This window comes from Pararge aegeria, chromosome 1, assembly GCF_905163445.1.
Source record: "Pararge aegeria chromosome 1, ilParAegt1.1, whole genome shotgun sequence".
NCBI classification, from domain to species: Eukaryota; Metazoa; Arthropoda; class Insecta; order Lepidoptera; family Nymphalidae; genus Pararge; species Pararge aegeria.
The window spans coordinates 18774230-18918408 of NC_053180.1; the positions used below are offsets into that span (position 1 = coordinate 18774230).

At 35.1% G+C, this 144179-nt stretch overlaps 2 protein-coding genes and 1 non-coding gene across 13 annotated transcripts in view; all 3 read left to right on the forward strand.

The window, feature by feature from the left end:
* Positions 1-4363: 4363 nt before the first annotated feature.
* Positions 4364-75924, forward strand: LOC120626602. Of its 7 annotated transcripts, none has more exons than XM_039894229.1 (3): positions 4364-4506; positions 72557-72682; positions 75166-75924. In XM_039894229.1, exons 1-3 carry the CDS (start codon positions 4416-4418, stop codon positions 75402-75404), a joined length of 456 nt encoding a protein of 151 aa, XP_039750163.1. In that variant the 5' UTR covers positions 4364-4415; the 3' UTR covers positions 75405-75924. The 7 variants fall into 7 exon arrangements, with proteins under 7 accessions (XP_039750163.1, XP_039750113.1, XP_039750146.1 ...); XM_039894179.1 differs by lacking the exon at positions 4364-4506 and adding an exon at positions 16386-16821; XM_039894212.1 differs by lacking the exon at positions 4364-4506 and adding an exon at positions 41522-41669.
* Positions 75925-95711: 19787 nt separating this feature from the next.
* Positions 95712-144179, forward strand: part of LOC120625804 — a 52424-nt gene continuing 3956 nt past the window's right edge. Inside the window, exons 1-3 of one of the 5 annotated variants that reach the window (XM_039893031.1) lie at positions 95712-95910; positions 133983-134090; positions 135311-135382. In XM_039893031.1, the coding sequence (XP_039748965.1) occupies positions 134059-134090; positions 135311-135382 (104 nt within the window). In that variant the 5' untranslated portion in view covers positions 95712-95910; positions 133983-134058. The other 4 variants (XM_039893056.1, XM_039893048.1, XM_039893022.1 and 1 more) reach the window with 4 other exon arrangements.
* On the forward strand, positions 107843-107961 carry LOC120627439. Its single transcript, XR_005658910.1, has one exon. It is a non-coding gene; the product is annotated as a 5S ribosomal RNA (ribosomal RNA).

The window sequence follows — 144179 nt, forward strand, 5'->3', positions numbered from 1 at the left end:
TGTGTCCAATGTTAAGCGATTTAAGAAATTCGCCGCCTCTCGAAGGAACGCTGCCTTCACACAAATCGTAGTTTTGAGGGATCGCTTGAAGCTTGTTCCACAGTTCGTAAGTACACCGCACCGAATTCAAAATTATACTCAGCACATTTCATTAGCAACATTTTTGATCCTCTCAAGTTAATCGAGTTTTTACGTCATTCCCAAATTACAGATCGTTAAGGACATTGGGACGTCAAGTTATAATTTAAAAATTACCTACCTGGTCGTTTGCGTCTTCTTCTTATTTTATAAATCATCTGAAAGATTAAGTCTTTTAAATTATTGCAAGCCCATGGAGTCAATGGCCATTTGCGAGAAAGACTCGCACAGATTCTACCGTACCTTGGAAGGAATTATAAACAGTGCTTGTTAGATAAATGGTTTGAAGACCTATTTTTCTTGTAATGTTTAAAACAAAATGATTCGTGTACTACACGGTTGCAGCGTCGCCAATTCCTTTTTTTTTTCTAGAACTTAGCTCGACTCTCTACCACGTGTCTTGACAACCACTATGAACCATTTTTTTTTATTTATCCATGATAATAAGTCAAAAACTATACTGCTTAAACTGAAATGGAAACCTATTTAGAATATGCAAATAATGTAATTACATTTGACTGAATAACCGCACTTCATACTCCGAGGTCGCCATTTTTTATATTTGATTGTTGTCATTACGCGTTGGTTCAAATGCTGCACTTATCTTGATGCAATGTGGTGCCAATATAGCTTGCAACCTGGAGTTGGAAAAAAGCCTTAGTTGCGTATTTCTAATCATTAGGTTTAATTGTTTAATTTTTTCGACAGATTTTTTCCTCTAAAGGTTACATTACACGCGTTTATGTCAACTGCTTTGTGGTAATCTTAAGAATGATAGTTATAACTACGTCATCAATACGTCATCGTCAACCTTAAAGCATAGTAACATAAAACGTAGCAATCGTCCCAATCAACCTTGATAGTAAACTATACATACCAATTTAAGGAAGACCTTCATAAGGACGTACTTTCTTTTTAAAATCTTTACGTTTTCCTTAGTATCCAAATCTATGTGAGGTCAATTTATATTGGATAGTTAAATGATAAGCTTATCAGATTAGTAAAGATAAACATCAAAGAAGTTTGGACTCTAGATGTAAACAAATAAGAGTGGAATCACATCGTTGTGTCTAAGAGAAAGATTACAGATATATTAACTTAAGCCGCGACAGTTTTTTATATGAAAACAAAATATTATCTCGTGAAGAGTTTTCCAATTTTCTCAGACAATACAATGTAAAATAAACTTTATAATTATGCAACACGGTGTATTTTAGTGTTTGCAAGACTGATAACATAGTTATTGTTCAGCTGTGTTTAAATTTTCAGTACCTAGATTAATTTTCCCTTAGTCTGGAAGTAGATTTGTTTCTGGTGTTATATTTAACCTCGCCGCGATGTATTTAGATGTGAAGGACATTTGTTATTTGCTGTTTTTCGTAGTTGTATTATTACTAGTGTTTGTTTATTTGCAAGTATGCGATTTGGTGATTGGCAGATTCATCTTTAAGATATTCAGTGAGTGCTGTTTGAGTTTTCCTTTATTCCCAGATCATCATCGACATTAAGGCATAGGTTTTCTCTTTTATGTAATAGAGCTAGAATACCACGCTGCCGCAAAGTTTTTTTTTTTTCTGCTGGCTTTACACAGATTAGCCAATGTCAGGTGTTTATTTGTTTAATAAAATTTAGGGTAAAATATAAAACGTCAGGAGGAATTAACGAAACTAACTAACGAAAAGGGCGGGAAACTTCCCACGTGGCAGAAGCGGCCCCCTCAAAAACCTCCTCAAAGTACACACTTACCGCAAACTCGCCCCGAGAAGAACTGGTGCTGCTCATACTGTACACACCACAGTACCAGCGTCACTCCCACAACAGCTAGCTGTCCACATAGGCAAGTTATTCAAAATATTGTTTAGTAAATTTTAAACTTATAATATCTTAAAAGAAATCACTAATACAAACATCCAACCATAATTAGATTGACACCAACACTGCAACTTGCAACATGTACCGCGTCTACCATGTAGGTACGAAGCCTCCCGCCTTTTTTCTGCAACAAAGTTAGCCCTTGACTTCAATCTCACTTGGTGGTAATATAAGACATCCTTAGGTGGTAGCGGTACCGGTATAGGGTATGGCAGTTATATTAAACCTATACTCGGTTATACCTAACCTATATAATAATCAGTTTTTACGTGGCATCGTACCCGAACGCTTGTCGGCATTTTTTTGTAGGAAGTGTAACTAAGTCTATATTTAATTACTCTACAGCCCAGGCCTCCCACCAAGCTAGGCCGGAGTTAATTAAAAAAAATATATTTATCTAAATTGCTCCTACCGAGTATTGAATTCGGGCCCTCACAAGACTTCGCTGTGCACTCATCGCTGCTCTATGGGGGTTGAAAATTCTTTACTGCAATTATTGGGATTTGGTAAAGATGCATGTACTGAATATTATGAGGTGTTAGTGATAATGAACAGGAGCGATTCACAGACTGAAACAAACGCATGAAGAAAGGTACTTTCTAAATATAAACCCCTGAATTCGGTCACCCATCTAGTTTATAAAACGGTACGGTGTTCTTTTCGGGTAGACAGGCGGGCATGCAGGTGGGTAGACAGCCGGGTAGACAGGCGTGCAGGCAGGCGGGTAGACAGGCGTGCAGTCAGGTGGTCAGGCAGGTGGTTATCCAGGCGGGTAGACAGGCTGGTAAATAGGCGGGCAGGCAGGCGGGCAGGCAGGCAGGAACCTCCTTTAGGTGGGCAGACCGACAGACATAGTCCTAATGAAAGGTTCCCGTTTTATCCTTTGGGTACGGAATCTACAAAATTCCTCAGAACATTTTACAAGTTCAATCAATCTTGGTTAAGTCGTGGACTCCTGAGTTGATAGATCAGTCAGCCAATCACTCTCCGTTGCCTATATAGAAATACCAAGTTTAATTGACATTACTTAAAAAATTACTTCAACTTCCAGATTTTGATTTTGTAAGTAATTTTTTTATAAATTTTCATCCCCTTTATAACGTCTTTGGGGGTGAAATTTTTAAACACGTATTTCTTTATTTTTAATCGAGAACCTAAAATCAAAACTTCATAGATGAACTCGAATGAATGCAGGTTTTTATACAAACTTTCATCCCCCCTTTTATCCTTTTTTATATGTGGTTTAGGTTTAGGATTTGTGTACAGCCTATAAGGATCAAACTAATTTACCCAAAGAGGACACAAACACTGTTTTATTAGCCATTGGGTAGTTTACCAAAATTGATGGAAAATTTTAAATCGCTACCTTTAGGCAAGTACGCGAAAATGAAAATAATCGATGACTTTACATTTTGACGTCACTTTGTAATGATTTATTGCTTAGTATAAATACAATGGATTATATGTGTTATTAACTAATCAGGTATTAGTGACTCGAAATTTTGCTTTGTCAAATATTGTTAGGTTTGGCATCCACTGTATCACATACTTAACATAACGACTTTTATCTTTGTTGTAGATATTAGCTTTAAAACAGACTATTTCACTAAAGTCTGAGCCCTTATTATATAACGAGCTTATAATTTTAATCATTGGTGTACTAAATAATTACGTATTTTTTTAAAGGCCCATTGTCCACCATACCGTACTGGGCAAGAGTGGTGGTCTACGGCCTTAACCCCTTCTCATTGTGGGAGGAGCCCGAGCCCGGTAGTGGGCCGGTAATGGGTTGATATTATGATGATGATGATGATGATAAGGATCTGGTACATCTCATCACAATTATCGTTTGAACCCACCCAACTAGCAATGGAAAACCTTTGAATCGAACAAAAGGGAGTCAGTAACATGTATTTTTTTTTAGTTTTTCCTATTTGCATTTTATAATGTTTACATAGATGCCCACGCTCTTGTCGTTATAATTCTAAATCTTTTGTACATGCATGTTGATGTTTATGCTATGCACCTCTAATTCAGACTTTTTGTATTATACGCTTTTTGTTTAATACTTTGTGCATTAATTTTGTTTGACTTATCGAGCGATAAACAAGAATATTAACCTCGCCTATGAAAGAGAAAGCCTTTAGTTGGGAATTAAGAGTAATAATTATGAACACGTCATAGTCATAATATTGTGTCCCGTTAAAAATCCAGACACGTGACGTATTATCTGAAACGACTATCTAACCGCAACATTTTTCCATTAATTATTATATTATCAAATCTTCTACAGGTATTGATAGATATCGGCGTATCAGTTGCGCGCAGTTTTTTTTGATAAAGGTACCTTCGAAGTACACCTTTGTTTTACTTTCTAATTATTTTATTCGATTTTCGCACATAAAATGGACTATTTAGTGCTTTTGGCGCCATTTTTTTTACTCGTGTTTGTGTACGGACTGACTTGTATGTGTTTGCATTGCTGTGAATTTTTCGGTAAGTTATTTTTTTTTAAATTTAAGTGGTAGGTAGATACAGAACTCTAATACCTAACTGTTCCGTAAAACGACGAATAACGAATTTATTACGTTACCAACAAATGACAGGAAATATAAACCATAGATATTTTTTTAGGTTTAAGGTCTGTTACGGGACAGTTTATATTATGAATTATCTATGATTCTGAACTGATAATTTTTTCTCTACTGAAATATTTTTGTTTGGAGTAAAATAAAGTAAAAGTTGTGATCAAGAGGATATAGATAACTTATATTATTAAATTATAATTTCGTAGGAATTAAAATCTTACATTTACATGCCATTGCTAATTGGTGCTGCCATCTAGTGCCCAATAGATATACGCTACATTTGCGACCGCTGTCTAGCGGAGAATAGCGGAACTACTTATACCTTTATTTATATAATTGTTATTAAAGCCACCATATAGATGGCGTTACTTGAAATTTTTACGTAAAATTCAGTTCACGGGTGGCTCTACCATGAAGTTAACTAACTTGATTGAATTGAAATTAAAATTCATTAATTTCAGAAGGCTTTTAAAACAATGAGACATTTGTTTTTTTGTCTTTATCACTGGTTCGAAAGGGAGATTAATTTACGTACAACGACGGCCATAATTTCAGCAGCTATGCTCCTTTCTGATATTATATTAATTAATAGTGATTATTACCTTCACATCCTGTGTTGTACATCCTGTTCATAGATAATAACGAAGCCGATCACTTCCAAGCAATTAATCAATCTGAAATTTATCAAAGTTGTGTGTATGTGACGTAATATATAAGGGATGCCAATTTTGAATCTACAATGGAACATTGTTACTGTTATTATCTAAACTATAATAATTAAAAACCTGCATGCCTGACAGTTCTGTTGTTCTACTGGATAGCGTGTAAAGTCTATAAATCTTGCCCAGCCTAGTGGACTACGGCCTAAACCCGTCTCATTCTGAGAAGAGACCCGGTAGTGGATCGGTAATCGGTTGATGATGACGTTGATGAAAAATGTTAAAACTTTAATGCGAACGAAGTCGCTAGTAAGTATAATATAAATATGCAGCTAGACAAGTTCGACGGGTTACATTTTTAGACTTGTCGGACGTGTCTGGCTGCATGTTTAACGAAATAACGTGTATAAAACCTAGCTGTTTAGTATCAGAAAATTTAATTGTTTGTTTAGTTTAGTTTTATAACTAACTGCGGCTCACGGTTCTGCTTGAGGTGAATTAGTAATTTTGCTGCTTTTATGGACGTGAAGGAAGGACGATATTATTGTAAAAAAAATGCAAATTTTCATTTTAACCCTTGGAAATTTGACGTTTTACTAGGTCCAAAAGTAGAATCGAATAGATTAGAAAAACTTGATTGCAACAAAACACAGAAGAAGCAGTAATAGTACTTAACCCTAGGGTGCAAAGGTGGCCTTATCTATAACAGATATCTTTTTAAGGCAACCCGAGCGTGCGAAGCCGATATAAAGGTGGAATGTGAATAGTGCATACGGTAAAAAAGTAGCTATGTTACTCTGCATCCTTTCATCTAACTCTATGCCAAAAATCAATTTGTTTGTTTACTTAGGGCGTTATGTAAGGACAAACAAACAAGCAAGCGCACTTTCGCAATTATAATATTTATATGTATTTTTTTATGGGTTTTAATATTAGTAGGGTTTGCCAGAAAAGTACTGCGGCTATGATTATTTCTGCCACCGAGCAGCAATGCTGTGCTCTGGTTCGAAGGGCGTGGTTGCTGGTGTAATTCGGGTACTTGAGGTTTAACACTCACGTCTCCGGTTGATCGACACAGGCTGCAGGACTTGGTGAATTACCCATCGCATGCCTTGCGAAGTGTTTGACTGTTTATATGCGATGATTTTCCGCTAAGGTACTGAAAAGTATAGGCATTCCACTTGATCCGTCAAATTTTAGCTAAAACAAATTTTGACGGTTGCAAATTTTTCCGACACGGGACCTTTTGTCACTATTCCTAAGAAAGCTTCCTAAGACTAAAATATTATGGCATAACATTTTGAAATGTGAATAAACTACGAATAGATAGAGATAAGATAATTATTTTTATTAATTAAACCTCCTTTAGACGTAGAGAGTGTCTAATAAAGTATAATCGATGAATCATTAATATTTTATTGGTTTTATTATTTCCCGGCTAAGTTTGTTGTGGGCTCTTCTTAAACCAGGCGCGTTTGGAACCCTCGTAGCTTTAGGTTTAAGTTGGCGAACGAGGTTATCACCATCCCCTTACAATTATGTAAACATATATGTATAACGCTTCATAAGTGTCTGTGATAGGCCTACGTGAATAAAGAAATTTTGAATTTTGAATTTTATTTGGAACAATCTAGGAAAACGACACTATAAACTTAATATTCATATGGATGAGATCGTCAAAGTTAATGACAACATTTTCTTTATTCGAATAGGTATAAAAGATACTTTTGATGCGTACATAACAGTTTCTACATTGTAAAGTGATAATGATAATGCATCCGTAAACCTAAAACTAAACGTGGGTTTCCAATCACGCGCTGGTCTTAGTAGAAGCTCAAAAGAAACTAAGGTGGTAAGGAAATAACCACTGCTCAAGAAAGTCTCCTGCTGTGACTATCTATAGCTCTTCATCATTACGCTAAATAAGTATAGGCATTCGAAAACCAATTTAGTTACCACACACAGAATTTTTTTATTTACGCCTCGCGTTGTGTCAAAGCAACGTTATCTTCATGAGGAATCCATTGCCAGAAAACTACAAGAATGAGGAGGGTTTAGGCACAGTACACCGAGGCTGCCTAGTGCGGATTGGTAGACTTCACACACCATTCAGAATATTAAGGAGAACTCTTAGATATGTAGGATTCCTCACAAAAACATCGAACCCAGGCGGTCAATGGTTGAAGAGTTCTATCGGTATTTCACCATCAGCTCCTCGTTTTTTATAAGTTGTTTAATAAACCAAACTAATAGTATAAATCCGATAGTGTGTTTGTTATTAGCGCCTTAACTAAGCAACCAACTTGATAGTTCGCATAAAGCATATAATATATAAGTGATAAGGCCGCTTTTGTTACACAAATTTAAATGACTAGTACCTTTGTTCTCTTTTTTTTTTCTTGTGTGCAATAAAGCGTTTTTGATTGATTTGATTGATTGATAGAGCTTGTCTCTAGGTCCCAACGAAACATAAAATTCCCAAGAATTTACGGAAAAAATTGTATATTTACACCAAATATCGTAATTTCTTCACGTTTTAACGCTAAGCGTTACACCGCAGGGCGCACATAGTTAAAAAATAAGACAGACAGTATAATGACGTAGCAGTGATGCTAAATCGCCGCGTTAGTGACGCCACCGCGTCACTAACAGCTGCTGGTTAATGCACTATGTAAATATAAAGAATAACAATAAAGTGCAACGACTTCGATGCCGCGTAGGTAACGCTAATAACACCGCGGCAGATTGGCAATTTATACTATGCAAATGTAGGAAACGTCAAACGAACGAAATACCGACGGCGTAAGTTATTTTCACGTTTTTTTTGTATTGCCATATTCTCACATTTGTGATCATGGTTCTTTATATGTACCTACTTTAAACGCTCGCAGTGCCCAATTGCCAGAAAGATATCAAATAACGCGGGAGATGTTATAGTGCGCTAACAAAGTTGCACTTTCTATTACAAAAATCAATCATTCAAATTTCAACTCACTTTAACTCACTTTTAAGGAAGCATAACTCGGCCTCATTGGCGAGTTATACTTATTGTATTAGGTACACTGTCGTAAGAACTATTATTTATTCAGCTGCTAGTATTATAATAGTTATCAATTAGTTAGTACGTGAAGTGTAAATCTGACGTAGCGGTATGGATACTTTTACTAAATGACAACTCAAGAATACGATCGGTATACAAAGTGTGACTATAGAATAACATCTTGCAACAAAACGGGTGAGTTACTCTGCCCATGTAAATAAGGCTTAAGGATCTTATCGAAACTGCATTATAAATAGGAATTGATCAAGATTTTATCAATTAGGTATCAATGGTAAACAAGTTCCACGCGTAAGTAGATAAAAGATGATAATACGACCCCTTAGCCAGAAACAAAAGTCAGAAATCAGTGATTTCATTGGTGACGTACGTAATTTGGATTTAATCAGCTCCTGTATTGCCTAATTTTTCAAACAAGTTACCAACCGGACGTTTCATACCAAAACACACTTTGACGTTAGCGATTGTACACTCGTCTCAAATTCTGGAATGGCAGGTCGCCGGTCGTCGTGTCTTATACTACTGGCGCGATATAAATGGGGTTCTTTAAATTGTAATTTTTAGTTTTTACATGATATCACTTCAACTCTGGGTCTAAGTTTTATTTTACTTCTTTCAGACCATTTATGGTTTTTGAAATGTTTAACTATGTTGCCAGTTTACTTTGGAATTGCACGGCCATCTCTTTACAGCTCTTATCAACCTACTATTTCATCATTATTATTATCATCATCGATCCATGGAAGTCCACTGCTGGGCATAGGTCTTTAACAAGGGGTTCCAAATACCAAGGTCTTGTGCCGCTTGCGTTACTTTGTAGGTACGCACATAAAAGTGTATTTATTCATTCATCTTACAGCAGTATTTTACATAATATATTTTAAAGGGGGCATCGAGAATGTTTGAATTAGTCGTGGAATTTAATTTATATTGATTTTACATAATGTTTTAGTGCGTTAATTTTTGTTACCATATTAATGAAGAGGAGGTAATTTTTTTCCTTGTTTGATAATAGTATGACGTACGATGTAATAAGCGATAGGTTGTGTAAACTGATAAGAAGAGTTTTAAGAATGTTTTACAATATTCCATACTACTGTAAAGTTGTAATAAGTGTGTCTGTTTGTCAGTGCGTGCAAAACCTAAAAACCACTAAGCTTATATTATACCTACATAATATAATGTAGATAATACGTATAGAATCCAAAGTAATATACCAGGATATTATGCTTTTGAGAAGGTAATCGTTCTGAAAATTAGAACGATACACAAATCAATTGGAATAAAACTAGAATAAACAAAATCATTCATTTCAAACTATTGGGTATATTGTAACTTTTTCTCCCCGAGAACCTACTTAAATGAGGTAAAAACTGGAAATGATTATTTTGGTTTATCCTTTCAGCAACAGCAACTAATGCATTTCAGGCGAAAATCTAGTACTTAAAGTCAAAGTGAAATATTTCTTTTTACAAAAAGGCATATAGATGGCACTTTTGATGGGTACAAAATGACATAGAAGGTAAAATATGACATAGAAGTGAGTTGATGGCGATAACTAAATTCTTCAACTTAAAACTAAAGCTACGAAGGTTTCAAACGCGCCCTGGTCTAAGAAGTAGCCCACAACAAACTTAGCCGGTTGCTAATTTTTGTTATCACCATCTCACATTGTCATTTACTTTACTATAATACTTATATAATCCTACATAAGGGCGTGCGCAGGGGGAATCGCAGCCTGGCTAATCTTGGGGTCTTTCCCCTAAATACGTCTTTACCAAATTACACTCCTACAGAGACGCGGGAATATGCAAGTCATGCTATAATGTAGAGGTGTGTCGTTGTGTGTACACATAAAATTACAAACAGATTTATCTTGAGTGATCATAAAAATGAACATTATAAGAAAAAACAAACTAGCAGTGAATTATAGGTATTAGCTAAATCTCTAGGAGGCACGTCTTTATCGGTAGGATGCCACAGCCAAAGTTTTAGTCCAGACGCGATTGTCGTACGTGGCGACTAAGGGAATAAGAACGGGTAGCAGAGGCCTCTATGCTACTACTACCATTTATACTGCGACCACCAACCCGTCTGCCCAGCTTGGTGATTATTTGCAAACCTTTACGTTTGGAGAGGGCCAACGGTGGGCTGTTACAAGTTATTAATGAAAGAAATATTGATATAAATGTGTGTGTAACTAGGTATACCTTTTTTATTTGATCACACTTCTGGTTAACCCTTTATTGCAATCTCACCTGTTGGCAAGTGATGATGCAGTCTAACATGGTAGCGGGCTAACCTGTTAGCGAATATGGTATGAATACCTTCTTCTACGCGACGTTTCTACGCGACATCGCACAAGAACACTACATCGATTAGCGGCACGTCTTTGTCGATAGGGTGGTAACTAGCCTCGGCCAAAGCCTCTCACCAGACCAGAGAGAATATTCAGAAATACTTAGTAACTACTTTTTAATTTCTGATTTTTTTCTGGTCTGGTCTGGGGGGAGGCTTTGGCCGTGACTAGTTACCACCATACCGACCAAGACGTGCCGCTAAGCGGTTTGAGAGTCAGGCGAGATTTTAGTCAAGTGCTAACTTGTAGTGGAATAAAAAAAATCGGCGTATTAGGATTTAATAATCTGGCGTATCCTCTCAGGATTTCTATTCTTGTGGCTTAAAGACTATACGACCTTAATATACCAGTAATTTTTTTTTAAATAAAACGGTAGCCATTTTAAAACAAATTAAAATATATGTAAATGCCTAAGAACAATGAATAATAACTCCTATTGTACATTTTCTTTCTTTCTTCAATTGTGTTTTATTTTTTATGGCTTTGTCTTTGGTGTACAATATAGTGTATTTTGATTTATTAAAGTAAGTAAATGCGTTAAATATAAAGGAAGTTGATGTACCTAGGAACGAAATTTTACTAAAGATAACAAACTGACAAAAAACCTTTTTTTATAAGTGCTCTTTAGTTCTCATGGCTAGGCTTTATATTTGCTTGGTATTTTTTGATGTACACAGTGTACATAAACGCGTTTGTTTATTATCGAATTTGAAGATTTTTGTGTTTTCAATGATGCAAGTCTTTCTTTGATAATTCTGTCGTAATATTTTTATTCATATATTATCAAGTATGTTTAAATACCTATCTACATAGAGGTCATTTTAAACCTGCTATGTTTGAACAAATTATAGAAGCGGTGATAGCAAAGTGGACAGGACTTCGACTTCACTTTCGGAGGGCCGAGTTCGAATCCCAGGCACCTCTAACTTTGCTAAGTTATGTGCGTTTTAAGCAATTACAATATCACTAACATCAACGGTGAAGGAAAACATCGTGAGGAAACCTGCATGCCTGAGAGTTATCCGTAATGTTCTCAAAAGGTGTGTGGCCGCTACCAATCCGCACTGGGCCAGCGTGGTGGACTACGGCCTTAACCCCTTCTCATTGTTGGAGTCGACCCGTGCACTGAAACCCGTGGCCGGTCATGGGTAGATGTGATGAAACAATGTATACACGGTGACTTATTCTTCAACGTTCAACAGTAACCCATTTAATCTGTCCAATGTCTACTATTCATTAAGTGTAAATTAAATTAATAGTTTGGTGTAAGAAGCATCCTAAATCTAGTGAAAGCAGCGCGGTGCGAATAGGTACTGGAATTGATCAGCTGTTTCCAAATTTCTTTTAAATGCGACTCTTTTTTTACAAGTTTAATACCTTTAGGGTTTATGATAATGGAAACCTTTTGGTTTCACAACGTTCTATTATATCGAATATCTTTCTATATCTGCCAGACAGGCTGGGAATAGTTTGATACTTGTTTTGAGTGGGTATCTGATATCGACCCTACTTTGTTTTAAGCTGGTATTAAGTGACACTGAAGGTTTGCTGATAATGTATATGGTATCTTCATCATGACTGGCTGGCTGGGCAGGTGAGCTATTTGTCTTCTTCTTAGAACATACTAACCGCTAGAGCAAGGCAATTTGTTAGCTGTCTATTCATTACATTTTGATAAATAAGGTATCCTTGGCTTCGTCTCACCGTTCTGCGTATATAACTATATAGGTTACGCAGTAATGGTTGGTTCGTTTTACAACAGTACCCTTGTATAAGATTTGCACGACTGCAATCGTCAAGTCGTTTTTTCGTATCGAAATTACCGTAAAATGGACCTTATCAATCCTGATTTAGAGTCGGAAATTCTGTGCTACTGATGTTTATTTCAAAAACGTTCTACCACAAGCCATAGGTGAAGAATTGTGGGGAATTTTGAGCTTTAAGTTGACAACATTAAGATCCATTATACTCTGACGTTCAAATGTTTTCATACTCCTAAACAACTCCTCTATTGCGACTAATATTGTATAAAGGGTACAGTACCCGTACAATATACGTACATGGAATTTGCTTCGCTAAGGCATTAGGGCTATACACCGATATCAAAACCGCATTGCAGGGGTCTTCGCCCACGATTACGAGATCCCTGATTTCTGTAGTTACCCCGACGTGGGTCTCATCCGAATATCACACGATCATGGTCCGATCACTCCTCCAATCCCAACGTCCACCTAAGCTTAGGTCCGAGTCTCAGGAGATGCTCCTAGGACGTCAAGATATTCTTGGAGCCCTGGAGAATACAACCTGTCATCAGGCGACGCTACGCGCCGGCTTCCGGTTACGCTGAAGCAACCAGTAATGTTCCCAGCTACTTTCATTTCGAATCCACACACACAGTATATCGACCATCAGTAATATTTGAATATTGTATATGCCATAGATTGTCTGTTTGTTTGTTACCTATGTTCAGCTCTATCTTTGCACCACATCAGTGATCTAGGCCAAACACTTGGCGAAATTAGGCATAGACGTAGTTTGTATTTGGTTTCGGACATAGCACGTTTTATCCTGGGAAAACTAACGCGGCGGAAGTGGCGGACTTATCATCATCGTGAACACATTAAAAATAGTACGATGATAAATAGGTAGGTACTATCTACGAACATACCGTAGTTAATTGGTAGTGCACAACCTCGGTGCAGTACACCAACCCGCATCGGGGCAGCGTGGTGGGTCTAAGCTGTAGCCAGCACTCTTTTGACAGAAGAGGCATGTCTCAGTAGTGAGGCATTAATCAGATCATAAAAGTGATTCTATTTTATTTGTTTTCTTCGAAATGTTATGCTGAAGTTGACATTGACAAATCCTTGGAAAATAATAATTACCGCTTTGCCATAAAATATTGTATTGCTTGGATAAAATTATTTTCACTAAACAAACCACTTTATAGAACTATAAGTAGATATGTTCAAAATCCTAACATAATAAATGATTCCTTTTTCCTATGTTGATACATGACACAGAAATAAATCCGCGCCAATAGCTGTTGCTCACAGATTCTAATATTATTTAGTCTAGTCGATTAAGCTTTAAATAGAAATGTAATAAATAAGTAAAAATCAGTTATTATATAAATAATCATTTAAATAGGTACTTCATTGAGGTATCTTAATGCACCGTGATCATATCTACTTATCTAAGCTTTGATCGTGCAATATAAAGAAGGTCTATCTAGATGAATTTCCTTAGCGACAAACTATTTAAAAAAGAAAAATTATTAAAAATAAATTAGATGAAATTATTGATATGAAGATAAATTTAGATATACGTTATAACCGGCTTATTATTGACTAAATTATCCGCGATTTTATCATCATATTATTTTGGTTAGCCTCTACTTTCGAAGACAGTCGAAGTCACTGGGCATATTTAAAAATTCTATTCAGACGTTATCTCGCTCAATAAAGACAACTATTATCTATTTTTTTATATTTATTAATAGAATTTATGTATGTGGGTTGCCTGGTATATGTATTAGTATGTAGTTATTCGTATGTATTTTTTTAACAGTGTACTTCACCTTTTCGTTCTTTCGTGTATCTGTATCGTGTACTTATAATAGCCAAATGTCAACCGCTCACAACCTTCTACAAAATATTGGTTTTTCGACCGGAGATAGTGGTTGTGGAGTTCCGGCACTTCACCATCAGCTCATTTACTGCATACCAATATACTAAACCCAAAGTGCGATTAGCGTAATACTTATTATTGTATAGTTTCGGTGGCCATCTTTGGTGTTCATCGTCAGTATGACTGAATAATATTTTTCGAGAGATACTGCTCAAGTTAGATTTAAGAATACTCAAATTGCTTTAGGTGTGTATATGTGTTATATCTATATATATTTAGTAGGAGAGCTTTTTGTGTCAGAGAACGTCCAGAAAAATTTTACCGTCATGTTTATTTCTGCCGCAAAGGAGCAATGTTGCACTGCTGTGTTTGGGTGTGTAAGGCGGGGGTGCCGGTGTAATTACAGCAGGCCTAGATGAATCCCCCGATTTTGAACCCCCGACAAAAATGATATGCCCCGATTTTATCCCCTGTAAAGGGATATAATTAAATAACGTGTAATAATTAACGTGTCCACCTGTTAAATCACGGGAACAGGGAACAGGAGAAATTTACCCCCGTTTATTATTACACATACCTATATTATTTGGATATTATTTCCACTTGTGCGCCAATGCTCTGAGAGTTGATAAAGCTGTGGGAGAAAATATTTTTTGATTCTTTCCCCGGGGGGAAAATTGTCTCCTGCCTATGCAAGCCGTCAGTGGCGTTCACTTCATACATGCGCAAAAGCACTGCCTACCCATAAATTGATATATAACTCGTTAAGGAGCAGTATTTTTGCCGCTTTTTGCAATTTTCCTACTGTATGCATACCCTCGTGAGAAACCTAGTGCACGCCACTGCTAGCCGTACAGGCACGTGAAGCTTCACACCTAAGCCTCTTCTTGATGGACATATGGCGGCACCTTGCAGGACGTGTTCCTGTCATGATCTGCTTATAGACGACGGTTTTCTACTTACCATCAGGTGGAACATCTGATTGCTTCACAATTAAGACTATAAAAAAACGGGCTTAAACTTTTCCTTTTCCCTGTCACTGTGTACTGGCTAGTGAACTGGTAACTTTTGTCCGTTGTCAGTGGATATAATCGGGGGATAAAGATTTGATTTCATGCCTACACTAGACGTGCTTGCTCCGCAATGAAGACTATAAAAACGGGTTAAACTTTCCTTTTCCCTGTCACTGTGTACTGGACAGTAGACTTGTAAATTTTGTCCGTAGTCAGTGGATATAATCGGGAGATAAAAATTTGATTTCATGCCTATGCTAGGCGTGCTTGCTCTGCAATTATTACTATATAAACGGGTGAAAACTTTTCCCATTCCCTGTTACTGCGTACTGGCAAGTGTACAGGTAAATTTTATCCGTTGCCAGTGGATATAATCGGTTGATAACATTTTGATTTCATGCCTTTGCTGGAAGTGCTATTATAAAAAGTTTATATTTTATTTAATTAACTAACGTGTGAAAAGTAATGCATTGTTTTGCCAAATTTCAACTGGCGGCTTCTTGCAAATGTCAGAACGTTACAAAATAGGGCGTGACTATTTCAACGTTCTGCCACGTTTATTTATAAGGCCCTAAATGTCAGATCTGATGTTATGATAGTTGCATTCCTATAAACTCCTGTCTAGAGACCAGATAAGCAGTCATTACAGAATCACGGTCAGTCACTATTTGTAAAAAAAAAACGTTGGCACCTCGATTTTTTTATTGCTTAGTGATATAATAAACACATTAATTATGTATAGCTAAAAATAATTTATTATCTATAAGATCGGAGCGATATGAAACAAACATGTTTTCGATAATGGTATTAAATCAAGTCTTATTCAAACCGAGTAGGTATTGCAATTTCCTGACTGATTATACTTCGATATTTATTAAGGTAGACGTTTTAATATGTCTAATCGAAATTGCAATCAACGTATCTTTCTTAAAAGAAAATCATTCACGTATGTTTTCTTTTAAAAAAAGCGAATTTCAGATAAGAGAATTAACAACAGTAGTTAGGTGTGTGTGTACACTCGTATAGTGCTCAAGGCGACGCAACGCGCAGTCTTACAGACGTGTCGCGTAGAGAAAGATCTCTGTGGCTTAAATACAGATAAATAATTTTACGCGTTATAAACTGACAGCAATTTTTAAATAATAATTAGAAAGTAACACCGCGTTCACAGATCAAACGTTAAGCTTCTTTGCCACTAAATTAAATATAATTTAAAAAACAATCAGTTGTTTTTTTAATAAAAAAGTGTTATCAGAAATGTACTGATAAAAAATTAATTATAAATTGCCGCTCGATCTTATATTTCATGTGAAAATGGAGCAGGTTGATGTAGACGACGTTCTAATAAAGGAAATTAATGACAGTGTATTAGAAATAGAGAACAGTAAAAAGGACAGTGCAACCGATAATATGGACGTTGGAAGGATATTGGGAATGATGCCCATTTTTATATTACTGTTAATAATGTTCGTCAGAGTTGTTTTTGTCATATACAAAAGTAGTGGTAAGTGGTATTTTAATATTTGCTATTTTATCTGTGCACCAAAATCATAACACCTGGAGCCCAAGTCTGCTATTGTAATTGTGTCTTTTGAAAATCAATGTTTATTAAATATTAACTGAAAAAAATTGGCGATCCGCGCACGCACCTCTTACTGCGTTTGCGTAATTTATGCGATTTAAATATCAATTTGCCTAAGAGTTTTCCATGATGTTCCCAAAGGGGTGTAAAGTCTACCAATCCGCACTTGGCCAGTTCAACGTGGTGAATCACGGCCAGAACCCTTCTTTTTCTGAAAGCTGGAGTGGGTTGGTAATGGCTTTATAAAGATGATGATTAATTTATAGAGTTTGATTTGTAGAATGATCTGATGAGCAGTGCATGCTTTTTTCTTAAGAAAAATGTTTTATAATTGTTATATAAATATTTTTCTTCAAAATTAGGATCCTTTCTATCGTTGATTTATCACAGATACAAAATGAAATGAAATTTTATTCGCTGAATATGAGCTTACATAGGGTCTTATTATAATATAACATTCCTCCAATTGCACCATTACATACATTTATTACGTACACACCAATATAATTTGTGAGGTACGCATTTGTTTGTATAATTATTATAATAATTACTTTACATTATAAAAACTCAATGTACCTAAATTCATGTGAATATTTTTTTTTTTTTTATTAATTTATATTCTACTATTAAGCATGCGAAATGTAAAGTGCACAACAAGAACAATCATTACACATGTCTGCAAAATCGTGTTGGGCAAGCATTTAAAAGTATAGGTAATATCAATGTTATCATAATAATGTCAAAATAATATCATTTTTAATTAAAAGTCAGATACTCGGATATTGTATGGAAACATTTTGTACACAATTCAATTGTAATAGCAGACTTCGGGCCTAGGGCCCTAATTATTTTAAATTTCTGACCTATTTGTTAACAATTTGTGAATATGAAATCCTTGTAACTGAACGTTTGTCTCAGCGTAGGTAAATTAGAACTTCTAATTTTGTATTTTGTAGAAATCGACGTCGTTAAAGCATTGTTCAGAAAATCCTGAACCCCACATTTAAATTGGTTTCTAGTCTCTGGAAGCATTACACGTGAACAAACTCACAGACTGAGCCAAATGTTGTTTTACACTCTCAATCATAATTCTAAAAAAAATTGGAGCACTTGAATAGGTACATGTAGATTTCCTTACGACGTTTTCCTTCTCCGTTAAAGGATGTGATATTTTATTTCATCATCATCATCATCACATCACCCCATTACCAACCCACTACAGGGCACGGGTCTCCTCCTACAAAGAGAAGGGGTAGGCCGTAGTCCACCACGCTGGCCCAGTGCAGATTGGTGGACTCATTGATGTTTCCTTCACCGTTGAAGCAAGTAATATTTTTATTACTTAAAACGCACATAACTTAGAAAAGTTAGAGGTGAGCTGGGATTCAAACTCGGCCCCTCCCACCCAATGCGCTATCACCGCTTTAATAATAGTTTTTTTTATTGTTTTAAACGCACATAACTCCTAAAAGGTAAGGAGGCGTGCCGGGGATCAAAGTCAGTTCCATTGTAAAGATTGAAGGCCGATCGAGAAGCCAAAGGCTCACCCACTAGGTAACTCTGCTTAGGTGTAATAACAGTGTTAAGTACTAGTTTTATATAGGTAAATAGTTTATTAAAGAAATTGGCTTAAGAAGTGATCAGGTGTTTTATATTGAGAATAGGTATATTGTAACTAATAAGTCTTATATCTATTCAAATTAATATCGTCCTAATAACAGTATTACGATGTATTTTGCATTAAAGTTTTCTTTAGTGTTTACATTATTTGTAACAGGGTCAATGACCCTGCATATATAGTGTAAAGTAGGGTTATAATTTGGATTTTGATTGAATTTTTTGTTTTAGTTTCTCTTGTTGATTTCCTAATTAAGATACCTCCAAGAATTTCTGAACTAGTATTTACCCAATACATAGCTTTTCAAAATGTGTTATGTGTTATGGGTACTAAGATAGCTGATGAATATTTTTTTATGAATATAATACACATAAATACTTATAATCAAAACAACTTAGCTAAAAATAGATCATTTCTAAATTATCTCATTCATTTAGAGATCACAACTCTTAGTTAATTCAATATGACCATAGCTATTATGCCTAGGTGCAAAACAACTCGCTGTTGTTTAATACTTGAAGACATTGACAGTCCGTTTATAACTATAAAACAGGACTGACCTTACTCCAAATTCCAAATTAAAGGTTACACCACATTATGCTATATGTATTATACATATTATATTATATTATCAGGCTATAATAGTCGATTGTTGGACTAAAGGCCTCAAACAACGGGAGGGTTTGCCTATAATCGCCACACTGGGTAGACGGGTTGGTGGTCGCAGTAGATGGTAGAAGAAGCTCAGAGGGCGCCGTCCTCCTCTCTTAGTCGGTTCGTACGACATCCGCAGAAAGAAGTCGGGTGGTAACAACTGTGTTCTGATCGGCTGTCGTCACACAGCACACATTATATTGCACACAATATTATATCATATTTGACGGCCGATTAGCGCAGCGGGCAGCGACCCTGCTCTCTGAGTCCAAGGCCGTGGTTTCGATTCCCACAACTGGAAAATGTTTGTGTGATGAGCATGAATGTTTTTCAGTGTCTGGGTGTTTATTTATTTATTTATTTATTTTGTATCTATGACCCATCAATACGCACTACTTTATGTGCATATTCTTAGTAGGTATTTATGTATATTATTCATAAAAAAATTCATCAGCTATCTTAGTACCTATAAAAGAAGCTACGCTTTCTTTGGGGCTAGATGGCAATACGTGTATTGTCGTAGTATATTTATTTATTTATTATTATTATTATATCAGGTAGGTGTAAACAAGTGGTGTTTCTATCAATCGCAATAAATAATAAATATTATTCTACCGTATCTTTTGGAAGTTTTCGGGAAATGATATAAAATCTTTACATTCTATCCTAACCCCAAATAAATACATTAATCCATACTAATATTGGTGTAATGATTACGTGTGTCTGTTTGTTTGTTGCGTATGTTCGGCTCAACGATTGAATCGATCTTGATATAACAGACATTTATAAAACTTGCATACTAGCATGGGCAGCGGACATTTTTCTTCGCGGTGAGAGCTACACTCAGGGCATCGGCGCACGAGTGGAAATAATATCCAAATAATATACATGTAGTAATAAACTGGGGTAAACTGCCAAAGCAAGGCAACCGAGAATAGCAGACTATTTCCTGCTACCTTAGCTTCTATCTGGCTTTGGAAGATAGCATGAACTTTAACTTGAATGAATGAAAATATTTTTATTGCACACCACAGAACGTACATAAAAAATGAAAATATATCAAAACAACGTATACAATTTGGCGGCCTTACCGCTTCATAGCGACTTCTTCCAGACAACAAATGGCGAATTTATGGTAACCAGACAATCGTAGTTACCTGGGTGCTTCGTTTGAGATTTCCTGCCATGTACCGTTGACAATACTTTTTCCTAATTGTGTCACTAGATGGCGCTCTGTCGGTTCCATACAAAACGTAGCAACTTTTACTCGGTCGAATATGTAAACTTAGGTTGAAAATCACACACAAGGTACCCTGGTATTGTCACTAAAGCGTTGACCTTCGCGTTATGTTGCAAGAGATTTAAGTGCTGGGCTATACGAAACTATTCATTAACTTATATCTCACGGCCTTAGGCGCTGTGCAAACGTAGACATATTTTATCTTCATCAATATATATTTTATTAGCTGTGGCACGCGACTTCGACTGCGTTTGACTTTGTTTTTTGATTTGGCATTAAATTTAGTTGTTAGTTCTAAAAAAATTTAAAGTACTCAGTATCGCTAAGCCTTGAATGAGGGGTTTGCTGCTGTCCGCTGAGGAGTTCTGTCCTCTATCTCCAACCACAGTTTGAACAAAATTAAACACATATTATAACCTCTATAGTACAAAAATAATGATTTAAATCGGTTATAATTTGTCGGAGTTATGGTATACCTCGTCAAACACTTTCATCCCCTATCCCAAAGGAACCGAGTTTAATATCGGGATAAAAAGTATCCTATATTCCTTCTAACACTTTCAACAATATTATGTGTACAAAGTTTCATGAGGATCGGTTAAGTAGTTTTTGCGTGAAAGCGTAACAAACAAACTTACATTCACATTTATAATCTTATTAGGGATGATGGTATTTATTAAAAATATATTTATTTATATTATTAAATATATTTATACTTATATATACAGGCAGTAGTAACATATTAAAGTCATTTTGCTTTTCTTTTGAAACACTTTTTGTCGTCTTCAATAAAAGTAAATACATTCATTCATTCGTTATATTATCTTCAGCAATATTCTTAGATTGAACAGACTTTACTTTGTCACATTTTATTATATTATTTAACTGCGCCCCGTGATGTTGCCCGCGGTGAATAGGGACGTACAAGTAATTTTTTTATTGCAAATACGTGTACAGACGTAATATTTACTGCGGCAGAGTGCTGCTAGTGTAAATCTAGGCGGTTGAAAAGAAATTCAATTATATATCTACAAACATGAATAATATATACTGTAATAATGTAATATATAATATGTAATTGAGGGAAAAGCAGATGGAAAGAGGGGGCGAGGACGTCCGAGACCGGCTTTTGTGGGACAAATAAAACGAAAAGTTGGGGTGGGCGTTAAAATAAAAAATAAAAAGCCTTTTATTCTCACATCTCTTACATTACTTACAAATGTTGTTATTAATATCTTAAGTTAGTACACAATTTTATCCTTAAATCTACATTGTTAGTTTGGTTAGTCAGTAATTTTTATTGTGATTATCTTAGGAAATATGAACCCCTTCTCGGGTAAAGCCCTCCCCCAACCTTTTCCATGTTTGTCTTTCCTTGCCTTGCGGTATGGGGGTTATAAAAAGGTAAAAGAGAGGGTCATGGGTAGAGAAGGTTGAAAAAGGCTACACCGACAAGCTTAGCTCTTAAGTTTAAGACGAACCTACAAACCAACATTGTCACTTCTTGATAGACACGGATCAGTTGTCAAAAGCGTTTGTTTTTAGGCACTAAACACTTTTCACTGGAAGCCACAAGTTAAAAAATCGATGTAACTGGAACTCAAATAAGCAGTAATGTTTTATTTAGTTATTAATAGACATTTTAAGAAAAAATATAAAATCTAACTATACAACTCATGGCAAAGAAGTGAAAATGAAAAAGTGAAAGAATGCGGCCACGGAGCATTTAAGTACCGGTAATATCACGCTCTTAACCACGGTTTCTTCTTCTCCTATATTGTCTACTAGTTAACTCTGCAGCGCCGCATTGGATATAATATTTTAATCAAATTTGGTAAAATATCTACCGGGTGCAATAGAGTTAAAGATAACTTTTCCACCATATTAACCCCTCCAAAGATTTCAGATAGGTACATAGACGATAAATGTTTGTAGAACGCCTTACTATGGCTTGTGTATGTCAGTGTAATGTGTGTAAATGGTTTTTGAGAGTTATTGACTGGCTTAAAAATATTCCATTATTTTTTACAAACTCGAATCTTTGATACTATCAAAGTGTTCATTTGCTGACTTTTTTTGCACTTGCGAGGGATAAATATCTTTTTCCATGCAGCAACGGAAGAGCAAATGTAATTTTTTTCGTATAGAGATAGTTGAAGAGTCTGAGACTGACGTGGCTATTATTTTTTATCATTTCTATTCCACTACACGTTAGCCCTTGACTGCAGTCTCACCTGGTGGTAAGTGATGATGTAGTCTAAGATGGTAGCGGGCTTACCTGTTAGGAAGTATGGTAGTCACACCCCTAATCGGTTTCTACGCGACATCGCACCGGAACACTAAATCGCTTAGCGGCGCGTCTTTGTCGGTAGTGTAGTAACTAGCCGCGACCGAAGCCTCCCACCAGACCATACCAAAAAAAATTCAGATACTATAAATTGCCAAATTGCACCCTGCTGGGAATCGAATCCGTGACCTTCAACATAACTTAACACAACTCTCACCGTTGCCCCGGGGACGTCGTCAAAAATTATTATAATTTTTTTTTAACTATACAACTAAACTAAAAAAATATATAAACGCGGTATAGGCACATGTAGTGACGTCATAATTCGTCTATTTATGTCACACTCCTGGGCACCGGCATACTTTCTCATAGGAGAGAGAGGGATCCAAAGATCGGGAATAGGTACGGGTTAGTTAGCTTTACAATGTGTCCCGGAACGACATCCTTTGGGTACATCATTAACATGTTGTTGACATCATTAACATGTTGTTGACATCATTAACATGTTGTTGACATCATTAACATGTTGTTGACATCATTAACATGTTGTTTAATTTTAAATAAATGATTTAATTCACACTGGATTTTATTTCGTTACATTTCAATTAGCGTAACGAATATCATGAAAATTAATCTTAATTTGCTATACTCCGCGAAAATGTTGACATTTCAAAAGTGCTTATAAACTAGGATAACTAAAATAAATTAATTATTTTCAATTTTGTAGCACGTTGTATAATTTGTAATCTTCTATACCACTCTTGTATAGCTGATATACAGTTCTAGTTTTAACTTTTGTTTTGTGTGTATAGTTAGTAATAATGATATCATAAGAAATTAAACTAACTAGTATAGTTTAGTAATTAACAGTTATTACTAAACATTGACTTGACCTGTGATATTCTTGAACACTTATATCTTTAGTTGATTGTTGTTTATTTAAAGATTTAATCATTTAAACAAATATCAGCCATAATTATGCCATTTTTTTATTAACGGTTTTTTTGTATCTTTTCGGAGTTATGTGCGTTTTTAATTTAAGAAATTTCAAAAATCACTTGATTTAAACGGCGAAGGAGGACGTCGTGAGGAAACCTGCATACCTAAGAGTTCTCCATAATTTTCTCTAACTAAATATAACGCGTATTGGATAGAAGCAGGCGTTACTTTGCGGAAATCCATGATATATTATAAAAACTAAGCTTAATTTGCTATACTCCGCGAAAAGCAGGAGAATTTGTGTGGTGTAATTTATAATTTCTTCAATCCTTATACTCCACACCAAAAAGATCTTCGGCAATGTACCCTCTACGCACGTTTCGCTCCGAAACCGGAGCATCATCAGGAGATGTTGACTTTACAATGAATAATTGTTAAGTAAACATACACCACACAGATTCTCCTGCTTTTCGCGGAGTATAGCAAATTAAGCTTAGTTTTGATAATATAAATATAACGCCTTAAATTCGGAGCTCTTTTGCAGGTGTTAATATCAATTGACTTTTACCTACAGAAAATGGCTCGTGAGAATTAGTGTTTATGTAATGAAACATTCTCATAAAATGTAAAGACTTATAGGATCATCACGTCTTAGGTTTCCTGTTCATCCAATTACGTGAACCATAATAGCATTAACTTCTTATTAATTTATGAATAGCTACTCCTTTGGCCCTTGTAAGATTTCTGTTAAATGTTGTGTGTAAACTTTACCTCAAAGTCACTTATGCAATAATTGCACTTACATTTGTAATGCCATTAAACAGTGCGTTTAGTTAGCATATATTAGAATAGCATACTATATAATGAGGTCTGGGTTGGGGCACGCAAGCCTAGAAAATGCTCGTTTTCTTTACATTGAAGTAATTATCCTATGTTATTAAACAAAAAAGGCTTTTCTTAGAGAACACAACTAAACAAAATATATAAATATATATATTTACAGCGATAAAAGACCAGTAGGATAGAGGAGGCCCTCGCTCCTTTGCCTATGGATACCCCATCTTATTAACTGGAAATAATAGAAAATGTTCCTTACACACACACAAACACGCGCACACACCAAGATAATAAATCTAACTAATATAAATTTAATAGGTATGTGTGACCTCTAAAATCCCTATCCCTATCCCTACTTCCCTATCCCTATCCCTACTAATATTATAAATGTGAATGTAAGTTTGTTTGTTACGCTTTCACGCAAAAACTACTTAACCGATCCTCATGAAACTTTGTACACATATTCTTGGAAGTGTTAGAAGTAATATAGGATACTTTTTATCTCGACATTAAGCTCGGTTCCTTTGAGAGAGGGGATGAAAGTGTTTGACGATTTAAACCATAACTCCGATAAATTATAACGGATTTAAATAATTATTTTTGTACTATAGATGTTATAATATGTGTTTAATTTTGTCGAAAATGTGGTTGGAGATAGAGGACAGAACTCCTTAGCGGACAGCAGCAAACTCTCCATTCAAGGCTGAACCCTTCATTCTAAAAAAAATTAAAGTACTCAGTATCGCTAATACTCAGTACTTTAAATTTTTTTAGAACTACAACTAAATTTAATGCCACGTCAAAAAACACAAATCAAACGCAGACGAATTCGCGGGCAACAGCTAGTTATATATATATATATATAAGGTCTAATAATTATAATTATTATAATAAGGTACCTGTAAATCATATATATATATATAAGATATGATAAGAAGGTAATCTGTTTCTACGAAAATTTAAGTAATGGTACTAAACAACATATATAAATATATATTTACAGCGATAAAAGACCAGCAGGGTAGAGGAGGCCCTCGCTCCTTTGGCTATGGATTCCCCATCTTATTAACTGGAAATAATAGAAAATGTTCCTCACACATACACAAACACGCGCACACACCACGATAATAAATCTACTTTATATAAATTCATTAGGTATGTGTGACCTCTAAAATCCCTATCCCTATCTCTACTTCCCTACTAATATTATAAATGTGAATGTAAGAAAGTATAGTATTTTATTTTTAGTGTGAACGCTTCATAAGTGCATGTGAAAGGTTTATATGAATTTTGAATTTTGAATTAGGTATGATACCATAAAAACAGGTAGCTCCGAAGATAGAGTAAACGAATGCTAAGTAATACAACATACAGTTTGCTGAACTTTTATGGCCCATTTAGATTACCATAAGGCCAAATATTTACCCACTATTATAGGTAAGTATCCGATTATAATGTTTACATTCTCAGGCTCGTGCTCTAATTTCGCATGAAAGGGTATTTATCTTATGTCTACGCATATTAAGTGGTTGCTGGAGGCTTCGGCCGTGGTTAGGTACCAGCTGATTGGCACCGATGCAGCGTTCCAGCACGTTAGAAATAAAAACAACGGTGAGAAAATATTTGTTTTTTTTTTTTAAAGTTAAACATACATTTTTCGTGGTGTTAGCCAGTGTTTAGAAAATAAGTTGTAGGCAAAGCCTAAACGAAATTATGGTAAAAAAACCAAATATTTATGTTTATACTATTTACTCTTTTGGTATGAAATGTTTAGAAGCAAGTTAAGTAGCAAGAAAATACGTGCTGTCATACAAACATTTCACGCGGTAGGTACTGTTTAATCGTCTTTTGGGGTAAAATTTAAAAAATTCTTAGTTCTGAAAGAAAATGCTCTCTCCATTTAATATACGTTAAGCCACGTATTATATGACTCTGAAACTTTTAATAGGATTTTTACAATTCCTACATTTTCGGCTTACATTTACATAAAGAATAGGTAATAAAGCTGAAGTTTCATCAATTAAAACAAATGCTGTGCCTGTAAAAATAACTCGTCGTAACTCTACGTGGAACTTGTTAATATAACTTAAATCGGTGTATTTTCTTTTAATTCTGTCTTGTGATGACAGATTAGGACTCGGATGAAGGACCCATTTATCTAAGGATCAGGAGTATGAGTTTAATGAACTGTATATCTTTACTTATAATAAAAAAGAATGTTTTAATTTTTTTTTTTTTTAAGGCTGCATAAATTTCAAATTCAAATTAAAAATTTCTTTATTCATGTAGGCCTATCACAGGCACTTATGAAGCGTTCATACATAATTGTTTACATAATTGTAACGGGATGGTGATAACTTCGTTCGCCAACTTAAATCTAAAGCTACGAGGGTTCCAAACGCGCCCTGGTCTAAGAAGAGCCCACAACAAACTTAGCCGGGTAAAAACATATCATAAATACTGAAACCAAAGCTGTTTTCTTCGTGGTATTTTAATTTCATTCAATTTTTAAATTAAAAGAATAGCTTTTCGTGTGTAATTGGAGCTCGGGTAAGTATATGTAAACTTCATAATGGCAAACATTTGGCGATAAGTTAACTGCACGATAATCTAACTGAGCCATAAAAGTTTGTAAAACCCAAACAAACAGTTGTATACAATTAACCGACTTTACACAAATGAATATACGAGTAAACTTTTATTGTACACCACAGTTTGTGGTTATATATAAGTAACTAGTTATTCCCATGTATGTAGTAGTTTAAAAATGTGTACGACCAGCAGTCTATTCTTCTCTTCTTTTTTCCTAATTCGATAAGGCCGCCACTTGTTTTCTACTTCTTTCTTCATGTTACTGATTTTATTTAATTTTTGTATATGCTAATAATAAGGTATACAAATAAATAGTTAAATAATTATAACAATAACAATACATAGCGCAAGTTAAAAAAAAAACGTAGCTAGTGATCCAAGCACGGTGGTGCTAAATGTGGAACGTTATAATCGTTTTTCTTATGGAATAACAAGCTTACCGAACATACATACATGTAGTTTCATCGATTTCTTCGCTATATTGACTATTTTTTTCTATTTAATATAGGAATAGGAAATCTTCAATAGTTCCCACTAAACCTTTCTTCACTACAAACAAATAAGAAAGAACGCACCTTACTCTATGGTTCCAAAGTCAAAGTCAAAGTCAAAAATATCTTTATTCAAGTAGGCCCGGCCCATAGGTGGCACTTTTGATGCGTACATAAGAATTACACGGTAGTGAGTTGATGGCGATAACCACATTCGTAAACTTAAAACTGAAGCTACGAGGGTTCCAAACGCGTCCTGGTCTAAGAAGAAGCCCACAACAAACTTAGCCGGGTATTTTTTTTTGTTATGACCATTTCACAATGTAATTTAAAATTATAAGAAGAGCACCCTGCTTAGAGCAATAATTTACACCCAAGCTTTATTATCGATTACGTAGTCCTTAATACTATAATAGGACTTTTCTATAAGCTAACGTTTAATAATTCCGTAGTTTACAACTTGTTACTACAATTTCTTACAATTGTGGCTTATTACATTCACACACATATAATATTCCTAAAATTACAATTGCAAGAAGTATTTAAAGGGTGTGTAATTTATTAATTTTATTTATTTATTTGGTATCTATGACACATTACTACACATTACACTATAACATAAATAGAATAATTAAAAACTAAACGAAATCAAAAAAAAAACTTACATTAAATATTAATATTTAAAAAAAGTTACAAAAAATTTTCTGTAACTTCTTTTACATTACATATTAATATTTTCAGAAAGTGGAGTTTAATACACAACTTGTAAATTGGAGAGTCGTATCGATTTATTAGTGCTTTCAGAATGCCGTTACTGCTTACCCACGTTCTTTTCATCAAGGATGCTATTCGTTTTCTTCTGAAGGCAAAAAAGTCATCAGTATGAGCCCTCGCGAACATTTCTGATATATCATTATACAGAACTCGTAGGGCGTTTAGCGATACCTGTGTATAGTTATAATGGCAGGCACATGAGGCTAACACCTACGCTCCAAGATATGAGGCTGAAATTTTTAGGTCGTGTTCTTGCATGCCCTACGAAGTGTTGCTCTGGTTATAGACGTTTGTTTTCCACTTACTATCAGAAGGGCTATCTGTTTCGTCCATCAATTATTACTACTTGCTGACCCGTGCAACTTGGTCTGCACCAAATCGGTTATTACCGGAAAACACGAATAAATTGACCTTTTCTAAAAATTAATCCTAGCTAGATCGATTTATCGCCCCCGAAACTCCCTGTATAGTAAATTTAATGAAAATCGTTGGAGCCGATTCGAAGATTCCGATTATATATATACAAGAATTGCTCGTTTAAAGATATAAGATAGCTCGATTTATCGCCCCCGAAACCCCCTGTATAGTAAATTCCATGAAAATCGTTGGAGCCGATTCCAAGATTCCAATTATATATATACAAGAATTGCTCGTTTAAAGATATAAGGTAAAAAAATAAACATTTTGGTTCCGCAAACCCGGTGTCAGAAATCTAAACAAACGTTATTTGATGCTGAATAATCCCTTAAATATCTTTTGTTTCGACTAATAAACAGTTTCAAAATGTTAGCAGAAAAAAGTTTATTTATTTAAAAAAATCAAATTCAAGATATACTTACTTTGTTGGATTTTTTAATCCCTATTTGTGTTTTGAACTTTAATATAAAACTCGTTTGCGTCAATTCTAATGAAGTCTGTTGGTTGCATTGTATTTCAATTTATTGCTGTTTGAGGAAACAAAGACCTATTTCAGGAAATAGACTACGTACAGTTCATTTTCCCGAGGATGCACCTAATTACTGATTTCTCCGCCTTATTGTTCTGTGTAGAAGGCGATAAGAAACTTATTTCCTTGAAATAATTAATATTTTCTCCGCAACTGAGAAATAAACAAAAATATTCTTGAAACCATTTTTGTAACACGACTGCCCTAAAATGTAATGTTTTTATTGGTACCAAATCTTTTAGGTACACACCGGCCACTTTTATCTCTAAAGTCAAAATAATGAATGTTAAATTGTAATATACAAACATTTTACAATTTAACATGCATTAAAAGAGTAACTACTGCGTTCCTTGCCGGCTTCTTCTTGACTGAATCTACCTTACGAACTCCACCACTATACCGTTCGTATAGTGACTACAACAACAGACTTGATGTTTTAAAGTGCCGATAAAAAAACGTGGTTTTTGACAGTTTTTGTCAAACGTGCGAGAGGGTATATTGCCGAAGATCTGTTTGGTGTGGAGTGTAAAGATTGAAGAAATTTTATATTACAGCATAGATATTCATCTACTTTGCAGAGTATAGAATATTAAGCTTAATTTTTATAATACATCATGGAATTCCGCAAAGTAACGCCTGCTTTTTTCCAATATTAATAAAATCTTATAAATTATCAATCTATTAAAAGCCCACACAAGGCACAGGGCTACTCTAAGAATAAAAAGGTTTATGGTCGTAGTCCACCGCGCTGGCCAAGTGAATTTGTAGACGACGCTGAGAGAATTACAGAGAGCATGCAGGCATACAGGTTTCCATTTTTACACACTAATGAGATATTTAATTGCTTAAAAACGCACATTGCTCCAAAAAGTTAGAGTCACGTGCCGGAGATTGAATTTGGGCAGTGGCGTGCACATCATACATGCATAAAAGCATTTTCATATAACTGGCAACGGAGAAAGATTCTGCCGTTTTATGTCGTTTTACTTCTTTATGCTTACCCTGGTCCAAATTCCTGTGCACGCCACTGAACTCGGAGTAAGTCGTCTTATTCCATTTAATAAGGTAAAAAAGAAACCTGCCTGTGCAAGAGTTGGGGACATGCCGTAAAAGAATAAAAAATGTTGATTGTTAAACAAGTCCTGCCTGCAACATCCTGCACCACTTAAGTTAATATTTATTTATATAGCCTTATTTTATTCGAAGGTATTTTTATACGTTCCAAATACTCTTTTTGGAGGTTCTATATTATTTGCTTAGTTGTCTATACTAATATCATAAATGCGAAAGTGTTTCCCTGTTGGTTTGTTTAAACATTCGTTTTTGTCTTTTTGCATTAATTAAATTTTTTTTTAAACATCTTCGGTGTCATAATAAAAAAATGTTAAAGAGGGCTAGTTTTAAGCATTTATTAAATATGATACAGCACATTTGGTTCTTGTGCTGTGAAAGTGCTGGCCACTTTCACCATTTTGTCGAAAAATGTACGAATCGTTGATGGTATTGCCATTCATGGATATAACTTAGGTACATCGTCTAATACATTAGTTAGATATACAATACTAGGAGCATTTTTAAAATGCCAGAGCGTGATAGAACCTAAAATACAGACTAGAATACATACAGACATTTTTTTTTATTTTTGAAGTCGGTTCACAAAAAACATTAGATAACTAAATCATTATTTTGACGTTTATGTCCATAGACTACGCTAAAACTTTTTTACACGACCCGGGTAGCCCAAAGAACGTCGTGATAACACGCTAAGCATTAGGGCAAAGAGGAAGCTATCGTTAGATGCTATGTGCTAATACGAAAAGACAAAATTGTTTTCGAGTTTAGGCCGGAATTCACGTCATATTCGACCTTAACCGGCCATCTCAAAGTTAAGTAAATACATTATGACGAGTTGGCAATGTAACGAAATGGTCGCTTGAGAACAAATCCGACGGATCAATTTTATGATTAAAATTCAGGGAGAGAGACTGCCAAATGTATTTTTAAGCATGACCGTTTACATAAGATCATTTTTTTCGGTTGCTTTGTTTTTATTTACCTTAATATATTAACAACTAACGCGGGTTTGTTGGTAAGCCTCGGAATAAGGCTCTGCCAGGAAGAGTTTTAAGGGCAGGGCTAGGGCTTGAACAAGCGAAGGGATCGTCGGCCTGAGAGCACCTCATGTGAGCCCGAACCTTGGCTCAGGCGATGATTGGAGTGACGGGGTGTCGGACGGTGATTAGTCCGCACGCCTCCGAGACCGTGTGAACCCACGTCTGGAGGTCTTTGGGCACTCCTTACCTATGACCTCCCTTGCTGAGCATTGAACAATTATGTTCAACAAGCAAGGGAGGTCTAAATTTGAATATTATAAAACCATCAGTCACCCATATGCATGATAATAATCTTTACGTTAAGGCAACCAGATGGTTAGAGTTTCGGATCCGAGAGTCTCGGAATGAAGGAACGTGGAGTGCAAAAAAATAGAAACCTTTACTAAATAGAAAACTCTGTGTTAAGCAGCAAACGTCTATCAGTAAAGATGATGATGGTTATCAACTTTGGAGCAGGGTGGTGGATTCAAGCTCTATATCCTTCTTTAAGTCAGAAGGCCTGTATCTGATATTACACTGAGATCTTAATTAAGCAGATAACGATGACGCCTTCAACTTTTTAGTTAAGTGCAATTCAAAACCATGACGATCAGTTTTACGGGTACGGTTTTTTACTGAAGCATAATAATATGTAATGTTGTCATCAAACAATCGTGAATGATGTTTTTGCAACTTTGATTGAGTATACATTGTAGGTGAATATGAGTTCAGTTCGTTACCTACAATCGCCCTACAATGTATTATTTACTGACAAATAACAAAAGTTATTACATTTATTTAATCTTAGTACCTAATTTTTTTATATTAAATCCGAGACCGCATTTTATATTTATGTCATCTTTGTTGCCTTAGATTTAACTAAACTTATTTATAGTAAATTTTTATTGTAAGCATTAGTTTCGGCATTTTTTTGGTCAAGAAAGATGTATTTTGGAGTGAACACTTGATTTTTGGTAGTGAAAAACCTTTGGGTTAGCGTCAACGATGATCTCGAAATGCTCTTGACGTATTTCTCAAGACTAGTAAATATCTACATGTATACAAATTAATGCTAATATATTTTGAATACTCGACTGTATCATATGCGTGTTTTGACTTTTTTGAGTCATGGACAGTGGTGCTGACAGTGTTGTACATAAATCTCTACAAGAAACTAAAGTTACAAGTTTAAAGTAGTACTATCCTTTACATATTATTATTATTATTATTATTATTATTAAACTCTTTATTTGTATACCCCAACATTAACATATAAAAAATGTAATAAAAACAGAAACATACGGAAAGAAGTAGAATACAAGAGGAGATAAGTACATATTGATTTTCGTGGATAGGAACTGCACTTTATTTTAGTTTAGGTTTAGTGCGTATAACGGAATCGACACCTTTAAGTTCTAAATTAAAAATTTGGGCTATTATTATACAAATATATAATATACTAGCGGACCTCAGCGCCATCTGTTGGGCTAATTTGTGAATCTAAACCATCCAGCATCCAAACGTATAGCAAAAAAAACATTCAAATCTGTCTAGCCGTCTAGGACGAGTTCAGTGACATACACACGCACACAAGAAATATAAAATATAAAGTTTACATTTTTATATAAATTTATAAAAAAATGGTATACTCAAAGCAATACACAATGCTCAGCTAATAACGAGCTGAGCTGTGTGTATTGTGGTACCTAGTGCGCTTAGACCTAAGATTCCTTCAGTAATTTTTCTTTCTAATATGATGCTTGGAAGTTAATAACATGACTTATGTTCTTCTCAAAACGAACTGCAATATAGCGATACTACGTATTTAATAGATTTGTCAATTTTATGAAATAATTAAATAGCGCTTATGATAAATTTTATCAACGATGAAGGCAGTGGAAGGAAAATTAAAAGATGCAGCCAAGTCATAATCTGTGTTAATTAATTAATATTTATGATAAAATCTGGAAAAATAGGCATAAAAATACTTTTTTTTATACCCGACGCAAAAACGACGGGGTGTATGACTCTAAAGTGCATTACGTTTAGTATGAATTAGGAAATAAGGTCTTATATTACACAAATAAACACCGTCGAGATCGTCGTGTAATAAACTAGTAAATGATAAGATAAACCCATCTTTCTTACATCTTGGAAATCCCCTTAGCAAGTTTGAATCAACAAGTGCTAGCCCAAAGTAAGCGTAGCTTGTGTTATGGGTACTGAGGTAGCTGATGAATATTTTTTTATGAATATAATACAAATAAATACTTATAATATACAGATAATCACCCAGACACTGAAAAACATTCATGTTCATCACACAAACACTCTCCAGTTGTGGAGCCACAACCCACGGCCTTGGACTCAGAAAGCAGGGTCGCTGCCCACTGCGCCACTCGGCCGTCAATTTATAATACTATATTATAATACTATTAATAATTAATCATCATATTCATCATTGTCAACCCATTACCGGCCCAATACGGGGCCCGGGTCTGATCCCATTATGAGCAGGGCTCGGTCAGGTTACGTCTTTAAAAATATTATGGAGAACTCCCAGGCATGCAGGTTTCCTTACGTTGTTTTCCTTCACCGTTTATCCAAGCGATTAAAAATTCCTAAAACGCACGTAATTTAAAAAATCTATATTTTCAAATTGTACCCTCTTGACCTACGTTTATATCTCTGTAACTACTTCTTCTTTGGTGTACAATAAAAGTGTATACATTCATTCATTCGGTCATTCATAATTTATGAAAGTTAGAGTTTTGTTCCAAGTTGGAACTCGACCCCCGCAAAAGTAAAGTTGAAGTTATTTTCAATATTTTCCTTCACCGTTAAAGCAACTGGTATTTTGATGTCTTAAATTAAAAAGGCACATAACTCCGAAAAGTCAGAGGTGCGTAACGCGTTATTTATTTACAAATATAAAATCACTACGCTCAGTATATTACTAACCCACTGCTGGGAATAGGTGTGAAAGCTATATTTTAGAGCATAGACCCACAACGTTCCTCCAATAGGCGAATTTAACCTACTATATAATATAATACAAACAACAGTCTGCGACAACATACGACTATTTTTTAAACTTGACTTATACGCGCACGAAGTCGCGAGGGTCCGCTAGTAATATATTATAATGTGAAAGTGTGGATGTCTGTTACACAATCCCGCAAAAACTGCTGAACGAACATGGAATAGAACATAAGCTGCCTTTTATCCCGATTCCTTAATTAGTTCCCGAAGGAAAATTGAAAATTATTTACGAAATAAGCCGCGGGCAGACAGCTTTGATATCCATGTCACCGATGCTACGGAAAAGGACATGTATTTTCTATACCGATCTCTCAAATATTTCCCGTAGAAGGATTAAAACTTGCTAACGAGCGAAGTTTTAGACCTATTTCTGATGTCCACGCAGAAGAAGTCGCGGGCAGAAGTTAATATTTACATAAATAGGAAAGTATCCAATTATTCCACAATGCGGAAGAAATACATTATTTATAGGTTTAGGTATTAGCTAAGGAGACAAAGAACTCGAACTAGTTTCAACATAACTATAGTGGTAATAGGTACGAACGCCCCTATGTCTGGATACCTTGTTTTTAGATCATTAATATTACTTCTGAAGATCAAGGTCTGAAGGTCAGGGTCTGAATAAGTAGCTCCCCAGAATTAAGAACATACAGAATCCTCATTCAGCCATTATTGCATGCAGTGCATTGTGTCCAATAACAGAAAAAAAGTTGAGCACGTCTCACTTCAAACCCGCGGTATGTTGGTAGCTCACAAATTCTACCCGTTTTCCCCATTTTATGGTAAACGTTTAGAACATTAGAAGTAAAATAATTATTGTCAACTGCTTAATGAAACGCTACTAAAGAGCAGTGGTTTCAATTTTAGTCGTGTACACGGTTTCTGTATCTTTTTAATTCTGTGGTAGCATCATATTATCATCAAACGGAGGCATGGAAACGTTAAAGCTTCCACGATTCTGGCAAAGACTTGGATCCAAGAGTTTCAGCGTTCCGGTACGATGCTGCGTCGAAACCGATTAGGGGCATAGGATATAACTGCCGCGCCCTCAGGCTATACCGCATTTACTCCATTACCACCGTAAAATTGTACAAGATCATCAAGAGTAAACATCGCGACCACAACAAAATCAGTTCAGGCTTTGACGGAGCCATGGATAACGCCAAAAACAAAAGCCAAGTCAAATAATTCACCCAGTTTTGTTGATTTTTAATCCTCTTTTAGAAGTGAATTAAAAATATTAATATTTGATTTGACTCAACACGTTTGTCGCCTCGTTGTCATATACTTCGAGGCGTTCCCTCAGTTATTGTAGGCAACAAATAAACACCCTTCGAAGGTCCCATTGCTGGGCGCAGGCCTCCTCTTTCATAGGAGAGGGATTGAGTAGAGCATAGACCCATCACGCTAACCCGATGCGGGTTGGTGGCGAATCGTGTATTCCTCAATATACTCTCCGAGACGTGTGGACGATTTTATATCGGTCGCTACAAACAACGGTGTTCAACCGTTGTTTGTAGCGACCGATATAAAATCGGTCATTTTGTAGTAAATTCTGTGTACACCTTAAAGTGGCTAGTCACACTGATTAGAAACAAATATTTGTAATTTTACTTTACTATGTATTGTAAACAAGCTTTTGGTGTTCCTTTAATAAATAAATAAATAGATACTGCGTATTGTTACCAGGAACAATTGAATACCTAGGAATTCCTGGACCGACGACCGACTTGAATTCAGTTCTTCGTGTTATATATGTAAACATGGTTATCATTAGGTCAAAGAGGCAGGTACATATATTTGTATCATCATCATCATCATCATCACATCAACCGATAGACGTCCACTGCTGGACATAGGTCTTTTGTAGGGAGTTCCAAGTTCCACGATTCTGAGCCGCTTGGATCCAGCGGCTACCTGCGACGCGCTTAATGTCGTCTGTCCACCTCGTTGGGGGTCGACCAACGCTGCGCTTATATTTGTATGCATTTAGTATATTTATAATTCCGAGCTACTTTATGTTGTATGTTGCACTTCACAATCTTGTTCCTCCTTCCCCGTTCTACCACAGAACAGCGAGACACCATGAGCGGTCGCATCCTTATGTGGATGATATTCCATCAACACGCACAAAGCGTTTTTTATCCACGTTTCTGTACGTACCACTAGGATGTGGAACGCCCTCCCGGCAACTGTATTTCCTGCCACGTATAATTTAAGTACGTTCAAGTTAAGAGTGAATAAGCTTTTTCTAGGCAAGCGTGCTCCAACCTAGACCTCATCATTGCTTGACATGATGTCGCAACGGCCATAATTGTCGTCAATCGCTGGTCTATCGTCAATAAAAAAAAGGAGCTACTTTATGTACCTAACCAACTTCGTTAAATAATTCCTGGTTAAGTTTTCCCATTATTGCAATACTTTAATCTTTATTGCAAACATTAGGTTAATTTATATGTAGAGATAAGCTGATAAAGTTAAAGCACTGATAAATTACTATTCAACCATTCACTTCCGATAGTTAACCATAGAACCTTTTCGAAGTGCCCCAAACAGTATTCTTAAAAAGTTGTAATTGTCTGTGATTTTATGAAAATTCGCGCCATTTTTTTTTCTTTTAAACGTGCCAAGGTGTTAAATTATTCTGCCTAGTAAAAAAAGTTGTGGTGCAATGTAAACGTAAACTAATATCTGTAGTTTAAAAGAAAATGAATTCGTCTGAAATTCCACGTGAAGTTATGAGAGCGGTTTCACTGAAATTAATATTGACACCTATAATAATGAGTTGTTTGACGTTAATTTATATATTGTGGAAGTGTTACAAGACTAATAAGCGAATGTAAGTACAAGTTAATAATTATTAATATCAGCTTTTCTTCAATCAGATTGGAAATTTGTTGGTCAAAAGATCTCTTACACAGATTATCAAAATTTGGCTCAGAGCGTACTTTGGGACTGATTCCAGACCCAAAGCTGCTTATTATTTCGGATGGTTTGCAAGGTCTCGTAAAAACGTACCTATATATCCCAAGCATTCAGTAATTTTATGTTTCGATTCTGAGTGTAGTGAGATGAATTTGTAATATGTTCAAATTCGTTTATAACGCTGTGGTGTAAGATTACATTTTAGCACCTATTGGTAGAGCGTTTTTTGACAGAACTTGTCCGGGCCTCCGGAGGATCCAAGTAGCATTGCTGTGTAGCTTCGTAATTTATCATCATATCAACCGATAGTAGTAAACTGCAAGACATAGGTCTTTTTTATGGAGTTCCAAATTCCACGGTTTTGTGCCGTTTCGATCCAGCGGCTACCTGCGACGCGTTTAATGTCGTCTATCCACCACGTCGGGGTCAACCAACGCTGCGCTTACCACTGCGGCACTGCCATTCCAGCACCTTGGGACCCCAACGTCCATCCTTTCTCCAAACTATGTGCCTCGCCCATTGCCACTTTAGCTTCGCGACTCGTTGAGCTAAGTCTTTAACTGTTGTTCTTCAACGGATCTCCACATTTCTGATTTGATCACGTAGAGATACTCTGAGCATAGCTCTCTCCATCGCCCGCTGAGTGACTCTGTGCCTTATTATGAGGCCCATAGTTAGCGACTATGTTTCGGAGCCATATGTCATCACTGGCATATTTTATACCTGATCATATAATCTTTAATGTACAAAACAATATTAATTATAAACAAAAAGTCAATATAAACGATGGACTTCCTAGAAACGGACATAAATTAGTGATATCTGCATACAGTCTGAGAAAAGTACAAGAATCCTTTCTGCGGATGGATATATGTTTTTGTACACAGAATTAAGAACACACAGAAACCGTGTACACGACTAATATTAAGCATCAAAACCACTCTACTTTAGAAGCGTTTCTTGAACAGACTTTATTCATTAAGCAGTTGACAGTAATTATTTAACCTCTAACGTTTACCATGAAATGGGCAAAATGGGAAAAGTTTGTGAGGTAGCAATATTCCGTGGGTAAGACGTGCTCGGGGCGTTCTCTGTGTTTTTGGACACAATCCACTGCCTGCAATAATGGCTGAATTAGGATTATTTATGTTCTTGAATCTGTTCTTTTATATAACATGATACCGGTAATATTAGAATTATCTACCTTTTTTTTAAAGTTCAACCAATGTATTAAACTGCTTGGAAGCAGGCCTCTCCGCTCTCACATCTCACAAGAAACAATAAATCTAAAGATTGTTAAATTATAAAATTACGCTAAAAAAGACCTGTCTGCTGAGTTTCTTGACGGCTCTTTTTCGTAGAATCTGAAATCGGTGGTAGAGTAGCTATAAACAGACTGACTTGACGTTTCAAAAGTGCTTATAAACTACTTGAAACAAATGACTTTAAATTAATTTTTTTTTCACTATTAGGTGGGATATCTGCTGTCTCAATCAATAGTTACTAATAATGTACTTGATATAGCACAAGAAATACGAACCGCACGCATCCCGCGACCCCAACGCGGTTCACATTTTGTTTGGTAGACGACGACAATTTATGGTTTACGAAACCGCCTACAAAATAGAAACACTCACGAGCCAAAACTCGTCATTGGTTTCAATGCGGTTAAAAATAGACTAAAAATTATTGATTTGGTAAAAATTGCGCACTTTCGTAGCTTTAGTCTTTAGTTTACGAATGTGGTTATCGGCATAATCTCACTATCTTGAAATTCTTATGTACGCATCAAAAGTGCCACCTATGGGCCTACTTGAATAAATATATTTTTGACTTTGACTTTAATTATATTTTTAGGTGGGTTGGGATATTTTAGTAATGTGGGATATCTTTAGTCATATTTTTAGGTATTTAAGGCTGTTTAAGTAATGTGGAAACTTACCTTCAGATTTTCTAAGCGCTATAATAATAATTGTTCGAGAGTATTCCATGAAAAAGATTTGCCTTAAACATTATAACAAGTAAGCTATTTGCGCATGAATAGTGGAATATTACTAAGATTACCTTCTATTATACTTAGTTATTACAACGGGCCACTTAGCAAATTAAATACGTCGGTAATTATAGACTAAAGTAACTCACCTTAAACAAATAATCGCTTCTTTTATTTAAAAAATAATAATATTTCCGTCTTAATATGTGCACATGATTGTTATATGAACGACAGCCTAATCCAAATACAGGTTTTTATCAATAATATTAAATAACAATTAGTACCTGAATAAAACATTATGAAATAAATATACTACGATAATATACACATCGCCATCTAGCTCCAAAGTAAGCGTAGCTTGTGTTATAGTTAAGTAGATGACTGATGAATGTTTTTATGAATAATATACATAAATACTTATAATGTACAGATTAACACCCAGACACTGAAAAACGTTTGTGTTCATCACATAAACCATTTTCCAGTTGTGGGAATCGAATCCACAGCCTTGGACTCAAAAACAGGTTCGCTGCCCACTGCGCCAATCGGACGAAAAAAATTATCTGTATGTAATTTAGGAATATTTTTTGTCAGTTGTTTAATTTGACGTAAACTATGTATAACTAGGGATTGCTGTCTGCTTTGTCTACCGCATAATTCCCTTTAAGTGCACGCTTTCACCCTACTCTACCTTTCAGATATCATGATTGTAGGCTTGATAATATCATTTTCCACATATCAACTCCCAAGTTCAAAACGGGCATTCAAATCGATTTATTGTCTTATTGAAAACCATAAGCAATGATTTTAAATGTCCGTCTCTGACTTAAAACACAGAAGTCTTACATAACGTTCCAATTTTTCACCAGTTTACCCTTTTATTGTTAAATTTTCATGCGATACGTTTACCGCGTATAGCCCCTAGTATACTTTCCATATCTTTGATGAATACGAGGTCTTGTTACCTTCATGTTTTCATATTGGGTCTTCTTTATAACATTATGCAAAAAAAAAAGACTATTAATACCCTGGCTCAGAAACCTACGTTCCAACTGCAAGTTGCATTAAATATATTCATACCCCGTGATATTATAATTTGTAGCCGTAGTCTATTATTCATATTTTGTTCCTAATAGATTTAAATTAGGCAAAACTACATTTTGCCTAATTTAAATCTATAAAATTTATAATATTTTTGCAAAATATTGAAAGGATATTATTGAAATACGTATTTTTTTGGCAAATAGAAATGCGTAACCCGCATATCTATTTGCAATTTATGCGAGTTCAATGAGTGCAAAGTAATTATTTCACCGATTAAATATAATGTTTAACCGACGGCAAACTGGTGGCCGGGAAATGTCATAATAATAACAATTAGTCTATGGTTATTTTAGTAAGCGCCATCTATTGTCGAATTAATTAACGATCACCAATTCGTAACGTAGTAGTCTGGAGTCTGGTTCTATCATAGATGTCGATGGTAATTTTCTTAATGGTCTGAAACAGACTGGTAAAGTCCGTTTTCTTGGGAAAATGTCAAAGAATTAAAAAACAATTACAATATTGAATAATATCAGAAGACGAAATTCGTTAAAAGTATTTAGTGGATGTTAATGTTGCGTCGATAAACGCCCTCTATCGTCGAATAGCTAAAACACTTGCGTAATTCACATGATAGATGGCGGTGATACACCAGTGCTATATTTCCTGAAAATCATTTTTACTTAACTCTTGTTTTTTTTTTGAATTAATCTTAATACTGTATAAAAGTTTATTATAGTTCGTCTCTTCATTGACTTCTTGTATGACTACCTTCCTGAGCATTGTTTTAAATAAAAAAGGCATCCATTTATAATCTTTTCCAAATTTTCGTTGTCATACTAGTCTACACACACGTGGACACACCTACACCAATCAACTTACCTACCTACGTCACTAAAAGCACTTCTAAATCCTGTTTCCCGATACGAAATATTAAAGATAAGATATTAATATCGCTATGTAATATAAAAGTGGTTAGAATACTTAGTAAGTACTTACCCTGTTTTAACGAACAGTCAGTAATGTCTAGTTTATTTGATAAAGTTTAGAAATTAGCCAAAGAGTGATACCAAAATAATCTATACTAATAATTTACTTAATGAAAGTCATAAATTAATTTAATAAATTTGAAATAAGTAGGTTTTGTACCTACCTACGATGTGTTTATTGTGTAATAGAGTTATAAATGTTTTTACTTAAAATGAGTAGTTATCCGGTTCTTTTGTTACCAATTGTGATAGTTATATCTGCGTTTGCGTGTATTTGTATTCGATTCACTGTCATAGTGCTTTGTGGTAAGTTTAATTTTTTTTTTAATTCACTAATAAATAATAAGAGGGTTATGTTTACAGTAAGTCAACAGTTGCATAAATCACTATTATTTAAACTGCAAAAGGCGTAAAAAAGCGGAGTAGTAAACTAACATTAGATGCATATTGGTTTCTTCGTCTATACCTACGTAGGCTCAATCTGATTAAGTGACGCAACGCGGTCAGATGTCAAGTGAATAATTGCATCCTGCAATGTGCGTCTGCGTATAGTACACAAAAAAAGAGTTAGGGAATTAATAGGATCATTTTTAATTTAACTCACATTTCTTTGCCTATCACAACTTTTAGGAGAGTTATTTTCAAAATAAAAAATTCGATAAAACTTACTATAGTGGTAAAGAATATTTAAATGACAATTTGATCTAAAACTTGACTTGAAATCTTTGACTTAATTAATTTAATTTTCTTGATTAATTATTTTTTATTTCTTCGAATGACTTTGAATATTATTCAGTAGGTAGGTATACACAATATACTGTCAACTACAGTGTGCCAATCTCATAATCAGAAGAGATTTGCACACTGTCGTTGACAGTATATTGCGTAGGAGTCTATTTTAATTATTGTAAAACAACTTATAGTGACCCATAATTCTAGCAAATAAATTATTATTATTATTTGGCTGCATTTTTTATTATACTAATTGACCGACAAAGCAGATGGCCCACCAGATGTTTAGTTTTTCTGAGGTCGTCAGAGAGTGGGAATCCATCGACCATACAACCACGCCCTTCAAAGCAGAACAATGCTGTTTGGGGCAGAAATAAGCATGGCGGTAAAACGGTTACGAAATACTACCTAAGATTTAAGTGTTAAGTAAACAAGAGTAGAGTGAATAGGTATCTCCTAATATGTATATGCGCCCCATCTTAAGCGACTTCTACAATTTCCTTTAGGTGACATTGTGGTATAGCATGTGCCTATATCTTATAGTAAATACAACATCAAACGAGTCACTCTAATTATTAATCGATCTCTAGAGAGCACTAGGGTGCACTTGGATAATGTCAGTCCATCCTATTATCTTCTTCTTCTGCTTATTTGCTTTAGGGGGCAATTATAAAACAATCTTTCTGGGTATACTTACCTCTAGGATATCCAAAGAATATTCAAAGAAATAGTGAGAAGACACAAAAGGACTTTAAAAGCCACTTGAGCTAGTGCAGTGAAGATCTTTTGCTAGTCCTTCAATATTAAGAATAAGAATACCTAAGATAAAGTCGTGGGCCCTAATTCTTAAAGATTGATCAATTAATGAATCTTTTTAGTTTTTAGTGTAGGTACACAATAAAAAAAAAATGTAGTATGAATATCATTAATGCCGGTTCAACTAAGTTTAGGTTATAATAAAAAACATGTCAATAACAATTCCTATAAAGGCTAGATTGTAATTAGAGAAAAGAATCGCGCTGAAAGAAGACCTATATATAAAACTGGTAATATAAAATTTCAAATTTCGATGTTTAACCATTGTGTTGTAGATCATCTGTCAGTAAATCAAGACAAAGACACATCTAGTCTTTAAAGGTATAAATATTGGTTGAAGGTACTTTTTATTCTAACCTTACACGTCCTATGAGAATGCCCAATACGTTAAAAAAATATATTCGGTACAGGAAATCGAGCTGACTAATGGAGGTAATAAAATTTTACCACTTGATTGTTCGCTGGATGCGAATCATCGTCGATATTATCTAGTAGAGTCGATTACTGCCGATTTTAACGAGCGGCAACAGAAAATTAATGTTCTTTATAAGGAATTGCGGTCCCTCGCGATTTCGTCTGCGTATATTCAACCTTAAAAGATAGACTATGCTGTCGCGGGCTTTTCTTAAGAACTTTTAAACGAGAGCAACTTTATATTACATAATTTTATTGAAGCTCTCAAAAGGAAAAAAGAACCCTATTTTGAAACATTCTGCATTGATGCTATGCTCATTTTGGTTTTAGCGTGATGTTATATAGCCGTTTTAGATGAATGAATGAATGAATGAATGATTTATTTATTTCTCCACATTACTTATAAGTATGAGTACACAGAGACACAAGAGTTACACATTTATAATGTGGGGACTGATGCTTGAACTAGGTAGAACCTGTATCTCAAGCGGCAAGCCACCAGGCCCTTTCCCCAGGATAAAATATACAATATAATATAGTTTAAGTAATGTTATAATCACAGTTATTCGGTAATATTTAAATTTAAGTAAGAATAACTTTGTGTTCAATATTTTAAATAATGAATTTCTTTATTTTAACAGAAGATTTAACTTATGCAAAGATTTTAGATTTATTAGAATGAATAGTAATAATTAATTTTAAATTGTAATGTCTTATAAAATGTAGTTTATAGTTTTTCGTGCGTGTATGTGTGTGTGTGTGTGTGTGTGAGTGAGATAAAAGGCTTCCTGAGATTATCGCGTTCAAGTTAACAAACAAACTCTTCAGCTTTATATATTAAATATAAGATTAGGGTTTCTCTTGTATATACCTGTATCATATAAGATGCCCTTTAAAGAGGTGATTACTCTGCTCCATTGAAACAACAGATGCTGAAAACATATTTAAGAACGAGTGATTTAAGAATGTCGACCTCTCTGGTGCAGTGGTGAGTGGTAATAAGTTCAAGCCGGGACGGGTTCAAACCCCGGTAGCGGGTAACTTACGTTAGTAACTTTACGTATGTGATCCGGTGACGGTTATTCCATGAACGAACATATTTAACAAAAAAAAAACAACCGGCTTTGTTTGTTGTGGGCTTCTTCTTAGATCAGGGCGCGTTTGGAACCCTCGTAGCTTTAGTTTTAAGTTGATGAATTTAGTTATCGCTATAAACTCACTTCTATGTTATATTTAACATGTAATGTACGCATCAAAAGAGCCTATTTGAATAAAGAAATATTTGACCTTGACTTTGACTTTTGACGATAGCAAATTTACAGAAAATTACCTTGACCTTAGGCATGAGTAACGCTTTAATCTGTTCGTTAGTGAAAACCGTATGAAAATCCGTTCGGTAGTTTTCAGTTTTTCAGACAGACAGACAGACGAGGAGGGGAACTTTGTTATATATAATATGTAATGATAAAGATAGCAGGTTTAAAACACTGTGAACATTTCAACTCATTGGCTATTACAATTCTGTACAAACCGCTGACAGAGGCATGAACAGATGGAGGCTGGTAGGTATATACCTAAATTATATTTACAGTTATAGTTCTACAGCAATAAAACATTAGTCTTGCCAGTACCGATCTGTATTTTCCTTATTTCAATGTGCTTACGTAAGTAATTCAAACAATTCACAAGTAATCAGCTATAGGCATACGACAATACGCAGTCCAGTTTATTCAATTGTAGTGGACTGAGTTAACATATTTAAATTGTAACTATTTTAATTAATTTATCAGCTGATTAGCAAGAGTAAATTAAAACTACGTATGTTTATTATAATTGAAGTGGAGCAGTTAAAGTGTTTTGCGATTGACTTAATAGATACTATAACTTTTGTGTGTTTAAACATATGTATAAATAAATGAAAAATGGAGTTTTTCGAAGAAGATAGTGACGTTTCTAGTTACAAAAGTCAGTTTATGGATAGTGACACGGTATTGTTTTTAAGCTTAGTTTTCGTGTGTTCATTTTTAATAACTTGTACTTTATCCATAATTTTATACTGCGTCTGCTCGAGTTATTACAGTAAGTTAACTTTATTATATAACTAACCTCTGTCTGCGATTTGTCTGCGTGTGTAATTCATACTAAGTTATAAAAAAAATACGAAAGTGTTTTGTTTATTTGTCCATCCTTTACGTTAACGATTCCCACCTTTTTTTGGGGAAATCCTTATAGATACCACCGCGTCACGACGCGTTGAGGCACGGTGTTTGGGAATTAATAATTTCCAAATTTTCTCTGGTCTGGTTTGGTGGGAGGCTTTGGCCGTGGCTAGTTACCACCCTACCGACAATGACGTGCCGCTAAGCGTTTTAGTGTTTCGGTGTGATGTCGCGTAAAAACCGATTAGCGGTATGACTAGCGTACTCCCTTGGTTTGGCCGCTACCATCTTAGACTGCATCACCACTTACCACCAGGTGAGATTGCAGTCAAGGGCGTACTTGCAGTGGAATAAATAAAAAAAAAGTCCCAACTAAGCAACTAATGAAAATGAATTTTGCATATAGTTACTTGAAAAAAAGGAGAGTACAGGATTTGTAGAAAACCGTAATAAACATCTAGTTTGTTATCAGTGTCTAGCTGTTTCTCCGGGGTTCTTATATTTTTCGGGAATAAAGTGTTGCCTGAGCCTACGTCATTGTGAGGTGAAGGAATAACAGACATTCGAACATACAAAGTCACACATTTAGAGTTTAGTACGTAATAGCCTAGTGGTTAGGACTTCAGCCTCACTTTTAGGGGCCGAGTTTGAGACCCGGCACTCACATCTAACTTTTCTAACGTTAAAGCAAATGAATATCACTTGCCTTTACGGTGAAGAAGAACATCGTGAGGAAACTGGCACTTCTGAGAGTTCTCCATAATATTCTCAAAGGCGTGTGAAGTCTACAAACCGTCTCACTCTGAGAGGAGACCTGTGTCCTGCATTTTGCCAGCAATGGGTTGATATGATAATGATGAAAAACAAACAAATAACTCCCCTTTATAGTATTAATATAGATAAATACATAATTATTTTATTATAAAATAAACATTGTTTAGTAAGTACAGCAAAAAAGGCCTAGCCTACACCGATGCATATTTTTTATCCTGAATTAGTTGCCCCAAGTAGATTGTTATTCGTTTTTCCGCAAGATATTTCGGCTATCTCGGTTTTCCTTCCTTATTTTTATATCATACGTGCTTAATTAGACCTTATAAAGGCCTAGTAATCAACTAACCGCCAGTCTATAAAGTTCAGTTAAATAGTAAAAATAGTATATTACAAGTTAAAGTAGGAACGGTTTTTTCGGGTAATAACAGTGTTAACTTTACAAATTTTAACAGGGTCAGTTTTTGAGACGAGCACGTATGCCAGCTAACTTACTTATTTTAGATAGGCCGACAAAATGTATCTATGGAAAGGCAGGAAAAGATATTTGAAATAATTATTTCTAGCTAAACAAAAATAACAATTAAAACAATACCGGCTTTATGATTTAGTGATCTATTATAAACCTAGTTACAGTGTAATGAAGCAATTTTACTATATCCCTCCTTTTCCGGGCAAAGGCCTCCCCTAATCTCGTCCAGGCTATGGAATCTTGAGCAGTTCTGTGTAAAAATATTTTGTACTAAATGTATAAAATATTTTCGTCTGTTTTTATTTTATTAACGAGGAATTTATTGATTGCTGTCATACAATGCCCGACTCTTAAACTTAACCTGTAAATGACAATAAATTTGGCCAGTTAACATAAAAGTTAGTGAAAATGGACGCTTTCAAGGGAAGTAGTGTTAACTATACCATAATTGTATCGACACCTAATATCCAATTCTATGTGTTTCTTTGCTTAGTGTTTATTACTACATTCGTTTTGGTATATTCAGTTGGCATGATAATTATAGAATGCGTATTGGCAAGTAAGTTACAATACATTTTCAGCTTGTTTCTGTCTTGCGGGAGATTTATCTAAACTCTTATGTAATTCATTTATCTTAATTGATTTCTTATTTATTTATTTAGTTATACTTACTAATAATAAGAATAATAATAAAGTTTTTTATTAGAGGCATATAAACCCATATATCAGCTTTTATATACACAGAAATCTTTAATTAAAAATAAAAAAAATTGGTTGCCTGTAAAGTCGGTATACGGGCGAAAGTTTTACGTGACAACGACTTTGAGTGGTAAAATAATTTTAATGTGAATATTCATTCGTATAGTAGGAAGAAGGATGAAATAATAGTAACAATTTAAAACATTTATTTATACAAAGAATTATATTTAAAACATTAATTTATACAAAGAATCTCGCACTGAATTTCATATTAACAAAATTTTATTTTTACCTTTACACATACATACGTATTTATATACAAATATACATACAATAACTTGCAATACATTTGCGTACAATGAAACAGCGTTTACTACAAAGGGACGCGTGCCTTTCACTTTTTATGTCTGTCTCTCTCGCTCTTAGGCGGGCTAACCATGCCCGAGTGGAAGGGACGCGTGCCTCTCACTCGCTCTCATTGTGAGCGCATAACGTGAGCGGAGCGTAACGCAGTTTCTTGAAGTGTCACCCGGCAAACCAATTTATAAGACGTTGTCACGTCAAAATATACATTAAAACTTACATCTAACTAAAATAGTTAATAAACTTAGTTCAGTTGTCATAGGTTCTTATATTATTTTCTGTTCCAGTCTCGATGAACAGACAGCCAATAGTCTGAAATAATCCCAGTCCTCCCAATCTTAGTAAGACTAAGAAAACATGAAAAAAGTCTAAGCACTAAGTGTTTTGATATATGTTATAGTTTTTATCTGATGCACTAAGAATTATTATGGTGGAGAAGTGACTGCACAAAGCATATATTTTAAAACCCCGTAACTGAGTTATACTTCCCGAAACGCCTCCTCCTACCTGGAATATTAATTTAGGAGTTAGTGCGTTACTTAAAGAAGTATACAATTACTTAACACCGAGCACCGTTTATATCAATTGGGCAGATTATAATATCAGCAAAATGTAATTAAGGCGTTGTTTGATATCAGTTATGTGCTATGGGACTATGGGCCAAATTTCGATGCTCCTACTCAAAAATTTACCCTGTAAATGTCGATTACTTTTCACCCAGTTATCGTAAAACTTATAAGTGAAAATGGAAACTTCCGAGGGAGGTAGCGATAATTCCATAATGAGTGTTCTTTGGTCGCAAACTGCCAATACGACTGTGTTTTTCTGCGTAGTGTTTATTTGTACATTTTTTTGTGTACTAATTTTATTAATACTTACCGACTGCATTCGAAGAGGTTTGGAGAGTAAGTTTATTTACATTTTTTTGATGCTTTAGTTGGACAAGTGATAAGTAAGCTGAGTCTTCAACCATTTGGAGGTAGCTACCCTAATCTTCCCCCCCACTTACCTCAGTAAAGTATTCTGGGGTCAGAAAATAAAATAGCTTGTTTAAATCATTATCTACTAGCGGTCCCGCGCAACTAAGTCCGCGTATAAGTCAATATTAAAACTGACATATGCTTTTTAGAACTTTAAAAGGAGAACACAATTGTCATATCTACATGATTTTATCGAATGTTCAATCGTTTGCACGCAGCCGAAGCTCACCCCGATGATGAAACATTCCTCATTGGTGGTATTGATCTCAGCTTGATGATATAGAGTCCATAGCCTTCCTCGTTAAATGGGCTATCTAACAATGAAAGAATTTTGATGACATTGCCAAATATGATGATCATCATCATTTTTTTCAGATTATATAAAGGAAAAAACTACATTTATGGACCAAGTTTTTTAGAAAAATCGCAATATAATACACACACAAATTTTACCTCACACGTAATTATAGCACTTTTTACGGTACAGGCAAAAATGTCGACATATTATAGCATAATATGGCTAATCATACCAAGTGCTAACGCGCTCTTTGCAACGTCCTTAGTATGTCTCCAACCACACTTTCGTTCAGTTCTACCAACCGCATTGTTTGTTCCATTTTCAAATATGAAATCGCGTTCCATTTTTTTAAATACCCGTCACGATATATACAGATAAAAATAAATAATCGACGATAAGATATTTTATAACACACTCACCGTTGTCAAAGTGGTGTTTAGTAGTGAGTGTTTACAAAATGGAAATGGATTTAATATCGTCCATTATGATAGGACTTTTTATATTTATGTGTTTGTATTTATTCTGGTTATGGTTCTGTTTCGGGTCGTGTGTGGACAGGCGTAAGTTGTTTTTTGTTATTTTGCTATTATTTAGGACTATAAAATCGTTATCATTTTTGTTCTTATTTACACATAGAAATAATCGAAACTAACATCATAGAACTAAGCAGACTGTGTTGGACTGACTAAATAAACTATTAGTAGAGATCGTTAAGAGGTCGTCTTGTAGGTTAAAACCTCTTACTCTCTTTATTTTTAAGTTTTCCGTGATCATTGTTTGTTTAGTTCAGTGGTGTACTAATAAAAACTAAATATTAAGTAAGGCGTGAAAACTTTATAGTCAACCATAATTTTTTTGTAAATATTAAAGTGCCAACAAAATATTTTGATACTTGCATACTGTACCTTGGTGAAGAATTAAAATTCTTGACATTTATTACTATGGCGAAGCGGTGTCCCGTGCACGGGACAGTCAAAGTCCTAACTTCGACTTCACTTTCGGGGGACCGAGTTCGAATCGCATTCAGCATCTCTAACTTTTCTAAGTTATGAATAGTTCACCTTAATGTTCTCAAAGGTGAGTGGAGTCCACCAACATTACGTGGTTTAATTTGCTCGGTTTACAACTTTTTTGTGATGCATATTTACGAAGATATACGGACATTTTTAACATCCAGACAGCCATATAAAATATATCATAATTTAAACCGATTTATTCTTAGAAAATGCCATACGACGAAACAAATAAAGCCGGATAGCGATCTGGAAGTTTACAAAATTTTCGACTAGAAGAAGAAGAAGTCTCTATTGCACATACAAATAGAAAGCCAGGTTAAAACACAAAAAAAACGATAACACAAAACATATGCACAAAGGCTTATCGCTTGAACCTATCTCCTCTAGACAACCTTTGGTTGAAGAAAGATATTACATAAAATGGGATAGTGTATAATGATGATACCCAAATTTTGCTAATTATACATTACATATACAATACATACTAATACTACATATATGTAGTTAAAATATAAATAATTATATATATGTTTATAGATATCCATATATATATCAGTATATAAACTTAAATACATATTACTATAAATTCATTAATTTCTACTAATATTGTTTCTTTAAGATATAAATATAACCTAAAATAAACTATTTAAAACTAAATAAAATCTAAAACGTCCTCGAAACCACCGCAGCGAGGCACAGTTCCTAAGATGCTGGCAGCATTGCCCCTTTGGATGGCCAAACTAATTCGTTGAATAAAAAATATTATTATTATTACTATTTAAGCATACACATACACAGACTAGACAGGAAATAGTCTTTTAACCGCGATTTAAAGATACTTAATAAGAACTTACTTAAAGAGTATTTAATGACGTGGACTGTCTTATTTCCATCGGCAGCTCATTCCATAGCTTAACCAATTTAACCACTAGCATACCTAATGGAGGGCAAAATTGCAAGCCCTAGACTTCGACTAATTCTAAAATTTGAATGAAATCCGAGATTTCCCATTTATAAAATCACAGAGATTATCGTAGCGCCAGAGAGGCCATAACAACCGAAAGTAGTGCCATCCTTTTTAAAATGTTCTCAGCGGAACAGCACCGCATTATTACAGGCGGGTTCACATGATTCTAGTCAGCTTATTCCACCGCCATACTGGAATCAATAGCGTAGCGTAATTTTAAAACCTGAACTAAATAATTTAAATTCACATCGACCCAGTAGGGGGCTCTTAAAGTGTACTGAGTTGTGTTTCTATGATTTTGATTGATTGTGATGACGGAGAGGTGATGGTGTCAAAATGCTTACAAAAGAGGTTCAGTGACAATAATAAAAGAGCAACTACTGAGTTTAATGCTAACTTTTTCTTAATAGCTGTCTTCGAACCTGTGAAAGAGTCACTATGCAGACAGCTTTGACGTTTTTAAAGTGCTACTTGAAATAATGATTTTTGTTGAGATCACTTCTATAGCACAATATTTATCAAATGCCCTTAAGTCTAAGAAGGAGCCGAAAATACACTAAAACGCTTCTTTCTTCTGTTGCTTTATCGTAATCATTTATCACCTCATGGTGTCGCTTCAAAGTTCAAAATTCATTTATTTTTAAGCTGCTGTATAAGGACTTTTGGAACGTCAAGATTTTCTGTCTGTAGTGACTCTACTAGTTTTTGTCTTTAAGTAATTCATCAGTTGTATAGTAACTACTACTGTCTGTTATACATGTTTATTAATAATATATTGTTTAAACGTATATAGGTAGGTCCAAAATTACCTTACGAGTAATATTTGAAAAGCCACTTTAGTACACATGTATTCCTTCAAAGTGGACAATAGGATTATTCCGTTCATTTACTGGACTAGACAGTATACAGTCTAGAAATAAAACGCTGTATACTTACATTGATCCAGTAGCTGGATTGCTATTGGTATTATGTAAATTTGGCATTAGTTCTGCCAATTTAGTTTAGTTAAGGGTTTTGTCGAATACCAATCAGTACGGCTAGCATGGACAGGAGAAATATTTCTTCCCGAGGAATGAACAATATTTTATCTTTCCCACAGTTTTATTAACTCTCCTAGGATGGGCAATATATATCCAAATAAACAGACTGGCTACCTTACGGCGATGATCAAGAATTTGGACTTTAGCCAATAGTGGCGAATCCTCGCCTATAAGTCTCCTGGCTCAGCGAACCAGAGCATCCAAAGCGGCCAACTGGTACTTAGCGGAACCATCTTAAAGATGACTGCAGTACTCCATGCACGACCGAACTTGAGCCTGATATAGAGTAATCATTTGTTGGGTCGCGAATTACCGCTTGATTTTAAAAAATACCAAGTTTTTGGCGGCAATTTGGGCTTTGGATTATAAGGATCTACCGAAGTTGTTGTTAGCTGTAATGTCAACACCCAGTAGATCAATGTGATCAGTAATTGGTACGGATATACTCGTACCTGGAAAAGTCGAATGTCTTGGTTATGTCTTGGTTATTAGCCTTGCAGAGGATTCTTCTGCCTAGTTTCCATCTCTCTCTTTTTTTTCTTAACTGTATAATGTAATCAATCTATTACTAACTTTATAGTATCAATTGTTTTAAAAAAAATAGATAACTGCTACACCGGAAGGTCTAAATAAAATAAGTCACTTAAAAATGATCGTCTCTAACCTTAGTTTCAATTTTGATTTTGATTTAGCGTGGGTTGAGTGGTTACACATCGACTAACACCGACTCGATTATTAAGTGGTGAACTGAGGTAATAGGAAGTCGTCAGTTAGTGGTCATCTTGGTAATAAAGAGGAGTTTATCTTTAGCAGAACTGCATTACGCTCTTGTTTCATATAATTTTATAATTGTATTGTAATACAATTTTTGATTAGCAATTATTGTTTTTTTTTAAGTTGGTAAATAATCAAGCGTTTCTAATTCAAATTCTTATAATGATTTCAAATTTTAATATTTTATTTACAACTTTTTGTAAAGTACCCAGTGGCGTGCATTGAGGGTATGCACAGGGCATGCGGATGATATAAAATGAAGAAAATCTCCTGTACGAGTTATAAATACTTAAGGGTAGGCTTTTTATTACTCTGACAATTTATATCCTTAAGTTTTTTATAACTCGTACTGCACAATCACCAGATGAGATAAGAGTTAACTTGTAGTGGAACAAAATATAAAAAAAACTCAACAATTCGCACTGATCCAGCGTGGTTGACTACGACCTAAACCATTCTTATATTGAGACCCTTGCGCTGTAGTGGGCCGGTAATGGGTTATCTTGGAATAGACATCCTTGGAATAGCCATATCCATGGCTATCCTTGGAATAGACATAGGATACTTCGCTTCCTTTTTCCCTACTAATACGCTACACTGTCATAGGCCAGTATGGAACTTTTAATAGTGTTGAATTACGATTTACGATTGATGTATCAGTCGCCGATAATTTCCCTGAATCGCTATCATTAATTATTCTAGAAAATAAATTATCTCAAAAGGAAGTATTGTTTTATTTACTTAGGGTTAATATTAGGCAGCAAAACAAAGATCGTTGGAAACATTTTTTTTATGATTGTATTTTATTGATTAGGTTCGATAACCACATACAATTATTATTTCGCTATACTATATTATAAATAGGATATCTATAGGTTTATTTACGTGAAAATTTTCTTCGCATTATATGCATTGAAATCGATACGAGTGTGTGTTTCTGACAGTTCGTCTACTAGATATAGACGTATATATATATACGATGATAGACAAGTTCAAGAAATACCTAAGTCCAAACTTATAATATTGTACTAAACAATAGGAACGACGCACACATTTGCAAGTAATTGTAAAAATCAGCCAGTGCGCAGTAAAGCTAGGGTTGACACAATTTTTGAGACAAATATAATTATTTATATTTCAAGAGCTTATCTTGTATCTTTTGTATAACAATAACAATAACATGAAAATTTCGTAACGGTAAAATAAATTGTCTTCAACAGTGGATTGCACCTCATACATGCACTAGAGCAGTGCCTACCCCAACATTTTTATATAGCAGTGAGGAGCTCTGCAGCTACCCACGTTTGCTAGAAAATACATATAAATAGCTAAGATCTGCAACGAACCAGTTTAGGTGTTGTAACTTATAATATCGTTTACATTTTCATATTAGAATGTATTTTTTGTTAAATGAAATACTAGCACCAAGCTTCGCTGTGGCTGTCAGAAAGTTAATACAAAAACTTTTATTTAAAGACTATGTAAAATTTTCTATTTTATCAATCGAATCCAATTTTAAAGTTAACATACGGCAGCTTAATTACTTTAAACATGCGCATAGATATTTTTTATTTATTATCCCCACAATAATTGCTCTACACACGTTTTATTTCGGATCCGCTTTAAAACGCAATATTGCGTTTATCATTACTAATATTATACAAACGCTGTTTTTTCGATTACTCTTCACGCCCAAACTAAGAAATCTATAAAAAAAAAAAACTAATAACTTTGGAGTATCTGAATGAGAGCCTGTGAAAAAGTGGAATAAACGCGGACGAAGTATACAGAGAAATGAATGTTGCATACAACTTCGTTGGTCACACAACACTAAAACTTTGTGTGTAATTCGACAGACCTATTACAAGATTACTTTACGATTATCCTCTGGGGTGAAAAGAACAAGGCACGCCGCCTTCTGGCCTGATATTTGTTGGGTGACGAACTTATGGTTGGCAACCCTAAAGAATAATATGTAGCTGCGCTGCTTTTAATGCTCACAAGTATTGCTAGACATCGGGCCTTATCATATCATACATATAATCGTCCGATACAGGGGTACCTACTTATCACATTTATGATCCTTTAATTTTTCTGATAATAACAACCATTTGTCGTGCCAGGTCTGTGACAAAACAACTAATTTCTCAACTTTCCGTACACAATGGCGAATTTGACGTGTTTGCTGATTTTCATGACGCTCAATATCATTTTGTTCTGGATTTTATACGGATTGCTGGTGAAATACTATGGTAAGTCATTAAATGATTTACTGGTTTTATCAACATCATCATATTATACATTGGACGTCCACACTCCATTTTTGGGCATAGGTCCTTTGTAAGCATTTCACGCCTTATCACTTGAGTTTGATCTTGTTTCTCGGACAAGCCAACTTTTTTATTTGTCCACATTTGATATAACACGTATCTGTATTATTTGGATAATATTTCCACCCATGCGCTTGAAAAATGGATAAAGTCTGTGGAAGAAGATAAACATTTTATCCTTTCCCCTGCGTAAAAAAAATCTCGTGTTACCGCTACACGGCTTATCAGCTTAACTGATCTTGACGAAATTTGGTACAGACATAGCTTGAGGTACAGGCATCCTAGAAACGGACAGATTTTCCATCCCGGGAAAAAAATGGTTCCAGCTATAATTTAAAGACTGAAACAAACGCGAGCGAAATGCAGGCTACCAGGCCTACAGCTTCTAAGACAATACAATAAAAACAAATTCGCTCTCAAATGAACTAATATATGTATGGCAATGCTTTTAGGGTAAAGGTGGTTAACCTTTGGAATGAGCTAACGAGAGAAATAAGACAGTCTAAATCTCTAAACATCTTTAAATATATCTATATATATATATATATATATATATATAAATCATATAATATGAATATATATATATACTCATATATATCATCTTTCTATGTCTTATGTAGTATTAGTATGTAAAGTACATGTAATGTATATCAATTATTTATTTTTAAATTGAATGTTGAATGTTGTTTTCCGTACGAAACATACTTCATCAACCAAAGGTTGTCTGGAGGAGATCGCTTCAAGCGATAAGGCCACCTTTGCGCATATATATTTACTTACCCTTTGTTTTGTTCTGTTTGTTTTTTTTCCTATATGTGCAATAAAGACTTTCTATCTATCTATCTAATAGCTAATATAGGCTTACGGGTCTAGCGCAGGTTGTTAAAATCGACGGTATCCAGTAGCCGACACAAGACACTGCTACAATGGTTTCCTGTGACGCTATCCGGTGTCGGAAACAACTAATGTCTTTGGCCCAACGACGCAACGCCTTAACATAAGAGGAAATGCATTTTATCCGATCCTGTTATGGCAAAGTGTCGCGAATATTTCTTGTGTACGTCAGTGTAGATGAAATTTTACTTATATTGATAGAGTATCTAACTGCTGAATTATTAACGACTTTTCTTCGGTGGTCTCTGCGTTTTGATCTAGTGGCAGAGTCGTATCAAACAATCAGACTTTATGTTTCGAAGCCGCTTTATAGGTAGGCTCGATTAAAAAAGTAACATTTGAATATGGAGTGGGTTGACGTGTAAACGACGTAGTTTTAGACGTATATTTTAGTACTGCTAACGTTTTTGTGCCGGAATTAAAGTCCTTATTTAAGATGCCGTCAAGCCTTCAAGGTACCTACAAAGACAGCGGTGATAGCCTAGTAAGGACAAGGTAAGGATTTCGGCTACACTTTCGAGGGTCCGAGTTTGAATCCTAGCGCGCACCTCTATCTGTTCTAAGTTATTTGCATTATAAGCAATTAATATATCACTTCCTTCAACGGTGAATGGAAACATCGTGAGGGAATCTGCCTGAGAGTTCTCCATAATGTTCGCAAAGGTTTGGAGTGTGTGTGGAGTCCATCAATCCGCACTGGGCCAGCGTGGTGGGCTACGGCCTAAGCTTATCACTTTGAGGGTGCTACTACTACTACTTCGTGTAGTTTTGAGGAATTAACCTGTATGAGGAAACCCAGGATTTCGTGATCGAGAGTATGTCACACGGATGTGTTTTTTTTTTTATGGATCACCTACCCCGTTATTCGTTCCATCACCCTTTGACCGGATATGGATTTTTTCGCCATAACTTTACTATCAATATTCATTCCGCGAAAACTCCTGCTCCTGCGCGCGCATCCTTAATAAATAAATGAATGTTGCACTATTTCTATACAAAATTGTGCCGAGCTGTTGCTGAGAACTGAAAGGATAAAAAAACAAGCCCGCTTTTATATTATTATTATTATTACGCTTTTATATTATTAGTTCGGATGGTTACAAGTGCTGCTAAATTTTAAATTAATTTCAATATATAAGGGGTTTTTTGTATCAGGGAATAATCATTTTCCTTTTAATGACGTCAGGGTACGAAACCTTGATTAATATTGATGAATGTTTCCTTCCTTGTTTGCAAAAAGGAATAACCAATTTTAAATCGTATTCAAAATAGCGATATTAAATTTATTTTACACGTAATTAAATTTTAAGATATCACAAAGCAATACTAGAAAGTGAATCCTACTTCGTCTGGATAAAGTCATAGAGAAAAAAAATTGGCTGGATTAGTAATGATAAGACGAGAATAACCTTTACCAATCCGCATTTTACCAGCGTGGTGAACTACGGCCTAAACTCTCAGAGAAGTAATCGGTAATGGGTCGACGATGATGACAAAAGATAGTAAATATTATTGTAGTACGCTAATAAAGAAAATTGTTAGAAATATTGGGTTACGGTTAATTAAATAAATACAGTGCACATATTTAGAAGTTACTGTGTATTTACTTTGTACCTCGAGATTTATTTTAGTTACCTACTAGGTAAACATTTTTCATACTAATTCTTTACTTTCGATTTATTTAAAGCAGGTACTTATTACTTAGACTCTAAATTACTAGGACTCGTTAGATTGGTTTTCTGTATCACGGTCGCCCTTGCTACTCCGTTTCCAATTACCATCCTGTTTATAGAATATACCGATTTAGAAACAAATATACATAAGGTAGGTGTATCTATATGTGGATTATTTTCTGTATCTATACAGAGTTTGTTTTTTTTTTCGAACGTGCTAATCTCTGGGTCTAGCAACTGGTCGGATTTAAATATTTTTTTACATTTGATAGCCTATATGAAATAATATGATCAACAATAATTCGCTTGAATCCGGAGGATTAAGCATCCCAAAAGCCTAAACCTTTGGACTGGAATTATTGTGATTTTAAAGACAAGGGTCAGAAGGGTTTTTGGAAATTATCTTCCAGGATAAAATAAATAGTATTTCAATTTTCTTCAATTTATTTATTTATTAATTATTAATTTAGTTTATCTATTCCACCGGTATATCATATAAAGCGTTGTGACCTGAAGATAGTAAATTAAATTTCATAGACAAAATTCAATGTACCTACGCACCCACCTCGAACATTTATATCATTCTGTTTTTTTTCCTTTCATATAATTTTTCCTGTAAATTCGTCAAAGGTTTGTCACTAAGACCATAGATATAGAGAAGACTATACTGCACTGCCTGCTGTAACGCAGTTTAAACTACCGCAGAAGACAGGGCTTCACTAATGAAATGTATATGTGTTATTATTATAGAAAATGTGAATTTTTCGCGGACTAATTCACAGCCTACAGGTAGTTTTGTATATAACAACAATCATATGCTTATGACGTCATATTATATTTATAAAATATTCGTTTAATTTGAAATCAACTATATCACAATGAAAACAATGACCAAATTAAAAATGAGCAAGGTACAATCACGTCATGCTATCAGAGAAATTAATAAATTTATCGGCGAATTATATTCCTTATAGATAAAGTACGATTAGATTGGCACAATTATTATGTACATCTTTATGAATTTTAAAAATATTAATCGCATTGTACGTGTTACAAGAAGCAACAAATTAAGTTTATACAATTTAAACAATAACAGTGAAAATAATTTATTAAAAGTGAACAGAAGTGGTCATTAAAACCGATTTGGAATGTATCCGGCTTTTATATTTTGGATGACATTCCTCATAATTTTTGTCTTAATATTGGCATATCAACAAATGAGTGAGTAATTTAATCTTTTATTTTGTGGAGTTATCCATCGAACCTATTCCACTGCCTATGTTATGATATTACTAGGTGTTGCCCGAATTCTTTGTTTTTTATTAATTTTTTTTTACATGGAACTGTTTGTTTTCTCGGGAGAAAAAGTAGCCTTTTTGCTCTCCATCTTTTTAACTAACTCTATTGGTTCCTTAGTTGGGGCTTAGGTGAAGGACGAACAATCTAACCCATTTTCGCATTTATAATATTAGTTACAATTGATCGATCACTGGAACAAAATGTAATAGCAGAATTAGGACTTTGCATCAACTGCTCTCCTAGTACAAGATATATTTTGCTTTCTTTATTTTCTATAGTTCTGTTTAGTTAACTCTTTTATTTTTTATTATTTACAACAGTTCCTCGTGACTTCGGCTGCGTATGAGCTTACCTTAAAAGATATTGCAGACGCGAATTTTTTTTAAGAACTTTTAAAGAGGAACAATTAACATAACTTTGGCATTACTTTAACAGTTTACGCATCGTACGCATCGGAAGCTCTCGAAAGGAACAATTTTATCCATTTTTGCAACAGTTTTCATTGATACTCCGTTCCAATTGGTCGTAGCGTGATGTAATATAACCTAAAGCTTTCCTCAATAAATGGTGTATCAGAGCAGTAGTTCCAGCAATAGTTATATAGCATGCACAGCTGTTCGCAGCGTATCGTCTGCAAAAGGTCATTTGTGGGGCTGAGTTTTTTTATAGTATGATTCCTAAAGTAATTTTGGACCTACCTGCATAAGTTTAAACAATGTTTTAAAACGTATTTATTACAGCGAGTGTCCTAACCACAAGATTGCATATATTTTGGGAACTAGCTACTGCAGACTCTGAAGAATCTGCCTTCCTAACTGTTCGTAGAGTCTAACAGACACTTTACTTGAAAGGTATTAGGCTTATACCTACTATAAATAAATTATTTTCTTCTATAGCAACGCGAATTCCTGACTCATAGACCCCTCCCATTACTTTAATCTTTCATAGGCTCTTTCTCTAAGTTTTCATATCCTGGTTAGAAGACAGAGTGGCACAAAGCAACAATGCACCGCTAAAATTTTCCGCCCCTTTCCACTTCCTTTACCTTAATCAATCAAGATTATGTTGACAATGAATTCTTAAGTTGCGATACACTACGATAGGTCGATTCGAGTTATTTGTTTGCCGATAAAAGTTACAACATAATATAAAAGTTATAAATAAAATATTAGTCCGTATCTAAGATTCTTCAATAGTTGAATAGATATAAATTAATCATATTTAATCACGGGAAATTCCATTTATAATTCACATAATCTATACTTATAATAAAACTGTACCTGAAAGATTTATGTACAATTAATATATTTTGAAAATTTTGATCGGGTATGCTTTATAATCGATACTGAGTCCAAAACAGATTTTTATTTAACTTTAGTCCGTCTGTCTGTCTGTCTGTCCGGACATCACGTGAAAACTACTGAACGGATTTAAAGAAAATTTGGTATAATGGTAGCTGATATCCCGGGTTAACATATAGGATACTTTTCATACCGATGAACAATAAGTTTCCTCCGGGAAACGGGATGAATATTTTTATCAATGTTACTTCATAGCTCCGTTAAATTTGAACCGATTTTAATAATTCTTTTTTTATTTGAAAGTGTATACTAACAAGCATATATTATTGTCTATTTTCAATGAAGATCGGATAAAAATTGTCGGAGATAAAGGACGTAACTCTTCACAGCCACTAACAAGTCGCAAGGCATATGGTACAACGATAGAATGCATGCGTACCATCCTACTGATATTATAAATGCGAAAGTTTGTGAGGATAGATGTATGGATGGATGGATGTAAGTATGGATGGATGGTTTTAGTCTATACTTTACTATGGTTTTCTCTTAATTGCCTGAAATATAACGATATAACGATATTTTCTAAAGATGTCATGTCGACTTAAAGTTTTACTGGCGTACGCCGCGAAAATTATTGATGATTCATAAAAATAATGTACAACAATGTTTAAAGTAATCGTAATTATCTAAAAAAGAATCCGCAGGTTATATGTCTTACTATTATGGTTAAGACACAATAACTGCTTTTTTAATATATTTTTTTCAAAACACGGGTATAATCGTAAGATGTTGATATTCCTATCATGATATTAATCCTTATCCAAATAAATAGTTTTGTAAATATTAATTTTGATTATATACCTGCAAATTCCTTTTTAAACTATTCAAATTAAACCTATCGCTTAGACGTTGTGACCGGGTATAGAAACGCAAAAAGCAAGAAAAATGCAGCGGGCCGCCCAGCCGCGAATAACATAGTTTGGAAATAAAACTGGACCTGGTAGGTAGCGTTGCAATTGTTTTCTAGGTTTTTTAATATATTAAAACCTCTAATAACCGAATCAGTTCAGACGAAGTTGCGCGGGTCAGCTAGTATGGTAATATGATATTTAAAAAAGCAGTTAAGGCCCACTATAATATTCATATGGACGACGACTTTTAATATTATATGTATTTACTTTTTTTAAGTTAATATTGTATATATTACTTTATTCTATGTTTATTAATCATATTATGTAATTTTGTATTTAAATAAAGTAAATTAGTTTATGAAGTTATTCACATGTATGTGTTTTAACATTTTTGTACCACCAACAGCGTGTTTTCCTCTTATATTATCAATATTGCCGGAGATCTGTTTGGTGTGGAGTATAAGGATTGAAGAAATTATAAATTACACCACACAGATTCTCATGCTTATCGCGGAGTATAGCAAATTAAGCTTAATATTGATCATATATCATGGATTTCCGCAAAGTAACGCCTGCTTCTATCCAATGTTTTCCTCTTGTTGCCTAATTCTTAGCAGTTGTCTGGCAAGGATCGCTTTTAAGCGATAAGGCTGCCTTTTGTATTCTACTTCCTTCATGTTCCTTTTTTTGTTTCTCGTTCTTCTTCTTTCTTCCGTATGTTTCTATTCTATTCTGTATGTGGTTGTTTTAAATAAAGTTAAGGAGACTCCAGACTAAGTCACTTTTAAAATAAAAAAAAAAACAAAATTAAAATCCGTTCATCCGTTCGGGAAATACCATGCTAGGGCATGAAATAAACACATACACCCACCCACACACACACATACAAACACACACACATGAAACAAGTGAAGCCGCCGAAATATGAATGGAATTTTTTATTGGAAAAGTCAATACAAAGAGTATCTTAGTGAAACTGTGATGCCAGTAAATCTTCTGACACCTAACCCACTGTTGAATTTCATTATATTTTTTGGATCGAAAATTCAATAGGTACTTATGTGTGTAAAAATCAAAATGTGCTTATACATTTCAATACCGATTTAAAGTCAATGGATAGCATGAAGATGTCCAATCGCCCCGACTGATAATATCATATTTTATCAGTGTCTCTGACAGTAGGTAACTGATTGAGGAAAAATTCAGCAACAGTTTCAGAGAATAAAGTGGTTTTAACACGACCGACGACTCCTAAAAAAAACCTAAAAAGTCACCGTAAGCTTGCTTAAGCAAACTTAATAGTGTCGACATAAAATTATTTTGAGCTTTATCTGTTTTAAATACAAAAAAATAGTTCAAAGATTAAAATTAAAGGAGTTTTTACCTGGTTTGAAGATTTCGAAATTTAGTTCAAAAGTGTTTTGGTTATTTAAAAGTGGTTTTTCTTGTATACAAGTGAATTTTCTTAAACAATATGGTGCCCGATCATCATGCTCTAGTGCAACCGTCTTCCTACACCGGAAGTACATCTAGTGTTGTGTACATTTCCGTTTTTTCGACATTATTGGTAATGTCTTTTATAGTGATGTGTATAAAGATGTCATCGATGAGTAAGTTTTTGCTGACACTTTTTTTGGTTATACTGCGTTGTTTACATATTTAAGAAGATCTTCCAGAAGATAAAACATTTCTAATTTCCGAATGGTTTTTATCATTGAACTTGTAGTAGGTAAATCTTAAAAGAATCTGATATATCATCACATCTATGGCACATTATTTTTAGTTGGATGCAAGTCGATCTGACCTCCAGGGAGTTGAAACCTGTGCGACCTAAAAGAAATTTGTTTGGGTACATAATGAGGTAATACCCATAGCAGCGCTTTTACAACTATCTCAGAACGGCCTTCTTCACTTTTTCAAAAATGAGCCCGTATTTATAGTATAGATTTCTTAAAACATAATACCCCAAGATTATTTTAAGATACTAGCGGAACCGGCGGAAGTCGTCTTGCCCGGTAAAGCAGCGCGACCGACCGGGTCCAATTTAACTTTTAAATCATCCAGGAACCCATTGAAATACACACACAAAATTCCATCAAAATCGGTCCGGCTATTTTAGAGGAATTAGGTGACACACTTACATTATAAATATATAATAATAATTATGTATATGGCTATCGTTTTGTGTATTTTTCTCACCGTTTAAACCTCCCCTGGACTTCCACAAATATTTCAAGACCAAAATTAGCCAAATCGGTCCAGCCGTTCTCGAGTTTTAGTGAGACTAACGAACAGCAATCCAATTATATATATATTTATATATAAATATATATATATATATATATATATATATAAATATATATATATATAGAAGATTTTGAAAAATAATGTTTATAATCAGTTATAATTATACTTATCGACGAAAGTCTCTATTGTGTATTATTTAATGTAGCTACAAAAAGTAATAAATCATTGACATAACATATAAGCATAGATATATTTTTGGGAGATAAACATTTATCTGAAATATGTTATGAAAGATAATAATAAAAATTATTACGACGTTATCGCACACCGGCTCGGTAAATACAAATTTAGATAAGAAATAACGATTGGCTCCTTTATACTTAAAACAAGCATACATTTTAGCAGGCTGCTCAAAAAGCTCATGAAATCATTAGGCACACCGCATGTACGCAATATTATTGTCAATATTTAGATTATTTTTTTATATTCAACTACCCTTAGCCACAAGTCAGCCTTCGAAATTAACTAAATTATTATTATTAAATATATAAGGATTATTCATAGATTAATTATATTGCTTATAGCCCATTATTTGCTGACCTGCCTTTTTTATTTTAATTAATTTATTTGCATCCATCCATGCCTTAGCATAGTCTAGAGGCCCTGTCAGCAATAAGAAAAAATTTGACCCTAAAATTACAAATACATGATTTCTGTCTTAGGATTCTTTCTATTAGTAGAAATATATATATATATATGACTCATTATTCTGACATATTTATTATATATATATATATATATATGTCAAAATAATGAGTCACTATTAGGGATCTTCAAGATCGATACTAAAGAATTGCTCAACCGCTTGTTTAGTCATTAAATTATGTTAAAATTACTGTAATATGCTATGAAGATCAATAGAAATAATGCGTTTATTTAATTTTCAATAACATAATATTAGTGTATATTTACCTTACCAATCTTTCCTTCTTTTTTAGAACTAGCTGTTGCCAAAAATTAAACAATCCCATTATCGGTCCACTACACGGGTCTGTTTATTTATTTATTAATTTCAGCAAACACCAATGTACAAAAATTAAAAAATAGGCTTAGCTAATTAAATAGCACTCGCACAATATCCACATAAATCTTCTTTGACCTGGTTAACTTTTACGCAAAATAGTAGGTAAGTACAGGTACCAGACAGTTTCTTGTTAGTTTCAGTAGATGATCATCGGTCAAAGTAGTTACCTACTATACCATTTTTCTCGAGATAAGATACATATAAGATATGTCAGTTTAAACGCAGATAAACTACATCGAAAGACTTCAGATGAGATTATAACCACTTATTTCATTTCAAACAAGTTGCATGCTTTGTGTCTTCTAAAATGAACAAAGAAATATTTAATAATTTTAACGTGAATGTGTTGAATACGTAATTATAAAAAGTGAATTGGCATTCTAATAATTTGTTACAGCAATTTTTTGTGAGTGTCTACTTTTATTACGAAGTGAATCACTCGGTTTGTTTGTTAATCAAACATTCTGGGAGTGGTTTAAGAATTAATGAAGAAGTGATTATAGTGTTTAACAATGCCGCCTTATGGTCATCCCAATTACGACTTTCCTGAATATGAAGAGGGGTATGAGATCGATAAAGAAGAAGCGGGTGTGGACCAAGTTACCTTATGGTACTTGGTGGTTTTGGTGTCTATGCTCCTCATATGGATGATTATTTTCTTCTGTTTACGGATTCTGACGTTAAGTATGTATTTTCAAACTGTACAACCTTGAATTAACGTTTATACATCAATTATGAAGCTATGGTAATAGCCTGAGCATGAAGCAGTGATAGTTTGGCGGCCGAGTGGCGCAGTGGGCAACGACCCTGCTTTCTGAGTCCAAGGTCGTGGGTTCGATTCCCACAACTGGAAAATGTTTGTGTGATGAACATGAATGTTTTTCAGTGTTTGGGTGTTTAGCTGTATATTATAAGTATTTATGTGTATTTTATTCATAAAAATATATTCATCAGCTATCTCAGTACCCATAACACAAGCTACGCTTACTTTGGGGCTAGATGGCGATGTGTGTATTGTCGTAGTATGTTTATTTATTATTATTTATTTATTTATAGCGCATTGGGTTGGACCTCGACTTCACTTTCGAGGGGCCGAGTTCGTATCCCAGCACGCACCTATAATTTTTCTTAGTTATTTACTTCACCGGCGAAGGAAAATATCGTGAGGAAATCTGCATGCCAGAGTCCTACATAATGTTCTCAAAGGTGTGTGGCGTCCTCCAATTTGCACTGGGCCAGCGTGGTGGACTACGGGCTTAACCTCTTTTCATTGTGGAAGGAGACCCGTGTTCTGTAGTGGGCCGGTAATGTGATGATGTGATGATAATAGCCTGGTGGTCAGAACTACGGTCTCTCTATCACGGGGACCGAGTTCGATTCCGGTCCACACCAGTAACTTTTTGGAGTAATGTGCAAATCATACTTTTGTTACACTGCATTGAAATGTAAAATAGAGTTATCTATGGATAAAAGATATAATTTTTTTTCAATATGTTAACGACTTCAAAGATACAATGCTGTGAAAACCCCCTTTTTAGAGGGTCGGTACTAAGCCTTCACTATAAGCAATTTATATAACTTGCTTTAACGGGGAAGGGAAGAGTCGTTAGGAAACCTGCATGACTGAGAGTTCTCCACAATGGTCCCAAAGGCATGTGAAATCTACTAATCCACATTTGGCTGGTGACCTAATCCCTTCTTATTTTGAAGACTCGTGCCCAGTAGTGAGCCGGTTGATGACTTTTAAATTTATGTCTTGATAAAATACATTTTCGAGCGCTTGGTATTGAAATATAACTTAATCTAAATACCTATTTTGGAATTAGATTTCACATCGAATATCCTATTGTATATTTATGTAACGTGTATCGAATTCGGTAATAGGATACGACTGCCAAACGATAGAGACATGTGATAGACATTATTAAAAGATTTTATACATTGCTGAAGAATTTAAATTAAATATCTAAAGTCACCAAGATGTGCCCCGCTCATAGCCACTTCAGCTTCGCCTCTTGTTGGGCTATATCGGCACTCTGGTTCTTCTGTGACTCCTCATTCCTGGACTGGATTTAATGGACGTCGGTATCCCAAGTTGCTTCAATGTCAACTCAGCGTTGGTAGCCCCCCGAACGAGACACGATTTCGGAACTAGGGAGTTCCGAAATTCAGGGCTAAGGGCCGCTTCTTTCCTGTGGCCCCAGCGACTTGATGTCGTGTCTCGTTTGGATACCAACGCTGCGTTTACCGGTGCGGGTTCAACATTGAAGCAACGAAAAAAGACCTGTCATTAGGGAATCTAAAAATTCTATTTGAGATTTTTAAGCAAGAGTGAATTTATTAAAATTTGTCATAGCAACGGTAACTTACAAATAAATTTACGTGAAAAATGCAACACTTTCAATGAAAGCTATTGAAAATTTTAAGCTAATCTTAGGGCCTGTACACACCACATATTTAAATGTTTTAGAAACGTGCGTCAACAGTGCGCTTTGACGAACGTTTCAGTTTGTTGTGGTGTGTATTAAACAAACGCATGTCATTTCTGGCCGACCGATGCCATCTTGCTACTGTTGACGATGTTCTGCTTAAAAACGTGATATGTCAGCCCGTTCGTATCGATACACAGGCATTTGCATGGCTTATGTATCGATTCAAACGTGTATTTGAGTTTATACAGGATGTGCGTATCGCGACAGTACCGCTATAAACGGGCGCCGTTTGCGCGTTTGAAACCGTTCTGTGCTCAGGCCCTTAAATTCTCCTCCCTCATTTTATCACATTTGATATCATATGATAGCAAGTCACATGACTAATATTTAATATATTCGACCCTTATTAGTAGTCAAGACTTCACAAACAACAATACTACAATCAATCCAATCCTTACTAATATTATAAATGGTGAAGTGTTTTTGTTTGTTTGTCCATAAAACGCCTTAAGCTATTACATTTATTTACCGTTAACACGCTTTAGTTATAAGTTGCTATTAATTTACTTCAGGCATTATGGACGTAGATAACAAAAGTGTTGAATCTAAAATTAAAAGACATTACAAAGACCATTCCAACCAACCAACCAACAAAAAATCAATAATCATTTTAAAATAATTGATTTTTTTTCGCTTATTTAACTTATGTTGATAAATGAAACTTTTATATTATAGTTTTATTTTATAGTATTTTAATTAATTTGTGTAAAACGCTACGTATTTATCTTAGTGCCTTATAAAAAAATAACAGCAAATATGCGCTTAGAGGTTTGTGGAATAAATTAATTGGCACAGAGCACGTGTCTCCTATCAGAATATGAAGGTTTAGGTTTACTTCACCATGCCAGCCTAGTGCTAATTGGTAGACTTCATACTTAAGAACATTATGGAGAGTTCTCAGGTATGCAGGTTTCCCCTCTATGTTTTCCTTTACCTTTAGAGCAAGTGATATTTAATTTCCTAAAAGGTAAATTATAACGCTGAATATACTGAAAATTCTTATGTTAGAATTATACTTATGGTCTTCATTTAAAATGCTTATCTATATGGCTCACTCGGTCATGCTGTATTTAAGGGATTAGTAGGTCGATTTTGATCATTACAATATTATCATTACTTACAATAAAGCTGAAGTAATGTTTTTGCTTTATTCGGCTTACTCTACTTTATCTAAAAATCTTTGTTGCAATTTGATAGCCCAACTCTTGAGTATACCTACGCTATTTTCTATCAGGCTACAATTTAGGTACATAGCAAACGAAGTATTCGCGCAGTTGGGCGGTGTGACTAGAACTCGGGCTATGTTGCATGGAATAGCAATTTGTTTGGGAAAAAAATTCTTATGCGATATGGTCGGGGTCACAGAGAACTTGTAGTATTATGTAAACGGTATAAAATCTTGAGTATTTATATTAACGCTGGAAACAAGCCACAGGACCCAGGATTATAGAGCTCCCTAGAAATGATCTCACACGATTGACGTCCCGAAGTGGACGGCAGTCGTTTGAATTGATGATGATTAATATCAAATTTCTTTAAGGTTTTGGATATTACACAATATTATGGGACACTGATATGATGAAAAAGTCTTCCAGCCAAACTCGATTAGATAGAGAAAAAAAGTTTAAAGTTCATAATATTTACTTTCATAATTAAGCCTGGTAGGTAGTTCATGATAAAAGTGACGTCAAACTTACACTCATACGATTCCCGAATCTTATTATTTACGTCACTTATTGGTCACCGTCACCTCTTAGAAGACGATATGTTAATTGAGTCAAAATGTATTGTTATAATAATATTTTTGTTATCTATACTTATAAAACTGTAACTGGAAGATTTCTATACATTTAAAAATTTTGACCATGGGGTGCTTTATAATCGATACTGAGTCCAAAACAGATTTTTATTTAATTTTTGTCTGTCTGTCTGTCCGGGCATCAAGCGAAAACTACTCAACGGATTTAAATAAAATTTGGTATAGTAGTAGCTGATATTTCGGGTCAACATATAGGATACCTTTTATCCCGATAACCAATAAGTTTCCTCCAGGAAACGGAATGAAAATTTATATATATTATTTTATCGATAATTTTACGTCATAGCTCCGTGAACCGATTTTAATAATATTTTTTTTATTTCAAAGTGTAACATGTAGTGTCTAATTTTAAATAACAGCAAGTAGCAAGGCAAATGGGGAAACGATCGAACACATGCGTACCACACTACTTAATATTTTATAAATGCGAAAATTTGTGAGGGTGGATGTATAGATGTATGTTTTTATGTATGTATCAACTAAAATAATTACAACTTACTAACTCAGTATACAACGTAAAATAATAGTAGGAATTAGCTACGATTATTTTACGTGGTATACTGAGCTAGTCACGATGATTACGATGATAGCATCACATCTATCATAGCATCTCGATTGACGCATACGCGAATGAAGTCGCGAGGGTCCACTGGTATAAAAATAATATTACAAAAACAAAATGTAATTTCGTGAGAAATTATGTAAAAACTTTCTACGTAGGTTCCCGCAAAAGGAGCGCTGACCGCTTAAGTACGAGTACGTAGAAGGCATCTTACGTAATTGTTTTCAAATATGAGGTGAATAAGATGTTTTGTGCAAAATTTATAGTTTTTGTGAGAGATAGTATGTTAACGCTGGTAAAGTTAGTTACTTAATGCATTAATTTAATATAATAATTTAGCCTGATTGTGGTACACTTGTAGTGACTATTTAAAAAGGTTGGTTAGGCTTTTAAGATACTTGTAATGTCAACATAATATATACTTTTCTTTATTTTATGCCAAAATTTTAATAGATTACTAGGAAACATTCTTCGAATTCTCGTTATAGATAAATTAGTACTTTTACCTATCGAGAAAATTTTACTGAATTGTTTTAAGTGGATTACCATCTCGTCAGAATTATTTAATATGTTCAAGGTTTTTAATGTGAAGAACTTCCTAATATATAGTTAAATAGTTAAGGTTATTTAACCTCCTACCTATTTTACAGGAATTCATTTAGATTTCTTACTTCAACTGTCAACACCAATCAAAATCACTGACACCTGTTAATAATTATTACCTAAGTAGAGGAGTTCGTAAACTAAGCTTTATAATTACACTTATTTGCATAGAATTATATAAATCTTCCACTGTTCACGTCGATTCACAGCGATCTTTTTACCTGCCATGACCATTATTCTGATACGTTTGTGTTACAAATGTTGAGTGTACTTCAAATAATCTAACTTTAATCATCCATTTGTTGGTATCGCGGAAGTAGGTATATAGAGTGTGTAGTGACTAAACAGTACCGTTGGGTATAAATGGTGATAAATTAGGTTTAATAGTTATTATGCACTAGTTAACTAGGTAACTAATTTCTTCTTGATACTTAAAAATTGCTCAGTATGATACTTAAAAATGGCAAATACTTAAGATATATATTATATATATTTATTTAAGAATTGACATATTTATTTCATAGGTATTTGTATATATGCACCCCCAAACTATTTTCTGTATTTGTTTTCTTCGCCATTGGTTGCTTGGAAGAAATCGCTATGAAGCGATAAGGCCGCCAAATTGTATACGTTGTTTTGTTATACCTAGTTTTTATGTACTTTTTGTGCAATAAATTGATTGATTGATAATTTCAAAAGCACTTTAGTTTTCTTTTTTTGTGACTTTTTTATTAGAATGCTAGAAATAGGCTATATTACTCTTGATATTTCATATTCTGTGGCAAACGCCTAACTATTTCAGATTATTTTTAAATTATAAAGTAATGTAGGGCTGTATTGATGTCAGATAACATGAAAAACTCGGTCACTATTAAATACCAGTAAACTCACACCAAAATAAAAACCGACGAAACTGCTTTTAACCCGCTTTACCTAACAGATTTGAAAAGTAATTTAGGCTCCTACATACGTCATCAACGTACCTAAAGAACTGTTTAGTAATCCATTTGATTGCATGTAATCTCGCAGATAAAACCTTACACTATACATATTATCATTGTTTATATAAACACATTTATAACAAGCGGGTTTATTTCTACGATAAACGCCGTAAAGTACGCGTGTAAAGTATAACTTATATTTTTTAAACGTGAGAGGTGATAACGTTACTTTAAAACCGATATGGTATAAAAAAGTGAGTCTTTAAAGCGATTTTTCGCAAAAAAAAAAGTATATCGTGTGTATTCAGTTTTAATCATTAAAATAAAAATGGAAACTAATTTCAATGGATCTGTAAACCCCATAGTTTGTGTTGACTGTGATAAAGACAATAATAGTAATGAGCCTTTTATAAGTTTCGTCTGGTATATAACGTTGTCGTGTGTGTGTTTTGTGGTAGTTATTATATTAATGGCCGTTGGAAGATTATTGCAAATAGGTACGATGTTTGAAACGAACTTTTTTATTTAATTTAAAAAGAAAAAACACATGCTCCTTAGTTGTGTTTTTTTCTGTATTTGCAATAAAAACTTTAATTTATCTATCTATCTTGTTCATGGTACATTTGTTTACGTATTGGAGATACAACTAATAAGCTGTAGGAATACTTACTGGTTAAATTATTATAAAATAACATATTAGTTCAAATGCACTAAATGAAATTCCTATATAATATACTTCCCTTTAAATGGATTGGAGTCAATCTAACATGAGTACATATAAATACTTGTACTATTAAATAACGCTATTAGTAAACTAACATCGAGTTAAGAAAAGGTTCTCAATAATAAGCATAGATTGACCAATGGTTGAAAACTGTTCGCCTAGCACAGAAAATATCAATGTCCCAGCCGCTCCTGTAAAACAAAAACTTCTAAAAGATATTAACACAGTTATTGCTATTGAAAACTATAAGGCAACACGCTAGTTATTTATTTTAACTGGATAATATACTATCCCGCAAATACCTAGATATTCATCTACCAAAGCTGTTTACAATGTCGGCCTATGCTGGTTTGGTACCCTCGAACACAAAATTAAGAACATACACTATACGACTAATATTGAAAAATCAAAAACCACTCCACTTTAGTATTGTTTCACGAACATACGGTTAGTCACTTCATACCATTTAGCAGTTGGCAGTAATCATTTTACCTGTAACGTCCTAAACGTTTACCATAAAATAGAAGAATGGGGAAAAGTTTGTGAGATAGAAACATTCCGCGGGTGTGAAGCGTGAAGGCGTTTTCACTGTTTTTGGACACAATGCATGTAATAATGGCTGAATGAGGGTTCTGTAGGTATTTTCTTAATTCTGTGCCCTCAAACTTATTTACGCGTGCATTAAAATATAGCTGTTGAGATTTTATTTTATTATTTTGACACTTAAGCATCTGGATAGTACCTAAACACCCTATGTTTTGTTTTTACAACTGTTGTTGACGTAAATGACACTTTATTCCCGTTGTTTTCAGGACAAAAGACGCGCACCACGCAGCAGAGGCGAACGTTCATTGCACCTCGGCAGCGGCCGTCGGTGTCGCACGCAGAGCCTACTATATACGTCAGCCCAGCCAATTTGCCCCCACCGCCCAAATATGGTAAGCATTCTTTTATTGGGTCTGTGTAAAATTATAAAATATATCTAAGGTTTTATAAATTTTATCCTTACCCGGGATGTATTCCCGGGTAAAGTAAAGACGCAATTCAAGTCAAAATGAAGACGTACTTACAAAAAAAGTATTCCGCTGGCTGGGAGCCTAGTTTCCGCGGATCGAATTGAGTTTTTTATTTGGATGGAACGAAATACGGAACTAATTGCCTAAACTTCTGACATTCTCCTACGATGTAGTGGCGACTGTCCCTGAGCTGGTGGACACGATTCCCTCGGTGGGGTAAAAATTTTGAGGCATTACTGTGAAGAAGGCCTCAGTACTAGCCCAGAGTTTGGAAATTTGTGCTGTACTTGAGAAAGCACGTTAAGCCGTCCGCCCTAGTTATACAGATACTTGTGATAATTATCGTTTTAGCCTGCCAAAGCACAATAAACCAGCGTTTATTTAAATCATAGGGAATATTAGACCCATTTTCCCATATTATTTAAATGAAGAAAGTTTTGACTTTAATTTTGATATAGGAGGCCTGAACTTACCCCGCAGTAGGATGTAGGATGATAGTAGGCTGAATATGAAGATGATAATAAGTGCCAAGATAATTATAAATAATGACATGAATCTTATGCTAGGCCAAGTATCAAATAAACGAATTATTGTACGAGATAATTGTCACCATTGGCGTGCTTATAACTAGATTTAATTGGATAAGTGCTGTATAACATTATTACTCAATACTTCAAAGCACTTTGTAATATTTAAAATAGATTGTGTAACACAAAGTGGGACTGATAAGGAAATGTCACCAGCAACTTTAATATTTGAAATAAGACTACTCAGTAGAAGTTCATGTGAATCTCGCAAGGCTAAAAACGTAGACGATGCTGCGTTTATATACAATCGTTATATGAAGCCTTTATTATTGTTCCACTACTGGGTATAAAATTCAAAATTCAAAATTCATTTATTTCACGTAGGCCTAATATAAGCACTTTTGAAACTTCAAGTCTGTCTGTTTGTAGTGACTCTACCACCGGTTCGAAAGGCAGATTCTACCGAGAAGAAGCCGGCAAGAAACTCAGCAGTTGCTCTTTTCCAAGATCAACAATTTACATTTTACATTTTAACATTCATGTTTCTATCTTGTGATATATGAAAGCGGAGCCGGATGCTTCCAAGCAACCTTGTCATTAATAAATTTATCAATTGTATAGTAACTTCGCTGTAATAAATGTGTTTTAACATATTCTTAAAACTTATGCATTGGTAGGTCCAAAATTGCCTTAGGAATCATATTATAAAAGCGTAGGTATACTCAATCCCACAAATGACATCTGTACCTTTCGCAGACGATATGCATAATTAATGACAATTTCTTGTAAGTCGACTGTTTATATCCACTTTTTGTTTATAAAGACTAATACGAGTATGTTGTCTTACAAATACTATATTGTTATAAATATATTGTGAAGCTACAGTAAGTATACCTATTTCTTTAAACTTCTCACGGAGGGATTTAAGTTTTAAATATATTGATCGTACAGCTCTTTTCTGCAATATAAAAAAGAGCTGTACGATCGACGATGTACATTTCTTTTATATCATTAGGGAGGAAAATAGAGTTAAGAATAATCACGCTACACCAATACTGGTTTGCGGTCTCAGGTAGCCTGTAGCAATCTTAAGAATTAATAAATATTTTAAGATAGTAGCTAATCAAATGATTATGTGTGTCTCGTGCCCCCAACTGACGCACTTTGTAGTTTAACACCAATCAGTCGGTGCAATTTTATTTGTTCAATGGCTCAGTCTATACACACATGCTGGGTTAAATAACTAACAAAGTTTCAAATTAGTCATCATCTTCATCATTTTAAGCACGCCATCTTACTCTATTGCTTCTGAGCTGCGTCCAGTTCTGCAGCCTTTACGATATCATCCCTCCATTGAGCCGGTGGTCGGTCGATGTTTCTGTTTCCAATGCGCGGTTACCAATCTATAATCACTCTGCTCCACCGCCCATCCTTTTTACGAAATATGTGGCCCACCCACCTCAGTCAGTGATTCCAGTTCGGTTTCTGATCTCTACGTTGGGAACCTTATCTAATAGAAACAATCCGAACATCGCTCTTTCCATTGCACGCTGAACAACTTTGAGCCGGCGTATCACCTTCTTTATAAAGGTCCGCATCACTGCTCCATATGTCATAGTGGTGACCACTTCTTTGACTTTACAATGAATAATTGTTAAGTGACACACAATAATTGAGCAGAAGTGTTTTTCACTTATAACTACCTAACTTATAACCTGTAAAAGGGTTGATGAAATTTTTAATTAAACCATACAGATTCGCCTGTTTTTCGCGGAGTATAGCAAATTAACCTTAATTTTCATAATTTATCATAGATTTCCGCAATGTAACGCCTGCTTCTATCCAAACATTAACATATTTGTATTTTCTTAATTACAGAGGCGATGGCACCACCCAGCTACGAAGAAGTGGTTGGCATCCACTATCCAAACTACCAGCCCCCGGTCCAACCGATCACGCAGCCGATTACCACTGCGTTAGCTCAGAGCTCGAATTCGGCAGATAACGTTACACATATCGAGAGCCAAACCAACGCTAGTATCGTTCCCAGTAACGTTATACCATCTACCGTTATGACTATTACAAATGAAAGAACAGTTGTCACATCTTCTTCATGATTAAACCGAGTGTATTAGATTTCAAAATATTAATCGACCAGTACTGCTGGTTTGGCAATGCATTTATGAAGTTTGTAGGGTAAATAAAGGCTATGGTTAGTACTGATATGTGATTTGTACGCTAGATTGGAGCTGTTTTTCAGTACTCTGACTACTATTAAGTTTAAAGTTGACATAATCAAATTTTCCTTTTTTCATAGACCTTTTAAATTCCGGTAGGAGAGAACTGTAGCAATTAAGTTTGTCAAAACTTATTTTTTTAAATAAGGAAAGTTAGGTTCATGGCATAAAAGATAGTAGTGATAATAGAAACAACTAACCGATTAGAATCGTACAAATGTCATACGGAGTACCAACGGCATAAAAAGACGGAAGTTTAACGTTTTTATGGCGAGTAGTAACGTGTATAGTGCGCATAAGACTGGTAGATCACAGGTACGCAGTCAAATTGAATTCGTAAACATTTATATGTCTACTATATTACATTTAGATACACGCTTTAAATAATTTGCGCCTTTAAAATTTTTTTTTCGTCTGATCATAGCCTATGAATTCATAACACAGTACTAGATGAGTCATAAAGATAATGTAATAATTTTAACACGAGATGTCTACTTGAGTTTGACTTAAAATGTTTTCTACTAACAATATTTATTTTCCATTTTACAGTTACTTACTAAATGGCGAAACCAATAATCAAATTCAAATAGCCTTCTTTCCTCTTTTGTATCAAGATCTCCATATATTTTACATCCACCCGTAGATCGATATCGATTTTTTAAAACTGTTTATTTGCTGAAGAGCATTCCCCAAATTTTCCACATATTTCAGTACAGAGCAGTATTTTTATTAATTAAAAAGTTTTTTATAATGTGGAACAATAACGTTATAAGAACGTTACTGTGACGTTAAATTTAAGAACGATTTGAACACGGACAAATGCAATATAAATTAAATGAGATTTTGTAATAATTTTCAGTCTTTTATCGAGGACGTAAGACTGACTCTTATTACTTGTAATGTTATTTAAGTAAGTATATAATAATAACTGACATGTGAACTGACTGTGAAAAATATTACGTATTACTTATATGTTAATTGTTAACTATGTAAAAAATTTAAATATTTTATTATTAAAAAATATATTTTAAAACAAGTACTTATAAGGATTCCCTTCTTTTATTTCACACACACAAAAAAGTCAAATTATTGAGTGTGAGTTAAAAAAAAATTTTTCCCCATTCGCTCGATAATGCGTTATTATACAAAAACCTATTATCTAAGGGTAAAGTACGACAATAGAAGAACTAGAGCTATCGACGATTGCGAGTCGCGAAGCTGTGTGTACAGTGTATGAAAGTTCCGTGTAAACGGAAGTGGCAATGGGCGGCGCACATAGGTCGGAGAACCGATAGACAATGGGGTCTTAAGGTGCTGGAATGGCGACCCCACACCGGTAAACGCAGCGAAAGTCAGCCCCCAACGAGGTGGACAGATTAGTCGCTGGGAGCCTCTGGAATCAAGCGGCCCAGGATCGTGGATTTTGGAACTCCCTACAGAAGACCTATGTCCAACAGTGGACGTCATCCGGTTGTATTGATGATGATGAAATGAGTAGGGCAATATATTATTTATAGACTAAGTGGGATTGTAATATTGTTCCAAAATCCATTACACCTGTTGGTTGTGTGTGTTTATGTGCTTGGAATTAGAGAGCATCCTGCATCCGAAGATAATTCTGTTTTTGCTGATATCGTCAATTTCACTTTAACGAATGGTTCATTCACCAGAGTCCTTGAAGAAACGAAAATGTTACTTTTACTTTATATATTTATCTGCTCTTGCTACGCTCGTGAGTTTCTGTTAAATCCCTTGTTACGCTTGATATTTGTCAGATCGGTTTATCAATTCAATATAGACATCAGTAAATCCTTGCGCCTACCCAAGTTGGTAACTGGATGGGTGAATTGGGGAGTTCTAATTTTACTTTTAACTTTTCTTTCGTTCTTTGTGCTGCCAGACCCGGTTATCATCACTAACGACTTTTTTTTTCTTTTTTTGTTTTAATTGCCGGATCAAGCGGACCTAGCCTACCCTTTGTTTAGTGGAAAACCATCGCATATAGAAGTGCAACCCTACGCAGGGCAGGGATCGCGTTTTGCAACGCACCCTGTGCAATCAAAGATGTAAAAATTCAAAAAATAAAAAAAAAACATTTAATTCAAGTAGGCCTATATAAGCTCTTTTGAAAAGTCAAGTCTGCCTGTTTGTAGTGACTCTACCACCGGTTCGGAAGGCAGATTCTACCGAGAAGAAGCCGGCAAGAAACTCAGCAGTTGCTCTTCCAACGTCATAAGAATCATGACCCTGTAATTATACCACACAACCAGACCCTTCAAACTAGACACCCGGTTTCCCGCACGAGCTCTGTCACCAAAAACTCTACTACTACTAACATAATGTTAGGTATGATGTTACTAATAGATATTGCAGCAAAGAGTACAAATACAGCATAGCAAAATCATTGTTATTACATTTTGCTGATATCATTAGTCTATGACAGTTGTTTCAGTAAACATTAATTGAGTAACCCACTTCATTATCAAATCATTACCGAATCACCACAGGGCATAGGTCTCCTTTCCGATATGAGAACATTATTAACTCTCAGGCATGCAGGTTTCCTCATAATGGTTTCCTTCACATCACTTAAACTAAAAACGCACATCACTCCAAAAAGCATGGACGTTCGGGAAATTAAACTCGGCCCCCCCTTAAGCTAAACTCAAGTCCTGACTAGGTTATTCCCCTTTTTTTTGCTACCCAGCTTTTTACTGTAATGAATGAATAAATAATTTTTGTTAAATGTATGTTGAAATAATTTGTTACCTCTGGGAAATATATTTGTCAAGGATGATTTATTTATGGGTCCTACTTAACACAAACTTTGTGTTGATATTTGGCCAGTTAACGTTTATCTGCAACCACGTTAACATTTTTTATTTATTAAGTCAATTATTCACTATTTTCTTAGCACTTTAAAGAGTGAAATTCTGTGACCGCAATTAAAAAAAATATATTATGTTCATGTATATTACGATCCTGTCCTCGGCTGTCACATTAATCGCAGTCATTGTATATATTAACCGCAATTAAGTATTATCCGTGCCCATACACAACTATGCTTTTAAGATACGGAAGTACATATATTTTTTATCAACTGTTACTAACTTATGTGCGCTGATATGCATTTCCTTCCGTTCGGAAATCTGTAAAGAAATTATTGGAACCCTTGGTCAATTGGAAATAAAATGTAAACATATTTAGTATTCGAGAACAGTAGTGACGGCAAAGGGGAACGTCATGCCGGTTAGCGTGACGGCATACGAGTCTATGTTACTGCGAAGACGCGCTAGTCAATGTGATATGTGTCACATCAAAAATACACTATATGCATGTGTACTATATCCCTACCTTCTTACTGCACTTTGCTCTTTTCTTTGAATGAATTTTCGCATATCTTATATACTACTAAAAGCAAGCAGAAGAGTTTGTTTGTTTGTTTACTTGAACGCAATTAACCCAGGAACTTCTGGTCCGATTTGAATTGATCTTTCAGTGTTATGATAGCCCATTTATCGAGGTAAGCTATTATGTATCATCACGCTAAGACTAATAGCAGCATAGCATCAATGAAAATTGTTTTAAAATTTGTTTTTTTTTTCCTTTAAGAGCTTCAAACAGTTGTGATGAAATCATGTATGACAAAGTAGTTCCCCTATAAAAGTTCTAAATAAAAGTCCGAGACAGCACATATTTATACGAGGAAGGACCGCTAGTAAGTATATACCTAAAATTGTAAGGTTTCTCAGGATACATATTACATATGGATATATAAGTATATAAAAGAAGTCCGAATATTAATACGCTTTAGAATATTCCCATTGGAACTATGCCATTTTCAGGATGAGTAGCCTGGTATGTCACTCTTCGGACATGAGCACTATCAGAAATATTTAATAAATATTTATTGTTACAACTACCGTCTAATATAACTATGTAAATATTCTAGTTTGTAGTATATTGCTTAAATATGTATATACTTATATATATTATGTATATTATGTGTTTAGTATTAGAATTTATGAGTAAGTAGTTTATTATAATTATTTTGTACATCTATAAATATATATTTTTAAACTGAAATTGCTGCACCTACCCGTTCCTTCGTTTTTTTCCTAACGTCAAAGGTTGTCTGGAAGAGATCGTTTTAGTGATAAGACCGCCTTTGCACGCTCTATTTTATTTTCTAAGTTTCTTCTGTATTTGTGATTAATTTGTATAAAATGCGTGTGTGCAATAAAGACTTCAAACAAACAAACTAATGCGACCAACCAACCAATGATGACCAACGCGTCAGCCCGGGTCGTACACACCTTGTACTAAGAGAATGTAACACGCAGCAACGTCCTCAGTGCTACTACTACCATCTACTGCGATCACCGACACGTCTGCCCAGCGTGGTGATTATGGTCAAAGCTTCTCTTTGGGAGAGTCTTAACTCCAGCTGTGGACTGATATAGGCTATCGATGAACTGAAAATTTTTTTGTCAGATAAACGTCATAATATTACAATTTAACTATTTACGTATTCGATATATATATGGGTTCTATTCCCACTACTGGAAAATGTTTGTGTGATGTGTATGAATGTTTTTCAGTGTCTGGGTGTTTATGTATATTTTCTAAGTATTTATGTATGTCTAACTATCTATCTATGTTCTATAAATATAAAAGAGAAAGTGTGTGGGTATGTTCCGTATAGGCTCCGAAACGGCTGGACTGATTTCAATTAAACTTTCGGGAATCTCCAGATTGACCTGGCGAGTAATCCTGTAAAGTTTGGTGACGATCGGAGCACTCCTATTTTTGAACTGTCAAATACAGCTTTTATTTACTATGATGATATTCTATTGTTGGGTGTACATGGGTGTAGATAATAATTTTCACCCACTCGAGAAGAGAATAGAAGAGAATGAATTCGGAGAGAAATAAATAATTTAATATATAATGAGCCTTAAATTAAAAATTTAATGACTTAAGTTTATTGTTTAAATAAAATAAACCAAAATCTAGCCCGGCGAAGCGGGCTGGGCACATTAGTAATTAATAAAAATATTCATCAGGCATCTTAGTACCCATAACACAAGCTACGCTTACTTTGGGACTAGATGGCGATGTGTTTATTGTCGTAGTATATTTATTTATTTATTAATTTATAATCTAAACCCCCAGTGGGTTATCAATGTATGTTCTTCATTATTTTAATTAATATTCATAAAAACATGGCAGCAAATCTCAAGACACGAGTTCAATCTAACATAAGTGTGTTATGAATTAAGTAATTTAAATGGATCTGTGTGATTAAGTAATTTAGGTGCCAATCAATATGAATATTGATTGGATACCTCATGCACCTATTAAGAATTTAACTGTACCTATAGCAATATCTAATGAAATGCATTTTATCCATAGTAATAAAATAGTAATTACTTCTCACGAGGTAGGTATTTATTTCATCGGGCAAATAGCTTAGCGGCGCCCCGCGGTGTTACCCGCATTAAATATGTTGTCTGGTTTCTTTGTTAGGTTAGGTTAGGTTAGGTCAAGGAAGGACGATATTTGGTATCCTCTTTTTTTGTCAATCTCCATGGCGCAACGGTGAATGCTGTGAATTTAAGTAGGTAGTAGGGTCCCGGCTTTGACTCGCAGCAAGGACAATTTATCCTCAAGTATTCTCGCGCATTCCAGCTAATTCACGCGACTGCGCCTTTAGGGCGTCTAGTCTAGATCTATTACTTGACAAGAATGTTGACTTGGATCTTATTTTTATATCGCTCATTTGTGAGGCAGAAAAAAAAGAAAATGAGAAAAGGAAGACCTAATCGACCGCGTTCGCGCCACTTCCCGCGGATTCCACAGACGGCGCCGAAAGTAGCTACGGGCATTCTCGAGGATTCCACGGAAGGCGCGCGACCATTTTTGGCTCCTATTTTGTATACATATTATAACTATTGTCATACAGTACATTAGACTATGTACAATTTGGTTGAAAATTGAAAATAGTTGCTTCCATTCCATTCCGCGGCGGTATGAATCGAGCCTAACGGTTCTTGGACCGAACCGGAAATTAAACCTAGTCAGGTAAATACATAAACCGTCGCCGGAATAGCATAGTTTTTATATGTAAGGACAAGGTTAAATCGGACTCGGCTTGTAAAAAAAACTTGAACACCTCAAAATAAATAGAACGCCTTTATATATAATTACTTACTTTTATTTATAAACATGATAATTATGCATAGCAGGTATCCGATTACAACCTAGGGGGTCGTTGTTTTTACTATAATTAGTCACGCATAATTAAAATGTTATGAGTATTTATTGTTTAAAAGCGGTGGTAGCCTAGTGGGTAAGGGTTCGGATTTCCATTCGTTGAGACAGGGTTCGAGCCCGGGCACGCCTCATTGACTTTTTGGAGTTATGTGCGTTTTAATTTAAACAATTTAAATATCACTTGCATGTGAAGGAAAATATCGTGAGGAAATCTACAGGGCACGGGTCTCCTCCCAGAATGGTAGACTTCACACGCCGTTGAAAATATTATGAAGAACTCACGATGTTTTCCTTCACCGTTGAAGCAAGTGATATTTGAATTACTTAAAACACTATGTGCGGTGCGCGCTGGGATTCGAACTCGGCCCCCGAAAGTGAAGTCGAGCTCCTACTCAATGTGCTATCACCGCTTCTAAATTATATGGAATTAATTGGAATAAATTAAAAAATATGCTACTGCTATATAGTATATACCCTTGAATATCCTACCCTATATATTTAAAATCCCTCAGTGCCTGAAGACGAAAACCTTCGCACAGTGCGTGTTGCCAGTGATGACAACACGGTGGTTCTGAGTCGTTTATTATGGGCCTCATAAGAAGGCTCAGAGTCACTCAGCGGGCGATTGAGAGAGTTAAGCTCGGAGTATCTCTACGCGATCGAATCAGAATTGTGGAGATTCGTAGAAGAGCCAGAGTTACCGACATAGCTCAACGAGTCGCGCAGCTGAAGTGGCAATGGGCCGGGCACATAGTTCGGAGAAAGGATGGACGTTGGGGTCCCAAGGTACTGGAATGGCAGCCCCGAACTGGTAAGCGCAGCTTTGGTCGACGCCAACGAGGTGGACAGACGACATTAAGCGCGTAGCAGGTAGCGGCACAGAACCATGGAATTTGGAACTCCCTACAAAAGACCTATGTCCAGCAGTGGACGCCTATCGGTTGATATGATGATGATGTCGAATAAGAATTAATACTGCGGTACTAATGTAATCCACTTTTGTTTTTACCGGCGCGGGGATCTAATAAAATTTAAGCACACGACAGCTGCTGTTGCGACTTGACTATGATAGTTAGATAAAATACCTCGCGTACTTTTTTGTAGGTAATAATAAGTACTTTAGTCCAATACACCACGTTATCCTTGTAATTTATTACATCTATACATGTTTGTCCCCTATACCTCGTATCTCGGATTGCTAAAATAAGTGTGTGATTAAGCTTAATGACAGTTTTCATGACAGTTACATTGAATTTAGACAAAAAGTTATAGATATTTGTTCTACTAATTAACCTGACTTACATTTTAGTTTTAAAGTTTAAGTTTAATTTTATTTATTACTTTTAAGACATCAATATTAATTATTTTAATCCGATTTAATTCATTTTTGTTTTGTTTTGTCTCCTAATAATTGATTAAGTTAAATTTTTTATTGTAATTTAGCTTTAAATATTTATACTTTTAAGGGTTTATATTAACTGACTAATAATTAATTGTAAATAATTTATAAGAATGACTTTTTTTACATTTTAATGCATGCTGTGATAACCTGTAAATAGTTGAACATTTACTATGTGACTATTTAAAAAAAAAGGAAGTTTTAATGTATCTACTGTTGGTTGTCCTTTATTAATAAATAAATAAATAAATAAATAAATAAATAGTCATTTAATACATATTTTTTAATAAAACACAAAACATTCAATCCACCGCGTCGTCGTCGTCGTGGATCGTCCGCCCTCAATATCACTTCGTTGTATCGGCTGCTAAGGGTCGTAGTGTGATGTTAAATAGCCTAACCTTCCTTATAAATGAGGCTACAAAACACAATAGGTACGAATTATTGTTCCAGAGATTAGTGCGCTTAAGTAAACAAAAACCGAATTCTTCAGTTTTATTATTAGTATAGAAAAGTAATAAAACCGTTTGCCAAAGCCCTAATACCTAAACTATCATTGTTTTTTTAATAAATTAAAGACCGTGGGGAAAGCGAAAACTTAAGTGTCTGACAGCTGTCAGTTGACAATAGTCAAGTTCAAAAAACGTTACAGACTATAAATTTACAGATAATCTAAACCATGGTTACGTGCCAAAGGAAATACTAATAATCAACTAAAAAAGTATTAAGACTTGTTTAAAATTACTAATAATCCCCTTTCCCATCCAACAAAGTGCTGTTTTACCTTATAGAGCTTGTGCTTCTATAAGGTAAAACAGTAACACAAAGTTTGTAATTTCAAACTACGACTTTTCGCATTATCGCATCCGCTGAACCGCTACGCTATTAAGTTAAAAATATAAATAAATAATTGCAACCATTATTCAATAAAAATCTATATTATTAATAATCATTATAGTTTCATGCCAATTATTTTAAAGCAAATTGCCGTTATGTGGCCATTACTTGAAACGACTGAGATATTGAATACCGTACGTAACCTTCGGATGGCAATTTATAAGAGCTGTCAGGTTTTTTGTAGGGTGACCAAGTGGGCCCACCATCCCGTAATGGAGCTGCGTGGAGGGTCTAAGTATTCTTCATCCATTTCGCCTTTGAGAGAGAAACCGTGGTCCGGTGACATTATAAAGGCTAAGGATAACGATGATAGCTACGAAATTAATGGAGTATTCCCTTTGTGCAAATATTAAATGAATTTATATACTTTTATTGCAATCCACAAATAGCACATTAATAAAGAAAAGTATAGTAAAACAACGTATACAATTTGGCCGAAGAATAAAGTATTAGCTAGTATGTATCGGATGAAAAAATATAATCTTATAAGTTTTAAAAATAACAAATAATAATTCACTTTAAGGCTTCCCTTCTTTGCTCTGGTGACTTCAGGGACTATAATAACGCAGTAGTGTAACAACTGAACCAATTGTAATTGACGAAGAAAGTTAGCCAGAAATTAAAGCAATTTGTTTAGGCAAGCAAAAAATAATTAAACATTATTTACTTTGCTTAAACAGATAGATAGGTTGTAACGTAATAAATGTCTATTTAATTTTATAAATTAATATTGTTGGAATTTGCGCGCGGGCAATCTTCCGAAATGTCGCGTAACTGGCATCCCGGCGCGAGGGGAGCGGTGCGCGGGGTCCAACCGCGCTCGCGGCTTTCTAACTTCGCACGGCACGGCAGTCGCCCAGAAATTCTACCTGAGACTGGACGCCGCCGCATTATTTTCTTTACGACTCTCACCTGATTGCTGCTTCTGCCTTAGACCTTAAGGATACTTACCCTCGAGCTATCTAAACCCCGTGTATCGGGTAAGTGTTGAACGTTTCCTTAAAGTTTAGACGTTAGAATATCTTTTAATTAGGTACATTACACATGCGGGTCGGCCATTGCGCTCGTTGCCTTTGTTCTTTGTTCTCGCACATTGACCCATGCATCGATCATATTTTGGCTTAATCCTTGCATATTCTTTGTTAAAATTTCATCTGCAGGTTAATTCCTATTTTTTTATAATTAACTTTCCTATTTCGATAAATTCCCAGATTTTCATACTATATTAGTTCTCTTTATTTTGCTAATAACCTCACGTACCTTTTGCTAATTGCTATCTTTTATTTAATATTAGTCTTAATGTCTTTTGTTTTATTTTAATGCTTCTCACTCTCTCATAATGTAAACTCCGCCTGATTGTGAACAACGCATCCGCCATCTTGCGCAGTGCTTGCCGCTTAGCTGAGCCACGTGTTTGCAATCAGACGAGTTGAAGCGGAATTATTTTTCACACGCTGGACGAAAATTCCAGGGTACAAGTTTCAAGTCTCAAGTTTCAAGCTTCAAGTTCGAGTTCAAGTTTCAAGTTCAAGTTCAAGTCCCAAGTTCCGGGTTCGACTCCCTGTTGTTGTCGACGTCACCTCCGACGCCGATCTCCTGGTGCAGCTGAAGACCACCTCGTCTTCGCCTGCCTCGCTTCAAGTTCGACACTCTGTTGTTGTCGACGTCACCTCCGACGCCGATCTCCTGGTGCAGCTGAAGACCACCTCGTGTCTCCGCCTGCTTCTTCTGGGCCACGCAATCAACGGCTACAAGGGCAGTACTCGCCCACTGCAGAATTTGGAAGCGAATTAATTGACGGGCCCTTTCACCCACGACCGCTGACCTTGTTACCCTAAATAAATTTGTGATGACGTGTTCCATCTTTTAATATACCTAACTAGAACCGTATCAAGGTAAGCTAGGTATATACATACTTACATTTGAATACCCTCAGAATTTCACATAATTAAATAATCTTCATTTAAATCATGAGAGCTTTTTCAATATTCCAAGATCTATATAAGAATTAATTTTATTTTTTTATAATCTTTATTATATATGTATCACAAATGTAATAAATACTTAAACATATGGTATACAAAGGAAGGCTTGTCGGTATAAGAGATTTGTTCGAGGACCCAAAGATTGAGCACAGTGATGTTATATTATCCGCCATTTTAAATGCGCATGGACACGCTATTGTTATCACGAGATAAGTGAAGGTGACAAGCGTATACGTACTAGATTAGATAGCGTATTTGTAGCAATGATAGAGTTGATTAGCTACACTTCATAATAACACATCTCATGTACAAAGACACAGGTAAGAGTTAGTTATACACATATAAATAATAATAAAATTGCGAAAGTGTGTCTGTTTATTGTATTTTTTTTTAATTCCACTACAAGTTAGCCCTTGACTGCAATCTCACCTGTTAAGTGATGATTCAGTCTAAGATGGTTATACTGATGGTTTTACCTGTTAGGGGATGGCAGTCATATTAAGCCGATACCCCTTATTAGTTCCTACGCGGCGTAAAGTTTATAAGTTAAATTCTTAGTTAGTCTACGAGCTTACGGGTTAGTGTCTGGTCAAAAACGCTGTGCATACCCGACTCTACTTTTGACTACGACAATGTATCTTAATTCCAATGAAACATAGATATTCCATGTAGATAAGGTCACGGGCAGTAACCTGTCTGGTATAAATTGATGTAGGGTACAATTATTGTAATAAACGGTTTTTATTATACGTATCTAGTCAGTGGGTGGATATGACCGACTTTAAAGGTCTGAATTCAGCCTTCTGTCCTGTTCTATGCCTATAAAGTTATTTGCTCATATGCTCAGATAAGCAGTCAAACCATCGTTGGATCCAATCATTACCAGACCGGATGATTCTCTGAACCAGTGCAGGAGTTTATCGCTGCAGAACTGCTTACCTCATTTAAGCAGATTGATGGGTCTTAGCTATATAAATTATTATTTTTGGAGTTACAGAAATTATCATGTAGCAGTTGTATATTGATTTGTCAGCCTTTTTATAATAATAATTCAAGGACCACCTGAAAGTGGAAACCAATCGTCTATGTACACTTTGCAGCACGTTCTGCACCATGCCGCCCTTTGTCGAGTGCCTGTACTTACACCAGAAACCACGCCCTTCAGACCGGAACACAGCATTAAAACAGTGCTGCTTAGCGGCAGAAATAAGCATAGCAGTAGTACTTCCCCGGACGAGCTCGGGCACAAAAAGCTCTACCACTACTAAAATTGGCAACTACTACAAGATTTGGCAGTTACAAAGTAAATTGAATACAAGTTGATCTCACAGCTACGTCTGCGTATTTCGTAGTATGTAGCAGCACAGTTGTTTCTTTTTTTTGATATTTCTAGGATTTAATGAATGTGTTGATAGAGGTACTTTTCCAAATTTAATGAAACATAGTAAACTTATACCTCTATTTAAATCTGGCAATAAAAACGACATTAACAATTACAGACCCATTTCAATCTTACCAGCTCTTAGTAAGGTCTTTGAAAAAATTATATTAAATCAACTTTTGAATCACTTCAATGTAAATAACTTACTACATCCGGAGCAGTACGGTTTTACTAAAGGTCGTAGCACCACGGATGCAGGCGCTAAACTTTTAAAACATGTGTACGATGCCTGGGAACGTTCGCAGAATGCCATTGGTGTTTTTTGTGATCTATCCAAAGCATTCGATTGTGTCGATCATAAAACCTTGCTTCTTAAACTAGCCCATTATGGTATCAAAAACGTTGCACTAAATTTGGTTGCCTCTTATCTCAGTGACAGAACCCAAAGGGTTTGCATAAAAGACATTAAGTCGCAGGGGTCGGCTACGTCAATGGGTGTCCCACAGGTGTATTTTTGGTGTATATAAATGATCTACCACACCATGTCAGTGAAACCTGTGACATTGTACTGTTTGCTGATGATACATCTCTAATTTTTAAAACTGATAGAGGTAGAGACAACTCTGACGATGTAAGCCGTGCTATGTCGCATGTGTCGCACTGGTTTACTGTCAATAATTTACTTTTAAATGCAAAAAAAACTAAGTGTGTGAAATTTATTTTACCAAATGTAAAGAAAGTTAATAAAAATATAATAATAAATGGAGAATCACTAAAAATGGAAGATTCCACAGTTTTTCTGGGCATGACCTTGGATTGTAAGCTTCAGTGGGGTACCCATATAGATACACTAGCAGGTAAACTAAGCTCGGCTGCCTACGCCGTCAGGAAAATTAGACAGATTACTGACGTAGAAACAGCAAGACTTGTTTACTTCGCGTACTTTCATAGTGTGATGTCTTACGGGATCTTATTATGGGGCAATGCTGCTGATATTGAAACTATATTCATATTGCAGAAAAGAGCTGTACGGTCAATATATAAACTTAAATCACGTGAATCCCTCCGTGAAAAATTTAAAGAAATTGGTATACTTACGGTAGCCTCACAATACATTTATAACAATATAGTATTTGTAAGACAACATATTAGTCTTTATAAACAAAAAGTGGATATAAACAGTCGACTTACAAGAAATGGTCATAAATTAGTGACATCTGCATATCGTCTGCGAAAGGTGCAGAAGTCATTTGTGGGATTGAGTATACGCTTTTATAATATGATTCCTAAGGTAATTTTGGACCTACCAATCCATAAGTTTAAAGAATGTGTTAAAACACATTTATTACAGCGAGGTTATTATACAATTGATGCGTTTCTTAATGACAAGGTTGCTTGGAAGCATCCGGCTCCGCTTTCATCTCTCACAAGATAGAAAAATGAATGTTAAAATATAAAATGTAAATTTTTGATGTTGGAAAAGAGCAACTGCTGAGTTTCTTGCCGGCTTCTTCTCGGTAGAATCTGCCTTCCGAACCGGTGGTAGAGTCACTACACACGGACAGACTTGACGTTTCAAAAGTGCTTGTATTAGGCCTACTTGAAATAAATGAATTTTGAATTTTGAATAAAAGTATTCTTTGTCCATTTCCAGGATGTAATCTATCTGTGTACTAAATTGATTTAAGATTATTTCAGCGGTTGAGTCAAACAAAGGCACTCGTAACATGTGCTACACAAAAATGGTTACTATGAATCCCGTGGGGACCCTTAATCGGGATCTTTCCGGGATAAAAAGTTCCCATGGTCATCTCCGGGGTCAGCTATCTCTGTGCCTAATTTCTTTAAAATTTATGCAGCGGCTTAGCCGAACATTACCTATAATTAACAAACAAACAAACAAACCAGGATAAAATACACACACCTTCACATTGTTTATTAGTATGGTTGATCTGATACTTTCATTTAATTCGTCCTCATGGAATAATTTCAACGAATCACCTGATTCTACTCAGTTTTCCCAGAAAACATTTTTATCGGTCGTTTGGCCGTTGCTTTATTGACAACAAATTAGATAATAATATAAATAAAAATTCAATTGCTAAATTTGCCAATAATTAAGTGAGTATACTACGACAATACACACATGACCATTTAGCTTGTGTTATGGGTACTAAGATGACTGATGAATATTTTTATTGAATAACTAGCTGTCCCGGCGAACTTCGTACCGCGGATTTTTTTTTTTTTATGAATGTTATATTTTATTATCTACTTATTATCCTATCCCGGTATAGGCGGAATCCAAAAAGTCAAATATCATCAATATATATATATATGTATACATAACTACTTATAATCTGCATATGAACACCCAGACACTGAAAAACTTTCATGTTCATCACACACACATTTTCCAGTTGCGGGAATCGAACCCATGGCCTTGGACTCGGAAAGCAGGGTCGCTACCCACTTTTATACTACAACCAATAACAAAATAAGTTACTTTGTGTATATTTCAATAATGTCAAGTAGCATTATAAGAGTTCGATTAGCGTTGTATAATGGTTATAATATCATCGTTATCTAAAAGCCTGTTCTCACAAAAACATAGGCCTTATTTCACATAAGAGAGAAGGTTCTTGAGCATAAACCTACCACGATGCTCCAATGCGGATTGGTGGGTTTTAACTACTATAGTCACAAGTAAGCGATAACAACCGGGGAGGACAACTTAACGTGCTCTCCGAGGTAAGGGCTTGCAACCACCAGTTTTCTAAGTCCACGCTGGTATTGCAAATTCTTTAACAGAAAAAACACAATAAGTACCTAACGATTTTTAGCCCGACCCGAGATTCGAAGTCAGGACCTACGTGGTCCTGACTTCGAATCTGGGGTCGGGCCGTAGTTCAACATGCTAACCACTAGGCCAACGAGGCAGTGGTGAGGCAGTGGGATTTCATGAGAATCTGTTATATCGACGGCCGATTGGCGCAGTTTTCAACGACCCTGCTTTCTGAGCCCAAGCAAGGCCGTAGGTTCGATTCCCACAACTGGAAAAAGTTGAATGAATGTTTTTCAGTGTCTGGGTGTTTATATGTATATTCTAAGTATTTATGTATGTTATTCATAAAAATATTCATCAGTCATCTTAGTACCCATAACACAAGCTACGCTTACTTTGGGGCTAGATGGCGATGTGTGTATTGTAATAGTATATTTATTATTATTATTATTATCATCAAATCAACCCATTACCGGCCCACTATAGGGCACGAGTCTCCTCCCACAATGCTAAGGGGTTAGGGCCGTAGTCGCTGGCCCAGTGCCGATTGGTGGACTCCAAAAACCTTTAATAACATTATGGAGAACTCTCAGGCATGCATGTTTCCTCAAGATTTTTTCCTTCACCGTTAAAGCTAGTGATATTTTAATTACCTAAAACGCCTATAACGTACAAAAATTAGAGATGCGTGCTGGAATTTGAACCCGCCCCCCTGAAAGTGAAGTAGAAGTCCTGCACACTGGGCTGTCACCGCTTCGTTATCTTACATTATTAGTATTTCTTCTGTATGGATGATGACGTCAAGTCCAAACTTTAACAATTCATTAGCCATATTTCTCTCAACTGTCTGCAATCACTTCCAAAGTAAACAAATGGTTGGTTTATTTTGGGATTTCATTTGTTTGCAGGAATCTTCCGTATGACTTTTATAATTCATATAATATAAATATTTGTCATAATTAACAAATATTTGATCCGTGGCTTCATGTTGAACGTGAAAAAAATTTTAGTATGTTAATCGCTTGTTTATTTTACATTTTATCTTTATCAAGAATGAGTTTCGAAAATCAGCATCACTTGAATTCATGTGTTTAAAAAGTAAGACGTAGTATTGTTATTGGGAATCAATTTGTGTACACAATGTTGACTTATTTCAACAATTGCTCGTGTATTACAACTTTGAAATAATAGAACGCACGACTTTAGATATTTAATTATATATAATATGCTACGTTAACTTTTAAAAGAAGAAACGGTAGAAGTGTTTTTAAAGCGTAAGTTAAAACAATGGTTATTACAAAATTGATTTTATGATATCCAAGAGTTTTAAGTTTAATAGACCACAATACCACGACGTTCTACTACACATTTCACAATCATACACTATGCAATGAAGGTTTATATTATTATAATTATTATTACTCTTTATTTTTATTATATTCATTATTCTTAATTTATTTTTATATAAAATTAAATAATTACAATCTAGTGGCGTGCATAGAGGGTATGCACAGGGTATGCAGATGATATAAAATGAAGAAAATCTCCAGTACGAGTTATAAAAGACTTAAGGATAGGCATTGTGAGAGTTATAAAAAGCCTTCTCTTAAGTATTTATAACTCGTGCTGCTGACTTTCTACATTTTATATCATCTTCATACCCGTTGCATACCCTCTATGCACGCCACTGTATAAAATCTGCCAAATAACAATAGCTTTTGACATACCCATCTCCACCGACTCTTACTATCTGACATTACTATCTGACTGACATTTCAATTATAATTTAATTTGTTAATTCTGTTTTGTATAACATGTGATTATTTAATACTAGCTGTTGCCCGGGACTTCGTCTGCGTTTGATTTTGCTTTTTGATGTGGCATTCAATTTAGTTGTAGTTCTAAAAAAAAAAATGTATTCAGTATCGCTACGCCTTAAATGAGAGGTTCGCTGCTGTCCGCTGAGGAGTTCTGTCCTCTATCTCCAACCCCATTCATCAGATGTACACAAAGTTTGGGCAAAATTAAACACATATTAAAACCTCAATAGTACAAAAATAATTATTTAAATCGGTTATAATTTGTCGGAGTTATGGTTTAAAATCGTCAAACACTTTCATCCCCTCTCCCAAAGGAACCGAGTTTAATGTCGCGATAAAAAGTATCCTTACTTCATTAGATTACTTCTTACACTTCCAAGAATATGTGTACAAAGTTTCATGAGGATCGGTTAAGTAGTTTTTGTGTGAAAGCGTAACAAACAAACTTACATTGACATTCATAATATTAGTAGGGATAGGTACAGGGACTATAATACTGTAATCTTTTAGTGTGACAATGAATAAAGAAAAGTAAATAATTATGTTTGCAATGCCCTGACAGGGTCTCATAATACATAATAATACTAGCTGTTGCCCGCGACTTCGTCTGTGTTTGATTTTGTTTTTAAAGTATTCAGTATCGCTAAGCCTTAAATGAGTATAGTAGTATATACATATATATAACATGTGACTGTCAATTAATTAAAGACAAATAATTTGCAATAAAATAAAATTGCGACTATAATTAAAGATCTAAGCTATCCTATCTCTTAAGTTGGACCAGACTGCTCACGGTGTGCCAATTTAATTTAAAATCGGTTAAGTAGTTTAGGAGTCCATCGCGGACAAACACCGTGACAGGAGATTTATATATATTAAGATACGATATGAAATAAACTATACGTACCAGTAAACTGCAAATTATGCAATAGGTCGCTCATAAAACAGTTAATAGATCTACGAGTGTGATGGCAAATCTAAGAAACGTTCAGTTTCCGATAGTTATTGTGTTATAATTTGCCGTGAAGGACGGCTTACTGTGCAGTCTTTGGCGATTGTCTCAGCAATCTGTCACGCTACGCTGAGGATGAATACGAATAATTTATGTTCTATAATAGTTTAATTCATAACTGTCGGCCGTGACTTCATCCGCGTTTCTTGTGGTTAAAAAACTCGTAGGAAACGATTGTTTCACTGTTGCACGCCTCATAAGCGAAGCGTTGAGGTTGTGCTCTACTCTCGACATTTCAAAAAAAGCAGTTTTCTCGAAACTGAAATTGATTTTTTGTTATTTATATTGCACTTACAGGTTAATTTCAGTACACTAATATCAAGTCAAATAATTTGTCAGGCACATAAAATACATTTATAACAATTTTTTTGTTTAACATAGTAAATAATAACATTAAACATAATCTTTTCTGGACGTCCGTGTATGTACGGGTGTATGTGGCATCAAAATTGGTCGAAAAAATGATCGTATCGGAATATTTTTTTTTTAATTATCTAAAGTAACACACGACATAATTTCTTAGTTAATATGAGCGTTCAATTCACTGTCGTTAAATTTCCATGTAATTATTCTAGCTAATATTAATTGTAACTTTCAATGTGCAATCATTATGACATTCCCGTGTCTTGTTTACAAAAAATTAATAATAATTAATATGAAAAAAAAAAATTGTAATGAGCATTGAAAGTTTCAGTTAAAAAAAATTCAATTTTATTGTGAAAAAAATGAGATTATGAGGCGTGCACTTTTGGATTTTCCAAATTTTTAAAAATTATTATATGTATATCTTCATCAACATCATCACATCATCAGAGCACGGGTCTCCTCCCACAATGAGAAGGGGTTATGGCCGTAGTCCACCACGCTGAACCAGTGTGTATCGGTGGACTCCACACACCTCTGAGAACGTTATTCTGAACTCTCAGACATGATGGTATCCTCACGATGTTTTCCTTCACCCAGTCTAGTGGGTAAAGTTTCGGTTTTCCTTTCGTTGATACCGAGTTCGAGCCCCGGCACCACTGACTTTTCGGTGTTATGTGCGTTTTAATTTAAGCAATTTAAATATGAGGCTACGATAGCGCAGTGGGTAGGAGCTCGACTGCACTTTAGGAGAGCTGCGTTCGAATCCCAGCACGCACCACTAAGTTATGTGCGTTTTTTAAGTAATTAAAAATGTCACATGAGTCGACCGTTTTCCATAATGTTCTCAAAGGCGTGTGAAGCCAATTTGCACTGGGCCAGCGTGGTGGATTGGCCTAAAACCTTCTTATAGTGAGTAAGAGCTCAGAGTCACTCAGCGGGCGATGTTAAGAGCTATGTAAGGAGTATCTCTACGTGAAATGAGGAGATCTAGGCTGCGCGGTAAAATTTCATAATCTCATGATATCAGAAATTTAACATGAAAGAGAGCAGACAAACAGAATGACGTTTGAATTTATAGTACCTACACGACATGATGGATGCACGACATTCTTGCGTGATGGAACCATGACTGATAGAAAGCACTATGAGGTCAAGGAGCGTGATTTCCTAGACTAACCTATCTTTAAATATCAACAAGTAATTAATAACAAAGAACAATGACTATAATAATATTTCTGTATCTCGATAAATTTTATCATAAAATAAAGCTAAACAATATATTTTTGATTGGAACCCCAGATTCAGAGAAAAACTCACTTCTTCCTGAAAAACAGGAATTTGTTAGGTTAGGTTAGCTGGAATGAGAGTCACAGGGCTCCAAAACATAACACTGCAGTAGTTTTAGATTAAACGAAGATTTTTTTTATATGTATTAGTGTTTTTACCTAATAGACTGTTCTAAAAGGCAATAATTTATTATATATATTTTAAAGGCATATACTAATTTTCGGCATCGACTTTAGGAAAGCCGTAGCTTTGTTGGAAAAAGCGCTCAGGCCGCGGTAACCAGAGAGTCGCAGGTTCAAATCCTGTCGGTTCCGAAATTTTTTACATGAATTTTAAATTTATAAAATATACGGACAATGTTCTAGAAAAGATCAAGAATTTTTTGTCTGTTCATAAGTTTGAGATTCCGCATTTGAAACCTGACAGGGACAATTTTTATTGATTTTTATTGAATTATTGGCAGATGGCCTGATGGTCAGTGGAAAACCAGGACATGCAAGGAGCACGTCCTGCAACATGCCACCCTGTGTCCATCAATTTGAGGCGTAGGTGTTATGCCTCATGTGCCAACTACACCGGCTACCACCCTTCTGACCAGAATTTGAATTTGGGCACTTATAACTTAAGGTTTCTTAACACACTACCGACAAAGACTTGCCGCTAAGCGATTTAGCGTTTCGGTACGATGCTGTGTTAAAAACAGATGCGTATACTATTACTGCCATACCTCTAACAGGTTAGTCCACTAAACTTAGCCTGTACCATCGGGAGAAATTTAACATCAGGTGAGAACGCAGTGAAGAGCTTGCAGTGGAACCAAAAAAATAATAAATCACTAATAAGCCGTCTTTGGACACCAAACCTCGAACCTTCCAAAGATAAGGCCACGGTCTCACCACTACGCCATATACCTTGCCAATTGATACTTACATGATACTCATATAAGTCCAGCAGTGTACTCGAAGCAAATGTACTGACCGCACGTTCCTTTACTAGAGAATTACAATAATTGCTTGCGAATTACTGCGAATTACTTCGTTAATCTTAAGGCTATATGTTTACGAGGTTTTTGTGTGTGACTGTGTTTTTGACTTAATAATTTATCGACTGAATAAAAATAATCAAGTGTGTAAATTTAAAGTGTAATGGCGCCCACTTTTGCACTGGAAATTTTGAAGGTAAGTATAAATATTAAACCGACTTCACGGAAAGGTGGAGCTTATACTCGTCAGTTATACCATTCAATAGTTATTTTTGAAGTCAAACGATTTATAATAATAATAATAATATTTTTTATTAGGTAACTATGACCCATCTACAATGGAAAAAATAAAATGATTAAAAACTAAACTAAATAAAAAAAAGAAATATATATTGATAGAAATATATATTTATAATTACAATGCCATTACAAATTACTAGCTTTACAATGATTTTTTGTTCTGTATTATTACGATAACCAGATGACATAAATTTTTCCGAACGAAAAAAAAGGTTAAAGCGGGAAAAGTAAGTAAGTTTTATACACTGTGAAGTGACACATGAAAATTAGTTCGTTCTGACAGCATTGTAAAAGCAAAGAGAATAATATAAGCATTGTTTTTTTTAGCTTCTTATTATGTTTTTACGTTGCATGACGTCAAGCGCAGATGCTAAAGTGTAGTTGACACTGTAATTTTAGTAATAGGCATAGGGTGTTGTTTGTGGGCATTGAGTCATTTTTATTATTAGTATTTGACAGTTTTACCTATTTTTAATTTATTAAAACAAAAAACCTCTTCAGCTTTTTATGCCCACAACAGAGGACGGGTCTTTTCCAACAATGAGAAGGGGTTAATCCACCACGGATTGGATTGGCCCAGTGTGGATTGGTGGACTCCACACACCTTTGAGAACATTATGTAGAACTCTCAGGCATGCAGGTTTCCTCACGATGTTTTCCTTCACCGTTGAAGCAAGTGATGACATGTATTGAACCTCAGTCAAAAAACTATGAATAAGCCAGAACGAAAATGTGGCATTTAAATACACACTCTACGAACGTTTCGCCCCGGTTCCGGTTCACCCTCAGGTAGTGGCTTGCATAGAGGGTATGCACAGGGTAAGCAGATGATATAAAATGAAGAAAATCTCCAGTACGAGTTATAAAAAAAATTTAAGTATAGGCATTGTAAGAGTTATTTAAAGAAAGAAAAAACATTTATTCATGTTAAGTGTTACAAACAGTACATCTTATAATAATAAAGTAACAAGATAGTATACAACATACAATGTCTGTGTGTAACACCAGACAGAAGGGGTGTACAGCTCAGCATTTGCCATGCATTGTACCTAAGTATACATGCATGCCGCTGATTTTCAGCTGAGACCCGAGTGACGATACGGCAAACTAAATATATAAATAAAAATAATGAAATTAATAAATAAAGTGAAGTACAGGTTATTCCCATTTAGGTAAGTAAGTAAGTAAGTAGGTAATAAAAGTGATAAAAGCAGCAAAATTAGAATTATACTAAAAAATAATAAAAAATCAGAAATACTGTTAATTACATAATAAATAAGTAAATAAAATGTTGCAATTTAAAGCCTAACCTTAAGTATGCAAATACCCTGTACATACCCTCTATGCACGCCACTGCACTCAGGAGATTTGTGCGTAGTGATTTGTTTACAAGTCAACCTTAAGCCTTAATTTATTTACTTTTTTACTTTAACGCGCATACCAGCAAGTTTTAAGAATAAAAATGACACTAAAAATATCAATACTCAGGTACAGAGAGTACGTACACTTAGCTATGATTGAGCACGTTTTATAGGTTAAGGTAACTTTGATAGTTCATAATTGACACGGTATTTTCTTAATTTAAGAAACAGTAACATTTATTTTAAAGACATGAAACTAAATTTGAAATTCTTGATAATTCCATCATCGGCATCATCATATCAATTGTCAACCAATAGACGTCCAAAGCAGGACATATGTCCTTAGCGGGGTTCCGCGATCTTTTGCAGTCCAACCTCGTCCGACTCGTTTAAAGTCGAACCTGGACAGGAATTTACCAATGCTGCGATGCCCCAGATCCTGGGGAACCCAGCGTTCATCAGTTTTCCGAGCTATGTGAACAATTTGCATTTAAATTTCGCAACTCGTTGATTATTTTGGTAACTCTAGTTCTCGAGAGGATATCCTTATCCATTTGACCTCGTACAGATACTGCGAACATAGCTCTATTTATTCCAAGCCGAGTAACTTATTAAATGATTGATACAGTTAATTATGATTATTATTAAATGTTGATATAGTCTGGGAAATTGACTTTATTTCTAATGCTAAGCTGAGAACTAATAATTTTAACGCTAGCATATCTTACCTATCAATTAAAAGTAGCGTATGCATCTGGTTTGGTAACATTGCATTTTACAATCGAGGCGGTATTAGGCTATGCTAGGCATGAGCTAAAAGCTAGTGCGCTAAGAAATCCGAGAGTGTAACAAGTAATGTACCATACGTAAAAATATTTGTTTATTTAAGGAAATGCATACTATTTTTAGCGGCATAAAACAACATAAACTTTGTTAGTAAAAAAATAAATCTGGCAAAATTAAAAGTGCTCCATCTTGATACATATGACTTGCAGTGAGGTACAAACTAAACTTAATCGGATTATCATAAATAAAGCTCAAGTGCGGTAATTTACATAAAAAACACGCGTGTCTAATAATCTTGGATTATGAGCCTTAAATCGATGTAATAAGGTGCTCGTTCGAGCAAGTGTTATAAAAATATTATTTACAATCCCTTTGAATATTAGCCACCCTAGCAATTTTATGGACGTCTGAAAAAGATAGCGCTTTATTTTGGTTTTCATTTTAACTTACGTGGTAGTAGATTGTATAACATTTATTTAAATGCTGTCCCATTCGTTGAAAAGCGTGTAAACTTTACGTTATTAACAAAAATCTTAAACTTAATAAATAAACCCGAAGAGTTTGTATGTTTGTTTACTTGAACGCAATGAACAACAGTAAACAGATAAAGCTTCATAAAGTCATGTATGAGAAAGTAGTTCCCCTTTATAAGTTTAAAAACTAAGTCCAGAACAGCATATGTACATCTATTAAGGTTGACTTATACGTGAGGTACCGCTAGTATCTTTACATATTATGAAACAAAGTCCCCAGCTATGTCTGTCTGTCTGGGCGGGAAAAAAGGAAAACTGCTGAACGGATTTTCATACGCTAACGCACAGAGTGTATCATGCGGAAGGTTTAAGTTTATATTTTATGATGGTTTTCTATAAATTGGCTGAAATATAACGATGTGATACCGATTTGCAGTTTTACTGGCGTACGCCGCGAAAATGATTGATAATGCATAAAAATAATGTACTACGTGTTTAAATAATGATTATTGTCTATAAAAAGTCCGCGGGGTTTCATGTCTTACTGTTAATGGTAAGTCACAATAACCGCTTTTTTTTATAACAGGTCAATCAAAACACCGGACTCACACAGCCCCAGGCTGTGGGTGGTAACTAGGGTGGTCCTTACCGACAAAGACGTGCCGCTGAGATATTGAGTGTTCCAGTGCGATGTCGAAACCGATTAGAGGTATACCATAACCTCTTACAGGTTAGCCCGCTACCGTCTTAGACTGCATCATCACTTACTACCAGGTGAGAGTGCAGTCAAGGGCTTACTTGTAGTGAAATAAAAAAAAAAGTCGGTAAATAAGAAAAAAATATGACCACGAAATATGTTAATTTGCAATATTTTAATGACCAAAAGATACCTATCTTAATTAACATAAACAACACGCTAATTGGTATCTGGTAAACTAGCGTCGAAAATCAGAAATTTATTTTAATGTTTAAGTAATTGGGCGGCCATGTTTGGGCGCAGACCGCTGTAGGTTAAATGCGTAAAGAATGTAATGAACTGCCCAGGTTTTTTTCGCCCTTTATTAATTTTGACTAGCAATTGTTCGCTACTTTACCCATCATCATCATATCAACCCATTACCGGCCCACTACAGAGCACGGGTCTCCTCTTACAATGAGAAGGGGTTAGGGCCGTAGTCCAACACGCTGGCCTAGTGCGGATTGGTGGACTCCACAACTTTGAGAACGTTATGTAGAACTCTCAGGCATGCAGGTTTTATCACGATGTTTTCCTACACTGTTGAAGCAAGTGATATTTTAATTACTTAAAACGCACATAACTTTGTAGTAGTCAGAGGTGCTGGGATTCGAACTCGGGCCCCCGAAAGGGAAGTCAAGCTCCTGCCCAATGCGCTGTCACCACTAATAGAATAAAAAGACGAAAAAGAAGGCCGTATTGCGGTCTATCTAGAACTTCGCTTGTTTATTACATTGTTGCAGCAAGCCACATCTCGTGATCGACTCTTTTAGAAATGGCGTCTCATTAATCACGCTATTTCATTTGAAAAGCAATTTGAAAACAATCCATTGTCAGGCAGACAATCCACGTAACCTTGAATAGTTTATAGCACAAGTCACAAATAAATAAATACACTACGACAAAACACACATCGCCAACTAGCCCCAAAGTATTATGAGTTGTAGTAAGTGTTATGAGTACTAAAATAACTGATGAATAATATACATATAAAAAATCTAAATAAAATATTATTTATGCGATTTCCGAAAAGTATTTAATTTAAATTAATAAATTATTGTTTAAATAATATTGGTATAAAATTGGCATATAAAGCGGTGATAGCCTAGTGGGTAAGGCTTCAGCTTTCCTTTCGTGAACACCGAGTTCGTGATCCGGCACGCACCACGGACTTTTCGGAGCTATGTGCGTTTTTAATGTAAGAAATTTAAATATGACTTTGTTTGAACAGCGAAGGAAAACATTGTGAGGAAACCTGCATGCCTTTAAAGTTCTCCATAAAAATAATAATTCTTTATTTGGTAACTATGACCCATTTACACTATTATAACAGAATAATTTGAAAAATCAAAAACAGTATAAAAATACATGAGATATTAATATAAAAAATACAAAATAGTTTATCTATATATATATAAAAGAAAGTTGTGTTAGTTACACCATTTATAACTCAAGAACGGCTGGACCAATTTTTATGATATTTGATTTTTGCATTTCTCTTAGACCAGAATAGAATAATAAGTATTATAATATAACATTCATCAAAAAAACATGATCCGCGGTACGAAGTTCGCCGGGACGGCTAGTTATCAATAGATTATGGAGTTTTATATCTAGGTTGTAAAATAATGTAAGTAATAAGTAACGTATAATGGTTTTATCCGCGGCGTGTGAAGTCTACCCATCCGATCTTTGCCACGTGGTAGACTACGGCCTAAACCCTTCTCACACTGAGAGGAGACTCGCATTGTCTTGTAGAGGTCTGGTAATAGGATGATGAGGATGAACATTGGCATATTAATAGAAACCTTATCCCTTAAACCCTGCTGTTATGTTAAGTTACCTACCTTTTAAAAATTAAAAATTAAAAAAAAAACGTAGTAAAATATTGAATTTAAATTAACAGTTCTCAATAACCAATTTCCCACTCGAATCCGGTTTCCAGATTTGTAGTCAAAGTCAAAGTCAAATATTTCTTTATACAAATACGCACATAGATGGCACTTTTGATGCGTAGGTACATTACATCTAAAATATGACATAGAAGTGAGTTGATGGCGATAACTAAATTCGTCGCATTAAAACTAAAGCTACGAGGGTTCCAAACGCGCCCTGGTTTAAGAAGAAGCACAACAACAAACTTAGCCGGTTGTTATTTTTTTGTTAATACCATCTCACATTGTCATTTAAAACGATTAAAGAAGGTACCTGGTTAGAGCAATAAGAAAGTAGGTAGAAAGTTTCCACGTTATTATAACTTTAGTTTAATTCAAGACAAATGAAAACTGCTAAATAAGAAATTGACATTGTTGTGAGGAAGCACAAAGGAAGACTTGAGGATCACCCAAGTTACCTTGCATCTAATCTATACTAACTAACCGTGCAACGAAAATAGACATAGATAGAATGTAAAGGTAAAACATTATTCATTAACTAATTAGCGAAAGAAGAGATGTTCTCAATGGAGGACAGACGCAACTAGTGAAACCTCAAATCACCTCCTTATTGTTAAACCAAGGAAAAAAAACTATTAAAAAAAGTATACTGACAACCTTCGCCTTATTAAGAAGTTTGTTACAAAGTCTCACATACATTGTTGTTCATGGATATAATTGGATTATTTAACAAGCGATTATCAGCATATAATTGTCCCACTGCTGGGCGAAGGCCTCCGTTTTCAATGGAGAATGGATTTTTAGAGCATAACCTTGGCACGCCCATCAAATGCGGGGAACGTTAGGTTGGTTCTGAGAATTGGTTACATCAAATTCAACAACTATGTAATGAAAATGAAATGAAATGAAAATGAAAATACACGTTATTGTACACCTAACAGAAATTAAATTATAAACAAAAACAACACAATAAAACACAGGTACAATGGACGGCCTTATCGCTAAAAAGCGATCTCTGCCAGGCAACCCAATCAAGGAAAGGATAAAACAAAAAAACACAGACTTAAGGGTTAGGTTGTACACAAGAGAAGAGCAGTTAACAAATTAAAAATAAATATATATATCAATTACTATATCATACAAAGTACAAACACAAAGAAAAGTAACTCCGAGGCAAAAAAAAAAAAAATGACGAATTAGGGTGGCTCAAAATGTTTTTTAAGGAGTCTTTTAAAAATCGGTAGTGACTGCTCGCGCCTAATTTGAAAGGGGAGAGAGTTCCATAGCCGAACAGCTTCAACTGAAAAGGATGTATGTATTATGTAGAAGATTTTTGTGACAAAGCTCGTGAACAGTAAACTTCTGCCGCTTGCCACGTCCATCAAATGCGGCTTGGAACGTTAGGTTGGTTCTGAGAATTGGTTACATCAAATCCAACAACTAAAGTTGTAGAAAAGTTTTGTGACAAAGCTCGTGAACAGTAAACTTCTGCCGCTAAGAAGCACGATGGTGTTATCCGCTCTAAAAGGCTTAGCTGCCGATGTAATTACTGGTACATGAGGCTTAAAACCTACTCCTCAGGTTGATGGACAAAGGATGGCACTTAAAAGAACGTGCAGCCAGCATATGCGAAGTTTAATTGTTACCATACAATACAAAAAAAAACCAAACAATTTTTTGCCCAACCCGGGAGTCAACCCCGTGATCCGTAATCAAAATGGTTACCACTAAACCAATTAGGGCGTTAAAAATCGTAACACGTAACCAATTAATTTTTACCATAATTACATATCGCTGATTCATATCAGTTGATTATTATCATTCACACGTTGAATAATGAATGGTTGATTAATGGAACCTGTTACAAATCTGTTCTTCGAGCGTTGACTGTGACGTGATTGTGACATGACAGTTTAAACTGTCAACTCTTTAAATTTTATATTTATGTCTATTTATTATTTATTTTATATGTATATCTATTTATTTTCGAATATATATATGTATATATAATTGCACTATCCCGCTCTCTCGCAGCTTTTCCTTTTGCCAGAGGTTGCCTGTAAGCGATTGCTTGCAGCAATGAGGCCGCCTTTGCATGCCTACAATTCTTGTTCTGTTGCTTATTCTATATTTTATGTATATTTTGATGTTTGTGTGCAATAAAGTATTTCTTCTTCTTCTTCTTCTTAAATAAGTTAAGTGTTACTGCTAGCACACTAGGCACTGTTAAGTTTCAATTATTTCATAATTTAATTAACAAATTTCTATTATATAATTAGAATAGAAATAGCAAAACAGCAAAATAATAAAAAAATTCTAGAACATACTTTACACTAAAAATTAATGAAAATACTGTTTTCTTACAATACAAGACAAGTTAGAAAAATTAGACAGTAGGGAAAAGAGTATTTCCCAAAACGCAGGTTAGGCGTAGTATTTTGGCACAGCTCGGCTAAAGTACTACCACGATGCTTATTTCTGCGGTTAAAGTGAATGTTGTTGCATCATATGCATAACATAAATCAACAAATCAATAGGGACAATAATTAATTAGGAGAGTTATATCACAACAAGCACGAAAGTAATCTATGTTATGTATCACCCTTCTAGCTTCACCCCGCGGTGTTACTCGCGGTGAATAAGTCGTTTGGTTGCTTTATTAGAAAGTGGAGTTAACTTTAAAATGATGCTGAAAAAGAGCAATCTGCTGAGTTTCTTGCCGGCTTCTCGGGAATCTGCTTTCTGAACCGGTGGTAGAGTCACTAGAAGCAGACTGAATTGACGTTCAAGAGTGCTTTTATAACTAGGTTTACATATATAAAATATATGAATTTAGAAATGGAAGGGAAGTGAAAACGAAATCTATGTATCTATGTAATATATAGGTACACAGTGTACAGATAGAACATGGAAAGCGTTCGGTAACGATGACGCGAGTTCAATGATATTTGTTCACAAAAAAAGGGTTCCTCAACGCGCCTAAAGAAGTATTCATTTTAAAAATACAGTTTAGCTAAACTAACTAATATTAATTTCGTTATTGATAAAAGTAAATCAACAATCACAAGAACGGAACGTAAGAAGTCAGTGAAAGTGTGTATATGCGCTAATGACACATTCTTCCGTGTACGGTGGTTAATAAGTAGTAAACAACATGCTCTAGATATCTACTGGACTCCTGGTGACTCCATTAATTGTGGAAACAATTAGGGACAGTTTTTCTATAAAATAAATTACCTTACTCATTATCATCATCAGTATCATCATATTGTTTTTCAGTTTCTGGGTGTTTATCTGTATATTATAAGTATTTATGTATATTATTCATATAAATTATTCATCAATCAGTCAGTTATCTTAGTACCCATAACACAAGCTACGCTTACTTTGGGACTAGATGGCGATGTGTGTATTGTCGTAGTATATTTATTTATTTCTTTATTTATTTTATAATGGTACCCTGCTGGGCGCAAGCTTCTTATATCTTCCCTCATAAAAGAGAGGTTACAAAGTTAGAGAGGCTTTATGGCCGGCTATGACGAATATTCTCATATAAAACGTTTGCCATAATAAACTTTATTATATATTTAAACTTAAACTTAAAAAGACTTTATGTATGGACAATTTATGCAAATGCATAGAGAAGGATTCACATAAAGTTAAGTAAATTGCATTCATTTACGTAACGTCTTGTGAATGCCTTCTCTGAAAGAAGAATGAAGCCTTCTGCGTACGATTTGTACGTTCATAGACTGAACTTGATAATATTTATTAGTAAAGAGTTATAAGAGGGCTATATTTAGAGTACCCACAGTACGTGATAAAATCAGATATGAGGAGATTCGTAGAAAAACCATATCTATATGTTGCGAAGTTGAAGTGGTATCGGTGCATTGGCAGAGCTGAAAGCATTCGGTTTCCTCACAGTGAAAAGTGTAGAATTAATAGTAATTTTATCCAATGAAGACACTGTACACATGCGGCCATTTTGATTGAACATAAATCATGGAAACCACATCATCGTCACCGATTGCTTTCCATGAGCTATAAGTACTGTGTATATACATATGTGTTCTTTTTAGGGGAACAAACAGCGTGAAACTCGCCTCATCGTCACCATATGCCACCCATGTATACATGTGTTATATATAGGTGAACAAACAGCGTTAAACTCGCCTCATCGTTAACATATGCTACCCATGTATGCATGTGTTCTTTTTAGGTGAACAAACAGCGTTAAACTCGCCTCATCGTCACCATATGCTACCCATGTATACATGTGTTCTTTTAAGATGAACAAACAGCGTTAAACTCGCCTCATCGTCACCATATGCTACCCATGTATACATGTGTTCTTTTAAGATGAACAAACAGCGTTAAACTCGCCTCATCGTCACCATATGCTACCCATGTATACATGTGTTCTTTTAAGATGAACAAACAGCGTTAAACTCGCCTCATCGTCACCATATGCTACCCATGTATACATGTGTTCTTTTAAGATGAACAAACAGCGTTAAACTCGCCTCATCGTCACCATATGCTACCCATGTATACATGTGTTCTTTTAAGATGAACAAACAGCGTTAAACTCGCCTCATCGTCACCATATGCTACCCATGTATACATGTGTTCTTTTAAGATGAACAAACAGCGTTAAACTCGCCTCATCATCACCGTATGCTACCCAAGAGCTTTATGTATACTTTGTATGACATCATCATCAGCCAATATACATCCTCTGCTGGACATAAGCCTCTTTCAAGTAGCGCCAACTTTCCTATTTTCGGCTTTTCCCTTCCAGTTGATGCCTGCCACTTTTCGGAGGTCGACGCACCACTTGGTTAGGATGCGCCTGACATGACACTGCGTTTACCGACACGTTTTTTTCACGTAAAATAACAAATTATCCGTTATTTTTTAAATAGTTTGGTTAACCTACTTACAAGTGGTTGCAATTCGAGCTGGAACAATCTAGTCGCACGAGTGATAGTTAAAATGCACGATGCGTGCTTTTAACACGGGTTTTTATAAGTGTCAAGTGGCTAATGGAATTTCATTAAAGTTCTTTTGCATTTGCCGCATTCAGGATTTTATAAGAGTGTAAAATTACATAATCAGTTTAAAACACATACGACGGCATTCGTCCGATCGGTAAAACTGCCGTATAACAGCGACAAGCCGTGTACAAATAATCATGTTTTTTTTCTAATTGAATTCCAAGTTAACTTTTGACTGCAAACTCACCTGTTATTAATTGATAATGCAGTCTTAAGACAATAGCGGGCTACCTTGTTAGGATAATGGCAATCAAAAGCTTATCTCTAATGACTTTGTACACGACACCGTACCGAAACGCTAAATCGCTTGGCCTTCCTCATCCTTGTCCGATGATTTCAGGCGAAGTTGTGAGGTCCTTTGGGTGGAGTAAAACTTGTAGTGAAATAAAAAAGGGTGATAACTAGCCATATATAAGCCGTAATACGAACGAAGAAAAGTAATACCAATCGTAAGATTGTATACAGGGCTAAATAAAAATTGATCTCGACCTCGTAGTAATTTAGTACTTTTAAAATTCAATATTCGACGAATTTTAAAGAAAAACAAATATTTTTTTTAAAGTGGCATTAAACTGTGAACCTAAATATTTGTGATTCTACAACGTCGCGTAGTCGGGTCAGTGACCTGTGACCGTACTATATAATTGTGGTTCGTGCGCCACTCTGTTACCGATGTTACATTACAGAGGGAACATTAGGAACGAGTAGAGTACCTATCTATGTTAAATATTGAATACTGAATATTTCACAAACGAAAGAGTTAAAAAAACAGTTTTAAAACAAAAATAACCATTTTGCATGTAAAAAATTACAGGTTGATAACTTTCTGGTAGTTTTTATTTAACCCTGTATACCTATTAAGTAAAAATGCTTATAAATTCGATAAAGTTTTATTAATTTTATAAAATTAAAATACATATAAAAATTTTCGGAACCGACAGGATTTGAACCTGCGACTCTCTCGCAATCGCGACCTGAACGTTTTCTCCAAAAATTCGAATGGAAGAGTACAAGCGAGGATTCAAGACACAATAATTATCGTTGCACTGGATGTACCTTATCATGAACTGCAAGTGTTAATAAAAAGTGGAAACGTGCTGCATCCTTACCGTAAATTAGTAAACTAAACTTATTTACACTGTTGACTTAAGTAAGTAAGTTACGGTAATATTTTGTTCGTATTGTAAAGTGACACTAAAATTGTTGTCATTATCATCACGAAGGTTACTGAATGGATTTCAGATCAAGTTTCTAATTTGATCTTTTATGATTGAGATGGGATACCCATATAAAAGAAAAATGCCTGTTGGGGTTTTGGTTGTGTGTAAGAGATCAGATTCAGTATCAGAGTGATAAGTTCTCCACATACTTTTACTGTGTGTGTGTCAAATTTTGAAGTGAAACTTCTAATGCGACTTGCAACGAGGTTGCGTTAACCGTTTAATGCTACCATTGATGAGTATTTATATTATCAGACAGATTGTAATATTAAGATTGTGTATTTCAATACTGATGTCGCCAACGTCCATACCATGTTGAAAACACCGGTTCTCGTCCGATCACCGAAGTTAAGCAACATCGGGCGCGGTCAGTACTTGGATGGGTGACCGCCTGGGAACACCGTGTGATGTTGGCTTTTTGCTTGTTTTGAATAGAATCTTTTAATAAATGATTTTTTTTATGGCCTTTTTACCTTGTTTTAAATAAAATTAAGAAAAAATAAATTATGTCATGAAGAGGTTTAACTTTTTCCGCGTTGATACTAATACACACATACTTTTTTTTTGACGATTTTTGCTTGTTTTGAATAGAATCATTCAATAAATAAGGAAATGATTTTTTTTATGACCTTTTTACCTTGTTTTAAATAAAATTAAGAAAAAATAAATTATTTCATAAAGAGGTTTAACTTTTTCCGCGTTGATACTAATACACACTACTTTTTTTTGACGAGGTTGCGCTTAATTTAATCTTGTTAGATAAGAATACGTATTTTAAAAACTGGTTTTAAAGAATACTACCTAGCTGTCTTAAAAATGTTGGTCGGACAACTGATCATAAATTTACAAAAATTACCGTTGGATTGAATATTTAATAGAATATTTTTTATAGCTAAACCACTAGAGCTGGTGTAGAAGTTTGTTTTTATTGTAGGTTATCACTACTTGTTTACTTAAAAAATTGTGGTACAACTTTCTATGCATCTGCAAAGCGTTTATTCTGCTAAGGGTCGCTGCGTGATGTTATAATAATAGTTAACATTTTAAGAATAAGTTATTCTTAAGTAGTTACAAATTGGAGTATCAGAGATACGCGCATAAAGAATAATAAACAGCTTAGTTAATAGTAAAGATTAAAACATTAATACTTATAATTGAAGTTATACTTCTTTAGCGGCGTTAGGAAAAAAATCTTGGGAGTTAAATTATGCGTTGTAATGAAATGCGCGCGCACATGATTACACGATTTTAACAGGAGGATGGTAGTTGCGAAACCCAGAGGGGTCGATACTCGACCGCCAGCTCACTTTTTACGATACGAGCGCACACCGTCACAAAAAAACGACACCCTACAGTTAGTAATAGCCACTATAGTCGACACATAGTCGACATTTTAGTTTTACAAAAAAAGTTTTACAGTGTAGGTACCTAAAGTTTCAGTTGTCAAAGTCTACGGGCTTATTCCGGTGATTGAATTGTATAAAAATCTCAAATTTTAATATTCCGAGAAACTTAGTGGTCCGATAAGGAGACAACTAGATAATGCTTTATAATATAAATTTTAATGTATTAGATACTGTTTTCTATTGTTAATGTCGTATTCTCTACAGCGTAGAATAAGGCGTAAGATAGAAATTTTTAAAAGACCTTTAGATTGTTACACAAAAGTAGTATAACTTCACACGTTTTTTTATTAAAAGTCTATCTAATAGTCATTATTTTATAGCAAAAATAGGTGTAAAAACGTATCTATTGGTTGTTATAAAAGTCAGCGTTTATATCTAGATATATGCTAACTGCTGACAATGATTGAAGTGCTGATATTTAATGCGTCTTAATTTTTTACTCAAACGGCAGAAATAACCTTGGTTACACAAAATGGAAGAGCGTGACGAATTATAATTGCTATGTCAGACCATAGTTTAGTTATTGACTATTAATGTCTAGTTTGTTCGCTCAAGTAGTTTACAGTCACTTTGGAGACCATAGGAATAATTAAAAGTACATTATATTTGAATCATGAAGTAGGTACTTCACCTATTAAGGTTTATTGTGAAAATTAAGCTTAATTTACTATACTCCGTGGAAAGCAGGAGAATTTGTGTCAGTTTGACGACCTCTATAGCGCAATGGTGAACGCTATGAATTTAAGACTCGACTCGAATCGAATTTCTGGCAGGGGCAATTTGGAAATTTATAATTTCTGAATTTTCGCTGGTCTGATCTGGTTAGAAGCTTTGGCCGTGGCTAGTTACCACCCTACCGACGACGTGCCGCTAAGCGATTTAGTGTTCCGGTGCGATGTCGCGTAGAAACCAATAAGGGGTATGCCTACCATACTCTCCAACAGGTTAGCCCACTACCATTTTAGACTGCATCATCACCAACCAGCGGGTGAGATTGCAGTCACGGGCTAACTTGTAGTGGAATTAAAAACAATAAAAAAATAAAACAGTTCAGTTATATATAATTTCAGTTCTTCAATATTTATAGTCCACACCAAACAGAACTTCGGCAATGTACTCTCTACCCACGTAATCTTAACAGTTCATCTCCTGTTGATGCTGTGACGCAGCGAAACTAGTGTTGCCCAAATTCAGTCTTGGTCTTGCAGTCTTGGTCTTGTTCTTGCGTTTTTGCAAGACCAAGACCAAGAACAAGACCGCGTATTTTTAGCAAGACCAAGACCAAGACTGACCGTGCAAGACTTGAGCAAGAACAAGACATAGCCTGCAAGACTCTTGCGTCTTGCAGCTAGGACTTAGCGCTATTTCACGGAGTAGTTAGGTGTAACAGTTCGGTGTATAGGTAGGTAGGTACGCTTAGGAATTCTATGAGACGCAAAAAACTATATCAAAGAATATGAAAAACTGGACCTATGCGCATTACGACTAATACCATAAACATAGCGAATAAAAAAATATCTATTAAAATCAAACTGAGTGCATGCATAGTTATGTTTTAACCATCGGCACTTTGATAATGCGGCATCAAAGGTTTTGTACTTACTTCTCAAAGAAATTTGCCGCTTTTCGGAAGTACATGGTTATGATACACGCGCCGGCGGCTTCTTTTGAAATCTAAAGCAATCGTTGCCGCCGCGCCGAAATCATAACATTTGACACTATTCATGCAAAATAATTTCGAATTTTAAGAGTACCTACAGGTGTTCCAAAGAATAAATAAGTTTCAGATTGGTGATTTTAGATTGGTGGAGGACGCATGAGACAGAGTATCCGATATTATCGAAAATGGCCCGTGATTTTCTCTCAATACCTGCAACTTCAGTACCTGCTGAGAGGTTATTTTCTAAAGCATCATTAGTAATTAGAAAACATAGAAATAGGTTAAGTGATGAGTCAGCCAGATGGTTACTTTGTATTAATTCTTGGTCAAAAGAATTGATATAAAGTATCATAACCTAATGATAAAGCTGTTGATTTGTGTTGTATTTTATTTTTTATTCAAATAAATGATAAATCGTAAAACTCTTTTATTAAATTTCTTATAAGTTGAGGGTTCAATCTCTTTCTAGACAGATAAGTATTGTTCTTTAAAATACAGTCAAGTTATTGTAATTAATTTGTTTTTTTACATGTTTTAGCAAATGTAAGCTTATAAATCATAAATGTTTATTAAGAAACAGTTACTTCCATGGAAAACGACATATAGGTCAGTTGATTTTTCGAATTTCTTATCAAATCTTCAGTTATTTATTAATCTGCTTGATCTTTACTATGGCTATGTTAATTCAAGCTCACAATGTTCCAATTCTAATACGTTTTTCTAAGATTTAAAGTAAACTTTAATAAATAGTAATAGACTAATAGGTAATTGCAAGACTTGCAAGACTCTTGCTGCAAGACCAAGACCAAGACCAAGACTGGGAGCGCAAGACCAAGACCAAGACCAAGACCAGGTGTATTGGCGCAAGACCAAGACCAAGACTGGCTAAGTCTCGTCTTGTTCTTGCATTTGGGCAACACTAAGCGAAACGTGCGTAGAGAGTACATTGAAGTGAAGAAATTAAAAATTGCACCAAACAGACTCTCCTGCTTTACGCGGAGTATAGTTTGCTAAGCTTAATTTTCATAATATAACATAGAATTCCGCAAAGTAACGCCAGCCTCTAACCAGTATTACATTTTGAAGAACTACCTTTCTGGACACATTTAGACTGCTAACTTGTAGTCGAATTGAAAACCATTTCTCTACTCAGCTTAAGCAGATACACTTTGTCCTTAATAGGTAAGTATTTCGTAATTAGCTAATGAATCACCATCACATGACTTCTGTAACAGCGTACCAATGTCAACTTCTAAAAAATCTCATTGTGCCAGTCTCATTGAACTTATTGTTCTTTTTATTTATTCGGCCTTCTCAATGACTTTTTTGGTAACTACTAAGAGACTTCGAACGCGTAATGTTTAGTTTATTCATAGCTTTTTTAAAGGATTATAGTGACTTTTTAGATATCCAACGCATTATAACAATTAATATTATTATTTTATTTAATTATCTATGTATTTTTAGTGTGTAAATGTATGTAACTATATGAATAGAATTGCGTTGCCCCGTCACTCATTGCCTTATTCCATTAGTTAAGGTAGCCTGGAAGAGATCACTTTTAGTGCTAAGGCAGCCTTTGCAAAGCATTAAGGTAAGCAGTAAGGTATTCCTGAGTGTGTTTTTCTATATTATGCAATAAAATTGTTTGAATAAATATAATAAATATTACCTATTGAATCTGCTGGCGGCCGTGTGTACTAAAACTCAACTGCCCCACTTATCAGTACTTAAATTATAAAGGCTATGGTATGTTTGCTTGTCCTTCCTTCAGGCCCTAACTAAGCAATCAATCAACTCGATTTTTGACGTAGCGTTAGTTGAAAGGACGGAGAGTAACATAAGCTACTTTTTATCCAAGAAAAACAAACAGTTCCCACGGGAGTAGTGAATAACCGAAATAAACGCGGACGAAGACCGCAGGCAACCTGGTCTCAAATAAATAAGTTTGTGTATGTAAAGGGCATTCATTAATTATTTGATAGGATGTTGGCGATTTATCGATATCTCCAACGTGAGATATGCCTTCCCCCAAGAAGAAGAAGAAGTTTTTGCTTCCCCCAATTTAGAAAAAAATTCTGTATGTGTAAATACGAAAATCGGTTGCGTGGATAACCTAAAAAAAACTATTAAAAAACACTGACAGGTTAGGACTTTAGCCTTCCTTTCAGAGGGACCGAGTTCGATCCTAGACACGATAAATATAACATTTCGAAGTTCTTGCAGTTTTAAACAATTAAAATTACTTCCTTTACGGTGAGGAAAAACATAGTGGGAAACTTGCGTGCCTGAGAGTTTTCTGGTATAAGGTTATTAAAGGCTTGTATAGTCGACTGATCCGCACTTGGCCAGTGTATAAGACTACGTCGTAAATCCTGGGATGAGACCCGTGCCCTGTAGTGGGCCAGCAATGGGTTAATTACGATGATGTTGATAATGACATTGCAAAGTCAACATCTCCTGAGGATGTGTGTGGGTGTTTTATAGGATATACTTTGGAGAGTGTGCTCAGGATCTATTCGATCTCGTCCACACCTCACCATTCTGCCATCGCACTGCAAGACACCGGACGGGTTTTCCCCTATGTTGTTAATATCCCAAAAACTCGCACTAAGCGATTTGCATCTTCTTTTCTTATCCGCGTGGCTGGGGTTTGGAACACCCTTCCGAGTTCTGTGTTTCCTAATTCTTACAACCTGGGTCTCTTTAGAACAAGAGTGAATAGGCATATTCTAGGCAAGCGCGTCATATCTTAGGCCACATATACAGTTTCCATCAGGTGAGATTGTGGTCAAGCGCTAGTCTATTATAGTTTAAAAAAAAAATGATGCTCGGGTGTCGGAGCGAAACGCCCGTAGAAGGTAGATACATTGCCGAAGATCTGTTTGGTATGGAGTAAAAGGATTGAAGAAATCATAAATAACACCATACAGATTCTCCTGCTTTTCGCGGAGTATAGAAAATTAAGCTTAATTTTTCATAATAAAACTTACTATCGCATTTATAATATTAACATACAATATAAATATAAAAACTCAATACAAATTTCTAGGCGAATTGTACAATTATACATACAGGTGAACGTGCTGACAACTAGACCAATGAAAAGAGGCAAATTTTATTAGGTACATTTAATAAAACGATAAAGTCACATTGGAAATGTCTCACTGCACATGTTTACGATGTAATAAAACCTGTCGCTCACATTAACTATTGTATATGTGCACTATTAGCTCAGGCTTTAATCTTTTACAACGTTAGCTCACTTTAACAGTCATCTTAAATTACAATTAAAGCGATATAACAAACTAAGCTGATAATTAAAACACTATAATAGATATTGCAAAAATGAACTATCGTATACGCGTATTAGCCTTGACAGTTGGTTTGGGAATGCTCACCACAAAGTACCAAACGTCCCTAATTTAATTAAACTCCCCAGAAGTGAATTATTAAAAGTTTAGTTAACTACTATTCCTTACATTATATATATTTTTATCTTCTAAATCAGCATACTAAAAACCATTGGGTATAAAGCTATATATTTGGCTAGCTATACACACCGTTTAACCGAATAACTAAATAATGTTGAAGGGTGCATAAGGAATCACCGAGTAAAAATATTAAATCAAAAGATGCACATTTATTTTTCAATACTAACTAATTCAAGTTTTTCCTTATGACAACCCTATTGAAGATAAAAACCCAAAACGCGCATAATACCAATCTAATAAAGTGGCATGCTGCAATTGCTGTCTGATTTCTTTCAGTAAAATCTATGGCAATGGTTTACTCAAAAACTGTAAGAATTTCGGTTTCACAGATAAGTCTCCGAGACGGTACATGATGTACCTCTAAAGCCTGTAAAGTATTATTTCGGTTTTCATGTGCATGTTGTATTGTATAGCTTCGGATGCATAATGACAGCGCCACCATACAACTTACTCCTCTGTTTCTCACCTTTAAGGTACTATTTTAATTGCTTTATCAAGTTTCTTTCTTTAATGTCTTAGGTTGAACATTGTTCGTTGTCAGTGAGTGAGTCCATCTTAAATAAAATACTATACTAACTGTTTTATACCTTTACTGTATTAGCTGTTATTTTGGGTTTTATAAAAATTCTTCATTTATTTCCCCGAGTTAAGAAGATTAAGATAAATAGTCAACCTATGCAAAGGTTAGAAATGCTATTTTTGGTTATGTAACAAGATTTTCCGTAAGCAAGTTTTTTTAGGATACATATTATCCTTTGTCCATTTCCAGGATGCATTTATATTTGGGCACAATTTCATCAAGATCGGTTCCACGGTATAAAACAAACAGACGCACTTTCACATTTATACTATTAGTAGGGATTACTTGGACAAAAAAACTTAACCGCACACGCAATGTACATATATGCAGAGAAATTAATAGCCTCTATATATGAGCAGAAAATATCAATGTAGGTGATTTAGGACATGGCCGCGTGTGGACAGGCGAATAGTCAAGTTCTTATATGAAACATGTTATTAGATATACTTATTTTAATTACAAATAAGAACGGGGGCTACTAAAGTCTCAATAGTTTAATAGTTTATGTACTGACATCTGTAAGGTCATAACTTTAATACTCGTTTGAGTATTAGTTGTGTGGGAGTTCCTACTTTTCTAATGCCCATTTCACTAACGACAGACAAAGCAATGTCTAAGTAAGTAATCAAAGAATATTCCTATTAATATATTTACCTCGCGAGGCAACTCGATATAACCTAACTTGTCTATGGCTTTTGCAACAAGGTGTGGTATCATGTGCTTGGATTATCATATTTTTCATTTTTACACGCTTTATATTAGCTTCACTTGTTTGTTTGTTTGTAACCGACTTCTTTGGGCGCAATTTTGACCCACTTTAAACGGTCAGATTTCTTTCAAACTTTGTAGACATATCGAGGACCGATGACAATACACTAATCTGAAAAGATTATTCCAATTTTCACTATAAAAAATAAGATTTTTTACTAATTACTACAGCGCCATCTAGACCCAAATGTAAAAAACCTATGGCGTTCGCGTACCTAACAAATTCCACAGAAAACATTAAGCTACTAGATGGTAGAGGGCGTTAGCTATTACTTTTTAATGGCCTGTTTTAAATAATAATTAGAACTTACATTTTGAGAGACGGGCAAACTGAATAAAAAACATATTTATCTCTTCTTTTGGATGGGTTACCGATTAATTTTGCTCTAATAAAAATAATAGATCAAGAAAAACTAAAAAAAAAATCGCTATTATGAATAAACTAAAAGAAAGAAATTAGTTTAGTTTTTTATACCAAGCGTGTTTTTTTAGTTTGTTTGAACTATTTAATTATTATTCGTATGAATTTGAAAAAAATCGAATTTAGATTTTTTTCAGGTGTCATATGTTAGTTTACGAGTTCCCTTAACTTTACGATGTGCCGAATCGGTGTTGTGACTTTAGACGGCGCCTAATGTCGCTAGACATCACGTAGGAGTTCGTGAAATATGCAGGCAGACAATTTCTAGGTTCATTGACTTTATATTATGTGCGTGTATATTAAACCGGTGATAGCTCAGTGGGCAAGAGCTCGACTTCACTTTCGTGGGGCCGAGTTACAATCCCAACACGCACCTCCAACTTTTCTAAGTTATGTGCGTTTTAAGTAATTGAAATATCACTTGCTTCAACGGTGAAGGAAAAAATTGTGAAGAAATCTGCCTGAGAGTTTTATATTATGTTCTCAAAGGTGTGTGGAGTCCACCAATCCGCACTGGGACAGCGTGGTGGACTATGGCTTTAACCCCTTCCCACTGTGGAAGAAGACCCGTGCCGTGTAGTGGGCCGGTAATTGTTTGATATGAAGATATATATTATGTACTATTAGTATTTAAGGTATTTGTAATTTATTTTATTATAAAAATTGCCAACTGTAACCAAAGATCACTACAAGCGATAACTATATATATATATATATTTATATTTTATTTGTTTTGTTAACCTAGATGATATAATATAGAAAACATTTCTAGAGGCACTTTTTTCCTCGAGACAAAGCATTAGTTTAAAATATAATGAATTTCTCCATAAACATGACTCGTAATCATACAAAGATAATTTCAAGTCCATATTATCCGAAAATAAATTCACAAAGCGATTTCGGAAATGACAACTCAATCGGTACTCTCAGAAATTCTTGAGTCATTCGGATAATTTCATATTTACGTGTTTCAGGCAAAGAGAATTATTTTTGGATTTTCCTTAAACTGGAAATGAAAAGTGATATACTAATTTATCCCTAAACGAAACTTATTTGGAACCACTAATTAAATATTTATTTAATTATCGATGTGTCATATTTTTGGCCACATTTCCGGTTTTCGGTTATACAATAGAGTATAAATATATCACACGCTTGACTGAACATCATATTTTTTTAACGGCATTGTTTATGGTAATGTTTTTACTATTTTTGATTTTTTTTTATTCTTATTTAGTTTAATTGGCTTCTAGCTGCTCTTATTACTACAGTAACAAATAAATTCAAATGTTTCAAAGTTTATATATATTTTTGATGATTAGTATTTTATTTTTAATACCGGGCTAAATGTAATAATATAAACACACGTCACTTTATATCATGTGATCTTTGCTCAAATATGTGGGCGCAAAGAATTATAAGTCATACTCGTATGTTTTACGGAGGTTTTCTTTTTACTACAAGGTAACCCTGCAATCTCACCTGGTGGTAAGTGATGATGCAGTCTAAAATGGTAGCGGGCTAACCTGTTAGGCGTATTACATTTATACGCCTACGACAGGCGTACGTCAGACATCGTACCGTAACTCTAAATGGCATAGCGGCTCGTCTTTGTCGTTAGTGTGGTAATTAGTAACAGCTGAAGTATAAAGTCTCAAATTGACCCTGCCTGGGATCGAACCTGGGACCTCCCATTTAAAACCTTTTCCTAAGTTAAGATGGGACAACATTAAATCTTTTAAGCAAACCTATTATACTATTATACGCAAGACGTTAATCTTGAACAGAGAAATCTCACTTCGCGTTCAATGAACTCAGAATAGTAATACTAATTTTAATTGGTTGTTCGCGGCGTTCTATTTCTAATCCATTTTATTTAGAACTGTCTTGATCAAGATCGATTTCATGTAAATTAATTACACCGCAATGATTTCCTTTTGAATATGTCAAAGGCCGTCGGCTCTGTTTCAATATCCGATAGTTTTGCAATGCCCTTCAGGGTTATATTCGCAACGATGGGCTTTAGGCAGCCTATGCACGAGCATTTTTTTACCACCGAAGAGTTTTTAGTTCGTTTTTTCCTGTTCAGAGAGAAAGGTGTTCATCTGTGGTTGAACATGCTTAAAACCGAGGCTTATATTTAATTTATCTTGTTTTGTATAATGTTTCCTATTAATTTATAATACTTATGTACACGCGTTAGAAGTTATACTTCTTTGGGGTGACAAGATAAAAATCTTTTCAATTTTTTCATCTTTCTCCTTATTCGGAACTAAGTTTGTACTACAACAACAACGTTTGTACAGTAACTACGTTTGCAGAGAAGCGACACTAACAATAGAAAAATGGTATTTAATACATTAAAAGTTATATTTTAACGCATTTTCTAGTTATCTCATTATCGGACCAAGTTTCACTGAACATTAAAATTTGAGAATTTTGTACAATTGAATCAATTAAATCACTGGAATAAGCCCGCAGACTATGACAATTAAAAGTGTACAATCTCAAATACTTTTTTGAAAAACTAAAAAGTCGACTATAGCTAACTTCAGGGTGTCGGTTTTTTGTGACGGTGTGCGCGCGCATCGTAAAAGGAGAACTGGCGTCGGGATATTGCCCTCGCACTCGGTTTCGCAACTGCCTCTATCCTGTTAAAATCGTGTTTCGTTACATCGTATAATTTCACTTCCATGATTTTTTCTTAACGCCGCTAAAGAAGTATAACTTCAAAAAAAGCTGCACCTGCAACCGCGCCCTTCAGACTGTAACAGCATACAGCAGAAATAAGTATGGTTGTAAAACTTCCCCGGACTAGCTCTGTCACAAAAAGCTGAACTACTACTAAAATCGATCGGTCGATTTTATTTCCAAGCAACAATTTATACATCAAAAAGCGGCCAATATTTTTTTCTCGCGTTTTATGTTCAAAAATGCTTTCGTATAAGCAGCCTTATACGACTGAACCATTAATATGCTGCAACAATTGATGTGTTAAATTGATTGTCAGTTATCACGTCGCGATTTGGTCCAGATTGAATACAAACTATAAAACACTCTGTTACTACTAGAAATAAGTTTCACAATCCTACAGCAGTGAGACCCGAACACCATTGACCGATCCAAAAACAGACGCTGCTGTGATTGGAATTAATAATAACAGTACTCCTATCAAAACTGTATTCCATTACAATTTGTTTACAATCTTATCCACAAATTATATATACTTTAGAAAATTCAAATAGTTTAACTTAAAAATGGATGGCATTTTGACAAGGATACTATTTTTGTCTCTTCCACATTGGTCTGTATTGAACCCCACCCAAAAAAAAGGCAAAAGTATGTCTGTGGCAGGAATTTCCTGAACGAATGAGTCGATTTTAATTTTGTTTTATATTTGGTTATAGGGGAATTAGCCGGGAGTGTTCTGTTTTTGTTGAAATCGGTCCAAAAGATTTCTACTCGATATCGATATAACGAGATATGCATATTATCGAATGAAAATTATAACAATGAAAATGCACGTTAGGTCGGCATGCAGCAATGTTACGGTCCTTGTCGCAGTTGTCCTTTTTTTATACTTATTGGCGAGTGTGCGCGCCTACCTGCCTCACTAAGTAGTGTAATATGCCAGTTGACTCACACTATTAATGTTTTCTTTGTTCTCGAGGAACCCACTCAGGAGAAATATTTGTTACTGGAATTTTTAAATGCACCTTGCGACTACAGCTTTTATCGGCTTTCCGAGCTATGCTATTGCGACTTAAGTTTTGAACAGCTATGACAGTAAATATGATTCTCCTACGGATCAACTTCACGTATCTAAATCTCCCTCGGAGTTACTCTGAGTGCCTAGTGTCTAATCTCACAAGATTGTCTACCTATTCGATCGCGAGAAAGTTAACTACTATTTGTATGGAATCGACAGCGCCATCTACTTACATAACAGGGCAAGGCATTCTTTCGTTTTCATACATTTTGCAGTTACTTTGTGGCGGTCACCACATTAGCTACGAGTAACTAGATTAGCGGTGATCCGTGAGTAGGAGATCGAGAAGTTGAAAGAGAAGATTGTATCCCAGTTCGCACCTCTAACTTTTCAAAGTTACATGCGTTTTAAGTATTTAAAATACCTATCACTTGCTTCAACGGTGAAGGAAAACATCGTGAGGAAACCTGCATGCCTGGGAATTCTCCATAATGTTGTCAAAGGTGTGTGGAGTCCACCAATCCGTACTGGGTAAGCGTGGTGGACTACGGCCTTTTACGTCTCATTGTGGGAGGAGACCCGTGCCCTGTGGGCCGTTAATGGGTTGATATGATGATGATGAACTAGATGAGAACAATGATCCTGCATCGCGCTATCGAAGTTTTTAAATCGTTACACACAATACAACTCCATAAGATGAATGGTTGGACCTCATTGGGAGACCTTTTAAGTCTAGCATTGGACTGTTAAAATCTATATATAAGTTAAGTGTTAGAGCAGTAAGAATGTATATTTATATTTTTTCTCAGTTGTCTAACAATGTAAACAATGTTTAGTTAATTTTAGTGTAAAGTTTATTTTGAATTTGTTAAGAAATAAAAAAAACACGCTTAACAATATAACGAAAATCTCTTTCTATTGTGTCTGTTTTTAATTATTTTATCACACTTTGTTTTTTTTTAGATCCAACTTTACACTCAGAAGTAATGAAAAGATAAATTAGAAAAAATTGAGTGAATTTTGGTTAATAAATAAACTCGTAACTTTCTAAAGAGGTTTTCTACGTAATTGTTCATTTAATGAGAATAGATGAAAGCAGGCATAGCGCAGTCATTACAATAGCAAAGTTCAAAAGCCCTGAGTACGCATTTTGTCTAAATCCAATATATAATAAACAGGACACATAAACAGGAATGTTACCTACGTCATTAAAAAAAAACTCGATTTGAATGTTGAGAGTGTTGAGACGTCACAGTCGGTAAAATATTTGTGAGTGCAAGTGATGAGGGAACAGCGATTTTAATAACAAGCTTGTCACTTCATCAAAGGATACAAGGGCTATTTAAGAAACAAGCGCAATGAAAAAAAAAAAACTTTGTTATCATTATGATCTACAGCTGGGCAAAGGCCTCTTGTCTCATATAAGAGAAAGAAATCGAGTTATGACCGACAAAATCCGCAACCATTGATAACTAATGTGGTTTGGCGGGTTTTAACAATAACGTTTACATGATAATAACGGGGACTTAACGTGCTTAGCGAAAAAACTCAATACAGTTTATCGATCCAACCCGTGAATTGAACTCAGAACTCTTACTGGATGTAAGGAGATGGTAGCGATTCGCGAAAAACGGCAACTACCCCAGTTGGGAACCGCTCCAGGGAATTCCAGTTACAAGCCACAGCTTTATTCATTTGCTTAAGTTCATGATTGTGTTGCCAACCACTAAACAGTTGTGCTAAACTTACCATGTTTTTTAGCACGAACATAAGGTCCTGTCAGGGCATATGTGAAAAAAGATTACAATATTAAACAATTACTTTACATTTAAAAGATAAATAATTAAAAATAAAATATGTCTTGTTACTAGCTTTTGCCCGCGTTTTTTGTTCGTGTTTATTTTAAAAAAAGCCAGTGCGAACCTTTTGTTTTCCTGAAATAGAAAGAAACCTAGACTATATTACTCTTCATTTTTCCAGCTAAATCTATGCCAAAAAAACAAGTCGATTGTTTGCTTAGTTAGGTCGCAAAGTAAGGACAAATAAACACACTTTCACACTTATAATATTAGTATGGATTTTTCTTCATTTCTATTGAATTATAGTATGTAAAACAGCTTATACATACTCACACACCTTTAAGGATATGTTCCCGCTGTATTGTGTGCGCTTGGCCCACCCGATAGTGATTCCTCAATGAATCACTCCAGCCACCGGCCACAACACTCGAGTCACGTTTACGTTTAAACAGTTTCACTACAACCGCCGCTGGTACCGGCCGATACCGTATCAGACCTACATATAAAACTGCATATAAAGTAAAACTACTATCATAAATACAGATAGTAGATAGATTAAAAAAGAAAATTATTTATAGTTCATCATACTTAATGGTGTTATAGGTAGGTACATAAAACATTAAGATAATAAATAATAACTTCATAATTTATGATATCTAGTTCTGAAAGTGTTTAAGAAGAAAGTAGATGAAGTTATATAGTTTAGTGATGAATTTGAGATTCTGAACAGTGTTTGTGACAAAACGAGTGTTTGCTTTTAAAAGGTGGGTAATTATGATAATAATAAATATATTACTTGATGTCTGACGTTCTGTTATGGTGTGTTTGTATAAGTCAATGCAATCTATGTTTATACTTTGAAGGTAAGCGATACCTTTTTCTATTTCAAACCCATTCAGTGGCGTAACAATGGGGTGAAAAGAGCATAACGCTAGGGGACCCGAGCTGTAGTGGGCCTTAAAGCGGGGGATCGCAATCATTTCTTTAATAACCTACATAGGTTATTAAAGAAATTATACTGTACTAAATGAAATCTAAAACGTTTTCGAAACCACCGCAGCGATGCATAGTCCCTAATATGCTAGCAGTATTGCACCATTGAATGGCCAAACTAACTTCTTTGGCCAAGGCAACTGCCAGCTCCAGGATCACCAGCAGACTCGACATTCGACATTTCTTTAAAAATAGCTCCAGCTACGGCCCCAAAGTCTCTGTTCCAAAGGGCACAAAAATGAAACCCATCGTCGTCATCATCATATCAACCAATTGACGTTCATTGCTGGCCCTTGGTCTTTTGTAGATAGTCCAAAAGTTCACTGCTTTTTACCCGCGGCTTTCAGCGTCTTTTACTCAATTTAACTTTTTCTGGGTGTATATGTTTATAAGTACTTATATACATAAGAATAGTCATCAGTTATCTTAGTACCCATAACCTAAGCTAAGCTTACATTGGGGCTAGATGGCGATGTGTGTATTGTTGTACTTTATTTATTTATTTTTATTTCATTATATTTTGTACAACCTAATTGTATTTATTTCGCTTATGTTACCTATAAAAGTATATTGGCAAAAGCTATTTAATCCAATAAATTGATTAGAATTTTTTTGTTTCCCTTACTAAGATTTTGAGATGGTTTTTTTGTGATGATTATTAGTATTTTATTGTACCTAAAGTCTTCATAACTGAGTCATGAATATATTAAACATATTAATGAAGATTGGACAGTCATCATCCATTCCAAGGATAAATGGAGGTACATACCCGGTTGTTGTATGTATTTTATATTTTATTTTTCTCACGAGTTTTGGACTTGAGAAGCTAGGATAAACGAGCCTTTATAATGAAATGAAATTTATTCGCTGAATATGAGCTTACATAGGGTCTTATTATAATATAACATTCCTCCATATTCGCGAAATGTAAAATGCACAACAAGAACAATCATTACACATGTCTGCATAATCTTGTTGAGCAAGCATTGAAAAGTTATTTATTAAATTATATAGGTAATATCAATGTTATCATGGTAATGTCAAAATAATATCATTTCTAATTCGAAGTCAGATACTCGGATATTGCATAGAAACATTTTGTACACAGCCAAAGCACATAAGACAGTAATAAAACCTAATCAATATTTTTATCAATTTTATTTTGTAGTACTTTTTGTGACTAAGCTCATCCAGGGAAGTCCATGCTTTTTTCTGCCACCAAGCAGCATGTTTCGGTCTAAATGGCGTGAACGTCAGTGGAATTGCAGGTACTTGTGCCTTAACACCTACACCTTACGGTGATGGACACAGGTCAGCCATTTGCAGGACGTGTTCCTTGTATACCCTGCGAAGGTGCACAGTTTATAGGCGGTGGTATTCCACTTACATCACATAGATAAAAACTGATCAGCGCCTCGTGGCAAATAAACTGAATACATAACGCAATAAACTGCAATTTTCCATCCATCCTTTTGCCACTGAAACACAGACATTCAAACGAAAAATATCAAAATTAGACCAAATCGCCTGAAAATGTTATCTATATCTAATCATAGTAAACAAAATCTGCTAAGTCCGGGTTAATAAAACGCATTAATTAATGATTAATTTTGATTAAATTGTGTTCGCAATGTTGATTTTATCTACTTCCAAAAACATACATAATAAGTCTCTGTCTATTATCTACATCTAAGAATAACAGAGTAATAAATAATATTTTGAACAGTTTATGTACTAATTATACGTTCAGAAACCGTGTTTTTAGATGTGTGTGAATGATTTACAAAAACTATTGATCGAAGTCAAACGGCATCAAAATCACCAGGTTTTCACGAACAGGTTTTACCCAAAAAATATAGTCAAATAATTTCTCATGGGAAACAATCTATACGTTCGTACTTAGATTTTAACCAAAAATTCATATCCCAACAAAAATGCCGTTCCTTCTCAAATTATTTATCAACACTTATCGGTTAAATACTACATCATCCAAATAAATATGTTAGGATAGCAAATCAAATAGATTTCTGGGTACTGAGAACTTAAGGGTTTCCAATGAAAAAGCAACCCATTTCAATGAAAAAAAAATTGGATTAACAGTTAACAATGATCACGGCATTTTAAAAGCATCCGTGTACAAATAATTTTAAAAATACGTAAGATATTTCAATCTACGCGTGAACCCTTTGTTTAATTTGTGATAGAACAAATAATTATTATAAAACATCCATTATGAAAATTTCAACCAGTAGAAGACGGTCAGAGAAAGGGAACGTATTTCAAAACATGCAATAAACGTAATTTATACCTAATTGGGTACTCAGAATCTAGAGAACGAAGAATAAAATTTAAATAAGTACAAAAAGCGACCCCTGTATAAAACAGTTGACATGCCAAACCAAATTGGTGGATATCATTAACTGTTATTAAAATTCAGTGGACATATTATGATAGGTGAATTAAGAATCCTTAAATTCTTAACCAAAACCACGATGTTATTGTTGTAAAGTTTTAAGTAAAAAAGCTAAATGCCAAGGCCGGTCATCGCGATTTCTGATTAATACGTCATCTCGATAAGCGATGTTGCAAATTTATCATCATGATACTGAGGACTTGTAAATTAATATCCGGAAAGTAACCTTCTTTATCCTACTCGTAGCTATGAAAGCCAGTTTTTGTTCTTTTCGAACGGTGTAAGTTAAACGTTTATTTTTACAATCGATATTGAATTTGGAATTCGCTATAATCCGCGAAAGCATGCAAATCTCTTGGGTTGAACTTTTCAATTTTATAACCAACGGATTATATCTTTAGAATTACGCTCTTTACGCAAATGCACATAATGGAAATACATACATAATATGTTAAAAATAATAGTTTTCGTAGGCGCTCATATACGAGCACAAAGATGCCATTAATTTGAAAAAAAATGCGCGAGTATTTCCGAAATATTTACCTCTTAAATGTTCGATTTGGGATCACTGTTATAAAATTTGTCTAGTGTATCCCAAAAACCTATTTCAATAACTGCAACTTAAATACTTGCAGTCAAAGTTTGAGATCAAATATGTACAGGAATATGTAAGTAACTAGCGGACCCGCGCACTTCGTCCGCGAATGAGTCAACTTCAAAGAGTATGTTCACACGGTCTCAAAAAGGATATTTTATGCAGTTTTTGCAACATTTCTCATTAACAACGGTGGCCATTGGTCGTAGCTTGATGTTATGAAGCCTTAATTGATATTTATTGAATTTATTAGTTACAAAAAATGTGATAAATGAAGAACCGCGCAACCGATTTTGTGCAAACCTCACAAAAACCATCTATTTAATATTCCGAACAAAGAGCATTTGGTTGATAGGTCAACCCGTTCTTGAGTTATAAATTTACAACGAAAAGTGGCATTGATTTTAATATATAAAGATAGTGATTGATTTTAATACACCAATAGTGTCTAATAGAAATTTTAATTATTTGCGAAAAAGGTAAAGGATTTCTCCTCATACCGCTCGCGTAAGTTTGGTGCAAAACACTATGAGTAGGTACTTTATAATCATCATCCGGCATCATTGATTTGGCGTGAAAAGCCGGAAAATGTTTAACAGAAGGAAAAAGGTTATTACTGGGGCTACGATAGATTATTATATAATGTGTACTACTACTATGTAGGTACCTACTTACTCATACATGCGTTCTGGTTCTGTAGGTACAGACTTTTGGTGATTTCCAGTTTCGGTATTCGGGTTTCTCGCTCAAAAACGGTATCTTATATTATCAAAATATAAAGATTTATAATCATTAATAACCCGACCGTTTTAACAACCTCCGTGGCGCAACGGTGAGCGTCTGTGAATTTAAGTACGAGTTCCCTTGTTCGACTCGCGGCGGGGAAAATTTGGTAATTTATAATTTCCGAATTGGTCTGGTCTGGTGGGAGGCCATCGCCGTGGCTAGTTACCACCCTAAGCGATTTAGTTTTCCGATGCGATGTCGCATAGAAACCGATTAGGGGTATGACTACCATACTCCCTTATAGGTTAGTCCGCTGCCATCTTAGACTGTATCATCACTTATTAACAGGTGAAATTGCAGTCAAGCGCTATCTTGTAGTAATAAAAAAAATACTTACTGGCACACAGTAAGTATATTTTACATATGTACTGTGTGAATATATTTTATATATTTACTATGGGGCCTCGTCGGTGCATGCATCTGTGTGACAGTGCCGTTTCGAACGTTATTTCGTAGATTACGTACTGCTTTAATATATTTACTGTGGCATGGTCTCCTCTTAAAATGAGGAGGTTATAGGCCGTAGTCCACCACGCCGGGCAAGTACGGATTGGTGGACTTCATACACCTTTGAAAACGTTATGGAGAACTGTAAGGCATGCAGGTTACCTCACGATGGTTTTCCTTTACCGTTCAAGCGAGTGAAATTTTATTTGCAGATTTGAAACTGATAGCTTCATATTATTTATCGGCAATTAATTCGTGTATAAAAATGGAAAGATGTTTTTTTTTCAGTAACACATTTTTTAACATTTTGTGAGATCGATATTAAACCTGAAAGTAACCTGTCACAAACGAAATATAAAACTTTATTGAATTCATCAATCGTCGCTTGAGTACCAAACCCTTTTTCCATCTCTCTCGATATATATAATAAAATAATTATTGATTATTGCTAAGTATGGCTCTATAAGAAATACAACCCCCTTAAGCAGTTCTTGGTTCATAAAAAGTTAGATGGTAAAGCAAGCTGTAATACCTACATTCCTGGAGACTTTATAGGCTATGAGGTTTGTTTACTAAGATATTAACACGCGTAAGTTGTAAATAAATCTTTTGTTACTGACTAAGAGTCACCCTTGCGGTTTCGCCAAAGGTCGTTGGTGTTTAATGACCATCATGTGATTATTTAACCAATACAACGAATTGACTACTTACTTATAACAAAAGTAATTTTTTCTATGACAGAGGTTTTACTTTAATGATTAAGTTAATTAGTTTTGTAAAACTTGAAGTTTATTTTATTTAATATAGGTACCTATCAAATGATAAACGACTAAGACACCGTGAGGTATCTTTGCATCGTTCGAGTCCATGTACTGGAGTGTATCGATAATGCAGTCGTATTTATATCAAAATACCCACCAATTCTATGTCATGAACATTGGTTATTAATTAAATATAATTTTAATTGTTTCTTGAAAACTAACTATGAACTAATAAATAATTACTTGCATATTTGTAAATACCCTAATCAATTTAATAATATATCTGGAAAATATGAATTTATAGTTATCAGGTGTTTAATTATTTACCCACTTTATAAAATTACTGTTACACAAGTCATTACCGGCCCACTACAGGGCATGGGTCACCTCCCACAATGAAAAAGGCTGAGGCCGTCCGCCACGCTGCACTAGAGCTGTTTGATGGACTTAATCAACCCAGGCCGGTTATGGCCTGAACTGACGATATCGTCACATTACTTGCCCACTACAGAAAGAATAGGCTGTAGAGTACCACGCTGGCCCAGGACGGATTGTTGGACTCCATAAACCTTTGAGAACATTATGTAGAACTCTTACTCTTACTCTCTTAACTACTTCGGTTGAAGCAAATGATATTTGATTTACTAAAAACGGACATAAGTTACAAAAGATGCGTGCTGGGATTCGAACTCGACTCCCGAAAGTGAAGCCGAAGTCCTAACCACTGGGCTATACTTATAAATATTCTACATGAAACTCCTATAATACAACACATATAAAAATTAATTTGCACTTTTCATTATGTAGAACTCTTACTCTCTTAACTACTTCGGTTGAAGCAAATTATATTTTATTTACTAAAAACGCACATTACTCACAAAAGGTGCGTCCTGCCATTCGAATTCGGCTACCAAACGTGACGCCAAAGTCCCACTGGGCTATACTTATAAATATTCTACTTGAAACTCCTATAATACAACACATACTAAAAAATAATTTACATATTTCACTGGACTATTAAGTGCCAGAAGAAAATCCTTTTCAAAAATTAGCTTTACAGATTGGGCAATTAGCTAGTTTCATACTTTTTTTATTCAACCACAAATTTAACTCCTTGACGGTAATAACCTGTTAAGGGTAATAGAGGTTATATTAAACCCATACTTCTAAACGGTTTCATGTGACATTGTACTGCTACCCTATATCGCTTGGTGGCGAGACTTTGTAGAGTGGTAACTAGCCACGGCCTGAGACTCGCACCAGACAATGCTTTCTGATCAGTTTTGTCTATTTATTATTATATATGGTGAGATTTATATTGACTAATAATGGAACGTTAGGTTTAGAGATGGATTTCTGGGTCAGAAGTTTATATTTATTGTAGTGCTAAATTGTCTGAGGGAAAAAGTGTCTTCTTAAATTTTAAATCGGTTTCTAATAGTTTGCAGGCGGGCAATGTACCGAAACGCCAAATCAGAGGCGATGAACGCAAAAAACCACCAATGACCTTAACCGCTACAATGAGTCTTTAAAGTACGGGCAAATACCTTTTTATCCCGTGACGCAAAAACAACAGGGTGTTATAAGTTGGACATGTCTGTGTGTATCTGTTTGTGGCATCGTAGCTCCCGAACAGTTAACCGATTTAGATATTGTTTTTTTTGTTTCAAAAGTGATTCAGTCGGGAGTTTTTTTTTAGCTATTTTTGGTGAAAAACGGCCCAAGATGGCCGCTTGCACAAAATGACGGATCCCATATTCTTCACAGCCTGAATATTGGTATCAAATTAAAGGGCTTGAGTACTAGAATAATTTCATGACAAATTACCAAATGAAATCTTTGAGATGTCTCTCAATAAGTTCAAAGTTTATATAAAACGTAAGCTTACGAAAAATCCTTTTATAATATTAAGGATTACTTAAACGATAAAAAAGCTTTGGTGTGAATTGCTCCAGCTTCATAGCTTAATATAAATTTACTGGGAGATGGTGATAACAAAAAAAAAATTACCCGGCTAAGTTTGTATTGGGCTCTTCGTAGACCAGGGCGCTTCCCTCGTAGCCTTAGATTTAAGTTGGCGAACGAAGTTATCACCATCCCCTTACAATTATGTAAACAAATATGTATGAACGCTTCATAAGTGCCTGTGATAGGCCTACATGAATAAAGAAATTTTGAATTTGAATTTTGAATTTGAATACGCTATGCCAAATTTTAAATTCCAGATGGTCACCGACACAAAATGGCGAATTATATTTTTTTCCACAATTTGCTCAGTATGGGTATCCAATAAAAGGGCTACACTAGTAAAATAATATACACTAAATTTAATGACGTGTTTTTTTAATTGATGATTCGAATTTTATATTAAAACGTTTAACAGGGTGGTGGCTCAGTTCCGGAAATGAGTTGAATGAAAGTTTCACCTTGACACCTGAAATGGCAGATTGAATGGAGCAGAACTATTTCTTACTTATACTTTTCCTACTCTTCCCTGCAGATAAGGATAGCACTACTAAATTTACTCTGCCACCTTAAGATTTTTAGGCGTAAATGGGTAAATATCCTGTCAAACGACGTTATTACTAATACTTATTATCAAGTAGTTGGAGTTCTTTACCTTAAGCCCGTCAACCCAGATTGCCAGCGTCGTGGGTCCTAGCTCAATATCACTCTCATATAAGAGTGGCGATATGGTCTCATCATTGAGATATGAATTAAACTTAGTATTTATTTTAAATTTGAGACTGCCATAATATGTAAGGAACAAACCAATATATAAATAAGTAGCGCTCGGATTATCCTCATATATCCACAATTAAAATTATGTACTCTGAAGTGTCTGATTTTAAATAACTAAAAGTATAAATTTAAATATAAGTACCTATACGTTTTTGTAAATGTACATAAGAAATGGATTAAATATTTTGTTCGAGGTAAACTAACAAGGAAAAATCAGAGGAATTGTGCTGTGCAGCGGATGTTGATAAACAACCAGATAAACCTAATTGCAGTTTATTAAATCATTACGAATATAATATATACAATAAAAACTATGAGTACATTAAGTAGAACTCTCAGGTATGCAGGTTTTCTCACGATTTGAAGCGAGTGATATTTTAATTGCTTAAAACGAACTTAACTTACAAAAGTTAGAGGTGCGTGCTGGGATTCGAACTCGCCTTCCAAAAGTCCTACGCACTAGGCAATCACCGCTTATATGATGATTTTAAATAACTCCGACAAGTTAGAGATGAACTCGGTCCCTGCTTAAGATAGGTGAAATATTGACCACTGGGTTATTAAAGCTCTAATAAAACATGAGTCAAATATATACACGAGCTATACACAGAGCATATAAATACAAATTTGATAATTTTCCTACTATTAGGCGGATCGTGTTGAAGGTCAAAAATTTGACCGCAAGCTTTTTTATGGTCATAACATAGTAAAAGGAGGTCGCAGTTTGGTACCTACCAGCTACCACCACACCGGCTACTTAGCGTTCCGGAATTAAGACAACATTTAGAGCCCAATTGCCTCGGGATTCTTTTTTGGGGCGTTTTTATTGTTTTTTGTGTAAAAGATGAGGCTTCGCCAATTATTTATTGGCAATGCCTCATCTTGAATAGTAAAGGTTAGTATTGGCGGGCATTTCCATAATGGGAACTGTCCCTGATGAATAGTGAAGATTAATTAGTATTGGCGCGATTTTACATAATGACTCCGCTATTACCAACATTTATCATATGGCTTTAAATGAAAAGGACCATATTTCGGAACTATTAGAGACCTACTGAGTTCACAGTAACCAAGATTTAAAACTTATCTAGTTTTTAGTGATGAATAGTAAAGTAGTATTTTAGTAGTGTAACATTACAATAAAACGCAATATTGACCCGCTAACACTAGATGGCGTTAGGTGTAGTTGCGTGAAATGTAAATCGCGCCAGTAAACGCTTTCCTTTCGGAGACACTTGCCGGACGCTGTAGCCAGGAACCTTGCTATTGGAGCCTACAGGACGTGCTTCCAGCTTTTGCTTCCACTGCGTGGGACTTTAGCCAGGGACACTGTTCTAGACTGTCAAGTAATTCTAAGTGAATTCTAAATACAACTTTGTTCTTCACACGTGTCTTATAATTCCGTCGCCTCGCTCCCGTTTGCTCCGTCGTCACGTAGAATGGGTTATAGTAGTATTTTATTTATTTATTTAGTATTGGCGGGCATGTCCATAATGGGGAGTCATTACCAATGTCTATCATATATATGGCTTTTTGATGAAAATATTCATAATATTTCGAAACTATTAGATACCTACTAAGTTCACAGTTAATGAGATTTAAAACCTATCTAGTTTATAGTTTTCAACTACTAACTTTTTTACTTAGAACTTGTAGCATACGGAATTTTATCGCATGGAGGATGTGATAATGCAAAACAAAAAATAAAAACAAGTATGAGACACATTAGCGCCGATTAATTTCTTAATTGATTCAATTAGCTCGTCAGGAAGTTTATATATCGTTGCCTTGCGGTAACAATGGCCAATCATGCCGCGACCGATTGTATGGTAATGCAACCTTAAAATTGACCCGGTTTCTTTAATGGCGACGAGATGAAGGATATCAGAAACGCTATTGTTATTTATTTATGCGATAAATTTTTAAAGGTTTGTTTATTATATAAATCTTTACATACTATAAAATAATGTTGCTGCCACTTTTAGTACGCTTAGGTCTGGCTGTTTCTGGCCAGAAGAGAGTGATTCAACATATTTTGTAGTTTGAAATAGAGCTTCAATTTCAAATATAAATTTATTCATCACAATACATAACATAACATAACATAATGTTACATTTTTAAAATAAATCTAATTATATAATGTAACCGAGTTTGGGCGCGGCCATTTTTTTAAATTAAATAATTTCATGAATTATAAAAACATAAATACGACATCGATAGTAGGGAAACCGATTTTATTGGGGATGCTCAAAAAAAAAAAAAAACATTTACAGAATAAAAGCATTATGAGGTATTTTTTTAATATTTTATTTAACTCATTGTCATTTTCAGTGTTCCTAATAAAATCTGGCAGATGGTTAAATATTTTTATAGACTCTAGAGCTTATTGTAAAGAGCTCGTCCGGGGATGCTAACGCTAAGCAACATTGTCGCAATGCTGTGTTCCGGTCTGAAGGGAGTTGTTGCCGGTGTAATTACAGGCACACGAGGCATAGGGCAACACTATGCAGGATGTGTTCTTGCATGACCTGGGAGTAGTTGATCTGTTTATAAGCGATGGTTCACCACCATCTAGTTTTGCCATCAATTAATAATTGTACAAAAAAGTATATATGCAAATTATTATAGTACTGAAAAGGCAAGAAATTCAGACATAGTTTTATATGCTTACATAGCTGGCTAAACCTTACGAGCTACTACTACTATACTACAAGTACTATACTACGACAATACGCACATCTCCATCTAGCCCCAAAGTAAGCTAAGAAGTGTAGATAGTATTATTAATCACTCCAAACCACCCCCCATTAACAGATATATACACCCGAAACCGACGCGGGTCGCGTGGAGTATATAATATTATAACATTTTCAAGACTAAAAAGCGAAATATAAGGAAATAAATTATATAGCGGGCATTTTGAATAGGGCATTGTATAGTTTTAATTTTTATCATCCTACTTCCACGTAATTCTGTACAGTGAAAGAAGGGCATATAAACCAACAAACATTATCGTATTTATCGTCAATAAACACCAACGACCTTTGGCGTAACTACAAGAGTAATTCTTGGAGTCAGGAACAAAAGATTTATTTACAACTTACCACGAGTGTTAATGTCTTAGTGAACAAAACTCTTAACCTGTACTTTATATACGCGTATATATTTTGTCGGCGGTCGGAAGTGGGCAGCGGATCGCCCACTTCGCTGGTTTCTGAGTCCATGCTGTGTGTTCGATGCCCACAACTGGAAAATGTTTGTGTGATGGACATTAATGTTTTTCAGTGTCTGGGTGTTTATCTGTATTTTATAAGTATTTATGTATATTATTGATGTATTTATGTTTTTAGAGAACCAAATTGCAGCGCTATCTAGGTATCGGGTCCAGTTTTATTTCTAAAAAATATTTCATACGGCCGGCATTTTTCATGCTTTTACCATTTCTATATTCATCGTAACTTCCAAATGATAGGTTTGATTCGAATAATTTGAAAAGGAATTTGCAGGTACATAATCAATCTTTATAAAGTTCTTAATTTGGATAAGGATTTATTTATATTGTAAGAACAAGGTGACAAAAATGCGAGTCCGACAGTGTTTTTTGCACTCCTTAAAGAAATTAGTTTATATACGACATAGAACGCCTTTCAGAAATAATATAATTATTAATTTTTTCTCAATTCCTTTCCCCACGTTAATATTTATGACACATAATTGAACAATTAAAATAAATGTCTCCACCGTTAGGATATGGATTCTACAAATATTTCTTTAAGTGGAAGCATTCTATCTAGGTTTATTCAATATTAACAAGTTTCATAATGATTTGTCATATTAAATCTTTCTTTTATCATTTTTTCAGATACGACGTCATCTCAAGGAGGTGATGTGAAGATCAGAAGAAACATTGGTCGCAAGCGCTATGTGAAGATAACAAAATGTTGATGAACATTTGCAAATCATGTCAGTAGTAAGTATTAAGAACAAGTACGCACCTACAATTTTTAGAATTCTGTAAACACAAGATCGAAGCGGTGATAGCCCAGTAGGTGGGACTTCGACTTCACTTTCAGAGGTGCGAGTTCGAATCCCAGCACTTATGGCACGCACCTTCAACTTTTTCTGTTGAAGTGCTTTTTTAAAGCAATTAAAAAATTATTTGCTTCAACGTTGAAGGAAAACATCGAGAGGATACCTGCATACCTGAGAGTTCTACATAATGTTTTGAAAGGTTTGTGGAGTCCACTAAATCTGCACTGGGCCAGCGTGGTAGACTACGGCCTCTTCTCATTGTGGGAGGAAACCGTGTACGTCACTATCAATTCTTTTCCCGCGGGTGTCGTACGAGCCGACTGGGGGAATATCACGGAGAACGGGTAGCACCGTCCTCTGTTCTCCTCCAGCACCTACAGCAATCACCAACCCGTCTGCCCAGCGTCTATCAGCAAACCCTTCCGTAGAGAGAGGCCTTTAGTTCAGCAGTGGACTGCTCCCAAACTATCTTACTAACAAAACTTTTTAATCGGAAAAAGTGAAGAAAAAATCTTATGCAATAACGACACAACCAAAACGTCTAAAAATAAACAAAGTAAGATAATATTATTATCTGTGCGAGCATATTTTGTGAGTAACCTGTCAACTTGATCTTCCTCGTGCTGAGGTTCCTAGCTCCATCACGATAAAGTCCAAAGCGTCAAGATAAGGCGTCGGCATACGGTTGCAAAATGGAAAAATTCGGTTAATCTTACTGATACGGGTGGAAAATTGCTGCACGTAAGGTTGCGTTCGCACTAGCCTCGAAAGAGTTTATAGCCTCGAAAGAGAGATATAATACAACTTACATTTTAACTTTGAGTATTTGTGATTTCCCGAGAAATTATCAATTGTTGCCGCGGTAGGCTATGCTCGTTTTCAGAACTTAGCAAGAGGCAAATGTCAAATTTCTTTAACTCCTATTGAGTTGTTTACGCTTTACAAATTCAAAATTCATTTATTTCAAGTATGCCCAGTTTATAACCACGTTTGAAAAGTCTAGTCAGTCTGTTTGTAGTGACTCTACCACCGGTTCGAAAGGCAGATTCCACCGAAAAGAGCCGGCAGGAAACTCAGCAGATTGCTCTTTTTCAACATCATTTTACAGTTTACAATGAATTTATTTATTATATATAACATAAATCAATTGTTTTCCAGTTGCCTGGAGAGTTTGTACTGGTCATGCTGCGAGGAAAGGTTTTGCTTCGACAAGAAGATCGCTACTTACACGTAAGTATTTCAAATTCATATTCAGAACTACTTGTAAATATAACATTGCTTAATAAAGTAAAAATTTTAAGCGTTAGTATGGTTTTGTCTTCTTCCTTCAAATGACAAATTATTGATGAAAGACAGAGCGAAATAATGTAAAAAAATCACCAGCTATACAACGTTTAGTGTACACACTAAACGTTTTATAGGTTCAACAAAAACACATTTTCGACGAAGTCTGTCTTACAACTTCTTTGTGCGTAAATAGCAAAACGAAAATCTTTACCCCATAATCGCTGTTATTTGTGAACTAGGCATATAATTTCCTAAGTAGTTAGTGTAGGCTCTGATCATAGACTTATCATATAACTGAGTATGGACTATGTTTTTGAACATACAATACGTAACGAGGTAACCTCGCATTGTCTTGTGAATTCAGTTTAAAATGTAGCGGGATGACGTATTAGGTATATTTTTATAAATTTAAAATGCATATAAAAAAAAATGGAACAGGCCGTGATTGACAGAGAGTCGCAGGTTCAAATCCTGTCGATTCCGAATTTTTTTATATCCATTTTAAATTTATAAAATTGATATTTCCTCCAAGTGTAGGTAAAAGCACTAATAAAATTATAAAATTATATTAGGGATAAGGCAATTGTATTACACCAAAGCCACGGCCGAAGCCGCCTGCCAGATAAAAAGGTTTATTTGAATCTGTAATCACTGCAATTATACCGTTTATAGTAAAGTAAATAAAATATCTGTGATATCTGGTTTATTATTAATCCACGCTATCATCTGAGATATATCACTTCGATGAATGTACAGTGACTTTATCGCTTATCACACAATCGGTATATGTTCGCGAATACCAAGGTCACTTATCCACTTCACATTGGAGATATATGTTGCTTTAAAATCGAGAACTCATGGCTGGTAAATTATTGTATGATTAAATAAACTGTGGTGACAGTAGATCAGAATATTTTTATTTATTCCACCACACATTAGCCCTTGACTGCTATCTCACCGTCTTGTAAGTGTTTAATGAATGAATGAATGAATACACTTTTATTGCACACCAAAGAAAAAAAGTAGTTACAGAGATATAAATTAACGCTCTAAGTGACCCTTACAAGCTGGATTGTGGGGTGAGACAGGTGGGGCTTTCGTCACCAAGGCTTTTTAACCTGTATGTCAATCGGCTGATAGAGGAGCTCAGCAGAGCTGGGGTCGGGTGTTCTGTGGACGGCGTAACCATGAACAACTTTAGTTATGCAGACGATATGGTTCTGTTGAGCCCCTCGGTCAGTGGTTTGAGAGGGTTACGATCTGCGAGGACTATGCGAAGGTTAATGGGCTCAGCTCCAAAAAAAGTGAAGTTATTGTTTTTAGGGGAAATAACAAACCGATAAATTTTAAACCATGTATACAATTAGGTGGAACTCCCCTGAAACAGGTAGCTGCGTTCAAATATCTAGGGCATATAGTAACCGAACGCCTGGGTGACGACAGCGACATGGAACGTGAGCGCCGGGCGCTGTCAGTTCGAGGCAATATGTTGGCTCGCAGATTAAAGATAACCCTGTTTAGAGCCTACTGTCAATCTTTCTACACGTGCAGTCTGTGGACGAACTACACGCAGCGAGCCTACAGCGCCCTGCGTATTCAATATAACAATGTGTTGAGGGCGGTGCTGAGGAAGCCTCGACACTGCAGTGCGTCAGCAATGTTTGCGGACGTTCGTGTGGACGATTTCCTCGCGATCATGCGTAGGCGTTCGGCGTCTATGTTGTCAGGCTTGTGAGCAGTACCAACACCCTCCTTAACACATGGGCCAATAAGCTGGATAGCCCCCTCTGGAGGTGCTGGAATGGTGCACACACGGGCTATAGGAGGGCCACACCCAGAGACTGGTTTGTTGGGCCGGTATAGTTTAGGATTTAAGTTGTCTAACATAGGATAGTGGTTTTGTATTGTTACTAACATTATATTTATTTATTTTAATATTTGTTTCGTGTTTAATTATTAGTATTTTATTAATTTTAATTATTTTTATTATTATTATTATTATTATTGTTAATTTAATTTGTGCTTCATTTTATGTTATTTTTAAAAACTGTTAAGTGCACACTATATGGGCTATGCCTGAAATAAAATTTAATTATTATTATTATTATTATTATAAATACATATCAAGAGAGTACGATTGTGAGAGTGTTGATGTAGTCTCAAAAAAAAATCTAAATTCATTTATTTTAAGTAGGCCTATTATAAGCACTTTTGAAACGTCAAGTCTGTCTGTGTGTAGTGACTCTACCACCGGTTTTGAAGGCAGATTCTACCGAGAAGAAGCCGGCAAAAAACTCAGCAGTTGCACTTTTCCAATATCAACAATTAACATTTTAAAATTCATTTTTCTATCTTGTCAGAGATAAAAGTGGAGCCGGAAGCTTCCAAGCAATCTTGTCACTAAGAAATTCATCAATTGTACCTCGCTGTAATAAATGTGTTTTAACACATTCTTTAAACTTATGCATTGGTAGGTCCAAAATTACCTTAGGAATCATATTTTATAAGTCTGAGTTGGTAACGGACTTACCTGTTAGGGGTAAGGCAGCTATATTATACTACTAATCGACATCGTACCGGAACGCTAAATCGCTCAGCGGCACGTCTAAATACAGTTGTAGGCCACTTATTCTTTCCGCGGGTGCAGTACGAGGTGACCAAAGGAATGAATACACTTTTATTGTACACCACATAAACATAACAAATTAACAGTAAAAATTTAACAAAAGGTATACAATTTGGCGGCCTTATCGCTACATAGCGATCTCTTCCAGGCAACCAAAGGCGCTAAAAACAGCTCAAGAAGAGAGGTAGGTGGTGCATTTAACTGTACTGTGTTGCAAATAAACATGCATAAACCTATATATACAAATATAATATGTACATATAACAAACTTACAATAAAATATATAGATAGTGATAATAATTAATATATACCTATATAGGTAAATATATACAATAATGTCAAACCACAAATAAAACAGAAGGGAATAGGCAAGTTAAAGATCCGCAGATGCAGACAGAAAATGATCTTTGACAAGTTTTTTAAAAATGGTAATAGACTGTGCCTCTCGGATTTCAAGAGGCAAGGCATTCCAAAGCTTAACAGCCTGAACAGTGAAAGATCGGTGGAAGAAAGATGAATTATGTGAAGGCACCCTTAAGATCAATTTCCTTGCAGTACGGAGAACTTCACCAGGGCGACCAACGAATTCAAATTTTTCCTTTAAATAAGGTGGAGAAGAAGGAAAAAACAACACACAGTAGAGAATAGAAAGAATGTGCAAATTCCGGCGAAGTCGAATAGGTAACCACTTGAGACGAGAGCGAAATTGTGATACATGGTCATATTTACGAATGTAAGGGAGAACGGACTGCAGCGTACTGCGAACACCAACTCGGCTGCCCAGCGTGGTCAGTGACAGAGGCCTTTAGTCGTGTACTGTTAAATGCTATTTATGAGCCGTCAAACTCCAACAATCCGCATTGGAATAGCGTGGTGGATTTATGCTCTAAAACCCAACAGGTTTTTTTTTAATTGAAGCAGTTAAAATATGACTGCTATAATAGTGAAGACAGTGGCGTGCATACTGGATATACGCAGGGTATGCACTAAGCGGGAAGATGATATAAAATTAAAAAAAGCTCCAGTTCCAGTTTAAAAAAACTTAAGCATAAGCATTTAAAGAGTTATAAAAAGTTTGATGATTTTCTTTGTTTTATATCATCTGCATACCTTGTGATCTATGCACGCCACTGAGTGGAGTCAAACATCATAAGAAAACCTGCATTTTATTATAATAATTTTCCATAATGTTTTTTTAAGTCTACTAACACTCGCACTTGGCGAGCGGGGTGGACTACAGTCTAAACTTTTCTCATTCTAAGAGGAGACTTATACTTATATATTTACTATACTCGTTACCTGTAATGAGGTGATAATGAGGAAGCCCACCAATCCTCATTATAGTAGCTCGGTGGGCTTGGTGATTTAAACTACTCTCTTTAATGAGAGAGGAGGCCTGTGCCCATCAATACGATGATGATGAAATTTTTTGTTTTGTTATTTCTTGTTTTTGCTTTTAATTTGTGCAATTAAGACTTTATCTATCTTTCTATCATAAGATAGGTTTTATTATGAAGTGGCGAGTTTACTGTTAAAGTATTTCCACTGCATTTCGATATTTTTTACATAACAAAGCGACATGGTGATAATTCTGCAAAGAAAATATAATCATTATTTCAGCAAAACAAAATTTCACTTGTCATAAATTATAGTTGTCGTAAATCCCCTCTAATATAATGTGTGATAAAATTATATTCAAGGAAAATTTCAAATAAAGTTAAATGTAAATTACACGCGACGTGTGTTTGACAACAATAAAACATAAATCATGGCTAAGTACGTTTTGTTTTATTTAATTACTTATAAATAGGTATTAAATAATAAAACAATATTACTTTTTATATGCATTAAAATTAAAGGATTGTTTGAACAACCGGCTTAAAATATACTCAAGACTTAAAATATACTAATATGGTATGTGTAATAAACCTAGTGTTTGGAGCAGCTAAAGATTCGTTTCAATTATTTTTTATTTATCAGACTAAAAAGCATTAAATAAAGTGCAATGATTTCTCTCTTTCTTTATCAATAAATTGACATTCGAAAGAAGAAGACATCAAATAGCGCAACTAAGTTTATTATTAAAGGGTAGTTATCGATTTACTATTCACCTTTCTCTTCTAATGACAAGAATCCGCTTTAATCTTTTAACAACTCGGAAAATGTTAAAAAGATCATCGTAAAATTTTAAGGGGACTAATATAATATAAAAAAATTGGACTGTGCCTAGATAGAGGACACAGGAGTACTCTATCATAAGAAAGAAGAGGGAAGCGAGGGAGAGAGGGAATTAGAGCATTAACTCACCATGCTGCTCCAATGTGGCTAGGCAGGCTTGAGGTAATAATAAAAACCGGAACCAGCTTTTTGAAGCAAGGGGGTGGTCACTGTTAAATTCCTAACCCAGGACTGATCTAACAATATTTGGCCCCCCCGGGCCTTTCCAGATCCATAAACATATATGCATAAACTGCTAACCTCTTAACCAACGATGCAGATATGACTTACATGATTTGACTAATAGCAGGAACCGATGACCTAACGTGCTCTAGACAACGAAAATAGTTACTGTACATTTGGTACTCTACCGAGAAAACGCCTATATAATAAACTGATCCTTAGTTGAATATGCTACTAGTAGATACTAGGCCAACATCATTATGAGGTAGGTAACTATTAAGTTAATATGTACAGTTGGTAACCAGACCGAGAAACACAGATACAAGAACCTGATCTTTAGTCGAATATGCTAGTTGTAGGTACTAGGCCAACATACTTTTACGGTATATATAATATGTGCACTTGGTGACCCGACCAAGAAACGCCAATACAAGGACCTGATCCTTAGTCAAATTTATACTAAGTACTAGGCCAGCATACTTTTAAGGTACCTAATATGTACACTAGGTAACCAGACCGAGAAAAGCCAATACAAGGACCTGATCCTTAGTCGAATATGCCAACTAAGTACTAGGCAAACGAATTTCTTAAGTTCCTGATATTTAGCGACTATGTGAACACCCTGGTATACCGTACTGAAAATATCTGCACACAATGGCTCGTGCTGCGTTATTGTTCATATCGTTATTTACAATACGCTGATATTTACAAGTGCATTGAAAACATTATCAGGATTTATCCTCTTGCTGTTATCGCTAGTGATATAATTTTATTTTTGCAATTAGGCTACATATACACTACAGAGCGGCTATTTAAGATGTATTTAGACTAGAGCTTTTTGTGGCAGCCATGCTTATTCTGCCGCTAAGCAGTATTGTCGTGTTCTGGTTTGAAGGGCGTGGTTGCAATGTCGTTTTCATTTAATGACAAGGACAATGTAATGGAAAGCATCTGGCTCCGCTTTCATCTCTCACAAGATAGAAAAGAATGTTAAAATGTAAAATGTAAATTGTTGATGTTGGAAAAGAGCAACTGCTGAGTTTCTCGCCGGCTTCTTCTCGGTAGAATCTGCCTTCCGAACCGGTGGTAGAGTCACTACAAACAGACAGTCTTGACGCTTCAAAAGTGCTTACATTAGGCCTACTTGGAATAAATGTTTTTTTTTTAATTATGAGCACATGAGGTTTAATACCTTCGCTTCACTTTGTTGTCATTGTCCATAGCATGCCAGTGTTGTTAAGAATTGCTCTGTTTGAAGGCGATGGTTTTTCACCCAATACAGCTAGCTATGTGCTTTGTATGTCTATTATTAATATAAATAAAGCAATGCAAGGTAAACAGGCGGTAGCGTCAAATTTTTTATTCAAATTAAAAAAAAACTAATTTCAATCTCAATGTTGTAAGAGATGCAGTTTCAAATGGTAACAGGCTAACCTATGGCAGTTAAATTAAACCCTTGCTGCTAAAAGGTTTCTAGGCGCCATCGTACCAGCAAGCTAAATTGCTTAGCGGCAGGTCTGTGTCGGTAGGGTGATAACCTGCCACTGCGTATGTCAGAAAATGCTTACTTGGCTAAGCTGCGAAATTTTATGACATGGGTTTTAACTAGTCTTGTATTAGCGGAGAAAGTGCCATGTGAAGAAATATGAGAGTTAGAAATGCGAGGTAGTTCAGTTAGCTATGGCCTAAGCGTATCGACTCAAAATCAATTCATCTTCAATTAAGACACTGGAATATAACTTTTATGTTGTTGTTGCCTTAGTAAATAAACAAAAGGAATTGCGAAGCTATACACAGGTTAGCCCACTACCATCTTCGACTGCATCATAAATTACCACCAGGTGAGATTGCAGGCAAAGGTTAACCTGTGTGGAATATAAAAAAAAAGCTAATGTAACAAAATAGCTTTATTAAAAGGTTCGTAAGGTTTGGAGTTGCTAGACAAACGCGGCTAGAAAAGATTTTCCATTGTTTTCTAATTACAATGATCGGGTGATTTTAAGCACATCCAGCAGAGGCAACAGGCAGGAGATAAAAATGATATCCCCGATTATATCCGCTGACAAGGGATATAATCGTCCGATTGGCGCAGTTTGCAGCGACCCTGCATTCTGAGCCCAAGGCCGTGGGTTCGATTCCCACTACTGGAAAATGTTTGTGTGATGAGCATGAATGTTTTTGAGTGTCTGGGTGTTTATCTGTATAATATAAGTATTTATGTGTGTTATATTCATAAAAAAATATTCATCAGCTATCTCAGTACCCATAACACAAGCAGCTACGCTTACTTTGGGGCTAGATGGCGATGTGTGTATCGTCGTAGTATATTTATTTATTTATTTGCAGGTGGACACATTAATGTGTCCACCTGCTAAAGCAGACATGGAATAGGATAAGTTTACCCCCGTTTATTACTACACACGCCGGACGCCACCCAACTAGATGGAGCGACGACCTCCGAAAAGTGGCAGGCATCGACTGGATGAGGAAAGCTGCAAATAGGGAAAGTTGGCGCTGCCTGAAAGAGACCTATGTCCACCAGTTGACGCACATATTATGATCATGATTATTACAAATATATTATTTGGATATTATATCCACCTGTGCGCCAGTGCTCTGACAGTTGATAAATTTGTAGAAGATAAATTTTTATCCTTTCCCGGGGAGATAATTGTCTCCTGTCCATTCTAGCCGTGCTGAGAACACATCCACACAGCCTTGTGGACAGGCGCCTTTAGAAAGTAAGAAGGTAGAAGGTCTAGATACAATGTCATTATTATCAAAGTTGCTATTAATAGGATATTATAAGAAAGGTCGTGCTTATCAAACATTGAATATAAACACGGGTGATTCACAAATGAATTCTCACCACACACTGTATTCAACAAAAGCATTAAAATTTGAATACGAACTCCGTAAAACTATATATTGATTCGAAATTGCTATAAAATTTTAAAAATATAATCATCATATGAAACCATAAGCCACCCCACCCACCTGTCCACTATGGGGCACGGGTCTTCTGTCTCAATGAGAAGGGATTAAGGCCGTAGTCCACCACGCATGCCCAGTGTGGTTTAGTGGACTCTACATACCTTTGAGAACATTACGGAGAACTCTCAGGCATGAATGTTACCTTACGATGTTTTCCTTCACCGTTGAAGTGTTATTTTAATTACTTAAAGCTAACATAACTTGGAGGTGCTTACTGGGATTCAAACTAAGTCCTAAGCTATCACGGCGTTTAAAAACATAATTCTTGGATATAAAATACAATTTACGGTTGTTCCATAAACGTGTGCTGTAGCTCTGATGTGATTAAAAGAATTTTAGGATCACAGTAATAGAAATGTGGATATTTACTAGGAGAGATCAGAATACACAATATGTACCTACACCTAAGTGATCGTTTCTCAGGTCTATAAAATTATTGTCACGTTCTATTACGTACTCGTACTTACGTAGGTATTCAAAAGGGAGGTTTGTATGAGCAATGCAACTCATAAAAACCACTACGAATTATTATGTATCTGTTGCCCGCGTACTCTTTAAAAATCCTTTGGAAATAGCTTCGTGAGATTAAGCCAACTAAGAGAGATTTTCTCTTAGTTGACGTTATATAAATTATAACAATTATGATAATAAACATAACAACAAAAGCTGATTAGTTATAGCAGCAAGTTCATTATAGATTGAGCTAAAAATGTAGGTATG

What these genes read in the sequence shown, in the direction of transcription:
- LOC120626602 (XM_039894179.1), top strand. Translation starts at nt 16,632, where the DNA reads ATGGAGCAGGTTGATGTAGACGACGTTCTAATAAAGGAAATTAATGAC. An exon ending in TGTCATATACAAAAGTAGTG is followed by an intron (nt 16,822 to 72,556) that starts GTAAGTGGTATT and finishes CGTTGTTTTCAG; the next exon opens with GACAAAAGACGCGCACCACG. An exon ending in GCCCCCACCGCCCAAATATG is followed by an intron (nt 72,683 to 75,165) that starts GTAAGCATTCTT and finishes TCTTAATTACAG; the next exon opens with AGGCGATGGCACCACCCAGC.